This window comes from Argopecten irradians, chromosome 3, assembly GCF_041381155.1.
Source record: "Argopecten irradians isolate NY chromosome 3, Ai_NY, whole genome shotgun sequence".
Classification (NCBI taxonomy): Eukaryota; Metazoa; Mollusca; class Bivalvia; order Pectinida; family Pectinidae; genus Argopecten; species Argopecten irradians.
The window spans coordinates 38,969,831-39,114,009 of record NC_091136.1 but is presented as its reverse complement, the minus strand read 5'-3'; the positions used below and the strand labels follow the sequence as shown (position 1 = coordinate 39,114,009).

Below are 144,179 nucleotides of genomic sequence, written 5' to 3'. Positions count from 1 at the left end.
TCGTGGATTTCTTCGAATTTATTTCAAAATGGCGGGATATTATAGTTGTAAAATTGCAGTAAAACGTCGTGGTATGAAAGAAAAATACTCTTTCATAAGTGGATATGAAGGATAGGGATATTCTACCCTCGGGATCACAAAATGTTGCAAAACCCTCGGCAAGCCTCGGGTTTTACTACATTTTGTGACCCTCGGGTAGAATATCACTATCCTTCATATCCACATATGAAAGAGTCTTATAATCTTTACCGCTACAACAGTAGCTTTCCCTATTATTAACCGACTTGCTGGTGTTTTCATACAAATCTGAATTCAAAAGCATTTCCCTTTACCTGCATCCTGTTGATGGTGTTTTATCTTTTAATCATTAAATATTCTATTGAGCTCAAATATCAAATGTATGTTTTTACAACATGAAATTCGTGCCTTGAAACACTTACCTGAAGGATTACAAGCTAAGTCTGTAACAAAGCTGTACTATTTCAATTCCATGAAAGTACCAACAATTCATCGCCAACCTGCAATATCATAGGGCTTGTTTCTATCTTCAGGATCAACATCACAGCTGAGAAGGAGAAATTAAGAACGCATGAGAATTCCATGCAAATTATAAACTATATTTACTTTAACATAGGAAGTTATATTTGTACAGAGCTGTATACGTTTTGTGATTTCGTTGGCGACTCCGCTTCTCCTTCGCGATTATAACTAGGCCCTCGTGAGTTAACCTAGAATTGTCGTCTTCTTATTATTATAAAACACGTTGACTTTAATAAATGTAGTTTTAAAAAGTTGCCTTCCTATTATAAGCAAAAGCAATATTTCTTTGTGCTGATTTTTCTCATTCATGTGTACGTGAAGGCTTTTTCGCGCATGAAGTTTACATCTGCCACATATTGGCTACGGTCAGAAGCTAGCTCCTACATTTTGTACGTGTGCGTTTTAGAACAAAGCGAGATAACTCCGGGATCCTTCTATATATAATCGTAATATTTCCCCCAGAAAACTTGTGTAAGAATGCACCATATAATGTTGATTTTTACAACTTTAAATCTTGTTCATGTCCTAAATTGACACCAGTGATTAAGGGAATCGGTTTCTATCAAGTTATAGTAAAAAGGGACACAAGTCACACCATAAAACATGGCAAGACGGCGTTTTTCTCCGTATAAAGATGAAAGTATTGTCGTTTTCAGTAATCATGATACTGGCAAACTGTCCAACAAACAAGAGGCCCGAATGGTCTGTATCATGCACTTTACATGATAACGGTAAATATTATAACGATATAATATCGCTAAAAGCCACAGGGACCTGGCACGAACATTTTTAACCAACTGTTTACATATATATATATATATATATATGTTTATATATATATACTGTCGGTTAAAATTTTCGTGCCAGGTCCCTGTGCTAAAAGCTGTCTTATTCAAAAGGAAATTCAGGGAACGATTTTTGACACAATATTTAGTGTAGCCAATCAAAATTACTTGAAATACTATTTTCGAAACGTTGACATGCATAATTTACTAACTCTAAACATATGACTGCTATAAGCCTTGATTACGACATTTTCCTGATATTGAGGTGAACTAAGTTCATAAAAGCATCAAACGACAATCAAGGACCTGTGTTTGTTCACGTGCGTACAGCAGATCACGTGACACAGAAAATGGCGAGGTCGGTGCGAGCGACAGGAAGGTTTCGGAAACTGTTGTCCATCCTGCTCCTGTTCATCCTCGGACAGACCTGGATCATCCTCATGTCCCTTCCTCAATCGTTTCGGCAGCTGGAAATAGAACAAACAGCATTGATACAGAAACGTCGTCAGGCTGAAAACAGGTAGGTCCTAAAGTCACCAGAGTTCGGCATTACAGCTATGCCTACCGAAGTAACCAGAGTTCGGCATTTATTGTGCGTGTTATTTATTTATTGAAATAATGGATATATTAATCATAAGGCACCTGCATAAGTGTAGTTATCACGAATATGGGATGGTTTTATATTACTAGATGTGAAACAAATTGTCCTCGGTACAAAAATATTGGATCTGGAGTTCGGCAAATCTGTTTAGTAGCAATGTATTTCACACGGGCTTGATAGCGTATGTACAATATAGTCCTATCAAATACTAATCTTTTACATTTCACCTTTCAGTTTTCAGATAAATAGATTCAAATTCCTATCATACAAGTAGGGCGAATTTTAATGATCGTAAAATGCGACTAAATAGGATCTTATCTCTTCTTCTTAGCTAACTTTGTTCTTAACGTCTCCCTTGACACCACCTAACTTTTGGCCTTCTGTTGAGCGCTCGCCCCTGTGAGGAAGGCTCTGGGCTCTGTCCCTTGGCCGAGATACACCAAAGTCTATAAAAACGGTAGTTTCTGCTCCTCCTTACAGGCCTTAGCGCTCAGCGTACAGAGAGAAGGACGACTGGTTCGCCCGTTGTCAGTATAATGTGACCTGGTGGGGTGTGTTGCTTGGTGTTTTTGGTAGCAAGCTCTTTTGACAGTGATATAGCATCATAAAAAGGGCAACGGTTCCACTATACAAAAAGACACAACACGAATATACCTCAGTCTGTGCAGCACATACATATACACACTACACACCACATGAGAGGCCGTCCTTAAAATGACCAGGACTGTTAATAGGATATTAAATAATTAATCAAACAAAAATATTCCAATTCAATATAATTCATAGTAGCCAATACATAAATAAGATTGATGATTTTTAACATGTTGAGCACACCCTGGCATATTGGTTAAGTCCTGCATTTTGTAACAGATACCCATTTCACAAATCCATTTGGATAACTTATTTAAAAGATCCCCCGTCCTATGCGGTTATGCAAATTTTGTGATGAAACCCACTTCATTTTTAAGTGTACCGTTAACTCTACAATGAGAACAATTTTCTTTAATAGTCATAAAGATGTAATTAACCACCATCTAACAGATTTTGAAAATTTGATACGACTCTTGTCTTCTAACGATCTAAAACTTCTGCAGGATTTAGGCCTCTTTGTTAAAAAGTCATTTGAACTGAGGAAAGCTGGCTTGATAAATGTTTAAGTTGTTGTTTTGATCTACTGTGTGTTATGTACATGTATGTTTTGCTATCGATCCCCTTTTGTATGAATGTAAGGAAGCAATAAAGTTGAATTGAATTTAATTGAATTTATAACTAAAATGGGCAAACGTTACTCAAATGTTATGCCCAACTATTTTTACACAGGGACATTAGAATTAGTACAGTATACATTTATTCTTTCCTTTTATGTTCGGACGTTTCAACAACGGTATTTTACACATCACTTTTCAATAACACATTATAATTCATTTTTTGCTTGTTACGCGCATTTTCATTGGCTTAAAAATTTACTTTATCAGCCCTTAAAGGAAAAATGGCGTTGCCGTTTGTAACGATGCTTCTGATTGGCTGATATAACGGCGTAATGATTTCATAGACAAAAGACTCCCGAAATGAATTTTGAATGTTGAAGAGATTATCTTTAGACAATTGAATTATCAGGATTAATTTGAATAGATTTTTTATGTTATGGAGATATAACACAAAAATCTGAGTGTAATCGCATCATAAACCGCTTCGTGGTTTATATAGAGTACACTCAGATTTTTGTGTTATATCTCCATAACATAAAAAATCTATTCAAGTTAATCCTTAAATATAAATGTACTCCGAAATCAGAGTTCTATCATTGTAATGGAATAATCACGGAAACGAGTGACGCAGTAATCCTTTTATGCTACCACAAAATCATCTGACAATAATCTATATATAATGTCGCCCATATCCCTAAGTAATATATTCCATGTTTTAGAAGTGTGAGTGTGTGATGACATCATTTGTAACACCAAATCTATGATTATGTTTCAGACTAAATGCCATTGTCGACACGAAATATACGATAAAACTGGACCAAACCCTACAAGCTATTCTGGCCCGTCACCCGAAGAAGGAAATTACCAAAGACTTCAATTACAACATATCGGCTTCAGACACTATTTCTGTCCGACGTCCTGTTCCGGACACTCGATACCCGGGATGCCTAAATATCACGTATCCCATGGAAACCCTACTCACAGTGTCTGTCGTGGTGATATTCCATAACGAGGCTCTGTCCACCCTCCTCCGGACTGTCCACAGTGTCATAGACAGGTCCCCCACGGACGTCCTCAAGGAGGTCATCCTCGTAGACGATGCCAGTACAATGGCGTATCTTTGGGATGACCTCGACATGTACTTGTCTTTGGTCCCCAAGGCCAGGGTGATACGAAACCGCCAGAGGGCGGGACTAGTCCGGTCCAGGATGACTGGGGCCCGAAATGCATCTGGTGACGTCTTGGTCTTCTTTGATGCCCATATGGAGTGTAACACGCACTGGCTGGAGCCACTGTTGCATATGCTCCAAACCGAACCTACAGCCATCTTACAACCTTTGGTTGACATCATCGCCGCCAAAACTATGGACTATTACTCCTTCAATAGAGGCCCAAGGTTCCGGGGCGGTTTTGGCTGGGATCTAAGGTAAGCACCCTTCCCTAAATCATGTCGACTTTAGACTTAGGTCAGATATCAAGACAAGAATACTCTTTTTTGTGCAAATTAAGAAACTATGTGACGTTGAGAAACATTGTACGCGAAGGTAAATATGGTAAGCTAATAATGTGTCCTTATTATAAGCATGTTCTCCCAGTTTACAGTAATAAAGTCATTGTCTTTTTCAGGTATGCTTGGTTTATGGTACCGGAGTATCTTGAATTGGCCGTAACCTCAAAGTCTGCTCCATTTATCACTCCAGTACTGGTGGGAAACGCCATCATTGTCCGACGGGATCACTTCTTTAAGATCGGTGGCTTTGACGAAGGACTGGACATTTGGGGAGGAGAACACTTTGACCTTTCCTTCAAAAACTGGATGTGTGCCGGGAGAGTGTTAACCGTTCCCTGTTCCAAAGTTGGACATCTTTTTAAAGAGGGACAAAGCTACAGTTTTAACGGAGACCGGCAATTGATCATCAAGAAGAACCTAGCGAGAGTAGCTGAGATATGGATGGACGAGTATAAAGAGTTATTTTACAGAGTTAATCGTGCGAGGCACGGAAACTTCCCAAAGCTGGACCAAAAATCTCTGAAAATCCAAAAGGACTTTATAAAGTCTTTGAATTGTAAGCCTTTCCGTTGGTACCTTCGTAGCGTACTTCCGGAACAGAAAGTGCCCCCTGTCGACGCTGCTTTCTACGGGGAGGTAACCAATGCGAAAACATCTGCGTGTCTCACTGTTTTAGATGACCAGTTCATAGGCATCACCTTCGAGTGTTTTAAGTATAGAATATTGCCATTCAATTCGTTTACATTGACAGTGAACGGCGAATTCAAATACAATGATTTGTGTGTGTTTGTGGATGGTCATTCCCTGTTTCTAAGGGTAGGCCCGTGTGGTGGAGCCCGTAAAGTGATCCCGGGAAGGTGGTTATTCCCGACCGAACACCCAGATTCCTTAACAGGAACCCTCATGTTCGAAATAAATGGTGGTTCTGAGATGTTGTGTGTCCGACATGTAACGGGAATCGTCCAAAACATTCACTTCCGGGAACAAATGGCGCAGGCCATCAAGTGTAACTACAGTGCTAACTTCTCGGCATCTTATCAAAATTGGTATTTCATGTATAAACTTGTTTAAAATATTATGAATGTTATAAAAGATTGGTGACATTAAATTGCAAGTCTGCCTCGTTTTTATGAACATAGCGACCCACATTAATAATATTCTAGGGGTTATTATCACTGACTTTATCACTGACTTTATAACGAGTGATGGTCACCCTTGGAATATCGAGGGTGGGTGGCCCAAACATTATTTTTGGTTATTTTGGCTTTAGCAGCTATGTGATGAATACCTTACTAATACATGACATTGTAAAAGATATCAGAAGTAAGTGATATGAATAAAATACAAGCATTGATAAAATTTCTTCTGTTATTATTTACTAGGTTAAGATAGTCTGTTAGATATATGTGAGAAGTACAGACACAGTATCTATAGTTGAAGTACTTATACGTGCATAAAACACTTATTTATATTATATATATCTATTGATGATATAGCTATCGATGATATTTGTTTATATGTATTCAAAAACAGATATCATAACTGTAGATTTTCATCAAAAAGTGTATAATTGATGGTAGTAATACTTAAGAGCATTACCGCCATCAATTATACACTTAATTTCTTCACTTTTTATTTAAGATAAGAGAGTCTGTTATATATATGCGAGAAGTACAGACACAGTATATACTGCATATATTATAAATACATTTATTTATCCGGTGGTAATTATTTATATGTATTCAAAAACAGATATCATACCAGTAGTTTTATGTATATGAGTGTATAATTAATGGCGGTAATGTTATTCCGTATAGTAATGCTCTTCCGTATTCAAATGATGTGTATCGTTCATGCTTTGTTCGCGGTGGAGCATCTTAAGTATCCATGGTATCTAAATCTATTCAGCCTTTAGAACTTTATCAAATAATAGTTGTGGAATTAAAAAAGATAAGATTAATTAAAAGATAAAATTCCATAAACGTTTCGAAGAGTTATTGTATTCAATTGAATAAAGTATCTACTGAAAGGACAAAATGCCAACTTTCTCGTGCAGTCTTTAGCTGTATATACAGTTATAGTTTGCAGTAAATTTCAAAAAGAGGACGTTAATTTTCGAACTTTATGATAAAAGACATGTTCATTATACACATGAAGAACGAAGAGCCACCAAACTAGTAAAAAGGCTTTTCAACTTAATAAAGGAATTGACATATCTATTGATAGAGGTCGAAGCATGCTGTCCAAACCATGGCATTTGCAGACTAAAAAAATAATCTGACAGCATGTCTTGGTTATATATTACTTCAGACTATACTACTAAGAACATAATAAAATATTCATTAATACAAAAATGCGTGCGCCTGTGGTGGAGAATGATTGCACAACAAAAGGGCACAATAAAATATTACCGAAACCTCGTACGAGACTTATCATTCAGAAACATTCATTTGCAATAAGACTGATCAACGACTGGAACTCCTAACCAAAGTCCCTTAATTATCAGCGCATATTGGAAGACTGACATTAGTTTTACTCTAGCTGCTATTTAAGACATTACTAGAAAACAAAGGACATGTAGTGTATACGAACTGATCATCAAACTTTATTTCCTCCAGGTGGGGATACAATATAAATCGACATAAAAAGGGGGAAACAAAGGGAACAGATCAATCAGTATAAATTAAAGAGTACTAGGTAAGTCATTACGTACTAACTCCAGCCGTTTCGCCTTAAAGGGTTCCAGCAAATGAAATGTCATTTTTGCTTATGATAGTGTTGAAGACACAAGGCCCAAGTGCAGCCATGATTTCCTGTGTGTAGAAAACTGTCACGGAGAGCTAGAGCAGAAGTGAACTATGGCGTCGTGGAAGGGCTGAATGTGCTCCTCATACATAGACGATCGGTCATTTGATTTTCATAAGCTTCAACATGCGCCATAACTCTCAAAGACATGATTTTATGATTGTAAATAGTACTTTTAAAACAATCTGGGTTACTATGTAATTAAGATAGCAAAATGGCCTTTTTATACTTATGAATTTAGGTAGCCATCAACTAACATGACCTTAAAGTGAATAGTCGGGCAAAGGAAACCAGTCTAAATGCGTTCTTTGGCCTTCCAAAAGTCATTGTATACCATAATGATGGTCAAGTTCTGCTTACGGTGTCCAGTTTTGACCATTGAAATTTTGGGGAAGCCCCGTGTAAATTTAGCACAGTTCTAAATATAAATTCGCCAAACTCTTTGAAAACGAGGCTGCGTGGAAATGTCAACATGGACATGTGTTTCTCAGTCGTGTCGGTTTCGTTTCGTGTGATAAACCACTAATGCGGTATGTAAATTGTTGTTTTGAGATGATACATTTGATGCAAATGAAGTATTCTTACATTAATGACAATGCTTTGTTATCATTTTTCGATAAAAGCATCTTTATACATGGAAATCGACACCTATATTCGGCCGATGCAGAGATGGGGCCCCGGCAAGGGGCAATTATTGCAGCATCGCATTCGTCGTATTTTACATCAACCGAATCATGAAGGTTAAATACAAATAATCGTAACATAATTTCTCATTTAAAACCACACGAAAACGTTCCACAACGTCCATGCATGTAGCTGTCAAAGATGTGAAAATAAATTAGCTCATACATAGATATTTTACAAGTACAATATATGTGTTAAATTATTCGTGTAGTTTTTTGCAGAGATTTAATTAAATTATCTATGTCTCTGTTTTTTTTTGTAAACAATATTTGAGTTCTGGAGAGAGATGACATGAATGTCCAGCTGGAAGGAAACAAATTTTTATGATGTATATGTATTGTACAATGTGTATATGTAAACGTACATTCCATGTAGCTGCTATAGAATTACAACTAGGAAATTCTCTCAAACATTGATAATATTTAATTCTTCACATTCATGTAGGCCTATGCTGTGAGAATTAACACATCATATATATTTCCAGAAAACATATAGGCCTACATGTATGTTACTTTCCTTTTCTGTTGTTTCCAGTTCTTTTTTGTGCTCTGGAGAAAAAGATGATTGAGTTGGAAGAAAAGTAATTAATTAAGAGAAATGTGTATCATACAATGACACACTAGGAGATAGTAAAGTCTGAAATTACTACGTTTTATCTGAATTATTCAGACTTTCCTTGTGGAATCAGACTAGTTTTATTATATTCAGACAAATTCTGAAGATTCAGACACGTTTTTTTAAATTCAGATAAGTCGCCTAAAATTCAGACAAATGTAATCTAAAATTCAGACAAATGTCATCTAAAATTCAGAGTTGTCGCTGAAGATATTGGCTCCCTGCCAGCAGTCACCGTCGATTAGGTACTGGCCCCCTGCCAGGGTCGGTCACGGCTGAGCGCACGGCTTACCTGTGTTTCAGCTAGCCAGAACTGGCCAAGTGCCAGGTCCCAGCATGAGCTACCGGTTACCGAGACATCAATCTGTCATGGTAGTATGTCAGGTGAATGGAGTGAAGCTTGTTAAATTAATCTCAAATTAAATCATTCTGAAACAGATATGTTGTCTTGCTATTGTTTTTTTTTTTCCATTACAATTGCAAAATTCCAGTGTGACCTACCGGTTGCAGGGTATAAGTAATGGTACTGTATTTAATCAGGTAAGAGAAGTGAAGTTTTTGTAACTTAATCTGAATAAAATTCATTCCGAAAACTGAAGCATTGTCTTGTTGTTGTTGTTTGTAAATAAATAAAACTGCCAAATCCCAGTGTGAACTACCGATATCCGGGGCATAAATCATGGAAATATATCAGGTAAAAGGAGTGAAGTTTTTGTAAAAGGATCTGAATAAAATTCATTCCGTAATTAAACAGAAGTATTGTCTTGTTGTTGTTTGTAACTAAATAAAACTGTCAAATCCCAGCTTGAACTACCGATTGCCGGGGTATAACTAATGGTAGTATATCAGGTAAGAGAAGTGAAGTTTTTGTAAACGGATCTGAATAAAATTCTTTCCGGAATTAAACGGATGTATTGTGTTGTTGTTTGTAAATAAACTGCCAAATCCCAGCGTGAACTACCGATTGCCGGGGTATAATTAATGGTAGTATATCAGGTAAGAGAAGTGAAGTTTTTGTGAAAGGATCTGAATAAAATTCATTCCGTATTTAAACAGAAGTATTGTCTTGCTGTTGTTTGTAACTAAATAAAAATGCCAAATCCCAGCGTGAACTACCGATTGTCGGGATATAAGAAATGGTAGTATATCAGGTAAGAGAAGTGAAGTTTTTGGAAAAGAATCTGAATAAAATTAATTCCGGAATGTAATATAAAAATTGTCTTGTTGTTGTTTGTAACTAAACAAAACTGTCAAATCCCAGCGTGAACTACCGATTGCCGGGGTATAATTAATGGTAGTATATCAGGTAAGAGAAGTGAAGTTTTTGTGAAAGGATCTGAATAAAATTCATTCCGTATTTAAACAGAAGTATTGTCTTGTTGTTGTTTGTAACTAAATAAAACTGCCAAATCCCAGCGTGAACTACCGATATCCGGGGCATAAATCATGGAAATATATCAGGTAAGAGAAGTGAAGTTTTTGGAAAAGAATCTGAATAAAATTAATTCCGGAATGTAATATAAAATTGTCTTGTTGTTGTTTGTAACTAAACAAAACTGTCAAATCCCAGCGTGAACTACCGATTGCCGGGGTATAATTAATGGTAGTATATCAGGTAAGAGAAGTGAAGTTTTTGTAAACGGATCTGAATAAAATTCTTTCCGGAATTAAACGGATGTATTGTGTTGTTGTTTGTAAATAAACTGCCAAATCCCAGCGTGAACTACCGATTGCCGGGGTATAATTAATGGTAGTATATCAGGTAAGAGAAGTGAAGTTTTTGTGAAAGGATCTGAATAAAATTCATTCCGTATTTAAACAGAAGTATTGTCTTGCTGTTGTTTGTAACTAAATAAAAATGCCAAATCCCAGCTTGAACTACCGATTGTCGGGATATAAGAAATGGTAGTATATCAGGTAAGAGAAAAGAAGTTTTTGTGAAAGGATCTGAATAAAATTCATTCCGTATTTAAACAGAAGTATTGTCTTGTTGTTGGTAACTAAATAAAAATGCCAAATCCCAGCGTGAACTACTGATTGTCGGGTTATAAGAAATGGTAGTATATCGGGTAAAAGGAGTGAAGTTTTTGTAAAAGGATTTGAATAAAATTCATTCCGTAATTAAACTGAAGTATTGTCTTGTTGTTGTTGTTTGTAACTAAATAAAAATGCCAAATCCCAGCGAGAACTACCGATTGCCGGGGTGTAATTAATGGTAGTATGTCAGGTAAGAGAAGTGAAGTTATTGTAAAAGAATCAGATTAAAATTCATTCCGGAATTAAAGTATTGTCTTGTTGTTGTTAGTAACTAAACAAAACTGTCAAATCCCAGCGTGAACTACCGATTATCGGGGTATAATTAATGGTAGTATATCAGGTAAGAGAAAAGAAGTTTTTGTGAAAGAATCTGAATAAAATTAATTCCGGAATTAAACAGAAGTATTGCCTTGTTGTTGTTTGTAACTAAATAAAACTGCCAAATCCCAGCGTGAACTACCGATTGCAGGGTATATAAGTAATGGTAATGTATCAGACCTTATTACTGTTCAGATATAGACTTGCTGATCATAGATGTGATAAAAGTGAACATCTGATGGTCCGTGCAAGATTTAGACTATTAGGGTTGATGCATGTCGATCATCATAGAATCATGATGCAGAGTACGTGTTTAAGCATTTTAGCTTCACCTTGTTAAATGAATTCAATATCTGTATACAATACCTGTGACCACCTTGTACCCCCTGCAGAGAGGTGTCCGACTGGTATACACACGTGCCAGGCGACAGGCTTTACCTGACAAAACACAGCGAGTGTTCACAGTCCTCGTGGAGCCTGCGTTATAAAATGAAGTATTACGCCTGCAAAATGCTAACTAACTTTTCAGTACGATAGACCAAATACTAAAAAAAGACAACATGGATTGTACAGGAATATACCTGGTAATAGAGTTTAGAACTTGACTGCGTTTTTATTCCATTCCAAAAGATTTTATTGTCAACAACAAAAGTATTATATTTATTCATACAAGATGGTATATACACTGGGTTGGACATTAGGCTAAGCCTATATTTGTCTTCATTTTTGCTGAGTTATGACGACCCTTCATGCTTATGCAAGTGTATGTTATGTTTCGTCTGATATAACTTTCTACAATACAAACATTTTGATATTACTTTCTACAATACAAGCATTTTGATATTACTTTCTACAATACAAGAATTTTTAAGATATATTTATAATATGAATCTGCTATAAAATGCTTCTCTTCCGAGATTGGGAGGAATTTTCAGTCGATAAAGCGCCGTTTCAAACCAGACCTACAACGAAGACAAAGCCTGCAGATACCTTTAGCAGATAATTCATTGGATACTCAGTATGTGTGATGTTTTTCTAATATACACAACCTGTCACACCTACCGGTCTGAGGTAATCGGTACATATTTAGGGTTAGGGTTTGATTGATTGATTGATCATATTTAGGGTGAGATGTGATCTAATTATTACTCAGGAGAGGGGTAATTACCGTTGGTAACAATGACAACCTGCAATAGAATGTAAAGGTAATTATATAATTATGGTGATCCGTGTGACCTGACAGAGAAAGCAGTCTATATACACACAGAATATTGTTTCAAAAGTAATCTTACATCGCCGACTATATAAAAAATCAATCAACCCTCCATTCGTCTTGTATTTATCTTGCCACATTCTCCTCTTTTTTGACTAGGTCAATGTTAATAATGACCAATTGAATTGCGTTATATACAATAATATAAATAACCGTTGTAATCTATTCTTCTATCCATCAGTAGTCATTTTGGCCCCGGCGTCATCGCTATACCACGGGACCTCTACACTCTGGAAATAAAAAGAAAACAATAGATGTAAACAAACATGTAGACGAACACGTTGGGTAGTGTTATTTCGGACTGAAGAAGGCCCTATAGTGCCAGAATATATATTCCATAGAAATGATTTTGATTTTACTTTGAATTTATTTTGGCCTTTTATTTCGGATTATTAATATACTAGCTTTATACCGTTTTTCCTCATTATGAAAAAAGAAAACAAAATAATATGAAATGTAAAATTAACATGACTGGTTAATTTCTTATCGTAAAGCCAGCAATACATTATGTATTCTGTTAAGTATCCAACGATAAAGCAGCTTGGTAAAATCACATAGTATTTTCTTATCATATTCGTAAAAATTACGGTTATATTACAAATAGTAAAGTTATGTTACGAGTTGTAAAGTAAATTACGACTTTTTCTCAAGCCTGGCCCGGAGGCTATATTCTTCACCGGGAGGTGTGAAGACTCCTGCTGTGCGACCATGCCTCGCTGGCACAGCTACTTTACCTGTGTCCGGCCGGCTAACTGGTCGGTCAACGTCCCAATATTCTTACTGTGGGCATTTCTTGTTTATTTGTTTATTCAATCAAAAAGCATTTTTTCAGAAATATCGAGAAGTTCAAGTCGCATAATATATATTTTCGTCTTCATGTCCAGCAAGTTTTCGTTTCAACAAACTTAACGTAAATATGATTGATTTTCAGTAAAACGTTCATATGTTTCATTTAAAATATTAATTTCAACACAAGACGATACATACATCATGAGAATATAGTACCAAACAGGTAGCGAGTTGTCCTAATTTAAAAAAAAAAGTGTGTATAACCAGACACATACATTATTTATTTTATCTACGTCTCTGTTATATTATGTCTACGTCTCTGGAATAACTCACGGGGAAAATCACAACCATTGTAAACTAAATCACAACCAGTGTTAACTAAGCAAAGTACCTTGCCGCGGGCAAAACGTTACGAAGACAATGAGGGATCACACATACTGATAGCAGGGAAAGCCCACCTGTGGTTTGATTGACAGCCACAGGTACGCTAATTAGTAATTGATCCATGTCACTGCAACTCACAGGTAAGTGCCCGAGCAATTTTATTCTGATTCTTTTGCAAAAACCTCTTTTCTCTTACCTGATATACTACCATTAATTATACCCCGGCAAACGGTAGTTCACGCTGGGATTTGGCAGTTTTACTTATTTACAAACAACAACAAGACAATACTTCAGTTTAATTTCGAAATGAATTTTATTCAGATTCTTTTACAAAAACTTCACTTCTCTTACATGATATACTACTATTTCTTATACCCCGGTAATCGGTAGTTCACGCATGGATTTGGCAGTTTTATTTAGTTACAAACAACAACAACAAGACAATACTTCAGTTTAATTACGGAATGAATTTTATTCAAATCCTTTTACAAAAACTTCACCCCTTTTACCCGATATACTACCATTTCTTATAACCCGACAATCAGTAGTTCACGCTGGGATTTGGCATTTTTATTTAGTTACCAACAACAAGACAATACTTCTGTTTAAATACGGAATGAATATTATTCAGATCCTTTCACAAAAACTTCTTTTCTCTTTCCTGATATACTACCATTAATTATACCCCGGCAATCGGTAGTTCACGCTGGGATTTGGCAGTTTTACTTATTTACAAACAACAACAACACAATACTTCTGTTTAATTCCGGAAAGAATTTTATTCAGATCCTTTTACAAAAACTTCACTTCTCTTACCTGATATACTACCATTTCTTATACCCCGACAATCGGTAGTTCACGCTGGGATTTGGCAGTTTTATTTAGTTACAAACAACAACAAGACAATACTTCTGTTTAAATACGGAATGAATTTTATTCAGATCCTTTCACAAAAACTTCACTTCTCTTACCTGATATACTACCATTAATTATACCCCGGCAATCGGTAGTTCACGCTGGGATTTGGCAGTTTTATTTAGTTACCAACAACAAGACAATACTTCTGTTTAAATACGGAATGAATTTTATTCAGATCCTTTCACAAAAACTTCACTTCTCTTACCTGATATACTACCATTAATTATACCCCGGCAATCGGTAGTTCACGCTGGGAATTGACAGTTTTGTTTAGTTACAAACAACAACAAGACAATACTTCTGTTTAATTACGGAAAGAATTTTATTCAGATCCTTTTACAAAAACTTCACTTCTCTTACCTGATATATACTACCATTTCTTATACCCCGACAATCGGTAGTTCACGCTGGGATTTGGCAGTTTTATTTAGTTACCAACAACAAGACAATACTTCTGTTTAAATACGGAATGAATTTTATTCAGATCCTTTCACAAAAACTTCACTTCTCTTACCTGATATACTACCATTAATTATACCCCGGCAATCGGTAGTTCACGCTGGGATTTGGCAGTTTATTTACAAACAACAACACAATACATCCGTTTAATTCCGGAAAGAATTTTATTCAGATCCGTTTACAAAAACTTCACTTCTCTTACCTGATATACTACCATTAATTATACCCCGGCAATCGGTAGTTCACGCTGGGATTTGACAGTTTTGTTTAGTTACAAACAACAACAAGACAATTTTTATATTACATTCCGGAATTAATTTTATTCAGATTCTTTTCCAAAAACTTCACTTCTCTTACCTGATATACTACCATTTCTTATATCCCGACAATCGGTAGTTCACGTTCGGATTTGGCATTTTTATTTAGTTACAAACAACAGCAAGACAATACTTCTGTTTAAATACGGAATGAATTTTATTCAGATCCTTTCACAAAAACTTCACTTCTCTTACCTGATATACTACCATTAATTATACCCCGGCAATCGGTAGTTCACGCTGGGATTTGGCAGTTTATTTACAAACAACAACACAATACATCCGTTTAATTCCGGAAAGAATTTTATTCAGATCCGTTTACAAAAACTTCACTTCTCTTACCTGATATACTACCATTAGTTATACCCCGGCAATCGGTAGTTCAAGCTGGGATTTGACAGTTTTATTTAGTTACAAACAACAACAAGACAATACTTCTGTTTAATTACGGAATGAATTTTATTCAGATCCTTTTACAAAAACTTCACTCCTTTTACCTGATATATTTCCATGATTTATGCCCCGGATATCGGTAGTTCACACTGGGATTTGGCAGTTTTATTTATTTACAAACAACAACAACAAGACAATGCTTCAGTTTTCGGAATGAATTTTATTCAGATTAAGTTACAAAAACTTCACTTCTCTTACCTGATTAAATACAGTACCATTACTTATACCCTGCAACCGGTAGGTCACACTGGAATTTTGCAATTGTAATGGAAAAAAAAAAACAATAGCAAGACAACATATCTGTTTCAGAATGATTTAATTTGAGATTAATTTAACAAGCTTCACTCCATTCACCTGACATACTACCATGACAGATTGATGTCTCGGTAACCGGTAGCTCATGCTGGGACCTGGCACTTGGCCAGTTCTGGCTAGCTGAAACACAGGTAAGCCGTGCGCTCAGCCGTGACCGACCCTGGCAGGGGGCCAGTACCTAATCGACGGTGACTGCTGGCAGGGAGCCAATATCTTCAGCGACAACTCTGAATTTTAGATGACATTTGTCTGAATTTTAGATTACATTTGTCTGAATTTTAGGCGACTTATCTGAATTTAAAAAAACGTGTCTGAATCTTCAGAATTTGTCTGAATATAATAAAACTAGTCTGATTCCACAAGGAAAGTCTGAATAATTCAGATAAAACGTAGTAATTTCAGACTTTACTATCTCCTAGTGTATATATCAAATAAGTTTATTGGACCAAGATTTAAGAATCTGATTCCATACCCTATGAAAAATATTCTGATGCTTCTAGCATGTTATCCAGAATTTTTTGAATGACAATATATTTTAAAAAAAGCCAATTTGAGACTTTTTCAATGATAGGGTTTCCATTTTGAATTTGAATCTTACAAACCTAGATTCAATATTATATCATTCAAAAATTCTTAGTCATTTTAATCATTGTAAATATTTAATTTGAATAAAAAATGCAGTTAATATCTAAAAATAATTTTTATTTAAGTTTTTAATGTCATGAAATTTTTTATTAATTTAACCATGACTTTTGCAAACTGGTACAAACCTGTTTTAACTAGTTATTTTACCAGGGTCAGTGAAATGTAATTGCAGATTTTTTGATTTTAACAATGATTACATTGTTAAATTTGAAACATCCATGTATTTATTAAATAAGTTTCAAAATTTTAAATGACACATCAATTCAGGGGATTACATTGTAGTTTGTAATCAAACTGCAATGGATTTTTACACCTATTTCAATTGTAAAGTTTTTTTGAGTTTTGTTACTCCAAAGAAAAATTTTAAAATGACAAAGTGTTTGCATATTTTTCGAAAGAGTTTCAAGAATGGATACTGATTACAAAAAAATATTACCAATCAAATAACCTTAAGTTTCTTACAATTAATTAGACACTATATTTTTGTTTAACCAATTTATTTAGGTAATTGATGATGTATTTACAAATATTTGGAAATTATAATACTAAACATGAAAATTTTGTACTAAATAATCAATTTTGAAAGTATGTATTAGTTTAAATTTGATAGGCCAATTAATTTGAGTGAAATATACAAATTTGTAATATATATATTATTCAATTGAATTAAAAAAAACAGTTGATTACAATTTGAAATAGTGTTTTGGATGAAATTTTATGCATGATTAACGGCTATTGTATATATTTATTATATTGATTAAATTTTAACAGCAATCATTCCAGATTTGATCTTTGAATCAATGTAGGAGTTGACCATAAAATCCATTTTTAACTCAATTATTGGTAATTCCATTTTTTGCTTATGAAAATTGTTTACAAAATATTTTTATGTATTGTAGTCAATTGAATTAATGAAAAATCCATTTTTACAAAAAGTCTTACTACAATAGTATTTTATCATTAAATGTAAAAAACATTTAATAAAATTATTAAAATCAAAATATTTGAATTAAAATTAAATCAAAATTCCAACAAACTTTTTATGTGGTAACTTAGTGTAATTTTAAGGAAAAAATGTTGACTGTGTTAAATCAATTATTTGAAAACTGTTATCAAATAGGATTTAACCAAAGATTGTTTGTATTTTTTATTAACATTAAAGTGAACACAAACCCATTGACTTTATTGTAATTATGTCATACATTAACTGGAAAATCATAGTCTGAATTGAACCAGTAGCAAGTTTGTTGAAAGTATTTTACCCATCAAATTCATAGTTATGGTGAACAAATTTGTTTTTTCAAAACACTTGATTTTTGATGTTCACGCTAGATATTGAATTTAAGCAATTAACATATGATAATTTAATGAATTCTAACAGTTACAATCTTACTAGGATCCTTTCTCATTAGAAATTGTTAAACTCAAAAATTTAGAATTAATTCATTTCAAAAGTTAGAAAAGAATCTAATGTAGTTATTTGACAGTTCAAATTATCCGTTAAGATTTGTATATCATAAGTAAAACTTTTACATGATAACCAGTACAAATATGATTTTATTTTTCATTGAGCATTGGTACATTAGATCCAAACATGAAAGCAATAAGCACAATGAAAGTATTTGTTTGACTCAATAATACTTTTATTTAAATTGAAGGATATTTTTCAGTAAAAATATCAAAGTTTATTCATCAACTGTTTTTGGTTTACATATGCCATTTTAATAAATAACCATATGACAAATTTTAGATCATTCTATCAGATCACATGGCATTTTTTACAGATTTATTACAAATCTAAGTACTATTGTACATTTTTTATTGTACACTGAATCTGAGATTGTAATTCATTGGAATCCCAAAAAAATTAATTTTGTTCTTTATTTTTATAATCTTAATTTATCAATTTGACAAATCACAATCTGAACCTTGGTGAAAAGCATTTGTATTCAATTAAAAAAGTTATCATGTTAATTTTATCAATTACAACATCATATGTACTAAAGGACTTGATATAAAGCATAAAATTTCATGAAGATTAGGAAAATTTTGACTTTATGAAATCAAGTCTATTTTTTAATAATTTGACATTATGATATTACCTACAAAATCGAACTAAATTTTGTCATTGTTTTAGTCATCTTATACTAATTCATGTTAAATAATATCTTCAACACCCTGTGTACTTAATGTTTTAATTGGATCATATTTCCATCTTCAATTCAAAATATTGAACAATGGAATTAAGTATCAAATCCATTTTAAATGTTTTACATCAAAATGTAGGTGGGAAGCATAGGAGAAATTTGTACAATTTCTGCAAAGTCATAAACAATTTTGACAAAATAAAAAATAAATTTTTAATTAGTATTGACTAGTTAAGAACTGTTATGTTGGCAACATCGGTTTATGAATCTGATTTAACAATGTGAACTTATTTATTTTGATTATAAATTTAACAAAATTTTTGTAGCATTGTTTATGAAAAAGGTTTCAAATTCATTGACAATATAATGAATTTTTTCATGAAAATTTCTACATAAAATTAGGGCTCTATAAAGAACACCTTAAAAATAGTATCAAAAGGTTTCATGTTCATACATCAATTGAAGTTTATTTATTGTTAGACTTACAGAAACTGATTACTTAAAAGTGCTTTAAAATTACAATTTGTTTTTTTATTCAGTAATAACATTTTATTAAATCTCCTGGGTACAAATTGAAACCCCGTTATACACTGTGAAAAACTTATTTAAATTGTCTAAACATTATAATGAGATTAAATATATTGTTATCCATAGAAAAGTTTAAAAAATGATAAATGGAAAATCATAAAATTCCAATTTACACTGTCTTTTCATTTGCTGTCAGTATACAATCTAGTTTTTTTATGTTTAATATTTTATCTTCCAACATGTACCTTAAATACAATTTAGAATTTTTGAAAAACATTTACTGATAACAAATCTACAGTTCATAAAACTATAAAGTCCTTCACAACTTATTACATTTTGACCAGTTTAAAAACAAATTAATGTAGTTTTAAATAGTTTGATCAAGTTGATAAAGCATATTACTGTAAGCTATTAGTTTAAATACTTTCAACAAAATTTAATATCATGAGAATTCTCATAAGTATGAATGTACAATTTAAAAGTACTTTCAAAAGCTTATCATTTATAATTGGAAAAGCAATTTGCGGATTAGCTCATAGACTTTAGTGTAAATGAGATGTTTAGGCTACCATGGATCATAAGTGAATTCCTATACATATTAAGGAAAAATTCAACAAGTTATCACTGACACTGACATAATTTTTGTACCAATTATTTTCACTGTTCCATGTTTTAAAGTTTGCCTACAATGTAAACAAGTGAAATTAATCATAACCAATTAAAATTTTCAAACCTGGTATGATTAAAATACAAAGGACATTGTCAAAATGTTATATAACACCCATTAATTTCTGTCAGGCAATCTGAAATATTAAACTTTGAAAAAAAATTTTAGCAAAGGTTAAAATTATTGACATTACTAAATTTTTGAATAATAAATCAATTTTTATTGTTCACCTTTACTTATTCCTGGAAAAAGAAGTGAACATGACTTCTAAAAGCTAAATCTTTTTTACAAATGGTAAATTTCAAATTTTGAAATTAATCCTGACTAGGTATTTAGTACCTGATTGTTAAACAATATCTGATTGTATAACAGGCCAAAAAACCGTCTGACAACTGGTCAAATTGTCATAACATTGTAGTTCTAAGATTACAAAAAATTCTTTTGTAAATCATCATAAAATTTTTACAAGTTATATTATTGAAAAACTTCAATATTGGTAAAAAACATTCAATTAGTGTAACCAACATTTCACAAAAACCCACTTTAGAATTTAATCAAAAACTATATTATGAAAATGAATTACTGTGTATTTTAAAAGCAAACAAAGTCATTTTAAAATTTATGTTAAAAGGCAAATCACCGAAAGTACATCATTAACAGTTCTACAATTTAAAATGTCTGGTTTAAAAATGTTAAAATTTAGGTTTAACAATTTTTAAATTTCACCCAACTATTATAGCATTTTATTCATAATATCGGCTTATTAACTAATTTACGGAATTACCAGAGGAGCCAATTTGACGATATTTTAAAAATGAAATATAATTATATCTGATATATAAAAAATTTTGGTAACATTCATTTTTTACGATTGTGTTTTCACAACCTCTTTGAAATTTAAGGCATAAAATGTAGCTTACTGGATACAACCAACAAGTTCCATGGACATGTAAGTTACTTTTTGTGGAAATTTAAAAGTATCACATAACCACAATTTTTTACAATTGTTTTTTCAAATAAACGATTTCAGCTTTAAATGACTTTTAATAATATGTTTAATAGTAAATCACACTGTATTATCCAATTATAATTGTCTAATCCATGCTACACTTATTTACCGGCAGTCAAAAAATTTAGGACAATTTAATGGATTTGTTAAAATATTAAGCTACATAACTTACTGAAAGCTCATTAGCAATATGAAAAGTCAAATAGAAATGATGTAGACACACATATGATTTCATCGAATCTCCGTCGATCAACCAATCTTTCCAAACAACAAACACAACGTAACCCAATTTGTTACAAAAGCAGTCGATCTGTGTCGAGTACCCGGGTACGGGTCTAGTACTAAAATTCGGTTATCCAGGGACAAAATTTAGTACCCGTGACAGCCCTAGTTTTGATGAATGTTTCACTTTATTTATTTACAAATTACACTCTATATTGTACTTTCATGATTGGTCCCCCAAACATGACTTATATTTCCATAAATTCCTTTTATATTTTACTCGCCAAAAATCGCGATATTATCGTGACGATATCGTCAAATTTTGACGATATCGCGATGCACATTGTCTCTACGATAACAGCTCTACAAGCACATATGGACTGATTAACAACAAGTTTATTGCATGTATGTAGAGAAATGAGTTTTTTTTTGCTTTAATTATAATAATAGTATTAATGAAGGACATCAATCATTACCAAATACATCAGATGATTCTAAAGGAGCAGCATTTAAACACTTTATCAGTAATAACACGGTAGTTTTAAGTACAGAGTTCTCATTAAGAAACAAGAGGCCCATGGGCCTCAACGGTCACCTGATATTTGATAAAAGTTAGTAAATGTAATTTACTAGCCAACTGATGTCTTTTGTTCACTAAATAGGAACATACATCTAATAGGTCTACATTCAAACTTTAAGCTTCGTGCATATTTAATCACATTATCATGTTCACAAGGTTCAATAATTATAATTGTAAAGGGCAATAATTCCGTATATGATCATTGAATCAAGCTTACTTACAAACTTCGCCAAGATCTTTCCAATGTTAGTCTACATACAATGTTTCGTTAAACTCGGTGGAATAACATTTATTAGCGCAAAGGGCAATAACTCTGAAACTTACAGTCTAATCATGCAGATTTTTGAACTCGTTCGAGATTTTTCCAATGTTAGACTACATACAAAAATTCATTTAGCTAGTTTATATTTACTCAAGTTATTGCGTTCCCAAGGAAATGTTAATAGAGGAAGACGGACGAAATACTATCCATTCGCGAAATTAAGTAGCTACACATAAAAGTTGGTTTATAGTATCGCAACAGGTCACCATGACTTATGGTCAGGTGACCTAAAAATCTTGGTATTATAATACTTACTGTGTGGTTGGTAACTGGTACGTCTGATTCCTGAAACATTAATGGGAAATAATCTTTACCCAATCCCGAATAGTATTTCATGAAACTTTGGTATATCTGACTGTATAATTTATATTGAGGAAAATTCTTTAACTTTTCATCTTTTATCAGTATAAAAACATTTCTTTTTAACATTGTTATTCACAAGAATGTAATTTTATCCTGCAACTATCGCACATTCTAATAGATAAATTTGTTCATAATCTGTCAACAAAAAATGCTATATCCATCAATACAATCGTGCGTGTGAATTTGTTCCACATATTACGGAATCTTTTTCTTAACTCGACCCTGAACTTTTATCTTACAGTGATTAAAAAAGCATTCAGTCCCACCAATATGTGTTTCACATTCGCCGCAACGACTTTTTTTAATATCAGTATTGCCGTATTGTCTTTTTTTGACTCATGGAAAAGTTATGAATTGTAAATAATTCTTGGATGGTAAATTATTGTGTTTTTAAGTAATCTTTATTGTTTTGGTGATATTACACTGTAGACAGAATTACTGGTTTGCGAAGACGCTTATGTATTTCTTATGTCAGTAAAAAGGAGTACACTCTCATTCGGTTTAGTGAATTTATCTTTTCCTGAGCATCGGAGAAAGTGGAACCAAGCTAATAATCAGAAATTTCCTTTTATTTTGAATGCCATCTAACAGAATGCACTGTTAGAATCTTAATTCTAATCAAAGGTTCCTAGGTCTCACACCAAATAAACTTTGTATTGTAAGATACTAACCATGTATTCTCTATATATTTCACAACACAAACTAACATCAAATACAACTTAACTTACTTTTATTATCATGATAAATAAATTAATCATATTAAAGAACTTACTTTGCTTTTGCATGTGTCAAGATGTGAGACTTTAAATTTGTGGATTGTGCAAATTTTTTGTTGCAGCCATCGAATGGACACACATAGGGACGATCTCCTGTGTGTATACGAACATGTGTTCTTAAATTGAAATCCAAAGAAAATCTTTTCCCACACCCTTCAAATGTACACTGAAAAGAGAAATGCATTCATTGCAATAAGTGACTTACATAATAAATAAAGTAAATTTTCAATATAATTGTTAATTGAAAAAAAGGAAATATGGAATGAATTCTTTTTTGAAGTTGAGTAAGACTGAGAGGCCCAGGCAATGTAAAAGCTTTCAATTCAAATAAATTGAGACTCCAAATTTCTCAAGTAATTCCATGTAAAATGGCACTGACGCAAGATTGTAGATAGGGAACTTTCCTAAAGATTATAATGCCCTCAGAAAGAGTGAACTATTGTCAAGTAAAACATTAGAAACAATATTTTTACAATATTTCAGTTCATCGCTATTTCCGACGTATTTGCAAATACATAATTCACAATCAAGACTTCTTGTTGACAACTATGCATTCATATATATTGTGTACATTTTTTTTACAATTATTCACAAAACATTTGATTCCACATTTGAGTGATCTCCCTAAGTCACTATTTGTATCTCACAAAAATCAAGCGGTTTACAATAAATGTAAAAGATATTCTAAGTTTGGGCACATCTGTTTATTTCCCAATATCTTGAGTGCAGAACATGACCCGACTCAGTGTGTATGAATACAATTTGTACATGTAAACATTGGTGGACTTCTTTTTAAATTCCACAAAATCATTTGTCAATGTTAACAAAAACACATGTACGAAACATTTAGAGACATTCATTAAACAGATTTAATTTTGAAGGGTGGAATTAAGCTGCAGTCAATGGCGCACTTTTTCTGAATGGCTGTTGTGCCTGGATTAACATGACAGCAGTATAATTTTGATGGCGAATAACACAAAGTAATTGATTGTATCTGTCGTTCTGGTTGATTTTGTTGTTCAAAGAAAATATTGTAAATATAAGGATTAACCTCTTAGTCTGCTGCTTAGTTTATGAGGTGATAAACCCAATGGAGCAGTCGGCAAATTATAAGTAAATGATTCATGTTTATGCAATTTACTTCGTGCTCCATTGGTTAATCATCCCATAAACTAAGCAATGTAAGATGTTAATCCTTAAATACAAATATTCAGATCTGGAAAAACTGTGCGAGTCAAAGAGCATAATGAATCATGTTACCTGAAAAGGCTTTTCTCCAGTATGAACCAACTGATGTCTTTTTAATTTTGAGCTTTCTACAAACGCCTTTCCACATTCGGCACAAACATGAACTCGTGGACCATGGGTATGTAGATGCTTACGCATTGCTGAATTGTCTCGAAACATTTTATTACAACCCTAAAAACAAACAAAAAGGTCAATCAGAGATGTAGTCACCTTTTTTTAAAACATAAAGTTGTAACGATTATCTTTCACCAACGTTTTGTTTTCTGGAATAATTTCCTATTTCTGTAACATTAAAATACTACACTGAAAATCTCATGAAAAATACTATATTATTCAAGTGCAATTCTAAAATTAAAAGAGCAGTCTGCGACTTTAAGCACTAGTCCAATGCCCATTACTAGTAATTTTACAGCCGGACTAGTGCCAATTGTTATGAACTAGTCCATAGTGGCTCCTCAACCAATCAAAATCAGTAAATACTATATTTACAAGAGCGGTGGTAAATTGCATTTGTTGACACATTTTGAATGCATTCTGTAAGCAACTGTTGCTGTCCAGATGCATTATTTTGTGAGAATTTACATTCAAGAATGCATCCAGACTAATTTGGGTAAAAAATTCAAACTGATCATGACTGAAGTGCTGAAGCAAAACTGCTGTTGGACTACTGATATTTTGGGGTTTACTAGTTCAAATGACTAGCAGCGAAAAATATTAATGTCACAGACTGAAAGAGAATCGTCTCTTTTAGCAGATCAAGGTGAGACAAACCTTGTGTGGACAGGGTACTGTTCTTGGTACATCATCCACAGCTTTTCTTGTCTTTATTCTGAAAAGAAGACAATAAAGGATACCTTTCACTGGTACATAGAGATATTTCCTACTATACCAAATAATAGGATATATTTATTTTATAAAAATTCTTTATTTTCATGGCTACTGTGAAACCTATTTACGAATATAAACAACCAGCAAAATATGTTCTATGTATCACAACCAACAATACAAAATACAAGCTCTTTAACCATGAATATAAGTATGCACAAACATTTCATGTAACATAATATTATTTTATATCAATTCTTTTTAATCCTTACCTTGAATGTTGTAACAACTGCATGTCTTTTGGCTGTAAACTGAAAATAGGGAAGTATGTTACATAGATTATATAATAAGTCAAATATGAATCAAATATATTTGAATTCTTACATTTAAGAAATGTATTGAATTTATTACTAAAGTACATGTACTAATTTCATCTATCAAAACCAGGCATGGGGTTATTGTTATTGTGTTATCATAATTGATTGTAAATAATTACATTTTCTCAATTAACCGTAAACATGAATCAAGATTTCTGTTAAATAATGAAGTGTATAACCATATAGGCTAGGTTACTATTATCATTCTAATTTTAAGAATATGTATCAGAAACTAATTTTCAAGAGATGCAAACATTTCATTATCAAATGAGCATTGCTTTAGTGAAATAACATCAATTACTACCTATAACAGTATTATTACCTTGCAAATTCTGCCAGCTGTTTGGGATCACTAAGGTCGAGGCCTGGTATACCACCTGGTGGAAGCTTTTTACCTGTCATGTATTCTGTGAAGTCAGCATCTGTTTCTGACACTGAATCCTCTTCAAGTTTTGTCTTGTCATCTCCTCCTGTGTAAAAATTGATTGAAAGACATTGATTGTAAAACCTTTTGTATTCTAAATCAATATTTCAATTTTGCTTGTTACGACCATTTTCATTGGCTTGAAAATTTACTTTATTAGCCCATAAAGGAAAAAATGGTGTCTTCGTTTGTGACGTTGCTTCTGATTGGCTAAGATGACAGCGTAATGATTTGATAGACAAAAGAGTCCCAAAATTAATTTAGAGTATTGAAGAGATTCTCTTTAGTAAATTGAATTATAAGGATTAATTTGAGTAAATTTTTTAATGTTATGGAGATATAACACAAAAATCTTACAACAGATTTTTATGTTTAATCTCCACAACATAAAAAATCTATATGTTTAATCTCCACAACATAAAAAATCTATTAAAGTTAATCCTTAAATATTTCAATATTAGTATTTTATAAATTGCATTGAAAAAAGTCACCAATAATAGGCAATAGCTATATTGCATTTGTACGAAAAGAGTTAATATTATTTAGCTGCAAACAAATAGGAGCGCCCTTATTAGAGAAGGAAATATGCAATTGAGGGTCATGATTTTTACAAGGATTTTTATCCCTGATATCAACATGCATGTGCAATTACAATTACTCGTGTACATTGTATCAGAGAACAACCAGTCCCAAAACATAACTTTCACCGAAAAAGGTTTGCCGATTTAGTAATCTGTGACATCAAATATATGATAGTATTGATAACATAGCTTTTTATTTCGATAATTTAACAATGCAGTTAAGAACACAGATGTGTATTTCACTACCCTTATTCCATTGTATAGCACTAATACTTAAACATTTTTCAAACTTTAAGTTGTCTATAAGCCTTTTTTCTCTCCGAGGATCAGATCAATTTACATTCTACAATTTCATCTTACCAAGACAGCTTATATATCCAATGGCAAACTGTTTTATAATATTGATATTACACTTGGAAGTTCAATATTCCATGTCATCATGTACTAGGTATCATAAATTGTCCGTAATGGAATCAATGCTTTATTTGCAAGTGTCATAGGGCTGAAGCGATACGGCAGAAGCATACCACTATATATATTGAGATACACAACATTCCTATTTAATGTAGTTTTACTGTTTTACATAGTTTTTAATTGTGTTGTTGAGTAACAAAAATGCTCCAATGTGAGAAATTCTTGTTTACGAATTTGTTTGAGAAAAAGCTAGGCTACAGACGATTGAAACCTTATAATGCAATAACTAAACATGATAGTGTCTGTCAATATTTACATATCAATTTTTAACCTTAACTATGAACAAATTTTTGTATATGTGTCCTGGCAAAATAAGCTTACGGTCTTGATTAAACTTCAAAAGGCTGATCGGCTTGCAGTGTTGTTTTGACATGTGTAGGAATTCAAAAATGGCAACGGGTGATGAACTTGAAGCTTGAAATAGCTGGCAAAAACCCTGCAGCCATGCATTCACCAGGCCTTAAATGTGTTTAAAGAATTCTTTCTGTATGGTTGATTGATGGAGCAAATCAGCTTGATAATTTCAGAAACTAGCCAGATGCCATATATTGTTTATTTTCAACATCATGCAAATGTTTGAACAATATGAACATTATACACGTTAGTTACAAAAATTTCACCGACATCGGAATCGAATGAAAACGAAAGGAATATGTGGCTTCATATTATCGAAAATGAATATAGATACAACTTTCTGGTTTTGTTTTAATGACATGACAAATAAGCCAGTACAGGTGGACTGTATTGTGGTACAATGTTTTTTGCTGGTGAATTGCAAATTGCAAATACCTCAATATACCGGTTTACTGCACCAGCCCTAAAGTGTCATCACAATAGGTACTTATAATATACTTTAATGCTGTTTTCCCAATACTATATGTAGCATATGCTAAGGTTAAAATTAGTTTATTAAAGGCTATTACTTTTTTAACCTACATTAGAAAAATATGTATGGCATGAGCATAGAGAAATATTTTCTTGAAAAAACCCCCACTTACTTCTTCAGCAATGTCAATTGTGTTTTAAATCCTCAGGATTTTTTTTTTTCTTCACATGATGATGCACATTATTTTCTGTTATGTTTACAAATATGAGAACAGCGGGAAAGGTGTACATTTTTAAATTGGGCAGCTTTAGCATTTATTTGTTTTCAAAATAGGATCTACTAAATTAAGATGCATAAACTTAGCACATGTGCACACGTTAGACACTTGCATATTCGATCTAAGCTTTCGCGGCGACCTGCCAATAAACCAGCAAGGTCGACCAACTACGTCACTCCCAGCTAAACAAAGCAGAGTTGGCCGACAGGGAAGCCATGTTGCAAAGCAATGCAAGGTCATTTGGCAGCCCTTATATAAAATAGGTTATTTTGGGATCAAACTAGATTTATATAGCTAGATTCATCAAACATTACCAAAATGAATTCTTGACGTAATAAAAAAGTTTATTTATGTGGCATTTTAATCACTAGATAAGACACAGCGAGCGATTTCTCTCCGGGTAATGTAGAAAAATGGCGGCCAGCCGCCATTGCTAAAACACCGCCATATTCTTATAATATGGCGGCGCCCATGATTTTCATGATGGCCGACGGCAAAACCAAAACAAACCCAGAAAAGTAATGTTCAAAGCATCAACAGTAATTACACAATACATTTAAAGATACATACTGATAAATTATCCCTTGTGAAACGTGCAACGACAGCTGTCTGACGTCATCCATAGTCAATGACCTTTTTATGGAAGTAAATTATTCGAGTCTATGAAGAGGCAATATTGACCCGAGTTATTGCCTTATTTCTTACCTTTAGGCATCAAAGTAACAACCAATAATATTCCTAACGAATAAGGATCCTTTTTAAAACAATATTAACTAACCCGAAGCCCACATTGTCACAGAAAATTCTCCTTCCAATGTCTTTATCTGAACCTGCTTTTGTTCCCATTTTTTAGTTGAGGTTGGTACATCAAAATTCAGTTCTGCGCCAAGACCTGCAGGTATAAGACCACGAGCTTTCGTGCCTTTCCGTTTTCCTCCTTTTCCTCTTCTAAATGTTGTCGTTTCTTCTGTTGATATTTCAATTTCTGGTGCAGGAACTGGTATGTGATCAACATCACCAACATACACGAGGTTAGGATCACCTACAACTTCTTCTCTAGTTTGAAGAATAATTTCTTCCTGAGCGTCTGGAAGCGGTTGTAGAGCTATCATAGGTTGTACTTCAACTGTCTCATCTGTTGTCTCTACTGTCTCTATTGGCATCTCCACAGGGATGGATTCAACTTCCACCTCCTGTATTTCCACTTCAGAACCTATGACGGACGCCATGTTGATTTGTTCTCCAATATGGCCGCTCTTCAATGGCGGGGATGTGTGTTTGCTGGGGGTCGAACACAGCCGTAGTTACTCAGAGGTCACGTGACCCCGACTAATGAATATGCAAATCATGACGTCACATCGCCTCATTTCATTCTGACACACACATGTGGTCGGGACACGACTGGCAGTGTGAGACAGACATCAGTCCACCGATGTTGTATTGTCATATGTAGCGAACAGGGAAGCATTATTGTGCATTCAAAATGGGAGCACACGTTTCAAGAACCGATTATGAATGGGTTTATACAGAGGAGCCACATGCAACTAGAAGGAAAGAAATTCTGGGTATGTTTTTTTATATGAATTAAGATGCTGCTGGCATTTAAACTCTTTCTACTCCACATCTCACATATGTGCCCAACCCCATCACCAGGGTTGTAGATAACGCGAATGTCATTTACTCCCTGTTTGTTAGGAATGCTAAACCTGCATGCATCTTGACAGAGAGTTAAAAAATATTTTTTGCAACTTACAAAATTAGATAATTGTAGGCCTATATCTAAGTTATGAAACATTCATCAGTGGCAAAATATGATGAAACTTTTTTTTTCCATATCAACATGTTAGATATTTCATATATTTATTCACTAAATTTCTCTTTTTTTTATGTTATGCTTAATTATTTCCACACAATTTTTAATAAGATGATATTTATTCTATTTTGCTTCAAGTCATTGGGAAACTATGTTGTTAACTGTAAATTTGCACATAGATAAAAAAAATATGTACACATAAAAATGGTATCATAATATTGATGATAAAGAATCATGATAATAATTGATTAACCAATAATATTATAATATTATATAATCAGTGTATATAAACTAATAATTATTAATTAGATAATATCTTGTGTACCAGTATACTGTTTGCATTTTCATAACAGCTCCATATTATTGATACACATGATTAGGTATAATATATTCTCAGTATATAGAAGGATGTCATAACTGGCAATCTGGATTGAATCACTGATATTTACAATTATGATATAGTTGTGTTAATCACAACTTTAAAGGGCCACTACCTTTCCGAAACGGCTTTTAATTTTTAAAATAGGAATGTAAAACGAGATCAATAATTTTGTAGAGTCGCAGAAGTTATTAACTATACGTTTACTAGCAAACTTATCATCGCCTTCAGAACTATTTAATTAGAATAAATAAAATGTTAATTTTCATAACGCGGGTCGTTTTATGTTTCCCGCCGTCGTCCTAAATGCTGCGCGGTAGTTGACTATCACTGCGCCAGACGACAAAACAGCGAAATGAATCTCCACGTACATTAGACAGGAAATCTTGCATATTTTTGGTGTTGTAACCTCATCTTAAGCCATCGACATATATTTTCTTTTGTTATTAATGTTTTTAAGAAACCTTTAAATTTAGCTCCGGAAAGGTAGTGGGCCTTTAAGTAAAACATTTTTAAAACTGAGAGAACACTAGTAGTACTGTAAAGTTTTCTTATAAGTTATGTTTAATAATGTCATATTTCTTGATATAGAGGAACTATGCCATTGATCCTATATGATTTGAAACTTTTTTAATTTACTGGAAAATACATAATTATAAATCTGGTTGTATATTTTGTATCTTACAAATCGTAATATTATGCTACCATATTGTATTTTGTACAACTTAATAAAAGAGTGAATTTATTCAGGGAATTTTGAAAAATAATAGTAACAATAATATTGAAATTATACTTATATTGGCAAGTTGTTAAATGTTTCGTACATCATATTCGCAAGGTTTCTTGACCAATTTATGAATTGTAATCTATGACTAATTTGCTGGTAATTTAAATATCACTGTGTATAGAAATGCTGTTAAGATCGGATAATGATAATTCATTGCAAATCTTGAGGATAAAAAAAAAACACTAGTACAAAGTGTAATGTGAATTACAAACTGATATCTTGATCAGTTACATGTAAAAGATTAAAGGTATTGTTATTTCTGGTTCAGAAGACGATATAGTACACCAACCCTAGTATAGAAAATTCATGTACTGGTATTTGTAGGTTGAATAAAGTTAAAACAATGCAGAACAAAAGAATGGATTTTAAAAACCACACCAGATTACTAGAGATTAGTGTGTTCTCCCAAAGTAATCGTACATTTATAGGGGCACACAACCAAATGACTAGTGTGAATCAATAGATTTTAGCTATTGACAATTTTACATTGCATGAGCATATAATTGAACTTTAAACTACCTGTATTATTTCAAACTATATTCTTTCCTACACAATATTCCGTATTGTCTTCAATATCACTTGAAGTGAAATTAATCTAGAATGAACCATACATATTGCATGTATAGGTAATATGGTCTACTAGCATGCACTCATACACTTTTGGGATTTAAATAGTGAGCTACAAAATTCTTAATCTGATTAAGTATGGGATTTCGTGAAATCTCGTATCAGGTGTCATTTTAATAAAACCAAGTAAAAGATATGTGAAATTAGGTCAGGTTTTTATTATGTAACTCTATATATATTATAAACATAGCTTATCAAGGCCAATAGAAGGTTCAAAGGTCATCCTTTACACCTCAACATCAACTATCTAAACTTTTGGTTTTTTAATTTGAGATATTCTTAATTGATATGTAGATATAATAATTTATGTTAACACTGATATTTAAGCACATTTATTTGATTGACAATCGTTGTTTTTCAAGTTGTCTTAAAGTCCAATGTCATGGATTTGCCCTTGGGAGCTAAAATGACACCATTCATGTATGTCTGAATCAGTTTGCCTTGGGTTCCCATCACACTCACTATGCATGCACAGGTGATCAGGCCCCACAACTTCAGGTAGATAAAGTATCCAGATTGTAAAAGCAAGGTAGCTCAATTAGAATCAGCTTTTAACTCAAGTCAGTACAATTAATTCTAGGCCATTCCCAAGTTCCAAGAATGTCAAAACATGGACATTTGAAGACCATAAGGTTTAAAAAAAAAATGAAATATTCATTATCTTTGGAAACCCTCTTTAAAGTTAAACTTTTTGACTTATTTTGATATTGTGATTGTAAAATTGTATTAAGCTAACAATACTTTAGAAGATAAGAGGATTGTAGCGGGGTCACAGCTAGGTATAACTATAAGGAGTTGGATGCCTGCCTTAAGCTTAAGCTGTTATTAATTGATGTACTGGGTATTGACAGCTAGGTTAGAAAGCAAAATCCTTATTTGTCATTCCCTATATTCAATTAAAAAAGTCTACAATTTGTAGTAATGACTATAATACTATGATATTATAATTTGAGATATTTCCTTTTGCACCCAAATATAATTTTGCATAATATGATATTTAAGAATGAATCTAAAATTTTGTATGTATATGTACAAATATATATGTAAGGCATTTTTTCTACTGTTACGGATAACTCCATCATACTTTCATAAACATGTTCATATATATAATGTACAAAAACAAATTTGCGGACATTTTTGCTGTCATCTGGATCCATTTTTTACGGTAAAACTTGGTTTTACCAGTATTGGGATCGCAATTCCGGAACTAGCTTTTTTACCCCCCCGGCTGGTGTCGTGAAGAATAAACTGAATAACCACACATTTGTGGTATATGTAGTTGTCATTTGCACTCAGATACAATATAAACTAGTTTAGAATCATTCTGTAAACTTATTCAGCAGCATCAATATCATTTTAAGTGGATTGCGAAGAAAATACGAAAATATAGTGAACTGCATTTCATTAGTAACTTTATAATATTCCCTAGACAATCACAGATACAAGTGGTGTTGTGGTAAGTCCTGAGCTTTCTATGCTGACGGCCCGGGTTCAACCCTTATCGTCGGCAGGTTATTATTTTTATTTTTTTTTTTCATATTTTTATTTGTTGTTAATTCACCATGCTTGAAAATATTCTTTATTTTGTCTTTATATTTTATTTTTGTTTTATTTTATTTTTATTTTCCAAAAGTTTATTCCAAACATAGACATGTATAGCATATACACTAAATTACGAACATTCCACTATTACGGCCACTTATTTTCAGTTCCGATTTTTTTTCTCTTCAGAAATACAATCACACCACTATTCCGTTTTACGACCAATTTTCATAGTCCCAACGACCACTAAATTAACACTAATTGACCATTTGATTATGACCACAGGCACATGTGACTTCACACCTCGCTGTGCCTCACCTTCCCGCACGCAGCAACCCGTGAAACAACTACCCGCAGGTACATCAGTCAGTCTTTTGTTTCCGTCGACCTAATTATCAGATTATCTACCTGTACTAGGAGAGTGTTAATCGCCATCATTTGCATACTTGTGACTGGCAGTTGACGTGATCGAAACCACAAGTAATGCAACGTTCTTTCGATAGCCTGGTGGCGAGATCGAACGATTTAGGCAGTTCTTTCTCATACGTGTAACGCCAATGGAATTAAAATTCTTTAATGTATGAGATATATTGATCTTATTTCAGATATTTATGAAGTACCGTACGTCAATATCTCATTTCAATAGTGTGTCATCTATTTTGTTGCGGTAAACAATCGGTGTTTTGCATTAGTTAAAAGTACGCTTGACTATTGCACAGTAGTCTTTCAAACACTTTTACCGATTGTGATCGTAAGTTATTATTTGACCAATCATTGCACATGGCGGGGATAATTAAAATCGATTTACGTAAATATTAATAATAATTTACACAGATCAATACCAATTTTAAAACACATAGATTCTCATTTACCTCAGGTGATACTATGTGATAATTAAACCAGAGACATAGATAATTTAATAACTATCTAAATCTCTGATTAAACTAACGATATGTATTTGAAATATAATTAAAACATAATAGAAAGTAATGTCTAGAAAAAGTATTTTCATTTAGATTGTCAACAATTACTTCAGTGAAATTCAGTTTAAGATTTAAATAAGCACACACCATTAACTTTATTTAATGAAAAAAATATGTCTATGCTCTAGAAATAAATGGTATAGTCATTATATGTCCCTAATTTATCAAACTTTAAAAAATATTTGTAAATTATTGGTTTTGATTAGATACGCATGCATTAAAATTTGATATGATTAAGATTCTAATGGCCGACAAAACTAATTGATCAAATATAGTAATTTGCAAATTTATCTTAACCAAAATATATCAAACTGGTTTTTTCCCACACGTACATGTACATACTCAGCATGCTATGTTATGTTTCTTATGTTTTTTTTTATATAAATGTAATGTATATGTCATGTCAAGTTTATGTTGATGTCCCATGTATTTGTAAATGTGTTAAATGCAAAAAATTGAACAAAAAAATTAAAAAAATATATATATATAATATACATTTGATATATACATGTATATTGCATTTTTCATAAAATTTCAATTTTGAAACAAAAATACAGTACATATATCATGTACCGGTCAGCTAGGATACAGAGTTTCTGTTCTTGATCGTCATGATCATAGAAGAAACCTGGTCCACCTCAGAATTAAGACCACCTCGCTATTAAGACCACTTTTACTCAGACCACTGGGTGGTTTTAATAGATAGGTTTTAATGTAAATACTGTTATACATATTATCAACACATGTTATATAATGTTTCTGACGTCCCTTGCTCATACACATTTTCATTTACAGCGGTTCGGAGCGGTAGGGAGCTGGGTTTTCGAGAAAAATATTTCAAAGATTAAAGGATAGATAACCACCCCATATATACATCTCTTCGTATCGGTAGCAGTGTGCAGCCAAGCGTGAAGGTGTGATACATTGATCTGACACATTGTTTCTTTATCACAAATATTGATGAGACCAAATATATGTATCATCAAAACATATAAGCACAAATCATAAATTCTTTTGGAAAATGATCAAACATAACATGATCTAGAGTTGGCTGTTCTATTGTTTAGAGGATTAAGTGTCATTTTATAACGAAATCTTATCGTTTGGTTGTTTATGCAAATTAAATGAAAAAATTCGGAGGTGTTTAAAATATAAATGAAATTGTAATACATGTACGTACTATTCTGTACTAGGCAAATGTACTTATATAATTTGTAACACAATGTTTTTTTTTCAGAGTAGATTATCATGTAAAAGTAAAATTGCTGAGTGAATCTGCTATAATATATATTGAAACCACTGAAGCTTATAATTTTCGTTACTGTAAAGGAAATTTTAGAAATATCAACCCATTTCAAATGATTCGACTGAACTAATTAAGTCTTCCCATCTTCTCTTCCCGGTAGGAGTATGTTATTTTTTCATTACATTGTACAGATCAATATGAAATATTTAATGTAAGTAGGAAACAAATTTGACATATTTCAGAGTCAGCCTAATTCAGGTATTCTCTGATAGCAGATAATAAAACCGTGATATTCCACAAAATTAGTACTAATCTGATAGATTTGTATCAATCCATCAAAACAGTAAAAAGTAAGCGTGTCACTATCCTTCATTAAATCATATACTACAATTATGTTTTTCTTGAACCAAGCCTTATAAGAACAGTGTTTATACCAATATTCATATTTCAAAGTAAATTATCATGTTCAAGCCTTATGAAAACAGTTTTGGAACCAATAGTCAAATTTCAAAGTAAATTATCATGTCAAAGTAAAATTTCTGAGTGAATTTGCGATCCGAATTTTGGACCTATCCTTGCTCCAAATTTTGCTGAACAACTTTCCATAATGTTTAATAAGAAGATATTTACAAATTGTAGTTAGAAAAGGACACTGATGACAATATCTGTCATTTAGGTAACTCGTGCCGTTACCGTTTGTTAGAATATATGTTGTAATGTACTACAAACTTGATAGACATAGAGAAAAAATATTAACATGTTTTGACAAAAAACATTCTTCGTGCCATTTACATGTCGTTTAGTTAATTAACTCAGGTTATTTAGTTTTTTAGTTAATTTATATACATTCATGTACTTGAAACTTGATAAAGCATATACCGGTAAACAGCTGATAGCTGACAGAGATTTTTTTCCTCTTTCCCTCTTTTCCCTCTCTTTCTCCCTGATATGTTGCCAAAGTAGTATTAGTGAAGTTATGAAGCATGAAAGTCATCCTTTATGACAATATACGTTAGTTATATATGTTACACGGTCTGACAACCATTAATTTTTGTAGTTATAGATAGTATGGTGTTCTTAAACTTGCTAGATGCATTTTTGTTGAAAAGGAAATCCTTGATGTCATTCATATTAGTCATTAAAGGTCAAATACGTGTACGGTATTGCTTAAACATTATATGAGATTTTATTATAACCAGTAAGTTTTTTCTTGATATCTGAAGAATGCCTTGTTTAGTTTTTAACAAAAAAAAATCAATTTAATTTGACATTACAAGTCACCATAATGCTGAAACTTTTCTTTATATAAACTTGACAACATAAATACTTCCTCTTTGATTGAAGGTTCTGCACTGAAATGCATTATGTGTATTTAGAATAACTGGACCTGTACAAAATGCGAGAAAATAAATCAATGTGATAAATTATTACGACCAAATAAAAAACAATTATTTGTATTAGTTTTTCAGCCTTAGTTTAAGTCCTGTTTTCTTTGGATCGTTTTCCAATTTGCAGTTATACTGATAACATAACCATTGACTTATCAATCTTTAACACTCGAATCAACTCCTATCATCCAGAAGTTTTACCGCAGCAGTACTTTCAGTACTTTGATTAGATTCTAGCATTTTTTTCCAGAAATTATAACTTTATCTATCCTTCCTGATTAGAAAAGTGGACAGTTTGATTCTTAACCATAATGTACCTAAATACTTGGACCTGGAATAAGTGACATCGCCATATTATATTTATAGGATCCAAGGTTAATTGTAAATGGTACTTTTATTGATCATAACTAGACACTATTGAGTAAACAGACAGCTTCTTGTACCAATTTAATGACTCTGTGTATGTGATATTACTAGTAATGCAGTCCTGTATTTATGGAACCTTTACATTATACCTCCGAGCTTGAGGCCCTAATGAAAAATAGATGCTGAAGAAATATTTAATATGTATAGGAAATGCAGCTTTAAAATACATATTGATAATTTTGTTATGCATATTCAATCAATCATACTCCGGGATATATGTATTCAAAACCTGTCCTTTAGTACATTTTGGGGCTGATATACATTGAAATTTTAATTGCATCACCTGATGCATGTGTATATGGACCAGTGATTTCAATGTCATAGTTTGGTGACAATTTAACCCATTTATTGAAGTTTGCTTTATGAATAAAAGAGTAAAAATGGAAATAATTGTCCAGGTACATTATACATGTACAGTGTACTATATATCAATATGTATCTATATGTATCTTATTGTATCTTTTATCAAATAAAACAAAAGGGAAATTGAGTGATTCTTTGGAGCTTTTGAGTGATTGGTTTGGTTATATTCTACTTACAACAGTCAGGGTCATGCCAGGGGTAGGAGATAGAAGAAAGTCTGAGTGCCCAGTGAAAAACCACTGATCTGTGTTCAGTGACATGCAACTGCTCCACATGAAATTCAGACTCAAAACTAGAAGTGGAGGGTTTGTATCTGTAATATGTCGGGACATTTTAATCACCCGGCGAACTTTGAATGAAGATGTGTCGGTTAGGATGGCACTTCCACTGTAAAGATTCTACACCGCTGATTAGCCCGAGATACTCTGGCCCTGACACCAGACTTAGACATTATGACAGATAGATGTCTGGTTTAGGGCCAGAGCGCAGTAGTACTCAAAAACCTGGAATAAGCCGACACCGTTTAGTATCGGGCCAGGTCATCTCCGATTCAGCCTGACCACCGAGAAGCACCACTAACCTTAGTCTATTCAACAAATGAATATCATACCTACCCAAATATAGCAATCCGTCGATATTAAAGATGATTTGCATACTACGAGAAAATGGCACGACGACGAGGGAAATTTAAAGTTGAGGAAAAAAAAACTACTGTGTTGACACAATAGAACGTGCATGCGTGATGAAATGGATGGCTATGAGTAGATAAATTATTCATTTGTTGAAAAGACCAAGGTAAGTGGCGATTCTCGGTGGTAATATTTTGTAAGTAGTCTGAATGGGAGAGTACCTGGCCCGATACCAAACGGTGTCGGCTTATTCCAGGTTTTCGAGTACTACTGCGCTCTGGCCCTAAACCAGACATCTATCTGTCATAATGTCTAAGTCTGGTGTCAGGGCCAGAGTATCTCGGGCTAACCGCTGATATGATGAATGATGTTTTTTCTGTATCAAAAACAGGAGCAGACAAATTAATGTCTGGGCTCACGCTACCCATTCGCATTTTCGTTATTAACGAATCGATCTGGCTAATTGCTAAAATAGATTCATCCTAATTCGCCATAAATGCTGAAGTTATTCTTCACACACCCGATATCCAATCAATCAAACCTTCTAATGCTTTATCAAAACAAGTGTAAATTGTAGGTTACAATATTCTTTTCTTCAGTTACAAAGGCTACTTACTTTACACCATTACCAACATTGAAAAGTTTGGTCTTATTAAAGTTCAAGATAAAACAGTCAAATAATTAATTGCGTCCCAAAAACAGTCCATGGCACTATTTCCTATATGGGATGAAGTACTTATTGCATGTCAACCAAAAACAAAATACGATGTAAATTATTTTATATTTTTTTGTGCTAATTAGACATACATATACATTAACATGAGTAAACACCAATTATTGTTCAAATGATGAGTATCATTTCTGCTCTGTCCGCTATTGTGCATCTTTTATAGTATGTGCACCTGATCACATTGCTAAAAAGTTTATGGTAAGTGTAACTGATCACATTGACGCAATAATGTGTGAACGGTTTCGGTTGATCACTTCATCAGCATTCTGTCGCTATTGCCTGGCAGGCTGTTGGTACACTCTGATAACTTGGTCACAGTTTTGGTTATGTTATCTCGAGGGTGCCTGCAGGTGGCGCTGTTACGTCACACACACATGTTGCAGGAAACACGACGACTTTGTTGAGCATGTTAACCCGGTACTGTCGTTAAATACATTGAGAAGTTAGCCGTTGTTGTGTCCACTTATCTACATTTACGACCTGATACCAGTACAACAACTTGATTTGATTGTTTTTGTTATATTTATTTGATTAAGGTAGGTCCATACTTTTGAAAATCGCGCCAATTCATATGACGCTATACCGGAAGTTGCGGAGGTTGTTTTGAATTCCAGAATGGTTTCCGATACGCCACGACATCACACTTGGATATTTTTCCAATAGGTGAAAATTGTCTACATATAATATTGAATGTTTAAAATCATTAAATAAATCAAATAAAAGCAGTGAAGTGAAAATTATATGCTATCTCTGAGGTTTTTGCGGTCCCTGTCGTAAATGGGAATGGATTTTTAAACACCGGAAGTGCCGTTCGTCGCTATAAATCATAAGAGGGGACCCGGCCCGACCGAAATTCCGGAATTCTAAAAAAATCGCATACGGATTTCCTTTAAACACACAATTTGGAGAAAATCATAAAAACAAACAGACATAAACCAGATATAATATCACAAAAACGTATGATCTGATGTGGAATGTTTTTTGGCGGCATGATTTTCAAAAAATAATCAATTATAACCCATCTTAGCACTGGATGAAATGGGGGTAGGGTTGCGAGTTACAAACTTCAAGCTTACAAAATTGTGAAATTTTGATTGAGGACCTCGTGTTTTTATATGATATTTGAAAAACATATTACCTTGGGCATATCATATACAAATATTGTGAAATTGACATGGATTTTCATTTCCTTTTTGGCCTATTCATTGATTTTTTACTGGCGAAAATATGGCAAAACATGATAATTACGTATAGAAACGGTCCTGGGAAATAACAAAAATTAGTTAGCATTTGTAAAAATAAAATAGCTTTGTATATTGTTCTATCGTAAGAAAATTAGGACAAAAAATCAACAGGATCGAGACTACATTCACCCTAATATTACAGAAAACATAATTTTATGAATTTTTCTATTTTTTCGTAAACCTGTGATCTGGCGTTCATAACACGAACTGTACAATACGTCCTTGCTTATAAGATAACTATTAAAATATGTTATCATTATCTGATATGAGTGTTAACATTGAATAGTTTGATATTTTTGATGTCATACGAGTGCTCTTTTCTGTGTAACAGGAGCGAGACAGGCCCAGTTTATGTATCGCGATAAACTACACACGGCTCTCTACCTGTGTGTTTCAACCCAGGTTCGTAGGGTTTTGCTTGACTTTTGCCGGTGAAGGAAAACGAGACAAATACTTTTAACACGTAACAATTTTTATTTATAACGACATATTACATATTAAACGATGTATTACACAAGACGTAGGGCCCAACAACATTGAGACTAACACATACTTTTAGGTCATCTGTCAGGATGACCTATAGTGGTCATATTTCATCCATCGTCGTCCGCTGTATGCTGTCCGCCATCCGCCGTGCACTATGCGTTAACTTTTCACATTTTGAACTTCTTCTCAAGTTCTACCAGTGTGATTTGGCTGAAACTTGCCTGAAATTATCCCGATATTGTCCGTCGTCGTGCTTTGTGCGTAAGACTATTTATACAAAAGCCTACTCCTCCTTCATCCTTGGATGGATTTCATCCATATTTGGTTTGAAAACATCATTTTGGAAGGACAATCATATTTTATATAAATGAGCCTGGTCCGACCCCTAGGGGCTGAGGGGCCGGGCCCCAAAAGGGCAAATTTTCTTAATTTTAGCTTTAAAATCCTACTCCTCCTTCATCCTTGGATGGATTTCATCCATATTTGGTGTGAAATCATCATTGGGGAAGGACAATCATATTTTATATAAATGAGCCTGGTCCGACCCCTAGGACCAGGCTCATTTTTGGGGGCCCACCCCTGAGGGTGGGCCCCCAAAAGGGTAAATTTTCTTATTTTAGCTTTAAAATCCTACTCCTCCTTCATCCTTGGATGGATTTCATCCATATTTGGTGTGAAATATTATTTGGGAAGGGCAATCATATTTTATATAAATGAGCCTGGTCCGACCCCTAGGACCAGGCTCATTTTGGGGGCCCACCCCTCAGGGGTGGGTCCCCAAAAGGGTAAATTTTCTTATTTTAGCTTTAAAATCCTACTCCTCCTTCATCCTCAGATGGATTTCATCCATATATAGTGTGAAACATGAATGGGGAAGGACAATTATTTTTTACATATATGAGATAGGTCCGACCCCTAGAGGCTGAGGGTTGGGGCGACAAAAGGGCAAATTTTCTTAATTTAAGCTTTAAAATCCTACTCCTCCTTCTTCCTTGGATGGATTTCATCCATATTTGGTTTGAAACATCATTTTGGAAGGACAATCATATTTTATATAAATGAGCCTGGTCCGACCCCTAGGGGCTGAGGGGTACCGTGGGGTCCCAAAAGGGCAAATTTTCTTAATTTTAGCTTTAAAATCCTACTCCTCCTTCATCCCTGGATGGATTTCATCTATATTTGGTGTGAAACATCATTGGGGAAGGAAAATAATATTTTATATAAATGAGCCTGGTCCGACCCCTAGGGGCTGAGGGGTGGGGCCCCAAAAGGGCTAATTTTCTTAATTTTAGCTGGCCCACGTCCTGTTTTCAGGTTTCGGTCTCCGATCTCAATGAAAATTGGTCTATAGGGGTTTTAAATGTGCCAAACAACATCCAAACATTTTCGTAAAGATTTTGGTATTCCAAGATGGCTGCTGGGCCACTTCCTGTTTTAAGGTTTCAGTCTCCGATCTCAATGAAAATTGGTCTATAGGGGTTTTAATTGATCTATAGGGGTTTTAATTGATTCAGAAGGGGGAACTATAGGTGAGGACAATAATATTTTATAAAGGACCGAGCTAAGACCCATGGGGATAGTATGGTGGAGGTCAAAAGTGGGAGCTTTGCTGAAATTTGACTTTAAAGTCTGACTCCTCCTTATATTAATCCTTGAATGGGTTACAACCATATATGGATGAACGACTACCAAGTTTGTTCAGCAAATGACATTTACCTATTTCAGAAACTTACATATTCAACTAAGGTGTTCCTTGTATTGTTTATATTAATCGTTAACCAATACTTTATTCTGTGACTTTGTTATTTTGTGCCATGAGTCAGATGACCGTTAAGGCCCATGGGCCTCTTGTTATGTGATAAAATCGTTTCATTGATTTTCTTCTACTCTTAATTCATATAACATATTGTATGTTTATATTACATTGTATAAGGTATACTATGACCCTGTTATTTCTGCTATTGTGATCCAAGAAGTTGAATTAATGATGGCCTTCCCGCTGTATAATTGGAAAACTTCAGTACATGTGTTAATTACAATCATTCCTTGTGATATTTATAATACGGTGGTTTCAGAATACCAAAATAACGTGGGTAAAGTGGGACTAAGTGACGGTAAATTGTACTTCTTTTCATATTGTTTTGTGATCTCAAAACCACTGTATTACACCACTTATCAAAGCTAGCCTCCTGTAAAAACTGGGAAAATATAGGTGGTACCTATATTTGCTGAAAATCACTTGGTATAAATTAAATAGATTTACTTGTGAAATACCTTGATAGTTCCTAATATACATTTATAATGTACATACACTAGAGGTTCCAGTTGCTGGTATTTTATGAGATATATATAAGAAAATGAATAGAGGAAAATGTACAGTTAGTGCCAAGTATCCCATTGGGTATCTATAGTTTCAACAAAGCATTGACTTTTATTACAACTGAAGCTTTCTACTGAAGTAAACCCATATTGTCTTAAGCCTTTGTAGTCTTTGTGTGTCTTCTGCACTGTTTGGTGCTATATAAATATCAACCGATTCTTTAGACTTATTGTATTTTTGCAATTTTCCAAATGGAACATAATGATAAATCAAGGTTGTATTTTGATAGAAATTGAGTTCTAGTGTTAAAATAGTAATTGTCTTCCAGAGTTTTACATGTTTGACTGATATTATATTACATAGCGCGCATTTGTCTAGTACAAATGCGCGCTATGTAATATAATATCAGCTAGCTGGAACATTTAATGACTGGCAGGTTTTGTTCACAAAGTGGTAACCAGAGTCAGCATGATTACCTATAAATTGTAAGTTCAAAAAGGATTTGGAAGTAAGGACTTCCAAATTAGAATTCAATCTTTTTCCACTTGAATTTTCACACGACTTGGTCATTTTCATAATCATGTATACGTGGTGTATGTATACCTGTAATAGATAATTTAGCAATGATTTGTTCTATACTCCTAGTTTACAAGTCTGTTGTAATTTAAATAACCTGTGTCACAGGAGTCAAACATTCTGTTCATACAGCATAAACGTATATAAATAATTCTATTAATAAAGTGGACATTTTTGTATGTTTTAGGCTACTTTCCTCAATTTACAGAATGTCAAACTCCTGTGTATGTATAAGTTAATTAGATAACACCTTTGTCATCTTGTAAGGATTCTAGAAGTATCAGCTGGCAAAGAAAGTTTTTAGTAATCAAACGTAAGACCAAAATTCGAGCTTTTGAGATATTGACTCCATAGTATTATTTAGGTTAACCCATATTGCTTCTGTGACCAAATATTTAAAATAGTGACTGTAACTTAAATGCTTTTAAGTTAAACACTTTCAATGCATATGTCTACAGTAAACCTCGTCCATAGTTAAATCATCCTTTATGGTAAGTTTTCCATTTCCAGTTATCAGCTGATCATCACAGAAATTGAAAGAATGTGTTATTTCTGTCTACCCTTCATAATTAGCTTTCTGTTGTTGTTAGATCTGTTAAGTACATATAAATGCACAAATTGGTGATGGTTTCTTGTTTATCTTTCCAGCCAAATATCCAGAAATTAAGCAGCTTATGGGATGTGACCACAACTTGAAGTACATCGTCCTCGCCATGGTGCTGGCCCAGATCATTTTTGCTATCATGGTTGCAGACGCATCTTGGCCAGTTGTCCTAGTTCTGTGCTATGTTCTTGGGGGCACTATCAACCATTCAATGACTCTAGCGATTCACGAAATAGCCCACAATTTAGCATTCGGCCATTCCAGACCGCTAGCAAACAGAATTCTTGGCATGATTGCAAATTTACCACTTGGTGTTCCAATGTCGGTATCTTTCAAGAAATACCATCTCCAACATCATCGTTTCCAAGGAGATGAGCGAAGAGATGTTGATATACCAACAAAATTTGAAGGACGCTTTTTCTGTAACACTTTCTATAAATTAATTTGGATAATTCTTCAGCCATTTTTCTATACGATTCGTCCTCTCTTTGTTCTTCCTCAGCCACTGTTAACCCTAGAGGCTGTGAACATTGTATTTCAAGCGATCTTTGATTGTTTGATTTATTACTATTTAGGAGGCAAAGCTTTAACATATTTGATCGCTGGAACATTCCTGTCAACAGGACTTCACCCCCTGTCTGGACACTTCATATCGGAACACTATATGTTTATCAAGGGACAGGAGACACTATTCTTACTATGGTCCGCTCAACTATCTAGTCTTCAACGTAGGTTACCATAATGAACACCACGACTTTCCCAGCATTCCTGGCTCCCGGCTCCCGATGGTAAGTATCATACTTTAGACATATCATTTGTAAAGCGATAGACTCTTGAAAGCTTGGTTAGTTGTGTTATTCGTTTGTTTGTTTGATTATCCTATTAACAGTCAGGGACATTTAAGGACATGCCAGGTTAAGGTGATGGAGGAAAGCTGGAGTACCCGGAAGAAAAATCTCTAGCCTACGGTCAGTAATTGGCAATCTGCTCCACAATTGGAATTCAAACTCGCGACATCTTAAACATGTGCCCCCTAGTTGTTACATAGGGATGTAGATTCTATGACAATGAATGTTATAATACAATGATGATTAAGTGGATCTTAAATGGATCTAAATTGTTTTAATAAAATGTAGCCAAATTTAGATTCAAAAGTGCATGTGTTTTGGATGAAGATAGAGACTAGGAGACACAGGTTTTTTGACAGACATGTTTAAAATTGAAACTGCAGATTGAAGATGTGTACGTCATATCAGTCCAGTTGGCTATGAGGTCATAATTTAACACATTATCCAGGACCAATAGGAAAAGCCCAATTATTAAAAATTCATCATTTTCATACAGTATTTAGTATTATGGTTTTATCTTAAAAGACTTTATTGTGTATTTAGCAAACAATTAGAATAGATGCATATTACCTGCTTTGCAGAAGGTTACAGACAAGGCTAAATATATTACCAATGCATTACATTCCAAGTACATTTGAATTTTCTCATTCATGTAGCCTGATAACATGAAGACTGAAAATCAATATTTCATTATACCTACATGCCCTAATAAGTCGGCTTAACTTATCTATCTGTCTGGTTTTAACCAGCTTTAAAGTCACAGATTATTCATCACAAAGCTACATCAATAAATAGCTGATTCTCTAGGCAAGATCTTTTAAAATATATCATATAGTAAAATAATGAACAGCCAGACGAAATCCATCACACAAGTGTCATACATTTAGTGTACTTTTTAACGTAAAGATCCTTATTAACTTAGTCCTGTATCCCTGCCATTATGAAAACTTGTTCTACTGTCATTGAATTTGATAAGTCAGAAATGGTCAGTACTTTCATAAACTGATTTTGATTATAACAACAAATGTATCAAATAGATGTATCTAACAATATTTCTTCCAAAAAACCAGTGAAATTTACCATGAGTACTCACTCTTAAGCAGTTCATTATGTGTGTCAATCTGGGTTTTGTAAAATCCATGGTAGAGACTTAGAGTTAGTGAGATTTTATAGAATATATTCTCCAGAAGAGCATATTTATAGAGGAAAAATATACTGAACACTTGTTTTGCATTGTACTATACATGTATAATATGCTGTATGCTAAGAATTTTTTTAACAACCATATTTTTGAATTTCGTCATTAAAGCTCTTCAAAGGTATTAGAAACTTCAGTGCAAAGTAATTCAAATATACCAGGTGACATGATCTATGCGGTGCAGTGTATTAGAAAAAAGGGTTGTTTACTAAAGTAAAATATGCAAGTTACGTATAAGATAATGTGTCATGAATACCAACCTGCAGAATATCACGTTCAAACTGATCTCAATACCTTATCTAGCTTACCCTGGAAGTGTAGCTATTACTTTTATATTATTTGGTCGAGGTTTAGGTATCATTACATAAAACACTGTTTACAGGTCATATCAGAACTTTATGAGAACTTCACTCTACTTTCATCAGTTAATGTAAACATGCAATCTGCATAATTACATTTTTGGTCCATTTGATGTCTGGGTAGTTTATGAACTGAAATTTATTTTATGGTTAGTAATCTTACTAGTGGGACAGAATCTATAAAGGGTTATATTGTACTGTAATCAATACTCTAGCCTAGGCCTACTCCTATAAAATGAGAGCCCACTGGTCAGCCACTATCTTATGTTATCAGGGGCGTAGGAAGGGGGAGTTGGTTGGCAGGGGAGGGCGCACAAGACCCCATTACCCCCCCCCTCCATATTAAAGCCAACTAAAAAAATCACAAAATAAGCATAATAGAAAAGCAAAAATGGTCCACCCAGAGAAACATTTACGTAACCTCATTCTAAAAAAAAAATATCCGCATGCGCGTACGCCTTACCTCAAAACATACATGCTACCTACATGTACAAAACCTTATAAAAGAAAAAATTCCCAATACACGAGACACTAGAACAAAAAATGTCCAACAAGGGATTACAATGAACTATTATTCACCAAAAACTGAATTATTGATCTTAAATGTTTACTATGTGTATTAGAATATCAATAGCAAGACTAATAAAATATAAAGATAGCACAACAATTTGCCGAAAAAATGGTGATGAACCTTTCCAAGTTACAGAACAAGCAGAGTTGCATAATGATATGACGACACAATTATCACTTCTTAATGCAGGTTACTTTAAATCGAAAAAAATACCATGGTAAGAACGCTTTAAAAGCATTAAAATGCATTGTAAAACTCACCTTAGCCATTCTAAATCGTAATATATTTTCCCGATTGAGACCCCCCGAACCGCTCAAACACCAAAATCTCGCGCTTCCGGTGCGCTCGCAAAATCATCAAATTACATTTTTAAAACTCATCTCAGCCATTCTACATGCAAATCGTAATATTTTCCCCATGGGTGACCCCCCCAGACCCCAAAATCTCGCACCTTCAGCGCTCACACGCTAATTTGGATGACCCCACTGTCTATAAATGTGAACAAGGATTATATTTAATGATATATGAAAAAAGTATGTAATGTTGTGTTTTGAATTAATACTCCTCCTGTAGATGGGGGGGGGGGTGTTACAAAATATTGAGGACCTTTGCCCCCCCATTACGTTTCATCTTCCTACGCCACTGGTTATTTACTGACTGTGGCACAACACAATGTTTCGAAGTGTCTCATTTTGCTATACTTTGAGTAGCCCCTTAGCCATGAAATGGAATAGGGGGGGGATGTCCCTGTCATCATGGAGAGAGCCTAGTGTGTATGTATTATTCATTCCTGCTTGTCCCTTGGCCTTGTCCATATAATGTCTTGTCTCTTGTGTCATTTCACAAGTTAATACACAGTCTTGTTTAGTGCCAATTTGATGATAACAAATCATACTTGGCTTAATTAACATCCTTGTTCAGTTATAAATGAGTTTTCGCCGAGTGAAATGTTCGAAAAATGCACATTTGAAAGAAAAAAGGGTCCTCATGCACATTGTTGTACTTAATTTTAGAAAATTTTCCACTGCGCAGCGCGTTTTCTAAAATATTCAAGCACGTGATGTTCAAACCTTTAATAATGAAAATTCAATACACACGAACTAGACTGTCTGACTAAAAATGTCCATTAAGGAATTATACTATTTAAAAAAAAATGCTTCTTAAAAGATTGATTTGCTTATATATCTTCAATTCATTATTACTTTGAGTTACACAACAATGTGCCAGTGGTGTGAATCCGATATGTTCAGATCGAGCAGGGTTGCATAATGATATGACGAACTCACAATTATCATTTCTAAATGCAGGTAACTTTAAATCGAAAAATTACCTTAAAAATTGCTTTAAAATCAGCAAAATACATTGTAAAACTCATCTCAGCCATTCCAAATCGTAATATTTTTTATCAGGAAAACCCCCGGACCCACCAAACAATAAAATCCTGCGCCTTCGGCCCTCGCAAATTCAACAAAATGCGTCGTAAAACTCATCTCTGCCATTCTAAATCATAATTTTTTTTCCCCAGGGCAGACCCCTGGACCCCCCGAGCACCAAAATCCCTGCGCCTTCCGTACTCACAAATTCATCAAATACACCATAAAACTCATCTCAGCCATTCTAAATCTTAATTTTTCTCCAGGGGGGAGACCCCCGGACCCCCCCCAAACACCAAAATCCCGCGCCTTCGGCCATCGCAAATTCAACAAAATGCGCCGTAAAACTCATCTCTGCCATTCTAAATCGTAATTTTTCTGCAGGGGGAGACCCCCGGACCCCCCAAACACCAAAATCTCGCGCCTTCGGCGCACGCAAAATCCTCAAATTCCATTGTAAAACTCATCTCAATGTACAAGGATTATATTTAATGATATATGAAAAAAATATATCAATTACCTCCTGTGGGAACAGGGCGCCAAGGGAGGGGGGGTGTGTTGGGTGTTGTTACGAAATATTGAGAACCTTTGCCCCCCCCCATTACTTTTCATCTTCCGAAGCCACTGGTCTGTATTAACAGTGTTCAGATGTATATTAAAAGTATAAGAAATAGGATTTAGAAGTCACCAATTGCTTAGCAGTAAATGCTGCTTTGCAAACTAACATATTACTCTAACTGCTTTTGTTATTTTAAATTCATGTATGTAAGGGGGATAACTGGCCCTTACATCTTGTATCTATTCATAATATGCCACAGAGAAGCTGGGTGGGAGGGCATATAATTCTGACAACATTATATATTTGAATTGATAGAATCAAGATGTGCAGTGCTGATTACTCCAAGTACATTTTAATACTATTTAATTTTCATGATCAGAAGAGTATTAACTCTTGTTACATAACCATATGGATAATTTGATCGAAAGTATAGAGAGTAGAGAGGTTGCCCATACGGTCTAATGGGATGTTGGTAAGTCTTCTGTGAATGAAATAAGGATAACGATCTGTATTTAATGAGTTTTGGTGCCAGACAGATTAATTTCACAATAGCCTGTCAGCTGCGAGTCTGCCAGTACCGTAGTGCCATTATATTAGGAAATGTTTAGGCATAATTTTTAATATACATTTAAGCACATAGGAAATCAATGCAGTAAGGTTTTGTCAACATGAGAAGACTTTCAGCTTTGTGATTTCAAGGTTTCAAATTGATAGTATATCCTTGATAAGGACAAGGTCCTAGTTCAGTTTGAGTAAAGGAAGGTTGATTGTGATTTTATAGAATGGCCTCACAAGAGGATTGTTTGGCTCAATGTAAATGTGCTAAAACATGCTGCTCATTGATAACTGACAATAAAGCAAACTCTTTTCAAAGAAATGTTTTCAATAATGTCTCCTGTAACAAAAGCACTATTATGTAATACTGTTCCGGTAATCTTTTTTTCTTCTCATGCACCTGACACCTTACTTTAAAATCATGCATAGAATTTTAAACTGAAAAAGATATGCATTGTAAAATTTAAAAATAAAAATTAAAAAAAAAAAAAAAAGGGGGGGGGGGTGTCATTTAAAATGATGCACTTGTGGTTTTCCCACACTTCAGGTTTGTAATTAAAGACATTTATAGTTTGATTTCCCAGATATGTATTTATGGTAAACAATACAGAGGTGGCCACCTAACTATTTACTAATAGTTACTAAAACAGGCTTCCAAACCACAGAGACATTTAATTGCATTCTGAATGTTGTCTTGTATGATTATCAGCTCAAAACCCAGAAGAGACACTTGTCAGGCACTGACCGCAGGTGGGTAGTTTATCACCTGACACTCTGGCTTTCCTCCATTTCAAAGACCATGTTTGTCCTCAAATGACTGTGGCCATTATAAAACATTTGCCAAAATATACCAAACCAAACTCTAGGGAAAAAAAAACGTGTCTAAAGCAGACATACATACAGGTACAGTCTTATACATAGATTACCCGGTAGGTACTTATATATCTATTGATTATCCTGGGATCAATTTTCACACTGGGTGTACGTGTGCTGTGTATTTCCTTTATATTCTAGACTTGTCACAGCCTTTGATAAAAAATAATTTATCGGTCGCTAGTGCTGTTATCCACAAGTGTGTTCAAATCAATGTTGCGATATAGATTTTCTGTTGAAATTAAGTTTAGATAAATGTGTTTTGCTTATCATTACTGATTGATAATTCTGAAGTTTGAAGATCAGAATCAGATACCATACCTAGGTAGTGAGTGAGGTTTCAAGTAAGTAAGAAAGTTAGCAAGTGTGTAGAAAAAAATCCAGAAAGTTACAAATAAAAAGTCGTGGATATTTTTATTAAAAGAAACAGTTCCATTAATATCACCAGGTAAATGTTAATTCAGACATATTTCACAATGCTTAATTAAGCTTTGTCATATTTTATGAAATCTAATTTGTTTTTTGTGTGTGTTTTCTTGTTTGGTAAGGTTTTTTTGTGTGTGTGTTTTTTTATACACATAGAGTAGAGACTTTGAGAAAAATGAGTTATCCTAAGCATGGATTAGTTAAATGATCGTTATTCCATAATCCCAGTCTAAATTTATATGATCGTTATTCTATAATCTACGTCTAAATTTATACTATTATAATATTATATGAGGGCTTGGATCAAATATATACTAGTATATCACTAGTTCAGACAGGTCTGACATTTTCACAAGTTTTCTGCCTATAGTGCAAAAGAGTTAGTCAATGAGCAATTTGCCAAAATGTGTCTGTATATTAATTTAAGGACTCAAGCCAAATCAGTTGAAAAATCAATCTGAAAGATATCTAGAGAGGCGATGAGTACCACAAGGGTCATTATTCTTCTTGATAGGCATATTATAGCCAGTTTAAGGAATATTACCGTAGTTAAGTGACCACAGTGACCTAACTGTAAAGTCTCCAGTTACTATTGTCGTCCATTCATGGCCTATACCTGGGATGATCTTAAATGACTGTTGCAGGGCTAATTACAGGCAAATATTGTTACTTCATATTGTTAATGTGAATAATTAATTCTGTGGTCATTGTTTCTATTGCATTGTTTTTAAAGTTGAACTGTTTTTGTATTTATAGGTTAAAAAGATCGCTCCTGAATATTACGACAACTTGCCATGTCATCACTCCTGGGTCAAGGTCATCTATGATTTCATTACTGACCCCGAGATCGGTCCTTTATCACGAATTCGAAGGAAGATCAGAGATGAAGATGGAAAGAAAGAATGAAGCAAAGTGAAGTACACGAGAATGTGGAAAAAAGAAAAAACCTAGAAAATATATGACAATGTACTTGTTTCAAAAGGAAACAATATACTACTGTGTTCTGTTTCAACTTATGAACATTTTTCATTTTATAGTGAATAATAGTAAAAGAATCTTCATAAAATCTAGCTTTCTGAAAGGCCAAAGTTTGATTTGAGGCATTGGTCAGTATGTTATGGTTTTACTATAAAGGCCAAAGTTTGATTTGAGACATTGGTCAGTATGTAATGGTTTTACTATAACGGCCAAAGTTTGATTTGAGACATTGGTCAGTATAAAATGGTTTTACATATTAAGGCCAAAGTTTGATTTGAGACATTGGTCTGTATAAAATGGTTTTACTATAAAGGCCAAAGTTTGATTGGAGACATTGGTCTGTATGTAATGGTTTTGCTATAAAGGCCAAAGTTTGATTTGAGACATTGGTCTGTATAAAATGGTTTTACTATAAATGCCAAAGTTTGATTTGAGACATTGGTCTGTATAAAATGGTTTTACTATAAATGCCAAAGTTTGATTTGAGACATTGGTCTGTATAAAATGGTTTTACTATAAAGGCCAAAGTTTGATTTGAGACATTGGTCTGTATAAAATGGTTTTACTATAAATGCCAAAGTTTGATTGGAGACATTGGTCTGTATGAAATCGTTTAAGTATAAACAGTGGTTCTTTGGTGGCATTAGCTATCATTTACAATAACAAGGTGGCATTAGACTGGCTTTTCTGATTTGTACGAGAAATTATCGGAGACAGGTTTTGATGCAAATGTGGCCTTGGCATATTTTCTGGAGATACAGATTTGGCCATGAGACAAGTACAACTGGTATACAAAGGCTCAATGGGGCTTAAAAAAACTTTTATTGTAATTAGGTGATTAATTTCTCTTTGTTTTGGTCATAATGAATTAACAATGTGATAAAAGATTTGACAGAATTTGCATTTTATTCGGGAAATATATACTAAACAATTTTTTTTAGGTGCATTATATCATGCAGGTTTTTCTATTGATATGTAAATGAGTGAAATTGAAAAGTGATTTAGTTGGTAAACAGTGGGTGATGTCTCTAGATTCCTTCATGCTTTAACTCTTTCACTCCTGAAATTTCGTTATGAATTGGTCTGGCCTTTGATTTAGAAGAGCCTAAGTATGTTTGCAGGGGTTAATTAATTAAAGTTAGGATTATCATTGTTAACTGTGTTGTGATTTATGTGTTGAGATTATTGGTGATTTCCTAAATAGCTTAGTGGCACCTGAAAGGAAACACATCATACAATGTAAGTAATTATTGACTACTGTATTCATGTATAATTTACAGTGTTGTTTTATTGAATTCATAAAAAAAAAAAAATCATAATTTCGAACAAATTTGTATCATGATTCAACTCTGACAAAGCCTATCAATAAATCATCAAGCTATAGCACATTTGAACCCATGTTCCCAGTGTGTTAATCCCTGCTTAACCTTCTCGGGCCTTACACTTACTTATTAGGTCAACTGAGACGAAGTCTCAAGTGACCTATTCTAATCGCCTTTTGTCCGTCGTCGTGCGTCGTATGTCCGTAAACAATTTACATTTTCGACTTCTTCTCAAAAACCGCCAAGCAAATTCAATGAAATTTTGCACAAACCTTCTAATGCTAAGGCCAATCAAAATTGTGAATTATATGGTCCCCACCCCCCTGGGGGCTGTGGGAGGGGCCCAAAGGGGTAAAATTGACTATAATTTCAAAAATCTTCTTCTCCACTTACAGATGTGATGGAATCAAATAGAAAGGTCTAAAGGTCCTTTACAAAAATTGTGAATAATATGACCCTGGGGTCTCAGGTTTCCCCTTGGGGAGGGGGTTAAGTTTACTATAGTTTATATAGGGAAAACACATTTTTGAGTATTATTTGGTCATTTGTAAAAGGAAATGATTCAAATGATGTCAGAATTATCCCTATGAAATGGCCATTGAATCCTATTAACAAATTTTCCATGACTGACTCCCAGGGGCCTTAGGGGTGGGGCCAAAAGGGGTCAAAAAAGCTAAAACTTCAAAAATCTTCTTCTGAAATTCTGGAACTGGTAGAATTAAATACTCTTCTTAGATAGAAAGGTCTTAAGGACCTTTACAAAATTTGTGAATTATATGACCCTGGGGTCTCATGTTTCCCCCTGGGGAGGGGGTCAAGTTTACTATAATTTATACAGGAAAAACACATTTAGGAACATTATTTGCTTATTTTTCATAGGAAATTAGTCAAACTGGGTTAGAATTATTAGCCTGAGATAGCATTTTATTTTCATATCCATATTGGTCCTGGCGGACCCCCAGGGGCCTTAGGGGCGGGGCCAAAAAGGGTCAAATAGGCTAAAACTTCAAAAATCTTCTGAATTCACAGATTTGATGGAACCAAATACTCTTCGTAGATTGGAAGGTCTTAAAGCCCATTATAAAAATTGTGAATTTCTTCTCCCTGGGATCTCAGATTTTCCCCTGGGGAGGGGGTCAAATTTACTATAGTCTATATAGGAAAAAACACATTTATGAACATTATTTGCTTAGTTTTAATAGAAAATGACTCAAACTGGGTTAGAATTCTTAGCCTGAAATAGCATTTTAACACCATATCTATATTGGTCCTGGCTGACTCCATGGGACCAGAGAGGCGGGGCTAAAATGGGTCAAAATGGCTAAAATTTCAAAAATCTTCTTCTGAATTCACAGGTTTGATGGAACCAAATAATTTCCATAGATTAAAAAGTGAAATTTATAAATTCACTGACACTGACTGACTTCTAGTTTAGTTTTATTGTTTAACATTAGCAAAGCAAATTGGAATTTTAAGCATAAGGTTTGGTAACATAACACACTAACTATCAAAAACGAAGTTGGTTTTAATTTGTAAATAATTTTTATAGATTTGAACCAACTTTGCAATGCAGCAGTCAGGTGACCGTCAAGGCCTCTTGGGCTTCTTGTTTTTTGGGTTTTTTTTTATTATGAGCAATTGTGTTATTGATATACTTATTTGAGCTCTGAAGCCATTTTTTATGTAATTATAATAAAGATTATTATTAAACATAAATGAAACAAGAGTTAAAACCTATTTCTATGTATTACTTGTGTGAAGATAATGTGTCATTTTACCTGTATTAAGCATACTCTTTTTATCAAAATTAAAAAAGAGTAGCTCCATTAACTAAAATAAGGGGAGGTAATCTAGTATCTGAATTCATCAAAACGGGTTTTATGATACCACTTATATCAAAAGAAGACCAAGATTCTATATGTTAATTTATCCGTTCCTTCATAGGGTTAAAATGTTCACTATGGAATAAGATGTTCAATGTGTCCCTTCATCCATTAGTCTTAATTTGCCTCATTAATATTATTGTCAATTAGGGTATGTCTTAAAAATGTGTGTACCATATGGTTAAAAAAAAGACACGATTTTAATATAATGGCAGTACATTTGATGATAGTGTTATGAGAACAAAGTGCCACTTGTTAATTACTGATTGTAATTGGTAATCAGATTGTGATTTGTTAATTGTTAATGATGTTTTTGAGTTTTAATTATTAAGTCAAGAAAAAGGTCAGTTTCATCTCTATTATGATAAATGTTTTTCACTTGTGGACATTTTGTCATGATTGCCTGAATACTAACTTTAAACTATAGAACTATGTTCAAACATCTTTTAAAAGTATAGTCAATTGTCTTTGGCTTTGAGTATTTTTAAATACAGATTTTTTATGGACCTTTAAATTCTTATATGTCTATTTGTTTATGTTCCAAGTTCATTTGTTTCATTGCAACGAAAAGTTGATTTTTCTTTTTCAGTAGAAATTTCTTAAAAAGATCCTCAGTTCCTCTGAATGAACAATTAGCTTACTGGTGCTTACCTAACATTCGAATGTATGGTTTATAAAGACAATTTTTGTGTCGCCTGCAACGCAAGGGCGACACTTAGGTACACTCACACTATGTCGGCGTCGGCAGCCGTGAAACGTTTTCCGTACGATAACTTAAGTATTTATTGTCCGATTTCAACCAAATTTGGTATATTGCTTTATATTAATGAGATCTCAGATGAGTTTAATAATGGTCGAAATCTGTGAATATTTGCAATAGTTACGGGACTTTAAAATCGTCAAAACTGATAAATTCATGGTTTCCACTTGATATTTTTCTACAGTTACAAAAATTACTTACTTTACATCATTACCACCATTGAAAAGTTTGCGCTTCTAATTTTATTTCACGTTAAAAATATTATAAATATTAATATTAAAAAATTATTGATTGCATCCCGAAAAAATTCTGTGGTACTATATCCTATTTGGAATGAAGTAATGATTGTGCATGCACCAAAGACATAATACATTAGTTTATATTATTTTATATGTTAATTAGACATATATATACACGATTAAACACCAATTATTGTTCAAATGATGAATATCATTTATGCTCTGTTGGCGATGGAGCATTTTTAGCCCACCATCATCAGATGGTGGGCTATTCAAATCGCTTTTTGTCCGTGGTCCGTCCGTCCTTCCGTCCGTCCTTCCGTCCGTCCGTCCGTCCGTCCGTCCGTCCGTCCGTTAACAATTCTTGTTACCGCTATTTCTCAGAAAGTACTGAAGGGATCTTTCTCAAATTTCATATGTAGGTTCCCCTAGGGCCCTAGTTGTGCATATTGCATTTTGGGACCAATCGGTCAACAAGATGGCCGCCAGGCAGCCATCTTGGATTTTGATACTTAAAGTTTGTTATCGCTATTTCTCAGAAAGTACTGAAGGGATCTTTCTCAAATTTCATATGTAGGTTCCCCTAGGGCCCTAGTTGTGCATATTGCATTTTGGGACCAATCGGTCAACAAGATGGCCGCCAGGCAGCCATCTTGGATTTTGATACTTAAAGTTTGTTATCGCTATTTCTCAGAAAGTACTGAAGGGATCTTTCTCAAATTTCATATGTAGGTTCCCCTAGGGCCCTAGTTGTGCATATTGCATTTTGGGACCAATCGGTTAACAAGATGGCCGCCAGGCAGCCATCTTGGATTTTAATACTTAAAGTTTGTTATCGCTATTTCTCAGAAAGTACTAAAGGGATCTTTCTCAAATTTCATATGTAGGTTCCCCTAGGGCCCTAGTTGTGCATATTGCATTTTGGGACCAATCGGTTAACAAGATGGCCGCCAGGCAGCCATCTTGGATTTTAATACTTAAAGTTTGTTATCGCTATTTTCAGAAAGTACTGAAGGGATCTTTCTCAAATTTCATATGTAGGTTCCCCTAGGGCCCTAGTTGTGCATAATGCGTTTTTGGATCGATCGGTCAACAAAATGGCCACCAGGCAGCCATCTTGGATTTTGATAGTTAAAGATTAATATCGCTATTTCTCACAAAGTACTGAAGGGATCTTTCTCATATTTCATATGTAGGTTTCCCTAGGGCTCTTGTTGTGCATAATGCGTTTTTGGATCGATCGGTCAACAAAATGGCCGCCAGGCTGCCATCTTGGAATTTGATAGTTAAAGTTTGTTATCGCTATTTCTCACAAAGTACTGAAGGGATCTTTCTCATATTTCATATGTAGGTTTCCCTAGGGCTCTTGTTGTGCATAATGCGTTTTTGGATCGATCGGTCAACAAAATGGCCGCCAGGCTGCCATCTTGGAATTTGATAGTTAAAGTTTGTTATCACTATTTCTCAGAAAGTATTGAATGAATCTGTCTCAAATTTCATATATAGGTTCCTCTATGGCCCTAGTTGTGCATATTTCGATTTGGGACCGATCGATTTACAAGATGGCCGCCAAGGAGCCATCTTGGATTTTGATAGTTGAAGTTTGTTACTGCTATTTCTCAGAAAGTACTGAAGCGATCTGTCTCAAATTTTATATGTAGTATGTTTGCAAAAGTTTGAAAAGCAGAGAAAAGATCCCTCTTTCCATTGTCAGACATAGATCATTCTTTGGTGGGCGCCAAGATCCCTCTGGGATCTCTTGTTAATAATTAAAATTTTAGATTTTGAAATATTCATTTATGGTGAAATCTTGGATGAATTCTGTTCGATAACTTTCGTATTAATGTCTATTTTCAACCAAATTTGGGATATAGCTTTATATTTATGAGAGCTCAGAGTGGTTTGATACTGGTCAAAATCCATCAATATTTGCAAGAGTGACAGGACTTGATAACTAATTATTTACAATATTTTCAACTCTAATTAATTATTCTTTGTGATGCTATGCAGGCGACACATCCACTTTCGTGGAATTCTTGCTTTGAACCTTTGCTTTTAAATGTGGTTATGTTTAATATTCATGTAATTAGATACATTTTTATTGTTGTTGCTTCGTTCTTCTGCATTTGTTAGATGCTTCTTCTCATTTTAACCATGAAAAGATACTTTGATATATTTAAATGTAAAAAATGTTGTCAAGGAATTGAGAGATACTTACATGTACAGGTAACAACAAAGTAAACATGCCACTGAGTTGTGACTTTAGTGAGAGCTACCAGGTATTTGAACCTTTAGATTGCAGTTCAAAACCCTGCTGTTGCAAGTAGGAATTAACTTGTATAATTGTATAATGTCTGGGGTTTTTTTTGCTTTAAGTAAAGCACATTAACCAGCCTTAAGAAAAACGAAAATTGAGTTTTGAAGCTAAATTTCTCGAGTAAAATAACCAAATGAAGGATTTATAGCATACTATTCAGTTGTATCAAGTTTTATACACGTATTTGTTTTGAAGTTCTCCAGGATAAAAGCATGTTTCTTTTCTTAGCTTTATCATACTTTGTACAGCCTTGGTTATTTTGAGTTTTCTCGTGTTTGGTAGAAGCTGATGGTTACTTCACAGCACTAGCATGGCCTGCTGAATGTCTTTTTCTAAGGCCACAATATCTCGGACTAGTCAAGTTTTGTTGAATTATGGAAGAATCATATGAATGTAAGCTTTGATTTAAATATAAAAGGATTTTAGATATTTCTATGATCTTTGAAATTGAATAGTTTTAGTTCAAATACATTTTCAATTTTTCATGTTGGGAAATGACAGTTCATGCTATTTTCTTTAAGTAGTTTAGTGCCACACACTTGCCTTCATATTAGCAAAATGTTTTATATAAATCAAGAATTGTATTTTTTATAGTTAATATTGTCCAAAGATGGCAAAACTGCTTGTTGTATTATAGATTGATTGAAAACTGTTGCTACATCAAAATGTATTTGAAATTGCTGTTCTTACAAAATTCATTCTCTGTATAGTCAAAGGGAGATAATTTGAAAAAGTTTATTGAATTTTGCATAACAATACAGTGACAAAACACTATAAAACACAAATTTTAGAGCTGTTTTAGGGGTTTCATTCAGATAGATTGTTATGTAGTTTTTAGGTAGTGAATTTGAATTTCAAAATCTAGTAAATCTTGCCATTATAAGTGAATCAAATGTGATAATTATTCCAGTGAGTAAGTCAACTATAACTGTAATGAAATTGTTTCTTGTTTTACAAACTTGTATTTATCGCCTGTTAGTTAAAACATACTGCTTTTTTAAATCCTGCTTTTAAATTAGTATTTAGTTTGAACTGTGTTTTATTTTGTCTACCTTTTTATCTGATGGATGTCTGGGTCAGAAAGCAGTATCAGTAACCAGTGAAAAAATCGAAAAGCAGCTAAAATAGGAATTGGTTTTACCATTGGGCTACAACTCATCCTATTGACAGTTGAAAGAGTCAAAATCATGTTTTGTTATTCATCTTCAAAGGTCATCAACATTTGTGACAGTATGCTTCAGAATTTTGACTTATGACCTAAATGTTTTGCATTTGAACTGATCTGACCTAGTTTTATATTACAGCTGTACTATTTGTACTAACGCCTGTAGAAAGTTTGGTTTGTTTACAACTCTTTGGATGAATAATTGATGTTTCATTAAGATGATGTTCATACTTATTATTTACAATAAAAACGATTTTTATACATTTTATTATGGTTCAGTTTTTATTTTCATTTTGTGAAATGGGCAGGAGTGTACTTTTGATCATTATATACCTCTGATGACTCCGTATGCATGGTAACACATGTGGTTTTGTAAAAAGAGACTTCAAACCAAACACACAAAGAAATGAAACCAAGGCAAATAATTCTAATAGATCAGAATGGTGTAAGTTGGCTGTGGTGTAGACTGGCAACCAGACCCAAAGTTCTTGATCAGACCTTCTCAGAAGCATTCCTAACTCTAGATTATCTCCCCTGAGTTTGAAATTTATATCATCATTTTGGATCATGTTGTACAGATAAAAAATATCAAAGCCATTTTTGATGTTATGTTTTAAATATTCTAGAGAGTTGTAGCCAGTTTAGAGGTGGTAGTTCATTGGTTAAGGTCAGCAATGTTCTCATTTCCAAAGAATGGCTTCATACTTTAAACAGGAAAAACGCTGCCTAGACATTTTCCCCACATCTGTCTTATATAATGTTTCTCATTCTGTTCCGTCATGGTGCCAATATAAAGGCAATGGCTGTAATGTAAATGAATATCAAGTTTTCATTATTGGTAACTCTTTCTTGTCACAATTGTATAATTCAAAACTTTCTGATAAATCAATAATTCTAGCTCCAGGATAATATTTTGACCTATTACACATGAAAAAGATTTCCTTGAAATAATGATGGGTACCAGATTAAGAGAAAAAGGTTCAGATTGATTCCAAGTGGCTAGTCTCACGACAAGAATGAGGGGCAGACAGATGAACAGTGGCAAAAAGATAGGTCAGGAAATAAAGTATAAATACAGCTGTAAAGGTTTTTTCGAATGACGTTGACAGAGCCATGGTAACATTTCAAAAGATTCAAGAATTAGAGGTAAGAGTAATTGAAGATATAAAACAAATCTCATCACATGGAACGTTTGGGTGGGACCAACACAATGCTTTAAAGGTTATATTCAGGCATTATATATTGCAGTTTTATTCAATAAGTTATCAACTTCTTACAAAACATTGATCTACAGTTCACACATTATGCACATATAGTTTCTATTAAATGCAATAAAATGAGAAACTATTATATATATATTTTTTGTAGTTCTTTAATCTGTTATATAAAAGCATACAAGTACTAAAAAAAAAGTAACAATCTTACAGTTAACAAATAGCCCTGCAGAGGTAGGGCGTAAGAATAGTACCTGCTGCCCCTATTGCATGATCGTAAAAAGGCGACTAAATTTAGGATCTTATCTTTTCTCTTCTTGCTATTAAACTGACTTTATCTTTCCTAATGCCTCCCTTGGCACCGCATCACTTTTGGCCTTGAGTTGAGCATTCGCCCCTGTGAGGAAGGCTCTGGGTTCTGTCCCCTGGCCGTGACACACCAAAGTCTATAAAAGTGGTAGTTTCTGCTCCTGCTTAGCGCTCAACATACAGGGAGTAGGACGACTGGTTCGCCCGTTGTCAGTATAATGTGACCGGGTGGGGTGTGTTGCTTGGTGTCTTCGGCGGCATGCTTCAGTGATATAGCACTATAAAAAGGGCAACAGTTCCACTATACAAGAAGACACAACATGAATATACCACAGTCTCCCAAAACACGCACCTTGCTCAACATACATGCAACACACCGCATACATGGGAGACCGTCCTTACATGACCATAGCTGTTAATAGGATGTTAATTAATCAAACAAGCAAACAGTTAACAAATAACTCGAAAGAATAAATATACATTTGTAATATAATAATGCATATATGGTACACAGATTCTTCGATACTCAGTAAATATGATCACATATCGTTGCTTCAACCTGATACCAGGGGTGCTAAGTTTTATAATATTGAAATCGTGAAAGTAAGGTGCAATGTATCTTTACTACTAATGATTAAAAACCTTTCCAAACAGTTGCTGCATGTTACACCTTAAAACCCTATTACATGTATCAATATGTATAGGATATGGACACTGACATAAGAAAAGTATGTTATTGGATGTTGAATCCTTAGACAGTTGTATCACAATAAAGCATACTGAAGAATGACATCCAGCTGGCAATCTGATCCCTGTATATCTTAGGTAAACCAGTCATCCCACAGACACTCCCAAGATACTGAACATTATACTCTTCAGTCTGATATGTCCTGAATACCAGGTATATACTCTGATATATTTACACTTGCTAGGCTTGGTCACTATACGCTAATACTAGCCGATTTTGTTTACCATAACTGCATGGTAACATTGAACTTTGAACTTGCGTATGAAAATGTTCTGTGCAACGTAAAAGGACTATTTTTTTAAAAAAAGAAACACATGGCTTTGTTTACATTTTGACGCAACATTACGTGTATATTGTTGTTTTTCATAGAATTTTGGAAAAATGTAAACAATATATATACATGTTTTATATTTATATATGATTCAAACAATTTTTAAATTAACAATGGTATAAAGAAACGGAAAAATATCCTGACCGGGGCGACGTGCTTTCATTTTTGTTAAAAATGATGGGTGTCAAATGTAAACATTACCTCTGTGCCTATGTTCGTCCTACGATCGAGCCTTTGGGGTGGACGGGTGCGAGACCCTCTGATAGAGGTCAGTTATAAACATATCCTCTTGTCTTAGTTCTTTGAGTATTTAATCATGTGTATTATAAAACATGCACCGCTAATAATCCACGTGTTGACAGTTCCGCGTCACCACAAATACATTGTATCCATCGAACACAAGTGAATTTGGATCTAAGCGTAGATTATATAATCACATGGCTCCCAAGGATGTAATATCGTCAAGTCAGACGACATCTCAAACACATTGAGCTACTTGAAAATCGGTGTTTTGACAACTTCGGAAAACTAAAGTGTGTAAACGTGCGTCAGCTTCGCCTCGCTGCACAATAACGGTCACACATGTGGCCGTGTACAAATTCTTTATGTTATTACGCTATATATATTAACTTTTAGCAAAATTGAATATATATTTAAAGTTCTGATCTGATTAAATAAAATTATCTCTGAAATTTACTTTGTTTGTCATGTTTATTTTACACTAAAATATTGAACTTTTTTGTCGTCGCGGATGAATAATTCTACCTTACGTGAAGCGTCATCATTCGCTGTTCAATTGAGTAAGCTCCTCCCACTTTTGACCGACTTTTATTGAATAATTACGTCACTTTCAAATGACGATTTTTTTTTTGCATAAAATATAAATAAAAAGTCGTGTGAGTGTAAATATAGGGATTGGATTTCGTTTTTATGTTAACCATGCTTGTATGGAGCAATTCCTCTAAGAATATATTCAATATGGGGCGCTAACGCGCCCCATAGAATATATTCTTAGAGGAATTGCTCCATACAAGCATGGTTAACATAAAAACGAAATCCAATCCCTATATGTCTCTCACTAACTCAAAACTAGTTCGAGGACAACAACAGTCCATTATTGAATTCCAGAGGTGAATGGGTTAACAGTATCATCTGTGTCCTGTTTCGGTTAACATGCTCTCCAGATACACTGTACATGAAGTGTCTATATAAGGCTGATGTACCCAAGCTGCTGTGTAAAACATCATTGTTTGTCTATCCTTAACATGACACACATTCTCTGACAACAGCTCCTTTGATTTCATTTCCTTTCGGTAGCAGTTTAATATCCCTGAGATTGCTTCCTCTGTAAAAAGAGAGAATACATGCGCAACAACAACTATGATTTATTTCATAAACAATATCAACATAGATACTGTAAACTAGGGAAATTTAAGCGAGGAGAAAATTTTCAATAATTTTGTGAAGGTTGTTTGATTGCGCATAATATTTTGTACATTTATAAAACTATGCTGTTAAAGGTATGAAAGTGTATCTATCGCAAAAATAATAATAGCAACAGATAGTTTTATGTATACAAAATTGCGAAATTAAGCACTCACAAAAACATACATGCTTAAAGTATATATACAGCAGGTATATAATTTTATGTCTGTCCTTGACCTATTATTAATTTGTTGCTCATTACACATTTTCATTTTACAGCGGTTCGGTGCCGGATAGGTGAGCTGGGTTTTCGAGAAATAATATTTTCAAAGATTATAGGATAGACTAACACACACCATATATTACAATCTCTTCGTAATCTGTAGGCAGTGTGCAGCCAGGCTGAAGGTTGTGATACATTGATCATGACCCACATCAAGTTTCTGCTATTAGTTACTCTTTGGACAAATTACATTGTATAGAGAAACACTTAATACTATAGATATTCAATTTCCAAAAACTTTGAACAGAGTATGGAAACTCGTACTGTTCATGTAATAGTACAGAAGGACAAATCATAATATTTTCTTTTGAACATATAGATCAGAAACAATGTAAGTCGCTACGTGATATAGGAGTTGGGCCTGTTTTCTGATTGTTTAGAGGATTAAGTGGTCTATTTGTATATACGAAATCTTGATCGAGTTTGGTTGCTTTCTTCAAATGTGAACTGAATCAAATTCTGAGGTGTTTAAAATATATAATGAAATTGTATTACATGTATGCGTATCTTATTCTGTACTAAGACAAAATGTAGACTTATGATATGATTTGATAAAATACACAATGTTTTTTCAGAGTGAGTTGTTATCATGGTATAAAGTTAAAATTGCTGAGTGAATATCTGCATCTTATTATATATTTGAAACCACTGAAGCTTATATATTTTTCGTTTGCTGTAAAGGGAAATATGTAGAAAATATAAACCCATTTTTGTCATATGATTCAGATATATAACTAATTATAGGTCTTCTCACTTCTTCTCCTACCCGGTAGGAGTTTGTTTATTTTGTTCATTTACATTTGTAACAGATCAATATGAAAATATTTAATGTTAAGTAGGGGATCAACAATTTGAGTGATCATATTTCAGAGTCAGCATTATATCAGGTTAACGGTATTCATCTGATAGCAGATACTAAAACCGTTGATATTCCAACAAAATTGTTAGTATAAATTCTGATTAGATTTTGTATCTAAATTTCATCAAAACTTAGTATAAATAAGTTAAGAGTGTCTACGTATCCTTTCATTAAGTTCATATACTTACAATTATGTTTTTGACTTGAACCGTAAGCCATCTTATAGAGAACATGTGTTTTCTAACTCAATATTCATATTTTCTCAGAAGTAAAATTATCATTTTCAAGCCTTATGATAAATAAAGTTTTTGGATACCAATATGTCAAATTTACACAAAGTTATATGTTATCATGTCTCTAGTAAAAATTTACTGAGTGGAAATTTGCGATAAACGAATTTTTGGACCTATCCTTGCTCCAAAATTTTGCTGTATACAACTTTCAAGTATGTTTAATAAGAATGATATTTACAAATTGTAGAATTGTAGATAAGGCAATACTATGATGGTCAATATCTCGCGTCTCTTTAGCGTTAGTAACTCGTGCCGTTACCGTTTAGTTAGAATATATGGTTGTAATTGTTACTTAAAACTAACAAACTGGATAAGACATTATGAGAATAAATAATTTACCTTGGTTTGACAAATAAAACATCCTTAGTGCCATTTATGTGTTTAGTTACATTAACTAACGGGTTTATATTAGTTCTCTTAGTTTATATATTTTTAATTCTTGTTCTTGAAACTTGATAATGTTATCTCCGGTATAAACAGCTGATAGCTGACAAGCAGTTTTTTTTTTCTCTCTTTCCCTCTCTTATCCTCTATTTCTTCCCTGATATGTTGCCAAAGTAGTATTCGCGAAGGATGAAGCATGAAAAGTCATTCCTTTATGACAATATACGTACGTTCCCCCTCCCCACCCCACCCACCACCACCCATATATTTGTTACACCGGTCTGGACAAACCATTACATTTTTGTAGTTATAGCAATAGTATGGTGTTTCTTACAACTGGCTTGATACCATTTTTTTGTTAAAAGGAAATCCTTGATGTCATTTCATATTAGTCATAATACATAGGTTCTAATTCGTGATACCAAGGTGATTGATCTAATAAATTATATGTGAATTTTTAATATGTGAGTATATCCAGTAAGTTTGTTTTTTCTTGATTTCTGAAGAATCGCATGTTGTAGTTTTTAACAATAAAAAAATACATAATTCTTAATTTGGGAAATTAAAAGTCAACATTAATGATGAAACACTTTTCTTTTAATTATATTCTTGTCTTCATTAAATACTTCCTCTTTGTTATATTTTAGATTAGCAGCATTTTTTTCCAGAAATTATATAACTTTATCTATCCTTCCTGATTAGAAAAGTGGACAGTTTGATTCTTAACCATAATGTACCTAAATACTTGGACCTGGAATAAATGACATCGCCATATTATATTTATAGGATCCAAGGTTAATTGTAAATGGTAACTTTTATTGATCATAACTAGACACTATTGAGTAAACAGACAGCTTCTTGTACCAATTTAATGACTCTGTGTATGTGATATTACTAGTAATGCAGTCCTGTATTTATGGAACCTTTACATTATAACTCCGAGCTTGAGGCCCTAATGAAAAATAGATGCTGAAAGAAATATTTAATATGTATAGGAAATGCAGCTTTAAAATACATATTGATAATTTTGTTATGCATATTCAATCAATCATACGGGATATATGTATTCAAAACCTGTCCTTTAGTACATTTTGGGGCTGATATACATTGAAATTTTAATTGCATCACCTGATGCATGTGTATATGGACCAGTGATTTCAATGTCATAGTTTGGTGACAATTTAACCCATTTATTGAAGTTTGCTTTATGAATAAAAGAGTAAAAATGGAAATAATTGTCCAGGTACATTATACATGTACAGTGTACTATATATCAATATGTATCTATATGTATCTTATTGTATCTTTTATCAAATAAAACAAAAGGGAAATTGAGTGATTCTTTGGAGCTTTTGAGTGATTGGTTTGGTTATATTCTACTTACAACAGTCAGGGTCATGCCAGGGGTAGGAGATAGAAGAAAGTCTGAGTGCCCAGTGAAAAACCACTGATCTGTGTTCAGTGACATGCAACTGCTCCACATGAAATTCAGACTCAAAACTAGAAGTGGAGGGTTTGTATCTGTAATATGTCGGGACATTTTAATCACCCGGCGAACTTTGAATGAAGATGTGTCGGTTAGGATGGCACTTCCACTGTAAAGATTCTACACCGCTGATTAGCCCGAGATACTCTGGCCCTGACACCAGACTTAGACATTATGACAGATAGATGTCTGGTTTAGGGCCAGAGCGCAGTAGTACTCAAAAACCTGGAATAAGCCGACACCGTTTAGTATCGGGCCAGGTCATCTCCGATTCAGCCTGACCACCGAGAAGCACCACTAACCTTAGTCTATTCAACAAATGAATATCATACCTACCCAAATATAGCAATCCGTCGATATTAAAGATGATTTGCATACTACGAGAAAATGGCGACGACGACGAGGGAAATTTAAAGTTGAGGAAAAAAAACTACTGTGTTGACACAATAGAACGTGCATGCGTGATGAAATGGATGGCTATGAGTAGATAAAATTATTCATTTGTTGAAAAGACCAAGGTAAGTGGCGATTCTCGGTGGTAATATTTTGTAAGTAGTCTGAATGGGAGAGTACCTGGCCCGATACCAAACGGTGTCGGCTTATTCCAGGTTTTCGAGTACTACTGCGCTCTGGCCCTAAACCAGACATCTATCTGTCATAATGTCTAAGTCTGGTGTCAGGGCCAGAGTATCTCGGGCTAACCGCTGATATGATGAATGATGTTTTTTCTGTATCAAAAACAGGAGCAGACAAATTAATGTCTGGGCTCACGCTACCCATTCGCATTTTCGTTATTAACGAATCGATCTGGCTAATTGCTAAAATAGATTCATCCTAATTCGCCATAAATGCTGAAGTTTTTCTTCACACACCCGATATCCAATCAATCAAACCTTCTAATGCTTTATCAAAACAAGTGTAAATTGTAGGTTACAATATTCTTTTCTTCAGTTACAAAGGCTACTTACTTTACACCATTACCAACATTGAAAAGTTTGGTCTTATTATTAAAGTTCAAGATAAAACAGTCAAATAATTAATTGCGTCCCAAAAACAGTCCATGGCACTATTTCCTATATGGGATGAAGTACTTATTGCATGTCAACCAAAAACAAAATACGATGTAAATTATTTTATATTTTTTTGTGCTAATTAGACATACATATACATTAACATGAGTAAACACCAATTATTGTTCAAATGATGAGTATCATTTCTGCTCTGTCCGCTATTGTGCATCTTTTATAGTATGTGCACCTGATCACATTGCTAAAAAGTTTATGGTAAGTGTAACTGATCACATTGACGCAATAATGTGTGAACGGTTTCGGTTGATCACTTCATCAGCATTCTGTCGCTATTGCCTGGCAGGCTGTTGGTACACTCTGATAACTTGGTCACAGTTTTGGTTATGTTATCTCGAGGGTGCCTGCAGGTGGCGCTGTTATGTCACACACACATGTTGCAGGAAACACGACGACTTTGTTGAGCATGTTAACCCGGTACTGTCGTTAAATACATTGAGAAGTTAGCCGTTGTTGTGTCCACTTATCTACATTTACGACCTGATACCAGTACAACAACTTGATTTGATTGTTTTTGTTATATTTATTTGATTAAGGTAGGTCCATACTTTTGAAAATCGCGCCAATTCATATGACGCTATACCGGAAGTTGCGGAGGTTGTTTTGAATTCCAGAATGGTTTCCGATACGCCACGACATCACACTTGGATATTTTTCCAATAGGTGAAAATTGTCTACATATAATATTGAATGTTTAAAATCATTAAATAAATCAAATAAAAGCAGTGAAGTGAAAATTATATGCTATCTCTGAGGTTTTTGCGGTCCCTGTCGTAAATGGGAATGGATTTTTTAAACACCGGAAGTGCCGTTCGTCGCTATAAATCATAAGAGGGGACCCGGCCCGACCGAAATTCCGGAATTCTAAAAAAATCGCATACGGATTTCCTTTAAACACACAATTTGGAGAAAATCATAAAAACAAACAGACATAAACCAGATATAATATCACAAAAACGTATGAACTGATGTGGAATGTTTTTTGGCGGCATGATTTTCAAAAAATAATCAATTATAACCCATCTTAGCACTGGATGAAATGGGGGTAGGGTTGCGAGTTACAAACTTCAAGCTTACAAAATTGTGAAATTTTGATTGAGGACCTCGTGTTTTTATATGATATTTGAAAAACATATTACCTTGGGCATATCATATACAAATATTGTGAAATTGACATGGATTTTCATTTCCTTTTTGGCCTATTCATTGATTTTTTACTGGCGAAAATATGGCAAAACATGATAATTACGTATAGAAACGGTCCTGGGAAATAACAAAAATTAGTTAGCATTTGTAAAAATAAAATAGCTTTGTATATTGTTCTATCGTAAGAAAATTAGGACAAAAAATCAACAGGATCGAGACTACATTCACCCTAATATTACAGAAAACATAATTTTATGAATTTTTCTATTTTTTCGTAAACCTGTGATCTGGCGTTCATAACACGAACTGTACAATACGTCCTTGCTTATAAGATAACTATTAAAATATGTTATCATTATCTGATATGAGTGTTAACATTGAATAGTTTGATATTTTTGATGTCATACGAGTGCTCTTTTCTGTGTAACAGGAGCGAGACAGGCCCAGTTTATGTATCGCGATAAACTACACACGGCTCTCTACCTGTGTGTTTCAACCCAGGTTCGTAGGGTTTTGCTTGACTTTTGCCGGTGAAGGAAAACGAGACAAATACTTTTAACACGTAACAATTTTTATTTATAACGACATATTACATATTAAACGATGTATTACACAAGACGTAGGGCCCAACAACATTGAGACTAACACATACTTTTAGGTCATCTGTCAGGATGACCTATAGTGGTCATATTTCATCCATCGTCGTCCGCTGTATGCTGTCCGCCATCCGCCGTGCACTATGCGTTAACTTTTCACATTTTGAACTTCTTCTCAAGTTCTACCAGTGTGATGATTTGGCTGAAACTTGCCTGAAATTATCCCGATATTGTCCGTCGTCGTGCTTTGTGCGTAAGACTATTTATACAAAAGCCTACTCCTCCTTCATCCTTGGATGGATTTCATCCATATTTGGTTTGAAAACATCATTTTGGAAGGACAATCATATTTTTTATAAATTAGCCTGGTCCGACCCCTAGGGGCTGAGGGGCCGGGCCCCAAAAGGGCAAATTTTCTTAATTTTAGCTTTAAAATCCTACTCCTCCTTCATCCTTGGATGGATTTCATCCATATTTGGTGTGAAATATTATTTGGGAAGGGCAATCATATTTTATATAAAAGTGAGCCTGGTCCGACCCCTAGGACCAGGCTCATTTTGGGGGCCCACCCCTCAGGGGTGGGTCCCCAAAAGGGTAAATTTTCTTATTTTAGCTTTAAAATCCTACTCCTCCTTCATCCTCAGATGGATTTCATCCATATATAGTGTGAAACATGAATGGGGAAGGACAATTATTTTTTACATATATGAGATAGGTCCGACCCCTAGAGGCTGAGGGTTGGGGCGACAAAAGGGCAAATTTTCTTAATTTAAGCTTTAAAATCCTACTCCTCCTTCTTCCTTGGATGGATTTCATCCATATTTGGTTTGAAACATCATTTTGGAAGGACAATCATATTTTATATAAATGAGCCTGGTCCGACCCCTAGGGGCTGAGGGGTACCGTGGGGTCCCAAAAGGGCAAATTTTCTTAATTTTAGCTTTAAAATCCTACTCCTCCTTCATCCCTGGATGGATTTCATCTATATTTGGTGTGAAACATCATTGGGGAAGGAAAATAATATTTTATATAAATGAGCCTGGTCCGACCCCTAGGGGCTGAGGGGTGGGGCCCCAAAAGGGCTAATTTTCTTAATTTTAGCTGGCCCACGTCCTGTTTTCAGGTTTCGGTCTCCGATCTCAATGAAAATTGGTCTATAGGGGTTTTAAATGTGCCAAACAACATCCAAACATTTTCGTAAAGATTTTGGTATTCCAAGATGGCTGCTGGGCCACTTCCTGTTTTAAGGTTTCAGTCTCCGATCTCAATGAAAATTGGTCTATAGGGGTTTTAATTGATTCAGAAGGGGGAACTATAGGTGAGGACAATAATATTTTATAAAGGACCGAGCTAAGACCCATGGGGATAGTATGGTGGAGGTCAAAAGTGGGAGCTTTGCTGAAATTTGACTTTAAAGTCTGACTCCTCCTTATATTAATCCTTGAATGGGTTACAACCATATATGGATGAACGACTACCAAGTTTGTTCAGCAAATGACATTTACCTATTTCAGAAACTTACATATTCAACTAAGGTGTTCCTTGTATTGTTTATATTAATCGTTAACCAATACTTTATTCTGTGACTTTGTTATTTTGTGCCATGAGTCAGATGACCGTTAAGGCCCATGGGCCTCTTGTTATGTGATAAAATCGTTTCATTGATTTTCTTCTACTCTTAATTCATATAACATATTGTATGTTTATATTACATTGTATAAGGTATACTATGACCCTGTTATTTCTGCTATTGTGATCCAAGAAGTTGAATTAATGATGGCCTTCCCGCTGTATAATTGGAAAACTTCAGTACATGTGTTAATTACAATCATTCCTTGTGATATTTATAATACGGTGGTTTCAGAATACCAAAATAACGTGGGTAAAGTGGGACTAAGTGACGGTAAATTGTACTTCTTTTCATATTGTTTTGTGATCTCAAAACCACTGTATTACACCACTTATCAAAGCTAGCCTCCTGTAAAAACTGGGAAAATATAGGTGGTACCTATATTTGCTGAAAATCACTTGGTATAAATTAAATAGATTTACTTGTGAAATACCTTGATAGTTCCTAATATACATTTATAATGTACATACACTAGAGGTTCCAGTTGCTGGTATTTTATGAGATATATATAAGAAAATGAATAGAGGAAAATGTACAGTTAGTGCCAAGTATCCCATTGGGTATCTATAGTTTCAACAAAGCATTGACTTTTATTACAACTGAAGCTTTCTACTGAAGTAAACCCATATTGTCTTAAGCCTTTGTAGTCTTTGTGTGTCTTCTGCACTGTTTGGTGCTATATAAATATCAACCGATTCTTTAGACTTATTGTATTTTTGCAATTTTCCAAATGGAACATAATGATAAATCAAGGTTGTATTTTGATAGAAATTGAGTTCTAGTGTTAAAATAGTAATTGTCTTCCAGAGTTTTACATGTTTGACTGATATTATATTACATAGCGCGCATTTGTCTAGTACAAATGCGCGCTATGTAATATAATATCAGCTAGCTGGAACATTTAATGACTGGCAGGTTTTGTTCACAAAGTGGTAACCAGAGTCAGCATGATTACCTATAAATTGTAAGTTCAAAAAGGATTTGGAAGTAAGGACTTCCAAATTAGAATTCAATCTTTTTCCACTTGAATTTTCACACGACTTGGTCATTTTCATAATCATGTATACGTGGTGTATGTATACCTGTAATAGATAATTTAGCAATGATTTGTTCTATACTCCTAGTTTACAAGTCTGTTGTAATTTAAATAACCTGTGTCACAGGAGTCAAACATTCTGTTCATACAGCATAAACGTATATAAATAATTCTATTAATAAAGTGGACATTTTTGTATGTTTTAGGCTACTTTCCTCAATTTACAGAATGTCAAACTCCTGTGTATGTATAAGTTAATTAGATAACACCTTTGTCATCTTGTAAGGATTCTAGAAGTATCAGCTGGCAAAGAAAGTTTTTAGTAATCAAACGTAAGACCAAAATTCGAGCTTTTGAGATATTGACTCCATAGTATTATTTAGGTTAACCCATATTGCTTCTGTGACCAAATATTTAAAATAGTGACTGTAACTTAAATGCTTTTAAGTTAAACACTTTCAATGCATATGTCTACAGTAAACCTCGTCCATAGTTAAATCATCCTTTATGGTAAGTTTTCCATTTCCAGTTATCAGCTGATCATCACAGAAATTGAAAGAATGTGTTATTTCTGTCTACCCTTCATAATTAGCTTTCTGTTGTTGTTAGATCTGTTAAGTACATATAAATGCACAAATTGGTGATGGTTTCTTGTTTATCTTTCCAGCCAAATATCCAGAAATTAAGCAGCTTATGGGATGTGACCACAACTTGAAGTACATCGTCCTCGCCATGGTGCTGGCCCAGATCATTTTTGCTATCATGGTTGCAGACGCATCTTGGCCAGTTGTCCTAGTTCTGTGCTATGTTCTTGGGGGCACTATCAACCATTCAATGACTCTAGCGATTCACGAAATAGCCCACAATTTAGCATTCGGCCATTCCAGACCGCTAGCAAACAGAATTCTTGGCATGATTGCAAATTTACCACTTGGTGTTCCAATGTCGGTATCTTTCAAGAAATACCATCTCCAACATCATCGTTTCCAAGGAGATGAGCGAAGAGATGTTGATATACCAACAAAATTTGAAGGACGCTTTTTCTGTAACACTTTCTATAAATTAATTTGGATAATTCTTCAGCCATTTTTCTATACGATTCGTCCTCTCTTTGTTCTTCCTCAGCCACTGTTAACCCTAGAGGCTGTGAACATTGTATTTCAAGCGATCTTTGATTGTTTGATTTATTACTATTTAGGAGGCAAAGCTTTAACATATTTGATCGCTGGAACATTCCTGTCAACAGGACTTCACCCCCTGTCTGGACACTTCATATCGGAACACTATATGTTTATCAAGGGACAGGAGACATATTCTTACTATGGTCCGCTCAACTATCTAGTCTTCAACGTAGGTTACCATAATGAACACCACGACTTTCCCAGCATTCCTGGCTCCCGGCTCCCGATGGTAAGTATCATACTTTAGACATATCATTTGTAAAGCGATAGACTCTTGAAAGCTTGGTTAGTTGTGTTATTCGTTTGTTTGTTTGATTATCCTATTAACAGTCAGGGACATTTAAGGACATGCCAGGTTAAGGTGATGGAGGAAAGCTGGAGTACCCGGAAGAAAAAATCTAGCCTACGGTCAGTAATTGGCAACTGCTCCACATAGGATTCATACTCGCGACATCTTAATCATGTGCCCCCTAGTTGTTACATAGGGATGTAGATCTATACATGAATGTATAATACAATAATGATTATGGATCTTAAATGGATCTAAATTGTTTTTAAAATGTAGCAAATTAGATTCAAAATGCATGTGTTTTGGATGAAGACAAGACTGGAGACACAGGTTTTTTGACAGACATGTTTATTTGAACTGCCAGATTGAAGATGTGACGTCATATCAGTCAGTTGGCTATGAGGTCATAATTACACATATCCAGGACAATAGGAAAGCCCAATATAAAATCATCATTTTCAGACAGTATTTAGTATTAGGTTTTATCTTAAAAGACTTTATTGTGTATTTAGCAAACAATTAGAATAGATGCATATTACCTGCTTTGCAGAAGGTTACAGACAAGGCTAGATATATTACCAATGCATTACATTCCAAGTACATTTGAATTTTCTCATTCATGTAGCCTGATAACATGAAGACTGAAAATCAATATTTCATTATACCTACATGCCCTAATAAGTCTGCTTAACTTATCTATCTGTCTGGTTTTAACCGGCTCTAAGTCACAGATTATTCATCACAAAGCTACATCAATAAATAGCTGATTCTCTAGGCAAGATCTTTTAAAATATCATATAGTAAAATAATGAACAGAAAATATCATATAGTAAAATAATGAACAGCCAGACGAAATCCATCACACAAGTGTCATACATTTAGTGTACTTTTTAACGTAAAGATCCTTATTAACTTAGTCCTGTATCCCTGCCATTATGAAAACTTGTTCTACTGGCATTGAATTTGATAAGTCAGAAATGGTCAGTACTTTCATAAACTGATTTTGATTATAACAACAAATGTATCAAATAGATGTATCTAACAATATTTCTTCCAAAAACCAGTGAAATTTACCATGGGTACTCACTCTTAAGCAGTTCATTATGTGTGTCAATCTGGGTTTTGTAAAATCCATGGTAGAGACTTAGAGTTAGTGAGATTTTATAGAATATATTCTCCAGAAGAGCATATTTATAGAGGAAAAATATACTGAACACTTGTTTTGCATTGTACTATACATGTATAATATGCTGTATGCTAAGATTTTTTTAACAAACATATTTTTGAATTTCGTCATTAAAGCTCTTCAAAGGTATTAGAAACTTCAGTGCAAAGTAATTCAAATATACCAGGTGACATGATCTATGCGGTGCAGTGTATTAGAAAAAAGGGTTGTTACTAAAGTAAAATATGCAAGTTACGTATAAGATAATGTGTCATGAATACCAACCTGCAGAATATCACGTTCAAACTGATCTCAATACCTTATCTAGCTTACCCTGGAAGTGTAGCTATTACTTTTATATATTTGGTCGAGGTTTAGGTATCATTACATAAAACACTGTTTAAAGGTCATATCAGAACTTTATGAGAACTTCACTCTACTTTCATCAGTAATGTAAACATGCAATCTGCATAATTACATTTTTGGTCCATTTGATGTCTGGGTAGTTATGAACTGAAATTTATTTTATGGTTAGTAATCTTACTAGTGGGACAGAATCTATAAAGGGTTTAATTGTACTGTAATCAATACTCTAGCCTAGGCCTACTCCTATAAAATGAGAGCCCACTGGTCAGCCACTATCTTATGTTATCAGGGGCGTAGGAAGGGGGAGGGGTGGCAGGGGGGGCGAACATGTCATTTCCCCCCCCCCCCATTTTTGCCAACTAAAATATTCTAAAAATGCATATTTGAAAGCAAAAAGGGTCCTCCTGAACATTTTTCGTACCTCATTCTAAAAAAATTTCCGCTGCGCGGCGCATTTCCTCAAACATTCATGCACATAATGTTCAAAACCTTTAATAGTAAAAATTCAATACACGTGAACTAGACTAAAAATGTCCATCAAGGGATTCTATGTACTATTTCAAAAAATGAATCTTAAATGATTACTTTGTTTATATATCTTAGCAAGACTATTAATTTTAGTTACACAACAATGTGCCGATGGTGTGAAGCCGGCATGTTCAGATCAAGCAGAGTTGCATAATGATATGACGACACAATTATCACTTCTTAATGCAGGTTACTTTAAATCGAAAAAAATACCATGGTAAGAACGCTTTAAAAGCATTAAAATGCATTGTAAAACTCACCTTAGCCATTCTAAATCGTAATATATTTTCCCGATTGAGACCCCCGAACCCCTAAAACACCAAAATCTCGCGCTTCCGGGCGCTCGCAAAATCATCAAATTACATTTTAAAACTCATCTCAGCCATTCTACATGCAAATCGTAATATTTTCCCCATGGGTGACCCCCCAGACCCCAAAATCTCGCACCTTCAGCGCTCACACGCTAATTTGGTGACCCCACTGTCTATAAATGTGAACAAGGATTATATTTAATGATATATGAAAAAAGTATGTAATGTTGTGTTTTGAATTAATCTCCTCCTGTAGATGGGGGGGGGGTGTTACAAAATATTGAGGACCTTTGCCCCCCCATTACGTTTCATCTTCCAACGCCACTGGTTATTTACTGACTGTGGCACAACACAATGTTTCGAAGTGTCTCATTTTGCTATACTTTGAGTAGCCCCTTAGCCATGAAATGGAATAGGGGGGGGGATGCCCCTGTCATCATGGAGAGAGCCTAGTGTGTATGTATTATTCATTCCTGCTTGTCCCTTGGCCTTGTCCATATAATGTCTTGTCTCTTGTGTCATTTCACAAGTTAATACACAGTCTTGTTTAGTGCCAATTTGATGATAACAAATCATACTTGGCTTAATTAACATCCTTATTCAGTTATAAATGAGTTTTCGCCGAGTGAAATGTTCGAAAAATGCACATTTGAAAGAAAAAAGGGTCCTCATGCACATTGTTGTACTTAATTTTAGAAAATTTTCCACTGCGCAGCGCGTTTTCTAAAATATTCAAGCACGTGATGTTCAAACCTTTAATAATGAAAATTCAATACACACGAACTAGACTGTCTGACTAAAAATGTCCATTAAGGAATTATACTATTTAAAAAAAAATGCTTCTTAAAAGATTGATTTGCTTATATGTCTTCAATTCATTATTACTTTGAGTTACACAACAATGTGCCAGTGGTGTGAATCCGATATGTTCAGATCGAGCAGGGTTGCATAATGATATGACGAACTCACAATTATCATTTCTAAATGCAGGTAACTTTAAATCGAAAAATTACCTTAAAAATTGCTTTAAAATCAGCAAAATACATTGTAAAACTCATCTCAGCCATTCCAAATCGTAATATTTTTTATCAGGAAAACCCCCGGACCCACCAAACAATAAAATCCTGCGCCTTCGGCCCTCGCAAATTCAACAAAATGCGTCGTAAAACTCATCTCTGCCATTCTAAATCATAATTTTTTTTCCCCAGGGCAGACCCCTGGACCCCCCGAGCACCAAAATCCTGCGCCTTCCGTACTCACAAATTCATCAAATACACCATAAAACTCATCTCAGCCATTCTAAATCTTAATTTTTCTCCAGGGGGGAGACCCCCGGACCCCCCCCAAACACCAAAATCCCGCGCCTTCGGCCATCGCAAATTCAACAAAATGCGCCGTAAAACTCATCTCTGCCATTCTAAATCGTAATTTTTCTGCAGGGGGAGACCCCCGGACCCCCCAAACACCAAAATCTCGCGCCTTCGGCGCACGCAAAATCCTCAAATTCCATTGTAAAACTCATCTCAATGTACAAGGATTATATTTAATGATATATGAAAAAAATATATCAATTACCTCCTGTGGGAACAGGGCGCCAAGGGAGGGGGGGTGTGTTGGGTGTTGTTACGAAATATTGAGAACCTTTGCCCCCCCATTACTTTTCATCTTCCGACGCCACTGGTCTGTATTAACAGTGTTCAGATGTATATTAAAAGTATAAGAAATAGGATTTAGAAGTCACCAATTGCTTAGCAGTAAATGCTGCGTTGCAAACTAACATATTACTCTAACTGCTTTTGTTATTTTAAATTCATGTATGTAAGGGGGATAACTGGCCCTTACATCTTGTATCTATTCATAATATGCCACAGAGAAGCTGGGTGGGAGGGCATATAATTCTGACAACATTATATATTTGAATTGATAGAATCAAGATGTGCAGTGCTGATTACTCCAAGTACATTTTAATACTATTTAATTTTCATGATCAGAAGAGTATTAACTCTTGTTACATAACCATATGGATAATTTGATCGAAAGTATAGAGAGTAGAGAGGTTGCCCATACGGTCTAATGGGATGTTGGTAAGTCTTCTGTGAATGAAGTAAGGATAACGATCTGTATTTAATGAGTTTTGGTGCCAGACAGATTAATTTCACAATAGCCTGTCAGCTGCGAGTCTGCCAGTACCGTAGTGCCATTATATTAGGAAATGTTTAGGCATAATTTTTAATATACATTTAAGCACATAGGAAATCAATGCATGAGAAGACTTGCAGCTTTGTGATTTCAAGGTTTCAAATTGATAGTATGTCCTTGATAAGGACAAGGTCCTAGTTCAGTTTGAGTAAAGGAAGGTTGATTGTGATTTTATAGAATGGCCTCACAAGAGGATTGTTTGGCTCAATGTAAATGTGCTAAAACATGCTGCTCATTGATAACTGACAATAAAGCAAACTCTTTTCAAAGAAATGTTTTAAATAATGTCTCTTGTAACAAAAGCACTATTATGTAATACTGTTCCGGTAATCTTTTTTTCTTCTCATGCACCTGACACCTTACTTTAAAATCATGCATAGAATTTTAACTGAAAAAGATATGCATTGTAAAATTTAAAAATAAAAATAAAAAAAAAAAAAAATGGGGGGGAGGGGGGTCATTTAAAATGACGCACTTGTGGTTTTCCCACACTTCAGGTTTTTAATTAAAGACATTTATAGTTTGATTTCCCAGACATGTATTTATGGTAAACAATACAGAGGTGGCCACCTAACTATTTACTTATAGTTACTACAACAGGCTCCCAAACCACAGAGACATTTAATTGCATTCTGAATGTTGTCTTGTATGGTTATCAGCTCAAAACCCAGAAGAGACACTTGTCAGGCACTGACCGCAGGTGGGTAGTTTATCACCTGACACTCTGGCTTTCCTCCATCTCAAAGACCATGTTTGTCCTCAAATGACTGTGGCCATTATAAAACATTTGCCAAAATACACCAAACCAAACTCTAGAAAAAAACAAACGTGTCTAAAGCAGACATACATATAGGTACAGTCTTATACATAGATTACCCGGTAGGTACTTATATATCTATTGATTATCCTGGGATCAATTTTCACACTGGGTGTACGTGTGCTGTGTATTTCCTTTATATTCTAGACTTGTCACAGCCTTTGATAAAAAATAATTTATCGGTCGCTAGTGCTGTTATCCACAAGTGTGTTCAAATCAATGTTGCGATATAGATTTTCTGTTGAAATTAAGTTTAGATAAATGTGTTTTGCTTATCATTACTGATTGATAATTCTGAAGTTTGAAGATCAGAATCAGATACCATACCTAGGTAGTGAGTGAGGTTTCAAGTAAGTAAGAAAGTTAGCAAGTGTGTAGAAAAAAATCCAGAAAGTTACAAATAAAAAGTCGTGGATATTTTTATTAAAAGAAACAGTTCCATTAATATCACCAGGTAAATGTTAATTCAGACATATTTCACAATGCTTAAGGATGTACTCCTCTGAGAAGTCAAAATTTTCTTGTATTAAACTTTTTTTCTCATATAGATTTTTGAAAATAGGAGTTCATGCCATAAAAGAAAATAGAAGAAAAAACATATGTCCGTGTGCTCTTTTTTGAGCTATTGTCATCCAAAGATACCTAATTGACAAAATATTAGATTTTATGGGAATTTTGCCGTTTTGACCATATACACAATAGATTAAAGCCATAATTTCCGAATGAGGTGTTTGATATGTATAGATGTTTGTAGAATTTATTTTCTAGTAGTCTTCTTTAAAAATATACCAGTTTTGATCAATAAGACTTACATTTTTTCTCAGAATAACAACATATGCTACCCCTACCCCTTAATTTTGAGCTTCAAAATGCACCATTTTCAGCAATTTTTGCCAAATTTAGCCCTTTATAGAAAAAGTTCTGGTATTAAACTTTTGTTAATATTTTGCATATCAACAGGGAAAGGGTTGTTCTTTCCAAATCAGGCAGAAAAATGGGGGGTCCGTGTGCTTACTTTTTTGCCCCAATTGAATATTTGTTATTTTTCAGTATTTTCGAGTAAAAAATAATTGTGCTCAAATTACCATTAAATGTAAAAATAAAGAGACAAAAGTGTATCATATCACACATTAATGCTCAATATTTTAATTACCACGAACCCAGTAAAGATTTACAGCAAAAATTACCTCGATACAGCTAAAAATACTGGCGCAGTGATGATTTAAGTAAAAACAATTTCAGTAAAAAATGGTAAAACTGTGGCTCTACTCAAAGCGAAAAAAGACACAATTTCAAAATGGCCGCCAAATGGGCCATTTCTTAAAATCCCCATATAAAAAAATCTACTAAAGCTAGAAATGTAATTTTTTGACAAAATTTGCAACTGGTATCTTCCTACAGATATTGATAGATTTTATTTGAAAATCTCATAACTTCTTTGATCTTTGTCGAAACGAGACTTCAACGGGACTGAAACCTCAGAAGAATACAACCTTAAGCTTTGTCATATTTTATGAAATCTAATTTGTTTTTTGTGTGTGTTTTCTTGTTTGGTAAGGTTTTTTTGTGTGTGTGTTTTTTTATACACATAGAGTAGAGACTTTGAGAAAAATGAGTTATCCTAAGCATGGATTAGTTAAATGATCGTTATTCCATAATCCCAGTCTAAATTTATATGATCGTTATTCTATAATCTACGTCTAAATTTATACTATTATAATATTATATGAGGGCTTGGATCAAATATATACTAGTATATCACTGGTTCAGACAGGTCTGACATTTTCACAAGTTTTCTGCCTATAGTGCAAAAGAGTTACTCAATGAGCAATTTGCCAAAATGTGTCTGTATATTAATTTAAGGACTCAAGCCAAATCAGTTGAAAAATCAATCTGAAAGATATCTAGAGAGGCGATGAGTACCACAAGGGTCATTATTCTTCTTGATAGGCATATAATAGCCAGTTTAAGGAATATTACTGTAGTTAAGTGACCACAGTGACCTAACTGTAAAGTCTCCAGTTACTATTGTGACGTATTGTCGTCCATTCATGGCCTATACCTGGGATGATCTTAAATGACTGTTGCAGAGCTAATCACAGGCAAATATTGTTACTTCATATTGTTAATGTGAATAATTAATTCTGTGGTCATTGTTTCTATTGCATTGTTTTTAAAGTTGAACTGTTTTTGTATTTATAGGTTAAAAAGATCGCTCCTGAATATTACGACAACTTGCCATGTCATCACTCCTGGGTCAAGGTCATCTATGATTTCATTACTGACCCCGAGATCGGTCCTTTATCACGAATTCGAAGGAAGATCAGAGATGAAGATGGAAAGAAAGAATGAAGCAAAGTGAAGTACACGAGAATGTGGAAAAAAGAAAAAACCTAGAAAATATATGACAATGTACTTGTTTCAAAAGGAAACAATATACTACTGTGTTCTGTTTCAACTTATGAACATTTTTCATTTTATAGTGAATAATAGTAAAAGAATCTTCATAAAATCTAGCTTTCTGAAAGGCCAAAGTTTGATTTGAGGCATTGGTCAGTATGTTATGGTTTTACTATAAAGGCCAAAGTTTGATTTGAGACATTGGTCTGTATGTAATGGTTTTACTATAAAGGCCAAAGTTTGATTGGAGACATTGGTCTGTATGTAATGGTTTTGCTATAAAAGCCAAAGTTTGATTTGAGACATTGGTCAGTATGTAATGGTTTTACTATAAAGGCCAAAGTTTGATTGGAGACATTGGTCTGTATGTAATGGTTTTGCTATAAAGGCCAAAGTTTGATTTGAGACATTGGTCTGTATAAAATGGTTTTGCTATAAAGGCCAAAGTTTGATTTCAGACATTGGTCAGTATAAAATGGTTTTACTATTAAGGCCAAAGTTTGATTTGAGACATTGGTCTGTATAAAATGGTTTTACTATTAAGGCCAAAGTTTGATTTGAGACATTGGTCTGTATAAAATGGTTTTACTATAAAGGCCAAAGTGTGATTGGAGACATTGGTCTGTATGTAATGGTTTTGCTATAAAGGCCAAAGTTTGATTTGAGACATTGGTCTGTATAAAATGGTTTTGCTATAAAGGCCAAAGTTTGATTTCAGACATTGGTCTGTATAAAATGGTTTTACTATAAAGGCCAAAGTTTGATTTGAGACATTGGTCTGTATAAAATGGTTTTACTATAAAGGCCAAAGTTTGATTTGAGACATTGGTCTGTATAAAATGGTTTTACTATAAATGCCAAAGTTTGATTGGAGACATTGGTCTGTATGAAATAGTTTAAGTATAAAAAGTGGTCTTTGGTGGCATTAGCTATCATTTACAATAACAAGGTGGCATTAGACTGGCTTTTCTGATTTGTACGAGAAATTATCGGAGACAGGTTTTGATGCAAATGTGGCCTTGGCATATTTTCTGGAGATACAGATTTGGACATGAGACAAGTACAACTGGTATACAAAGGCTCAATGGGGCTTAAAAAACTTTTATTGTAATTAGGTGATTAATTTCTCTTTGTTTTGGTCATAATGAATTAACAATGTGATAAAAGATTTGACAGAATTTGCATTTTATGCGGGAAATATATACTAAACAATTTTTTTTAGGTGCATTATATCATGCAGGTTTTTCTATTGATATGTAAATGAGTGAAATTGAAAAGTGATTTAGTTGGTAAACAGTGGGTGATGTCTCTAGATTCCTTCATGCTTTAACTCTTTCACTCCTGAAATTTCGTTATGAATTGGTCTGGCCTTTGATTTAGAAGAGCCTAAGTATGTTTGCAGGGGTTAATTAATTAAAGTTAGGATTATCATTGTTAACTGTGTTGTGATTTATGTGTTGAGATTATTGGTGATTTCCTAAATAGCTTAGTGGCACCTGAAGGGAAACACATCATACAATGTAAGTAATTATTGACTACTGTATTCATGTATAATTTACAGTGTTGTTTTATTGAATTCATAAAAAAAAAAATCATAATTTCGAACAAATTTGTATCATGATTCAACTCTGACAAAGCCTATCAATAAATCATCAAGCTATAGCACATTTGAACCCATGTTCCCAGTGTGTTAATCCCTGCTTAACCTTCTCGGGCCTTACACTTACTTATTAGGTCAACTGAGACGAAGTCTCAAGTGACCTATTCTAATCGCCTTTTGTCCGTCGTCGTGCGTCATATGTCCGTAAACAATTTACATTTTCGACTTCTTCTCAAAAACCGCCAAGCAAATTCAATGAAATTTTGCACAAACCTTCTAATGCTAAGGCCAATCAAAATTGTGAATTATATGGTCCCCACCCCCCTGGGGGCTGTGGGAGGGGCCCAAAGGGGTAAAATTGACTATAATTTCAAAAATCTTCTTCTCCACTTACAGATGTGATGGAATCAAATAGAAAGGTCTAAAGGTCCTTTACAAAAATTGTGAATAATATGACCCTGGGGTCTCAGGTTTCCCCTTGGGGAGGGGGTTAAGTTTACTATAGTTTATATAGGGAAAACACATTTTTGAGTATTATTTGGTCATTTGTAAAAGGAAATGATTCAAATGATGTCAGAATTATCCCTATGAAATGGCCATTGAATCCTATTAACAAATTTTCCATGACTGACTCCCAGGGGCCTTAGGGGTGGGGCCAAAAGGGGTCAAAAAAGCTAAAACTTCAAAAATCTTCTTCTGAAATTCTGGAACTGGTAGAATTAAATACTCTTCTTAGATAGAAAGGTCTTAAGGACCTTTACAAAATTTGTGAATTATATGACCCTGGGGTCTCATGTTTCCCCCTGGGGAGGGGGTCAAGTTTACTATAATTTATACAGGAAAAACACATTTAGGAACATTATTTGCTTATTTTTCATAGGAAATTAGTCAAACTGGGTTAGAATTATTAGCCTGAGATAGCATTTTATTGTCATATCCATATTGGTCCTGGCGGACCCCCAGGGGCCTTAGGGGCGGGGCCAAAAAGGGTCAAATAGGCTAAAACTTCAAAAATCTTCTGAATTCACAGATTTGATGGAACCAAATACTCTTCGTAGATTGGAAGGTCTTAAAGCCCATTATAAAAATTGTGAATTTCTTCTCCCTGGGATCTCAGATTTTCCCCTGGGGAGGGGGTCAAATTTACTATAGTCTATATAGGAAAAAACACATTTATGAACATTATTTGCTTAGTTTTAATAGAAAATGACTCAAACTGGGTTAGAATTCTTAGCCTGAAATAGCATTTTAACACCATATCTATATTGGTCCTGGCTGACTCCATGGGACCAGAGAGGCGGGGCTAAAATGGGTCAAAATGGCTAAAATTTCAAAAATCTTCTTCTGAATTCACAGGTTTGATGGAACCAAATAATTTCCATAGATTAAAAAGTGAAATTTATAAATTCACTGACACTGACTGACTTCTAGTTTAGTTTTATTGTTTAACATTAGCAAAGCAAATTGGAATTTTAAGCATAAGGTTTGGTAACATAACACACTAACTATCAAAAACGAAGTTGGTTTTAATTTGTAAATAATTTTTATAGATTTGAACCAACTTTGCAATGCAGCAGTCAGGTGACCGTCAAGGCCTCTTGGGCTTCTTGTTTTTTGGGTTTTTTTTTATTATGAGCAATTGTGTTATTGATATACTTATTTGAGCTCTGAAGCCATTTTTTATGTAATTATAATAAAGATTATTATTAAACATAAATGAAACAAGAGTTAAAACCTATTTCTATGTATTACTTGTGTGAAGATAATGTGTCATTTTACCTGTATTAAGCATACTCTTTTTATCAAAATTAAAAAAGAGTAGCTCCATTAACTAAAATAAGGGGAGGTAATCTAGTATCTGAATTCATCAAAACGGGTATGTATGATACCACTTATATCAAAAGAAGACCAAGATTCTATATGTTAATTTATCCGTTCCTTCATAGGGTTAAAATGTTCACTATGGAATAAGATGTTGAATGAGTCCCTTCATCCATTAGTCTTAATTTGCCTCATTAATATTATTGTCAATTAGGGTATGTCTTAAAAATGTGTGTACCATATGGTTAAAAAAAAGACACGATTTTAATATAATGGCAGTACATTTGATGATAGTGTTATGAGAACAAAGTGCCACTTGTTAATTACTGATTGTAATTGGTAATCAGATTGTGATTTGTTAATTGTTAATGATGTTTTTGAGTTTTAATTATTAAGTCAAGAAAAAGGTCAGTTTCATCTCTATTATGATAAATGTTTTTCACTTGTGGACATTTTGTCATGATTGCCTGAATACTAACTTTAAACTATAGAACTATGTTCAAACATCTTTTAAAAGTATAGTCAATTGTCTTTGGCTTTGAGTATTTTTAAATACAGATTTTTTATGGACCTTTAAATTCTTATATGTCTATTTGTTTATGTTCCAAGTTCATTTGTTTCATTGCAACGAAAAGTTGATTTTTCTTTTTCAGTAGAAATTTCTTAAAAAGATCCTCAGTTCCTCTGAATGAACAATTAGCTTACTGGTGCTTACCTAACATTCGAATGTATGGTTTATAAAGACAATTTTTGTGTCGCCTGCAACGCAAGGGCGACACTTAGGTACACTCACACTATGTCGGCGTCGGCAGCCGTGAAACGTTTTCCGTACGATAACTTAAGTATTTATTGTCCGATTTCAACCAAATTTGGTATATTGCTTTATATTAATGAGATCTCAGATGAGTTTAATAATGGTCGAAATCTGTGAATATTTGCAATAGTTACGGGACTTTAAAATCGTCAAAACTGATAAATTCATGGTTTCCACTTGATATTTTTCTACAGTTACAAAAATTACTTACTTTACATCATTACCACCATTGAAAAGTTTGCGCTTCTAATTTTATTTCACGTTAAAAATATTATAAATATTAATATTAAAAAATTATTGATTGCATCCCGAAAAAATTCTGTGGTACTATATCCTATTTGGAATGAAGTAATGATTGTGCATGCACCAAAGACATAATACATTAGTTTATATTATTTTATATGTTAATTAGACATATATATACACGATTAAACACCAATTATTGTTCAAATGATGAATATCATTTATGCTCTGTTGGCGATGGAGCATTTTTAAATATTTATTGTCCAATTTGAAAGAAAGTTTATCAATGAAATCTTGGATGAATTCTGTTCGATAACTTTCGTATTAATGTCTATTTTCAACCAAATTTGGGATATAGCTTTATATTTATGAGAGCTCAGAGTGGTTTGATACTGGTCAAAATCCATCAATATTTGCAAGAGTGACAGGACTTGATAACTAATTATTTACAATATTTTCAACTCTAGTTAATTATTCTTTGTGATGCTATGCAGGCGACACATCCACTTTCGTGGAATTCTTGCTTTGAACCTTTGCTTTTAAATGTGGTTATGTTTAATATTCATGTAATTAGATACATTTTTATTGTTGTTGCTTCGTTCTTCTGCATTTGTTAGATGCTTCTTCTCATTTTAACCATGAAAAGATACTTTGATATATTTAAATGTAAAAAATGTTGTCAAGGAATTGAGAGATACTTACATGTACAGGTAACAACAAAGTAAACATGCCACTGAGTTGTGACTTTAGTGAGAGCTACCAGGTATTTGAACCTTTAGATTGCAGTTCAAAACCCTGCTGTTGCAAGTAGGAATTAACTTGTATAATTGTATAATGTCTGGGTTTTTTTTTGCTTTAAGTAAAGCACATTAACCAGCCTTAAGAAAAACGAAAATTGAGTTTTGAAGCTAAATTTCTCGAGTAAAATAACCAAATGAAGGATTTATAGCATACTATTCAGTTGTATCAAGTTTTATACACGTATTTGTTTTGAAGTTCTCCAGGATAAAAGCATGTTTCTTTTCTTAGCTTTATCATACTTTGTACAGCCTTGGTTATTTTGAGTTTTCTCGTGTTTGGTAGAAGCTGATGGTTACTTCACAGCACTAGCATGGCCTGCTGAATGTCTTTTTCTAAGGCCACAATATCTCGGACTAGTCAAGTTTTGTTGAATTATGGAAGAATCATATGAATGTAAGCTTTGATTTAAATATAAAAGGATTTTAGATATTTCTATGATCTTTGAAATTGAATAGTTTTAGTTCAAATACATTTTCAATTTTTCATGTTGGGAAATGACAGTTCATGCTATTTTCTTTAAGTAGTTTAGTGCCACACACTTGCCTTCATATTAGCAAAATGTTTTATATAAATCAAGAATTGTATTTTTTATAGTTAATATTGTCCAAAGATGGCAAAACTGCTTGTTGTATTATAGATTGATTGAAAACTGTTGCTACATCAAAATGTATTTGATATTGCTGTTCTTACAAAATTCATTCTCTGTATAGTCAAAGGGAGATAATTTGAAAAAAGTTTATTGAATTTTGCATAACAATACAGTGACAAAACACTATAAAACACAAATTTTAGAGCTGTTTTTAGGGGTTTCATTCAGATAGATTGTTATGTTGTTTTTAGGTAGTGAATTTGAATTTCAAAATCTAGTAAATCTTGCCATTATAAGTGAATCAAATGTGATAATTATTCCAGTGAGTAAGTCAACTATAACTGTAATGAAATTGTTTCTTGTTTTACAAACTTGTATTTATCGCCTGTTAGTTAAAACATACTGCTTTTTTAAATCCTGCTTTTAAATTAGTATTTAGTTTGAACTGTGTTTTATTTTGTCTACCTTTTTATCTGATGGATGTCTGGGTCAGAAAGCAGTATCAGTAACCAGTGAAAAAATCGAAAAGCAGCTAAAATAGGAATTGGTTTTACCATTGGGCTACAACTCATCCTATTGACAGTTGAAAGAGTCAAAATCATGTTTTGTTATTCATCTTCAAAGGTCATCAACATTTGTGGACAGTATGCTTCAGAATTTTGACTTATGACCTAAATGTTTTGCATTTGAACTGATCTGACCTAGTTTTATATTACAGCTGTACTATTTGTACTAACGCCTGTAGAAAGTTTGGTTTGTTTACAACTCTTTGGATGAATAATTGATGTTTCATTAAGATGATGTTCATACTTATTATTTACAATAAAAACGATTTTTATACATTTTATTATGGTTCAGTTTTTATTTTCATTTTGTGAAATGGGCAGGAGTGTACTTTTGATCATTATATACCTCTGATGACTCCGTATGCATGGTAACACATGTGGTTTTGTAAAAAGAGACTTCAAACCAAACACACAAAGAAATGAAACCAAGGCAAATAATTCTAATAGATCAGAATGGTGTAAGTTGGCTGTGGTGTAGACTGGCAACCAGACCCAAAGTTCTTGATCAGACCTTCTCAGAAGCATTCTAACTCTAGATTATCTCCCCTGAGTTTGAAATTTATATCATTTTGGATCATGTTGTACAGATAAAAAATATCAAAGCCATTTTTTGTTATGTTTTAAATATTCTAGAGAGTTGTAGCCAGTTTAGAGGTGGTAGTTCATTGGTTAAGGTCAGCAATGTTCTCATTTCCAAAGAATGGCTTCATACTTTAAACAGGAAAAACGCTGCCTAGACATTTTCCCCACATCTGTCTTATATAATGTTTCTCATTCTGTTCCGTCATGGTGCCAATATAAAGGCAATGGCTGTAATGTAAATGAATATCAAGTTTTCATTATTGGTAACTCTTTCTTGTCACAATTGTATAATTCAAAACTTTCTGATAAATCAATAATTCTAGCTCCAGGATAATATTTTGACCTATTACACATGAAAAAGATTTCCTTGAAATAATGATGGGTACCAGATTAAGAGAAAAAGGTTCAGATTGATTCCAAGTGGCTAGTCTCACGACAAGAATGAGGGGCAGACAGATGAACAGTGGCAAAAAGATAGGTCAGGAAATAAAGTATAAATACAGCTGTAAAGGTTTTTTCGAATGACGTTGACAGAGCCATGGTAACATTTCAAAAGATTCAAGAATTAGAGTTAAGAGTAATTGAAGATATAAAACAAATCTCATCACATGGAACGTTTGGGTGGGACCAACACAAAGCTTTAAAGGTTATATTCAGGCATTATATATTGCAGTTTTATTCAATAAATTATCAACTTCTTACAAAACATTGATCTACAGTTCACACATTATGCACATATAGTTTCTATTAAATGCAATAAAATGAGAAACTATTATATATATATTTTTTGTAGTTCTTTAATCTGTTATATAAAAGCATACAAGTACTAAAAAAAAAGTAACAATCTTACAGTTAACAAATAGCCCTGCAGGTAGGGCGTAAGAATAGTACCTGCTGCCCCTATTGCATGATCGTAAAAGGCGACTAAATTTAGGATCTTATCTTTTCTCTTCTTGCTATTAAACTGACTTTATCTTTCCTAATGCCTCCCTTGGCACCGCATCACTTTTGGCCTTGAGTTGAGCATTCGCCCCTGTGAGGAAGGCTCTGGGTTCTGTCCCCTGGCCGTGACACACCAAAGTCTATAAAAGTGGTAGTTTCTGCTCCTGCTTAGCGCTCAACATACAGGGAGTAGGACGACTGGTTCGCCCGTTGTCAGTATAATGTGACCGGGTGGGGTGTGTTGCTTGGTGTCTTCGGCGGCATGCTTCAGTGATATAGCACTATAAAAAGGGCAACAGTTCCACTATACAAGAAGACACAACATGAATATACCACAGTCTCCCAAAACACGCACCTTGCTCAACATACATGCAACACACCGCATACATGGGAGACCTTATATGACCATAGCTGTTAATAGGATGTTAATTAATCAAACAAGCAAACAGTTAACAAATAACTCGAAAGAATAAATATACATTTGTAATATAATAATGCATATATGGTACACAGATTCTTCGATACTCAGTAAATATGATCACATATCGTTGCTTCAACCTGATACCAGGGGTGCTAAGTTTTATAATATTGAAATCGTGAAAGTAAGGTGCAATGTATCTTTACTACTAATGATTAAAAACCTTTCCAAACAGTTGCTGCATGTTACACCTTAAAACCCTATTACATGTATCAATATGTATAGGATATGGACACTGACATAAGAAAAGTATGTTATTGGATGTTGAATCCTTAGACAGTTGTATCACAATAAAGCATACTGAAGAAGGACATCCAGCTGGCAATCTGATCCCTGTATATCTTAGGTAAACCAGTCATCCCACAGACACTCCCAAGATACTGAACATTATACTCTTCAGTCTGATATGTCCTGAATACCAGGTATATACTCTGATATGTCTCTCACTAACTCAAAACTAGTTCGAGGACAACAACAGTCCATTATTGAATTCCAGAGGTGAATGGGTTAACAGTATCATCTGTGTCCTGTTTCGGTTAACATGCTCTCCAGATACACTGTACATGAAGTGTCTATATAAGGCTGATGTACCCAAGCTGCTGTGTAAAACATCATTGTTTGTCTATCCTTAACATGACACACATTCTCTGACAACAGCTCCTTTGATTTCATTTCCTTTCGGTAGCAGTTTAATATCCCTGAGATTGCTTCCTCTGTAAAAAGAGAGAATACATGCGCAACAACAACTATGATTTATTTCATAAACAATATCAACATAGATACTGTAAACAGGGAAATTTAAGCGAGGAGAAAATTTTCAATAATTTTGTGAAGGTTGTTTGATTGCGCATAATATTTTGTACATTTATAAACTATGCTGTTAAAGGTATGAAAGTGTATCTATCGCAAAAATAATAATAGCAACAGATAGTTTTATGTATACAAAATTGCGAAATTAAGCACTCACAAAAACATACATGCTTAAAGTATATATACAGCAGGTATATAATTTTATGTCTGTCCTTGACCTATTATTAATTTGTTAGCTCATAATCCAACACACATTTTGAACTTTATTAAAAGTATGAATCTGCCATAAACAATGTGATCATACAGGTATCAAACTATCATCAAATACAGATAAATGTGTAATTTTGAAACATGTGATGCTCAAAATCATGATTGGATGGATTTCTCTATATTACTAGCCTTAGTACTCTTCCCCTCCATCCTTTAAAACATTAAACTTCAAGGTCATGAAATTAAAACTTTATTACCAGTATATGATATTTGCCTCTTTCTCTTTCTGTCTCTGCAAAATTGTATTGAAAAGTAGTTCAAGGAACTTTTTAAAACCACATTCAATCATTCAAAAACAACTCCCTAACTCCCCCATCCCCTCCCTTCCCTGTTCATGGAAATGTGTGAACCTGTCTCATTCTATGGGTGGAAAAGTTTATCAATAAATCAATTATTTACCAAAGTCTTCAACTTTCCACGTTTGGAAAAGCACAGGACCAGAATCCATTGAAGTACACTGTGTCTTATGGCGTTCCAAGTCAGCAACACCCTTGAGAATTTCTGACATGGCCTCCATCTTATCAATAAGTTTCCTCTGTAAAGGAAAAAAAGTAAACAAATGATATTTTCAGAAAGAGAATACAATGTTCTTCCTAACACACTGTTAGTTTATCTAAAAGACTTGCTGATAGAGCTGACATCTTTGTGAACGATATCGATGTATTGACGATTCTCATTTTTCCGATACAATATTGATTCAAATTTTCAGAAATTGATACTTAATGACCTACCAATTACATAATGTCAAATGTCAACAGATTATGTTTTATTTTTGAAACTATATAAGATTTAGATGGGTTTGTAAGGTGCCTGATCATTAAAACCAATGAATAATTCACAATTACCACATATTATATGAAATACAAACAAGAGGCCCATGGGCCTTAACGGTCACCTGAGTTCAGATACAGAATGAAACAAAGATATGCATGTAAACACTATATACATTATGTATTTGCCCATCAGGCCCTTGAAGTCATTCAGTGATTTTATAAATTTGACTTTTTAATCTATGGAGATTATTTGGTTCCATCAAATCTGTGAATTCAGAAGAAAGATTTTTGAAATGTTATCCATTTTGACCCCTTTTGGCCCCACCCCTCTGGCCCCTGGGGGTCGGCCAGGACCAATATGGATATAATGTTAAAATGCTATCTCAGGCTAATTATTCTAACCCAGATTGACTAATTTCCTATGAAAACTAAGCAAATAATGTTCCTAAACGTGTTTTTCCTATATAAACTATAGTAAATTTGACCCCCTCCCCAGGAGAAAATCTGAGATCCCATGGCCATGAAATTCACAAATTTTTGTAAAGGGCCTTAAGACCTTCCAATCTATCAAGAGTATCTGGTTCCATCAAATCTGTGAATTCAAAAAAGAAGATTTTTGAAATTACCATTTTGACCCCCTTTTGGCTCCGCCCCTCTGGCCCCTGGAGGTCGGCCATGACCAATATGGATATAATGTTAAAATGCTATCTCAGACTAATAATTCTAACCCAGTTTGACTAATTTCCTATGAAAAACTACAGTAAACTTAACTCCCTCCCCAGGGGGAAACCTGAGACCCAAGGGTCATATAATTCACAATTTTCATAAAACACCTTAAGACCTGTCCATCTATGACGAGTATTTGATTCTACCATTTCCAGTATTTAGGAAGAAGATTTTTAAAGTTTTAGCCTATTTGCCCCTTTTGGCCCCGCCCCAAGGGGGTTGACCAGGACCAATATATATATAATATTAAAATGTTATCTCAGTCTAATAATTCTAAACAAGTTTGACTCATTTCCTATGAAAATTGAGCAAAACAAAGTTCATAAATGTGTTTTCCTAATATAAACTATAGTAAACTTGACCCCCTCCCCAGGGGAAACCTGAGACCCCAGGGTCATATAATTCACAATTTTCATAAAATTCCTTAAGACCTGTCCACCTATGAAGAGTATTTGATTCTACCATTTCCAGTATTTAAGAAGAAGATTTTTAAAGTTTTAGCCTATTTGCCCCTTTTGGCCCTGCCCCTCTGCCCCGAAGGGGTTGACCAGGACCAATATAGATATGATATTAAAATTTTATCTCAGGCTATTATTTCTAAACAAGTTTGACTCATTTCCTATGAAAATTGAGCAAAATATGCTCATAAATGTGTTTTCTCTATATAACTATAGTAAACTTGACCCCTCCCCAGGGGTAAACGTGAGACATAATGGTCTATGAAATTCAAACAAAATAATAAGATACAGATCTGGATTAAAATTGATTTCCCTCCGATAAAATTGTGGTTTACCATTTTTTCAACTGTTTCCAATAATTTGTTACAATGGTCTTCTAATACTTCCGGCATCCCAGTTTTTGTTGCTGATGCCTCATCCTCACTTCTTTCAGATTCTTCTTCTTTGAATCTATTGAAGACACAATGAATTTTAAATCTAAATGATGGATAAAGATGTGTGAATCATGATAATAAACAGCACATTCTCGCATAAATATATTGAGTTATTCCCCTTGGATCATGACACTATTAATGTATATTTTTTCTGGAAATTATATAACTACACATATTTTGTACAATTTGGATACAGGTAGCTTCATGCGTATACAATTATCCATAATGCTGATAAAATGCTCCATCGCCGACAGAGTATAAATAATACCCATCATCATTTGAACAATAATTGGTATTTAATCGTATATATATATATGTCTAATTAACACAAAAAGATCATATGAAATAATTTATTTTGCCTTTGGTGCATGCACAATCAGTTCTTCAATCCATATAGGATATAGTGCCAAGGATTTTTTCTGGATGCAATTAATTAATTTTCATATTTTTAACTTTAAGTAAAATTAGAAGCTCAAACTTTTCAGTGGTGGAAATGATGTAAAGTAAGTATCTTTTGTTAATGAAGAAAATTACTTAATCGTCTGCTCCTGTTTTTGATAGTGATAAAATACCATTTGTCAGCGGTGGAGCATTTGGAAAATCCCAATGTTTTTCTCTAAATATACACAGAGTGGTCTCCCTTGAATCAAGAAACCAGCCGATATTTTACAAAAAAAGTGACAAAAAATACATTCTTTGTATGATTTTAGTGAAGGAATATTAAATGTATGCATGTCTCTTCCTGAAACGTATTGTATTATTATATTTTAACAAACTATCTATTTAAAAATCCAATATTTAGCAAAATAACGTCTGATAAACAAGAGGCCCATGGGCCTTAACGGTCATCTGACTATTAGTACAATACAACATAGTCGTTTAAAGATTTTAGCCTATTTGACCTCTGTGACCTTGATTGAAGGTCAAGGTAATTCTTTGAACAAACTTGGTAGCCCTTCATCCAAGCATGTTACATGCCCAATATCAGTACTGTTTGCCTTCTAGTTCTTGAGAAGAAGTCATTTAAAGATTTAAAAACCGTGACCTCGAATGAATGTCAAGGTCATTCATTTGAACAAACTTGGTAGCCCTTCATCCCAGCATGCTACAGGCCCAATATCAGTACCATGTGCCTTCTAGATCTTGAAAACAAGTTGTTTAAAGATCTTAGCCTTTTTGACCCCATGACCTTGAATGAAGATCAAGCCCATTCATTTGAACAAATTTGATAGCCCTTCATCCAAGCATGTCAAAGGCCCAATATCAGGTCTCTAGGCCTCTTAGTTATTCACAAGAACTTGTTTAAAGGATTTTAGCCTATTTGACCCCTGTGACCATATATGAAGGTCAAGGTCCTTCATTCGAACAAACTTGGTAGCCCTTCATCCCAGCATGCTGTAGTAGGCCCAATATTAGTATCCTGGGCCATTTAGTTCTTGAGAAGAAGTCATTTAAAGATTTTAGCCTATTTGACCCCTGTGACCTTGAATGAAGATCAAGGTCATTCATTTGAACAAACTTGGTAGGCCTTCATCCCAGCATACTACATGCCCAATATCAGTACCCTGGGCCTTCTGGTTCTTGAGAAGAAGTCATTTAAAGATTTTAGCCTATTTGACCCCCGTGACCTTGAATGAAGATCAAGGTCATTCATTGAAACAAACTTGGTAGCCCTTCATCCCAGCATGCCACAGGCCCAATATCAGGTCTCTAAACCTCTTCATTATTCACAAGATGTTGTTTAAATGGTTATAGCCTATTTGACCCCTGTGACCTTGAATGAAGGTTAAGGTCATTCATTTGAACAAACTTGGTAGCCCTTCATCCAAGCATGCTACATGCCCAATATCAGTACCCTGGGCCTCTTAATTATTCACAAGAAGTTGTTTAAAGGATTTTAGCCTATTTGACCCCCGTGACCTTGAATGAAGATCAAGGTCATTCATTGAAACAAACTTGGTAGCCCTTCATCCTAGTATGCCACAGGCCCAATATCAGGTCTCTAAACCTCTTCATTATTCACAAGATGTTGTTTAAATGGTTATAGCCTATTTGACCCCTGTGACCTTGAATGTAGGTTAAGGTCATTCATCCAAGCATGCTACATGCCCAATATCAGTACCCTGGGCCTCTTAGTTATTCACAAGAAGTTGTTTAAAGGATTTTAGCCTATTTGACCCCTGTGACCTTGAATGAAGATCAAGGTCATTCATTTGAACAAACTTGGTAGCCCTTCATCCCAGCATGCCACAGGCCTAATATCAGGTCTCTAGGCCTCTTAGTTATTCACAAGAAGTTGTTTAAAGATTTTAGCATTTTTGACCCCTGTGACCTTGAATGAAGGTCAAGGTCATTCATTTGAACAAACTTGGTAGTCCTCCATCCCAGCAACCTACAGGCCAAATATGAGTACCCTGGGCCTTCCGGTTATTGAGAAGAAGTCGTTTGAATGAAAAGTTTACGCACGGCGCACGGCTGACGGCGCACGGCGCACGACGACGGACGGTGCATGATGACAATAGGTCATCCTGACCCTTCGGGTCAGATGACCTAAACAAGAGGCCCAGAGGGCCTGTATCGCTCACCTGGTTTGTAATGCCTAGTAAGGTTCATTGTTTCTTTTCTGAAGGAATTTGAATATTTACCTCTAATTCCCCTATTGGGCCCCACTCTTTCTGCTCAAGGGGGTCAGAGCCAAAAATTATAGGAATTCTGTTAACCCCAAGGATGTTTCTGGGCCAAATTTGGTTAAAATCCAAGCAGAACTCTAAGACTAGTAGCGATTTATAGGATTTCCCTAAATTTCCCTATTGGGCCCCGTCCCTCCTGCCCCCAGGGGGTCCGAGCCAAAATTTATACAAGTTCTATTCCCGTTCCCCCAAGGATGTTTCTGGCCAAATTTGGTTTCAATCCATGCAGAACTCTAGGACAAGTAGCGATTTATAGGATTTACCTTAATTTCCCCTATTGGGCCCCGCCCCTCCTGTCCTCGGGGGGTCAGAGCCAAAATTTATACAAGTTCTGATCCCCTTCCCCCAAGGATGTTTCTGGCCAAATTTGGTTACAATCCATGCAGAACTCTAGGACAAGTAGCGATTTATAGGATTTACCTAAATTTCCCTTATTGGGCCCCGCCCCTCCTGTCCCCGGGGGGTCAGAGCCAAAATTTATACAAGTTCTGTTCCCCTTCCCCCAAGGATGTTTGTGGCCAAATTTGGTTACAATCCATGCAGAACACTAGGACAAGTAGCGATTTATAGGATTTACCTCAATTTCCCGTATTGGGCTCCGCCCCTCCTGTCCCCGGGGGGTCAGAGCCAAAATTTATACAATTTTTATTCCCCTTTCCCCAAGGATGTTTCTGGCCAAATTTGGTTTCAATCCATGCAGAACTCTAGGACAAGTAGCGATTTATAGGATTTACCTCAATTTCCCCTATTGGGCCCCGCCCCTCCTGTCCCCGGGGGGGGGGGGGGGGTCAGAGCAAAAAGTTATACAAGTTCTGTTCCCCTCCCCCCAAGGATGTTTCTGGCCAAATTTGGTTAAAATCCATGCAGAACTCTATGACTAGTAGCGATTTAAAGGAAATGTTGACGGACAGACGGACGACGGACGGACGGACGACGGACGCCGCGCCATGACATAAGCTCACCGGCCCTTCGGGCCAGGTGAGCTAAAAACGGCTGACCAGTCGACTCTCTTGATATTGGAATACTCGCACAAGAATATTCACTGACATTGCTTGTAGCTTGGCGTTTGCAACCTCGTTGATAACAGTTGCCCCCTCATTGTTCAGCTTCCTCCACTTCTGACACAGATTATGAAGGTCGGCCGCCGTGTCTTTCACTTTTCTGTGGCTCCCCGTGAAGTTTGCAAATTTATGGATAGAACCTGGAGAGCCTGAAACATGTAATTTACATAAATAAATTAACTTACCTTGTGTGATCGCGAGTTCTGTTTTTATTGTACTAAGCAGTCATAAAATACCTTTAGCCTTTACAGGAGAGAATCTGTCTTCAGATCCATCTGAAAGTGTTAATTTTTGCATGCCTATTCGTTTCTTTCTTCATCACACATCATGCACGCTGACTTGCTCGCGTCAACGTTCTTACATTCACCTAAATGTTTGTAAGCAAACCATTACTCATGCTTGACTATGACACAGATATTAATTCCCTTCGATACCTCTCTTGTTTTTAATTAACAATGGATGTATAAGTCTCGAATACTCCGAAAGTAAACTCAGATCAGGAACGCCCTTGTTTCAATTTTCTTGTTGACAACTTGAATATTTTAACTGTGTCTGTAGAAATATGGATGTGACAGTCATAGGAAGTTGCATGACCGATCTCGTCAGGTTATTGTTTAGTTAATATCCGGCTTTGATTTATTATATATATTGTTTTAATTCATATAAACACATGCAAAGATATATGTACAAGTGTAGGTTGACATGTATGTAAATAACATGATAATAATAAATATAAACCAGTCAGAATGTCTAAACCTATATGTAGACTATATTTCATGATTTTATTGATGCCTGACAAATATATTCATGTAAATAATATTGATGTCAAATATGGATTTTTCTAAATGTATAATACAGTTTAAATTGATATATCATGACCAGTGTGTTATCTTCCTTCCTTAAGCTATGTGCCAAGATTACCAAAGCCAGGAGAGACTTTACATGGATCTAAATTTACTATAGGATTTGGTGGAAAGGGAGCTAACCAATGTGTTGTTGCTGCAAGATTGGGTGCAAAAACGGCAATGGTAGCAAAGGTATGCACATTGCTGGTGAATATTGTCACTGAGCAGGGTAGAATGAATATATACATATGTATGTACGCGGCTTATGGAATGGTCCCTACATTTTTTTGAATGTTTGCTTGTTAGAGCTACAACAATTTGGCACTAAGGGCATATGTATTTAATCCATTTATTAATATTTTATGGAACAAAGTTTTGTTACAATAGTAATGTCCTGCAAAAATACAAAAATACCTTTATTCTCTGCATAAATAACTAATAAACTACACTGGCGATACGGTATGTATTATCTGTAGTGGTTAAGGTGTCACACATACAAATCTAGAGTACTCAGAGACAAACCAAAAATCAATGGTCAGTACCTGGTAACTGACCCATATAGGTTTTGAACTAGAAATATGTCAGGGCACTTTCCCTTGCAAGTCTTTAGTTCTTACCCATAGGTACTTACCACATGCTGAAGGATTTTCTCTTAGTACTCCAGCTTTTTTAAACTTTCAAAACCTAACATGTCACTAAATAGCCATTACTGTAAAAATGATAACTGGAAATTATAACTGCATGAAGTTGATAATCCTATTGACAAACTTTTTAAATCATAATTTATGATGCCGATGGAGAAATTATGAAAAAAAATCAAGGTTATATTTATATTTTCGTAAAATGTTTTTAGTTACAATTTATTTCAGCTTGGTGATGACACCTTTGGAAAAGATTACATTCAGAATTTTAAAGATAACCAAGTTATGATTGGTAAGATCACCCATATGTAAAACAGTTTTAAAATTTCAAAGCCTGGGTCTGTTAACTGCATTACAGATAAATCACTCATCTTTATCAGACTTTGTGAAAAACTGGAGAAAGTTTGAATGTATATTTTTTTCAATTCTCCAAACTTTTTCATTTAATTAATTAATTAATTCAGTTTATTATGGATCTTGGCTAAAGACTAGAATTGTTGCATTTACTGATCAAAGTAAAAGAGCACATTATTAGCTCACCAAGGATCAAGGTGAGCTTCTGCCATATCATGGCGTCCATCATCCATCCGTCAACAATTGACTTCTTCTCCATAACCTGCTGGTCGGAATTTAACAAAATTTGACTGGTAGCATCCTTATGGGGTACTTACTGAAAATTGTACAAATGGTGGGGCTGATCGACTCCCAGGGCCTGAGGGGCGGGGTCAAAAGGGGTCAATTTGACTATTTCCGTTAACTAAGCATACGATAGCACTAATAACGCAATGGTAGCATCCTTATAGGGTGGGGATTCAAAATTGTACAAATGATGGGGCTGCCCCCCGGGGGCCAGAGGGGTGGGGTCAAAAGGGGTCAATTTGACTATTTCCGTTATCGACAACTTCTCCTCTGAAACTAAGCATGGGATAGCACTCATAATGCAGTGGTAGCATTCTTATAAGATTGGGAGGATTCAAAGATGTACAAATGATGGGGCTGACCTTCCGTGGCCTGAGGGGTGGGGTCTTTGTTATAATTACTAAAAACAACTAGGTGAGTGATACAGGCTCTTGGGCCTCTTGTTCAACTAGTGATATTTATACCTGAGTTAAGATAATGTTTCATGGGAAGAAATTCCATTTCTACACTAGTTTTGTTTTCAATTTATAATTTTATTTGCCAAATATTAATTTTGTTTTGCAGACCATGTTGAAGTTACCTCTGAAGCAGGCACTGGTGTCGCACCTATATGTGTAAATGAACAAGGTACTTAATATACCAGTACATGAATCACTTGTTAGTAACTTGCAAGGGAACATAATTTAAAAGGATTTTAATGATATCCCTCATTTTGCCTTAGCATCATTTCATTTGATATCAGCAAATGTGGACAGCCATCTGGTTTTTAGGTCATCTGACCGAAGGTCAGGATGACCTATTGTCATTGTGTTTTGTCCGTCATTGTGCACCATGCGCTGTGCATCGTGCGTAAAACTATTTATACAAAAGCCTAATCCTCCTTTACCTTTGAATGGATTACATTCATATTTGGTATGAAATATCATTAGGGAAGGACAATTATATTTTTTATAAATGAATAAATTCCATCCGCTAAGGGCTGAGGGGTTGGGCCCAAAAAGGAGAAATTTTCTTAATTTTTGCTTTAAAATCCTACTCCTCCTTCATCCTTTCATGGATGGCAACCAAATTTTGGTTTGAAACATTTTCGGGAAAGGGCAATCATATTTTATATAAATGAGCCTGCTTCGACCCCTAGGGGCAGAGGGGCAGGGCCCCAAAAGGGGAAATTTTCTTAAATTTATATTTAAAATCCTACTCCTTCTTCATCCTTGAATGGTTTACATCCAAATTTGGTGTGAAACATCATTGGGAAAGGTAATTTTTGTAAATAAATGAGCCTGCTCTGACTCCTAGGAGCTGAGGGATGGGACCCCAAAAGGAGAAAATTTCTTAATTTTAGTTTTTAAATCCTTCTCCTTAACCCTTGAGTTGATTTCATCCATATTTGGTGTGACACATCATTGGCAAAGGACAATCATATTTGATATAAACGAGTCTGGTCAGATCCAATCAACTTCTCAGGAGTCAAATAAGCTAAAATCTTTAAACAACATCTTGTGAATAACTAAGTTTTCTAGAGACTTGATATTTGGCCTACAGCATACTAGGATGAAGGGCTATCAAGTTTGTTCAACAAATGACCTTTACCTAATTCAGAAACTTCCATATTAAACTAAGGTGTTCCTTGTATTTCTTATACTAATTGTTGACTGCTACTTTATACTGTGACTGTTTTGTACCATCAGTCAGATGACCGTCAAGGCCCATGGGCCTCTTGTTTACATATCCAGTACCTTACAATGAAAAAAATATAGTTACAGAAATCATGAGTTCAGGGCTCATCTAGGCGAGTCCTATAAATTGTTGTACTTACTGTCGATGGATGGCTATTTTGAATTGTTTCGATTATCATGCTGTATAAAGCTTTAAGATTACATGTGATTTTGATATTTTGTACAAATTTATTGTCTTTGAAGGACAAAATTCCATTGTCATTGTGGCTGGTGCTAACCTGTTACTATCAGAGGATGATGTTGCTGCTGCAGAAGCTATTGTAAAAGAAAGTAAAATCATTATATGCCAGTTAGAAATATCTCCAAAATCTACACTTGCTGCCTTGAAGTTAGCAAAGAGACACAAAGGTATGTATTTAAAATGAAATATCAGTGATTGATGAAATAAAGTTGTTGCAAAATAAAATAGTGAATATATCTATTGTATATGTATTTAGTGTCTACAGCATAATTCCTGAGCCTAATTACAATACAGGTTATCTCCCCTACTTAAAGCCGAAGTTTGACCAGTTTTATCATAGTTGAATGTTTTTGATACGATGAAGGAATGAGTTCGTAATGATTAAGTTTTGATTAAAATTTTAAGGTCTTACATCATGATTTGCAGGTTCATAAATATTCATATCTGAAATATTAATTAAAAGATTTAACATGTTTGTTTGCAGATACATTGTACAAACAGACCCCTAGAATAAATAACATCACAGAAAGCCTAATTCCATTGATTATTTACATTGCCAACATCACAGTAAGGAGTATATTAATTTATTACATTGTCTACATTACAGCATACTTGCCAACTTTTTGAAATTCCCATTGGGGTAATTTCATGTGTTTAAACTATTGACTTCAAGAAAGTCTACTTAGTAACCCCCATAAAGAAATTGAAGGTTGATTTTTGCATATTTGGACCTGTTTTTTCTGATGGCATAATTAGATTTTTTTGGGGTTCCAAATCGGGAGTCTCCCTCCAAAATAGGGAGGGTTGGCAAGTATGTTACAGCAAGGAGTATATTTATTACTTTGTATTACATTGTCTACATTACATTGAGGAATATATGTATAACATTCTTTAAATTAAAGTGAAAAGGATATTTATTACATTGAATACATTACAGTGATGAGTATATTTATTATATTGTATACATTACAGTGAGGAGTATATTTATTACATTGTATACATTTCAGTGAGGAGTATATTTGTTACATTGTCAACATTACATTGAGGAGTATATTTATTACATTGTCTACATAACAGTGAGGAGTATATTAATTACATTGGCTACATTACAGTGAGAAGTATATTTATTACTTTATCTACATTACAGTGAGAAGTATATTTATTATTACATTGTATACATTACAGTGACGAGTATATTCATTACATTACAGTGAGGAGTATATTTATTACTTTATCTTTATTACAGTGAGGAGTATTTTTATAACATTGTATACATTACAATGAGGATTATATTTATTACATTGTATACATTTCAGTGAGGAGTATATTTGTTACATTGTCAACATTACATTGAGGAGTATATTTATTACATACATTACAGTGAGGAGTATATTTATTACATTGTATACATTACAGTGAGGAGTATATTTATTACATTGTATACATTACAGTGAGGAGTATATTTATTACATTGGCTACATTACAGTGAGGAGTATATTTATTACATTGTCTACATTACAGTGAGGAGTATATTTATTACTTTATCTACATTACAGTGAGGAGTATATTTATTACTTTATCTACATTACAGTGAGGAGTATATTTATTACATTGTCTACATTACAGTGAGGAGTATATTTTATTACATTGTCTACATTACAGTGAGGAGTATATTTATTACTTTATCTACATTACAGTGAGGAGTATATTTATTGCTTTATCTACATTACAGTGAGGAGTATATTTATTACATTGTCTACATTACAGTGAGGAGTATATTTATTTTACTTTATCTACATTACAGTGAGGAGTATATTTATTACATTGTCTACATTACAGTGAGGAGTATATTTATTACATTGTCTACATTACAGTGAGGAGTATATTTATTACATTGTCTACATTACAGTGAGGAGTATATTTATTACATTGGCTACATTACAGTGAGGAGTATATTTATTACATTGTCTACATTACAGTGAGGATTATATTTATTACTTTATCTACATTACAGTGAGAAGTATATTTATTACATTGTCTACATTACAGTGAGGATTATATTTATTACATTGTATACATTACAGTGAGGAGTATATTTATTACATTGTATACATTACAGTGAGGAGTATATTTATTACATTGTATACATTACAGTGAGGAGTATATTTATTACATTGTATACATTACAGTGAGGAGTATATTTATTACATTGACTACATTACAGTGAGGAGTATATTTATTACATTGTCTACATTACAGTGAGGAGTATATTTATTACTTTATCTACATTACAGTGAGGAGTATATTTATTACATTGTCTACATTACAGTGAGGAGTATATTTATTACTTTATCTACATTACAGTGAGGAGTATATTTATTACATTGTCTACATTACAGTGAGGAGTATATTTATTACATTGTATACATTACAGTGAGGAGTATATTTATTACATATTGTATACATTACAGTGAGGAGTATATTATTTATTACATTGTATACATTACAGTGAGGAGTATATATTTTATTACATTGGCTACATTACAGTGAGGAGTATATTTTATTACATTGGCTACATTACAGTGAGGAGTATATTTATTACATTGTCTACATTACAGTGAGGAGTATATTTATTACTTTATCTACATTACAGTGAGGAGTATATTTATTACTTTATCTACATTACAGTGAGGAGTATATTTATTACATTGTCTACATTACAGTGAGGAGTATATTTATTACATTGTCTACATTACAGTGAGAAGTATATTTATTACTTTATCTACATTACAGTGAGGAGTATATTTATTACTTTATCTACAGAGCTTTATCTACATTACAGTGAGGAGTATATTTATTACTTTATCTACATTACAGTGAGGAGTATATTTATTACTTTATCTACATTACAGTGAGGAGTATATTTATTACATTGTATACATTACAGTGAGGAGTATATTTATTACATTGTATACATTACAGTGAGGAGTATATTTATTACATTGTATACATTACAGTGAGGAGTATATTTATTACTTTATCTACATTACAGTGAGGAGTATATTTATTACATTGTCTACATTTCAGTTAGGAGTATATTTAATCCAGCGCCGGCACAGTCTGGCTTGTCATCGGAGTTCTTTACTGAATGTGATATATTCTGTGCCAATGAAACAGAGGTGAGGAGGAGTTTGTTATATTCACAGTAATGTATCTTTTTACTGGTAGTTTACACTGAACACTATTTTTCCTTGGGTGTACTGGGTATGAAAAGCTGGAGTAGAATGTACCATTATGTGACCAAATTATCTTTATACACAGATTAAGTTTCACTGTCCATTTGGAACCATAAAAAGTGGTCTTACTTATTAAGCATGAGATCCTGATACAGCGGTGGTCTCTCAGGCATGTTTTAACAAAAACAGAAAATAGTTATTTATACTGTATAGCAGTTATATTTGGTGGGGTTTTATATTTTCAATATGTGTGCGGTTCCACCAAATTCCACAACTTTTACATACCATCGAAATATTTAGCACATTCAAAATATTTAGCACAATGCTCAGAAGTACTTTATTGTCTTTTAAAATTACATATACACTTTATATATTTACAAATTCATTGGAAATCATATGATAATATTTGTTTCTGTAAAAATTCATTTTCTTTTTCAAATAGATTTAAAAAAAAACTTTGGCCCAGGCACTATTCCATCCCTTGATAATTCTTTGAGGCAGCAATGTACTCTAAATGATAGATAAATATCACTCACTGAAAAAATATATTCATATACAATATATAGATACAATATATTGATTTTATTGGTGATATTGTAATAAATGAATTCTGTTTTTAAACCCAGGCAGAGATACTGACTGGTTTACCTGTGAAAAATAAAGACGATGCCTGTAAAGCCAGTCTGGCTTTGCTGGACAAAGGATGCGAAGTGGTCATTCTTACTTTAGGACAGATGGGATCAGTATTCGCCTCTAAGGAACACCAAACGCCAAGCCATGTACCAGCCAAACCTGTCACTGCTGTTGATACAACTGTAAATATATATATTGATCTCACATATTAAAGTACATGGCAATTCTGGAAGTAAAGAAGTCATCAGGCTTTAGATTCAGGTTTGATACCTGTCTGGGTTACACTGTTAAAATTCATCACATTTGTATGACCATCATTATCATACAAATACCAGTGCTGTTGTTCCCTTCAAAATTATATTATTAAATGGTATGACATTTACTTGCTTTTATTTCCAACTTTGATTAGCAAGTGTGTACTGCAATTTTTCTGGAGATGATTTTTTGACTGTTTTTTACAGGGTGCGGGAGATGCTTTTGTTGGAGCCTTAGCGTACTATCTTTCCAACATGCCCTCTTTGACCTTGGAAGAGGTCATAAAGAGGTCAACCGTGATTGCTAGCATCAGTGTTCAGTCCCCTGGAACACAGACAAGTTTTCCATGGAAGAAAGACCTTGCATCAGAATTATTTAGCTAGTATTTCAGGTTTTAATATTTCAATTAAATATATGTTATAATTTTGTTAAATAAAATGTACTAGTCTGTTAAACCTGCCTATATTATTATTTTTGTTTTGCCTAAGACATATATATTGTCAACAAATATTTTGTCATTTTGTAAAATGTATCACAAGTAAGACTATAGTGATTGATTGGTTGGGGTTCCTGTTACATTACCGCTAGCCCTCACCTCTGGGTAGCATGCTTCAACTGGGTAGCGTGCTTCAAACCTACGAAGGGTAACCTATGGTGATTGATTGATTGGGGTTCCTGTTACATTACTGCTAGCCCTCACCTCTGAGTAGCGTGCTTCAACTGGGTAGCATGCTTCAAACCTACGAAGGGTAACCTATGGTGATTGATTGGTTGAGGTTCTTGTTACATTACCGCTAGCCCTCACCTCTGGGTAGCATGCTTCAACTGGGTAGCATGCTTCAAACCTACGAAGGGTAACCTATGGTGATTGATTGGTTGAGGTTCTTGTTACATTACCGCTAGCCCTCACCTCTGGGTAGCATGCTTCAACTGGTAGCATGCTTCAAACCTACGAAAGTAACCTATGGTGATTGATTGGTTGAGGTTCTTGTTACATTACCGCTAGCCCTCACCTCTGGGTAGCATGCTTCAACTGGTAGCATGCTTCAAACCTACGAAGGGTAACCTATGGTGATTGATTGGTTGGGTTCTTACATTACCGCTAGCCCTCACCTCTGGTAGCATGTGAACCACAAGGGTAACTATGGTGATTGATTGGTTGGGTTCCTGTTACATTACCGCTAGCCCTCACCTCTGGGTAGCATGCTTCAAACCTACGAAGGGTAACCTATGGTGATTGATTGGTTGGGGTTCCTGTTACATTACCGCTAGCCCTACCTAGCTGGGTACACTTCAATGGGTAGCATGCTTCAAACCTACGAAGGGTAACCTATGGTGATTGATTGGTTGGGGTTCCTGTTACATTACCGCTAGCCCTCACCTCTGGTAGCATGCTTCAACCTACGAAGGTAACCTATGGTGATTGATTGTTGGGGTTCCTGTTACATTACCCTAGCCTCACTCTGGGTAGCATGCTTCAACTGGGTACTGCTTCAACCTACGAAGGGTAACCTATGGTTTGATTGGTTGGGTTCTTTTACATTACCGCTAGCCCTCACCTCTGGTAGATGCTTCAAACCTACGAAGGGAACCTATGGTGATTGATTGGTTGGGGTTCCTGTTACATTACCGCTAGCCCTCACCTCTGGGTAGCGTGCTTCAACTGGGTAGCGTGCTTCAAACCTACGAAGGGTAACCTATGGTGATTGATTGGTTGGGGTTCTTGTTACATTACCGCTAGCCCTCACCTCTGGGTAGCATGCTTCAAACCTACGAAGGTAACCTATGGTGATTGATTGGTTGGGGTTCCTGTTACATTACGCTAGCCCTCATTCTGGGTAGCATGCTTCAAACCTACGAAGGGTAACCTATGGTGATTGATTGGTTGGGGTTCCTGTTACATTACCGCTAGCCCTCACCTCTGGGTAGCATGCTTCAAACCTACGAAGGGTAACCTATGGTGATTGATTGGTTGGGGTTCTTGTTACATTACCGCTAGCCCTCACCTCTGGGTAGCATGCTTCAAACCTACGAGGGTAACCTTGGTGTGATTGATTTTGGGGTTCTGTTACATTACCGCTAGCCCTCACCTCTGGGTAGCTGCTTCAACTGGGTAGCATGCTTCAAACCTACGAAGGGTAACCTATGGTGATTGATTGGTTGGGGTTCCTGTTACATTACCGCTAGCCCTCACCTCTGGGTAGCATGCTTCAACTGGGTAGCATGCTTCAAACCTACGAAGGGTAACCTATGGTGATTGATTGGTTGAGGTTCTTGTTACATTACCGCTAGCCCTCACCTCTGGGTAGCATGCTTCAACTGGGTAGCATGCTTCAAACCTACGAAGGGTAACCTATGGTGATTGATTGGTTGGGGTTCCTGTTACATTACCGCTAGCCCTCACCTCTAGGTAGCATGCTTCAAACCAACAAAGGGTAACCTATGGTGATTGATTGGTTGGGGTTCCTGTTACATTACCGCTAGCCCTCACCTCTGGGTAGCATGCTTCAACTGGGTAGCGTGCTTCAAACCTACGAAGGGTAACCTATGAAGTGTTTTTGATTGGTTGGGGTTCCTGTTTACATTACCGCTAGCCCTCACCTCTGGGTAGCATGCTTCAACTGGGTAGCATGCTTCAAACCTACGAAGGGTAACCTATGGTGATTGATTGGTTGGGGTTCCTGTTACATTACCGCTAGCCCTCACCTCTGGGTAGCGTGCTTCAACTGGGTAGCGTGCTTCAAACCTACGAAGGGTAACCTATGGTGATTGATGGGTTGGGGTTCTTGTTACATTACCGCTAGCCCTCACCTCTGGGTAGCGTGCTTCAACTGGGTAGCGTACTTCAAACCTACGAAGGGTAACCTATGGTGATTGATTGGTTGGGGTTCTTGTTACATTACCGCTAGCCCTCACCTCTGGGTAGCATGCTTCAAACCTACGAAGGTAACCTATGGTGATTGATTGGTTGGGGTTCCTGTTACATTACCGCTAGCCCTCATTTCTGGGTAGCATGCTTCAAACCTACGAAGGGTAACCTATGGTGATTGATTGGTTGGGGTTCCTGTTACATTACCGCTAGCCCTCACCTCTGGGTAGCATGCTTCAAACCTACGAAGGGTAACCTATGGTGATTGATTGGTTGGGGTTCTTGTTACATTACCGCTAGCCCTCACCTCTAGGTAGCATGCTTCAAACCAACAAAGGGTAACCTATGGTGATTGATTGGTTGGGGTTCCTGTTACATTACCGCTAGCCCTCACCTCTGGGTAGCATGCTTCAACTGGGTAGCATGCTTCAAACCTACGAAGGGTAACCTATGGTGATTGATTGGTTGAGGTTCTTGTTACATTACCGCTAGCCCTCACCTCTGGGTAGCATGCTTCAACTGGGTAGCATGCTTCAAACCTACGAAGGGTAACCTATGGTGATTGATTGGTTGAGGTTCTTGTTACATTACCGCTAGCCTTCACCTCTGGGTAGCATGCTTCAACTGGGTAGCATGCTTCAAACCTACGAAGGGTAACCTATGGTGATTGATTGGTTGGGGTTCCTGTTACATTACCGCTAGCCCTCACCTCTAGGTAGCATGCTTCAAACCAACAAAGGGTAACCTATGGTGATTGATTGGTTGGGGTTCCTGTTACATTACCGCTAGCCCTCACCTCTGGGTAGCATGCTTCAACTGGGTAGCGTGCTTCAAACCTACGAAGGGTAACCTATGGTCATTGATTGGTTGGGGTTCCTTTTACATTACCGCTAGCCCTCACCTCTGGGTAGCATGCTTCAAACCTACGAAGGATAACCTATGGTGATTGATTGGTTGGGGTTCCTGTTACATTACCGCTAGCCCTCACCTCTGGGTAGCATGCTTCAACTGGGTAGCATGCTTCAAACCTACGAAGGGTAACCTATGGTGATTGATTGGTTGGGGTTCCTGTTACATTACCGCTAGCCCTCACCTCTGGGTAGCTTGCTTCAACTGGGTAGCGTGCTTCAAACCTACGAAGGGTAACCTATGGTGATTGATTGGTTGGGGTTCTTGTTACATTACCGCTAGCCCTCACCTCTGGGTAGCGTGCTTCAACTGGGTAGCGTGCTTCAAACCTACGAAGGGTAACCTATGGTGATTGATTGGTTGGGGTTCTTGTTACATTACCGCTAGCCCTCACCTCTGGGTAGCATGCTTCAACTGGGTAGCATGCTTCAAACCTACGAAGGGTAACCTATGGTGATTGATTGGTTGGGGTTCCTGTTACATTACCGCTAGCCCTCATTTCTGGGTAGCATGCTTCAAACCTACGAAGGGTAACCTATGGTGATTGATTGGTTGGGGTTCTTGTTACATTACCGCTAGCCCTCATTTCTGGGTAGCATGCTTCAAACCTACGAAGGGTAACCTATGGTGATTGATTGGTTGGGGTTCTTGTTACATTACCGCTAGCCCTCACCTCTGGGTAGCATGCTTCAAACCTACGAAGGGTAACCTATGGTGATTGATTGGTTGGGGTTCCTGTTACATTACCGCTAGCCCTTACCTCTGGGTAGCATGCTTCAACTGGGTAGCATGCTTCAAACCTACGAAGGGTAACCTATGGTGATTGATTGGTTGGGGTTCCTGTTACATTACCGCTAGCCCTCACCTCTGGGTAGCATGCTTCAACTGGGTAGCGTGCTTCAAACCTACGAAGGGTAACCTATGGTGATTGATTGGTTGGGGTTCTTGTTACATTACCGCTAGCCCTCACCTCTGGGTAGCATGCTTCAAACCTACGAAGGGTAACCTATGGTCATTGATTGGTTGGGGTTCCTTTTACATTACCGCTAGCCCTCACCTCTGGGTAGCATGCTTCAAACCTACGAAGGATAACCTATGGTGATTGATTGGTTGGGGTTCCTGTTACATTACCGCTAGCCCTCACCTCTGGGTAGCATGCTTCAACTGAGTAGCATGCTTCAAACCTACGAAGGGTAACCTATGGTGATTGATTGGTTGGGGTTCCTGTTACATTACCGCTAGCCCTCACCTCTGGGTAGCGTGCTTCAACTGGGTAGCGTGCTTCAAACCTACGAAGGGTAACCTATGGTGATTGATTGGTTGGGGTTCTTGTTACATTACCGCTAGCCCTCATTTCTGGGTTGCATGCTTCAAACCTACGAAGGGTAACCTATGGTGATTGATTGGTTGGGGTTCCTGTTACATTACCGCTAGCCCTCATTTCTGGGTAGCATGCTTCAAACTTACGAAGGGTAACGTATGGTGATTGATTGGTTGGGGTTCCTGTTACATTACCGCTAGCCCTCACCTCTGGGTAGCATGCTTCAAACCTACGAAGGGTAACCTATGGTGATTGATTGGTTGGGGTTCCTGTTACATTATCGCTAGCCCTCATTTCTGGGTAGCATGCTTCAAACCTACGAAGAGTAACCTATCGAGATTGATTGGTTGGGGTTCTTGTTACATTACCGCTAGCCCTCATTTCTGGGTAGCATGCTTCAAACCTACGAAGGGTAACCTATGGTGATTGATTGGTTGGGGTTCCTGTTACATTACCGCTAGCCCTCATTTCTGGGTAGCATGCTTCAAACTTACGAAGGGTAACGTATGGTGATTGATTGGTTGGGGTTCCTGTTACATTACCGCTAGCCCTCACCTCTGGGTAGCATGCTTCAAACCTACGAAGGGTAACCTATGGTGATTGATTGGTTGGGGTTCCTGTTACATTATCGCTAGCCCTCATTTCTGGGTAGCATGCTTCAAACCTACGAAGAGTAACCTATCGAGATTGATTGGTTGGGGTTCTTGTTACATTACTGCTAGCCCTCACCTCTGGGTAGCATGCTTCAAACCTACGAAGGGTAACCTATGGTGATTGATTGGTTGGGGTTCCTGTTACATTATCGCTAGCCCTCATTTCTGGGTAGCATGCTTCAAACCTACGAAGAGTAACCTATCGAGATTGATTGGTTGGGGTTCTTGTTACATTACTGCTAGCCCTCACCTCTGGGTAGCATGCTTCAAACCTACGAAGGGTATTCTATGGTGAGTGATTAGTTGGGGTTCTTGTTACATTGCCGCTAGCCCTCACCTCTGGGTAGCATGCTTCAAACCTACGAAGGGTAACAATTGCCAGCTACTGATTGTGAGTTGGCGGCTTTTCTGGTTAATCTGGCTTTCTCCAACCTCCTGAACATGGCATATTCTTAAATAAGTATGACCGTAAAGAGGACTACAAGAAAAGCAAAGGAATTATTTATGTCCTGTAATCATGAAATCAACTGCCTTTATTATTTGGTTTAATATCAACTTCAACAAGTAAATGAAACATGAAACTTTCAGGTTTTACTAATTTCAAATGCTGATTTTTCAACATGTACAATGAAACTGATGCTCTTTCTTTATTCTTTTTTATCTTGTTTACGTTTCTATTATATTTTGATGAAATAAAGGAAAGAGAAGATTGATGTTAATATTGCTTGTTTAGTGTTACTCCCAGCTTTCTCTAGTTTATCTTATTACCTATAGCGACGTACCTGGGTGGCTGTTCATAAAATGTTTTCATCGGTAGATGTCGTTATAAATATACCATGCACAGGAGTCTTCAAAATTACATATAAAAAAACAAAAACTGTAACAAGATGCCGTAATTTTGATAAATTCATTTTTATTGATATAATCTTTAAAAAAAAATTTGGACCCATATGTATAGAAGTTAGCATGCATATTAATGTATTTTGAGAAGAAGATTTATATTGAAATTAAGGTGAAATTATTACATTTGTATATTTAAATAAATTAAATCTAACGTTTTTTATTGAAAAAATTGATAAAATAGTTGCTAGTAAAGCTGGAGTGACAATTCTATATCGCACTCTTAGTCTTGTTCGGTTGCTGCATGAATTCAGCAGTATAGCACATACCCAAGAGGGTAGAAGTACGGGTTGAAAAACAACTCAATAAGCAACAACTCGATCAGCCCTGTCGATGTCATTTTATTTATTTATTACCGCACATACAACTAGTCATGTGTCGTGTCTAACTGAGATCTCGGGAGAATGTTATTGTTTACAATTAATTCGAGATCACACAGTGTGATAACTTCATAGCTTTGCTGGGAATATTATTCCTAATCTAATGTATTCGGTCACCCAAGACCAAGTCCCAAGTGACCTTCTCAAAATATATCGTGAAAATTTACATTTTCGATTCCTCCAAATCATACTCATAACTTTGTAATTTTAATTCAACTTTATTGCTTCCTTACATCCATACAAAAGGAATTTATTGCAAAACATACATGTACATAACACACAGTAGATTAAAACAACAACTTAATCATTTATCAAGCCAGCTTTCCTCAGTTCAAATGACTTTTTAACAAAGAGGCTTGTAATGTGAATCTTATTGATCGAGTTTGGTATAATGTCATAAAAATCAATAACTTTTACAACAAACCGGCCTGAAACACGAGGGTTAATTCAATTTAAATTGATGTTGTCATACATAGCCCTCTGTATCGGAGACCACTCGCCCATACCAGAAACATACATATATTCATTTATGTTTCTGACCATACATTGTTTTATGCCATCAATGTTGGGTCCACTGTCGCTGCACATGTCAAATTAGGAAATATGTAACTGTAATTTTTAAATTGCCAAAAAAAAAATCTTGAGAAAATACAGTAAAGCCTAATCAATGATCTAAATAGGAAAATACTATGACAACGGATATTTATTTTAAGATAGTTTGTGGAAAAAACGGCACCCAACTCTTTAAAGGGACAATCAGTGAGACTAATTCTGTTACATAACCACGAAGCAATATATGTGTAAAAGGTATTGTTCTACATATCCTATGAAACATATAACAAAAAATATTGATAAATTTCACGACATTGTTAAGTATTTTGATTGATACCGTTGAAATTCCAAATCGTTGATCAATACGATTAAGCAGGTACAACATGCACGCTGTGCCCATACCCGTGCCAAAGCCACGCACGTTAAACAAATGCAATACATAACCACTGAGGACTTGATAAAATTAATTTTAGATAAGAACATGAATCTAATAAAGTAAGCACACTACTGCAAGAGCGATTTCAGTAGTTATAGACAAAAAACTTTAATACAATGGCACTGACCAGGGTTCAGCACACAAGACATCCGACCACTATGTGTAATGTCGGACAGAAAGCGAGTTTGAACATTTCCCATTCATTTCATTACAGTTGGCTTTTCTGGCATATCAACTAATCTAATTTCTATTGGAACTGGTTTGTTTCCGATTTATGTGCAAATTTTAATGTACTCTTAAACTGAATTGTCCCTTTAACATGTTTGGTCTATCCATGTCAAAGCGGTATAGGACGGGACGGACTTCGTTTCCACTATTTCTATATCATACCCCATTTCATTGTGGGGAATGGAAAAATTTCTGAAGTACTTCACATCCTGATCAAATATATACTTCATACCATTATATTTATCAATAAACAGTTCGCAAAGTAAACAACAACGTAAACAAATTAATGTATGCATTCCAACACCAATTTTACTAACAATTCCACCATCCAACCGCTGTCACCATTTTTTGTAATAAGATGAGTCTACGGTAATGAAAAAATCTGTTTACATGTAGTACGTTTACCTTGCTTACAGATGAAACATTTTGTCATATGTGTTCAGCGTTTCAATGAAGACTACCTTGTTGTACTCCAACATTGAATTATACGCTCACAAATTCTGGTAACGAAGACGTGTTTCATTATCACCAACACAGTGCCAATGCAACACTGCGATAATTCTATCAATACTATTTTTGTGACTATTATAGTCTTTCTGTGTTTGTTGCACAATTCATATGTTTTAAAAGTGTCAATAATAACTCAGCCTAAAAGGTGTAAAATCTTCTTTTATCTTCCCGTACACACACTGGTGTCCTTCTCGACCCTTCCGGAAGAACCCTGATAAAAGACCTTCCGGATCAATATGAAATCATCAATGATGATCAAACTATCACACTGAAAGCAGTATGTATGTTTTACTCCGTGTTTCTCAAAGATGTAGAATGTATACACTATGACGTACCTAATAAGTGGACACTTAAAGATGGTAAAACATAGGTGTCGGATAGAAAATGAAGTTTCTCCGGAAATAAACAGCAGATGTTTCAAATCCAGACATCTCCAGGAGTCTAGTCAATGTCCGCAAGTCTATCTTTACAGTCTTCAGTCAATTCTAGTACTCCATCGTGTAATTTATTTCAAAAGTTTACGAGTCCATTCCAATCCAAAGATCTACATTGTTCCAAGAGTCTACATCATATAAGACTGTCCTGTTCATTACAAACATTTTATAACCCGTTCAATGAAAACAGCACAATACAAACTTATTAAAATGGTAAGCAACACACTTCCCCTACCGTCAATCACATTTTTTTTATCCACGGCAAGTTATTGTTATTGCTTAGTTATGCTATCATTGAAAGAAATTTGAACAAACTCCATTGTGTTAACGTCCGGAAACAATATTTTGTGAAACAAAATATTTTTAGTAGTATTTAAGGATTAACTTGAATAGATTTTTTATGTTATGGAGATATAACACAAAAATCTGAGTGTACTCTAAATAAACCGCGAAGCGGTTTATGATGAGAGTACACTCAGATTTTTGTGTTATATAAGGATTAACTTGAATATATTTTTTATGTTATGGAGATATAACACAAAAATCTGAGTGTACTCTAAATAAACCGCGAAGCGGTTTATGATGAGAGTACACTCAGATTTTTGTGTTATATCTCCATAACATAAAAAATATATTCAAATTAATCCTTATAATTCAATTTACAAAAGATAATCTCTTCAATATTCAAAATTCATTTTGGGACTCTTTTGTTTATGAAATCATTACGCCGTCATCTCAGCCAATCAGAAGCGACGTTACAAACGGCGACGCCATTTTTTCCTTTATGGGTTGATAAAGTAAATTTTTAAGCCAATGGAAATGCTCGTAACAAGCAACATTGAATTATTAACTTTTGTAGTTGACCTTTTGACCCGAAATTCAATACAAGCTGTGCCACCTTCTATGCTATCATTGTGGGAAGTTTTAACAAATTGTGATGATTTGTTCTCATGTTATTGTCCGGAAACCAATTGATTTTAAACATTATATTTTTAATGATAGTTACCTTTGTAATTGACCTTTTGACCCCAAATTCAATCCCAAGCTGTATTTTTTCCGTATGCTACCAATTTGTGAAGTTTGATTAAAATATATCAATTCGTTCTTAATTAAGTTATCATCTGGAAACCAAATCCGGACAGACAGATATACAGACAGAACGACGGACGGATGAACAGCCAGACAGGAACAAACAATGTAGTCACCTCCGGTTTCACTGACAGGGGACTAAAAATCATTCCAAAGTTACAATCCCCTGTCTATTCTATATGAGTTCATTCTCCGTTATGTGTTTTAGATTCTTATAATTATGTATGCATTTCTAGTCTACCAAGCCAAAAGGAACTTTTAAATGATTTTTGATTAACTGTATCAACCTATTCTTATCAAATTTTCAAATAGAACAATCTTCGGTTTTCTTAACATTGAGCAGGAATTAAAATGTTTGTAATAAACGGTTACACCATTTTTGATAAAAGCTTTTGGACGTCCATGATCATGACACTCCCAAACACGACACAGAGAACAATAATCCCGACGACCCCTATTCTGGTGGAGGATGGTCTCTCATCCCAGGCACTGGTCAACGCACGGACGTATTTTGAAGTCTTCTTCTTCGAAACTGAAAGTGATTTCTTCAGGTTTTCTATAATTTCCTTTAAACTTTCAGGCGACGAAAGATTTGCAATTGGCCTCGATTTACAACAAAAGCATGTTTGATTATCTATGACGTTAGGTGCAGTGCTTGATGATACTGCAACCTCATTTGGTTCAATTGTTGACCGAGTAGTTGGATACGTTTGAATGTCTATGGCGTTATCAGCAGTAGCTGTAGTTGATGACACACCACTCGTGGTTTCTTCAGTTGTTGACCAACTGTTTGGGTATGTTTGAGTGGTGCTATGATCAGTACTGGACGGTAAAGAAGCGTGATTCGTACCAGCTGTTTGAGTTGCATAACTGGTCGAACTGGACCCCTGAAAATATATATGAATGGTATTATAATAATGTGAATGCTAGTTCAAAAATATAAAAAAAAATAGTCATTGTTTTTAAGTTATATGTTCTATAATTGGACGAAAATTTTGACCTGTTAGTTTTTCTTCGGTAATCTATTCAAAACGATAAGGTTTCATATATATCAAACTGTGAAAATCATTCAAATTGACAGGGAAACATGTATGATGCCTTAAACATTAATTACAACTCATAATTTGTGCACTGTAAATTTCTTGTTTTTATTCCTTATGTAGGTGTAGATGGAAACATACCTCCCGAAATCACTTTACAACTACTGATAAAACTGTAAGCATGTGAAATGAAATTGTAGATTACAACTTGGCTTAATGGTCTGACTGTATATAATTATTGAGTATTTTCATTGCACTGTAGATGTAATTACAATGCTTTTTGGCAGTACTGCCAAGATCATTTTCAGCTTGTAAAATAAAAACATGCGCTATAATTATTGTAGTTGTCCAAATGTTGGTACCATTTGGTGGTGAATAATATATTAAAAGTTCTTCATTCGTGAGTATGAAAAATACGGTACATTTTTTTAACGTTATAAATTAATCAAATTACCAATGCATTCTTATTTTAGAGAATGGCATGGCATTCTATGGTTTTGAAAAAAAAACATGATGAACGTTTTCGAAGAAAATATTTTGTCCATATTGGATCGATTGAATAGGGATTAGATTGTGGTTACGTTCATTACGTCGACAATACCTGTAGCATCAAAATGTAAAATTCTTACTCTACTGATGTCATTTTCTTGTTTACATACCTGTAATTCATTTGCAGGTGCAATGCCAAGCCCGATGGGAAAAGCTATGATGGCAGTGGACGTTTTGCACATCACGTGACCACCAAATGGTGACGTATTCATTATTTCCATTACACTGGAATCAAGATTCATCAGCCATGCAGTCGAATATGCAGTCTGCACTATTTCTGTCCATTCAGAAAACGAGCTGGTAAATGCAGATAAAGTAAATGTGGTAGTATACGTAGTCTCAGTGATAAGGTTCATGGCACAGTAATCAAATCCAGGAGGAATGAAAACATTGTATTTATTGACAAAATGTTGGGGAGGTATAGGAAAGAACATTGCTGGATCTTTATGTGAATAGTTCACTAGAAACTGGGTAACGAGAACAGGTACGTCAGATACAATTATAACCCGTTCGCAATCTATGACATAGAAATAACTTTTAAGTTCAAGCAAGCGATGTTCCTCAACACGTTCACATCCTATCATTGATATATTAGCACCACCTGACGCAGCAAGAACTTTCACGTGAGCGCTATCTAGACGTGTGGCATGCCAAACAATTACGTAATCTTTTCCCCATGTCGATGTCGGAGGAACCATATCTGCGATGTGGTCGCGGCCACCACCTTCAGTTATTGATGTCAGCGAACTTCCCGCTAACACAGAAAATCGTTTTCCATTTGTCGAGTAAATCTTCGCTCCACTCATGTCTGACATTGAATTGATTTTAAAGGTCTGTGCTTCCTGTAAAGTTATTTCCAGGATGTCACCAGGTCCGTAAACATTTCTATCAAAGGCAATTTCAGATGTAAAAAGTTCAGGGAGCTCGATATCAATAGTCGCGTTATCCATGCTGGAAATAACTGTGATCTGGCAAGTATATGTTGGATCACAATGTGTCATGGCGATATAATTTGTATCGAGTTGCTCTATTGTTCTAGCAAGGTACGCAGCAGCGCTGTTCTCACGAAAAGATAACCCCGTTACGCTAAACTCTGTATTGTTTGAATGGATAAGAATGCCTTTGCTTGTTATCCCCGACTCTATTATTTCTGTGCCTGCTGTATACAATTCTTCAACAAGGGCTTCTTTCGGACCAACATATTTTCTCCTAGTCTGGAATGAAGCAATGCCGGGAGCAGAAACGTTCACGTGTATTCCCGTATTGGATGGGTTTACAATATTAATGTAGAGTTTCACATCACTCACATCGTTCTTTGTGAAAGCCAATATCGCAGTTTCCGAGGATGTTGCTAAAAAGAAAAACAAAGGTAATATGACTAATTATGGGACCACACTTATATCAGTATTGGTTTAAGCCATGTGTGCTTAGTGATTCTATGGACATACGATACATAAATACAAAGATTGGAATTTTTTCTGTTTCACTTAGACATACAGCCTCGATCCCAGGTGAAAATCGCAATGTTGTTTATTTGCACCTGGAACATGATGATATCGCAGCAAAACAATTTACATCAAGGACCGAGGGTGGGATGCATATTAGTACTGAGAACGATTACAATTTCTCCTGAAAAAAGGAAGTACCTATTGAATATACACCTGTATCAACACTGCGGATTTAACAGATAAGAACACGCCAATGCGTAAATGACATCGGAATTGTCATTTTATTTCATTGGCGTGCCGGTTTTGCAGAATGGCGAAATATCGCTCTTCGGATGATTCGGCCGAAATTAGCCACCATAATTCTGTTTATCTATAAATGCGCCACACCGCTACAAATTAAGTCGAAAACATTTTACAAACCTCTCCAGAGAGAAATTAAATCGAAAACATTTTACAAACCTGTCCAGAGAGAAATTAAATCAAAAACATTTTACAAACCTCTCCAGAAAGAAATTAAATCGAAAATATTTTACAAACCTAACCAGAGAGAAATTAAATCGAAAACATTTTACAAACCTCTCTAGAGAGAAATTAAATCGAAAACATTTTACAAACCTGTCCAGAGAGAAATTAAATCGAAAACATTTTACAAACCTGTCCTGAGAGAAATTAAATCAAAAACATTTTACAAACCTCTCCAGAAAGAAATTAAATCGAAAATATTTTACAAACCTAACCAGAGAGAAATTAAATCGAAAACATTTTACAAACCTCTCTAGAGAGAAATTAAATCGAAAACATTTTACAAACCTGTCCAGAGAGAAATTAAATCGAAAACATTTTACAAATCTCTCCAGAGAGAAATTAAATCGAAAACATTTTACAAACCTGTCCAGAGAGAAATTAAATCGAAAACATTTTACAAACCTGTCCAGAGAGAAATTAAATCAAAAACATTTTACAAACCTCTCCAGAGAGAAATTAAATCGAAAATATTTCACAAACCTAACCAGAGAGAAATTAAATCGAAAATATTTTACAAACCTAACCAGAGAGAAATTAAATCGAAAACATTTTACAAACCTGTCCAGAGAGAAATTAAATCGAAAACATTTTACAAACCTGTCCAGAGAGAAATTAAATCGAAAACATTTTACAAACCTGTCCAGAGAGAAATTAAATCGAAAACATTTTACAAACCTGTCCAGAGAGAAATTATCAAAAAAAATTTACAAACCTCTCCAGAAAGAAATTAAATCGAAAATATTTTACAAACCTAACCAGAGAGAAATTAAATCGAAAACATTTTACAAACCTCTCTAGAGAGAAATTAAATCGAAAACATTTTACAAACCTGTCCAGAGAGAAATTAAATCGAAAACATTTTACAAACCTGTCCAGAGAGAAATTAAATCGAAAACATTTTACAAACCTCTCCAGAGACAGCAACACAGACAGAGATTGGTCCATGTCAACATTGCCATCATGTTCCTCGATCTGTTTCTGTATAGAAGTGGAACAAAACAAAACTCATAAGTAGCAATATGCCACGAAAACAAAATCTATCATGCTTTTATGACTTACTTTGATTTTATTTTTTAATTTTGATATAGCAAAAAAAAAAAAAATAGAATACATGTTATTTACAATCATTGGGACATGTTTTATTCATAGAATACTAAAGTAATTAAAATGAAACTTTGTGCCATCCAGTACAGTCGACACTTAAAATACTAGTATATGTCCATCACAATCCAAAACGTTCAACTTTTCTATAGTATGTTAATAGGACATTGAAACAACAAAACAAAACATTACCTTAATCTTACCACCTTAAAGTTTCGATAACGTACTTTCCAAACAATATAACCACCCCTATAATGATCAGTTAACTTTGGTTAACTAGATCCTGAAAACGACCCGTCTCTAGTTATGATAGCTATTTGGTTCACTCGCTGCTATATTGATAGATTCTTCCAGAGTCCTTTTAATTGTTTTGATTGAGTGAATTATCTATGAATTATAAATAATGATTCACCCTTCAATAGCCATAACAACGAGTTTTCCAGGCCCTTGTGTACATGCGTGGATTTTCGCGTTGATTTCAATGCGGTATAACAGCTATTCCGTTTTTGCATATTACATAGTTTGCTCCATTACGGGTGGGGATCGATTGTTACGTCATTAATTTGTGAGCACAATTTACGCCCTCTTCTCCTTAAAGTATGACGTTGCACTCGAAAAAAAATGACGTCACAATCAATATCTATACGTAAGGTACAGTTATGATAAATTCTTTAAGCATTGATGCTACTTTTTTTTAACTTCATAGGGGTATGAAAGAAATTTTGTTTCCAAACTGTGTGAATCCGTGTAGCGGATTCTCACGAAAGTATGCAAACAAAATTTATTTCATAACCCGACGAAGTTAAGAAATAGTTGCATCAATGCTTATAATTAATTTTTCAGACTATTTGATAATATAAAAACGGTTAAACTTAAGATTCCATTGATTTTCCAATTGATTATTTTTATAAATCAATACGCAACGTCGACGTCTGTATTGTGACGTCATGATTACGTCGGGTTTTCGTGCTATTCTCAGATTTTTTATTAATTGTATATGAAGAAAAAGGATCTGCCAATCAGAAAGTCGGATATAGTATGAAAACAAATAAAAAATGATTATTGATTTGTATAATATTTTTTCGTTCCAGATCATAGTGTTATGACAAACATCGCTGAGACAAGCTTGTTTACAGCTAATCCATGAAACAATGGTAAACGATGTCATTTTTATTTTCTTAATTCACTTTGTTGTTTGCCATAAGATATCACTTTGCTTCTGCCAAGTAGATGGGTCTAACCTCGTGTGGCGTGTGTTCTTTGTTTTTTTATAACATTTTAATTAATATTACTGCACAGGAACCTTCTGTATCTTGATACTGTTAACCAACTTATTTTCATCAGAGATAGAAACCTATCTCATAATAATAGACATTATATTAGTTTTATGAGCTTTTTTGTAGAATCGATTGATATTATAACTTTTATGTTGTAGGAAAAAAGTTATCAGTCTAGAAAACCGATCTATTCCACATGCATATTCTATCATTGATATATTAGCACCTTCAGATGCAGCAACAATTTCACACAAGAGCCATCTAGACTTTGCCAAACAATGACGTTGATTCATCGCCCATGCGGATGTGGACGGAACCATGTCTGCGGTGTGGTCACAGCCAACAGTTACAGTTATTGATGCCAATGAGTTTCCTGCTATAACAGGAAGCTCGCTTCTGAAACAATACCTGATACAAGTTTCAAATCGTATTAAATAAATGTGATAGTTGAATTCTATAGAATTCCTTGTCAGATTTGTTTTATTTTACACACAAGTCGATCTAATAATATTTACTCAGACGAGCAACTTACTCTAAACATGGATATATTGAGCATGCCGTTTATCATTTTTCGATGAGTTACGACATCTAGACTTGCTATATAAATATAGACTGAGTGCCATTAAAGAGAGATGCGGCACGCAATCTTAGACAATCAGACAAATTACATCAACTTTTTCTTTGGGCATTAGTTCGCGATGTCAAAAGAGAAAAAATGATGATGCAGAAAAACTGCTTTAGAAGCTCTTAACGATATTATCATTGAAAATATTATGAACGATTATTGGTGGGTTTTTTTTTATCATTTGTTATATGCTTGTTATTTTTTAGAGAGTTTCTTCTTCCTTGACCTCGTTATTTGTTTGATGATTTGATAGGGCCATCAGTACTCAAAACCTTACATAGTATTTATCCGGTCACAGGACTAAAACTTCTAAATTCCAATCAAACTGGTTTGTTATCTGCGATAATGACGTCAATGAAATACTTATAATACCCTATGACGTCAGACGTGACCCGGTCTTGACATTCCTTAATGCAACTAAACTATTTCTTGGCCATATATATATGTCTGTATACTATCATATCACTTGTTAATTCATTATGTTACACTTTTAGACCTCAGAATTCAGAACATGTTCTACATATGGAATTGTTTATAAATAAATATTGCGGTGATTTAATAGTGTATCAACAGGAAGGACACTGGCCTTGCCATATTGTTTCTGCATATCATATTTATCAAACGAATCAAAATATTAATACATGTTTTCCCCACCATTGGTCAAATCATCACAAAACCTCAACTGCCTAATTCCGAATTTGGATTTAAAAGGACCTCTGAAACCACATATCGTTATGCAATGTATATCCTTTGAAGGAATTATTCTGATTCGATATAAAAGTCTGGCGTTGTTTATGAATGTAAAGGGCGTTGATGTGAGTAAGGATTACTCTGCTATTTAACCATGTAAACATTTACTGTCCTCAGTTCATATGGAATACCTCAGAATACCGGCCACAATGTTATCACTGTTTGGGCTATAGATAGCCACGCTATTCTAAATATAAATACACAGACAAACGGAAGTACATAATGTAGTACATCTAGAATCGTAGGGAAATATGTCACTTTGTAAATAGGTGTTCAGTTGTCACATTGTTCCAGTCTAGGATTTAAGTCGATGATTTCACAAATAAAGTCACTTTTAACGGGACTGTACTATCAACTAAAGCCAAAAAGACATTAACTTAGAATTTTACCGATCTGAAAAAAATACAGATTTCTATAAGCGTTATTACCATGCAAGGTTAAGCCGAACAAAAGTTTGGCTCTAACAAAAGAAATTACAATGATTAACACGGTATTATTAAAAGTTCAAATTATTTCATGTCGTATACATACAATACATAACATTAGCTCAGTAGAGATATTATTGCTACAAACAAAGGTAGAATTATTATAAGTATTATATAACTAATGTCTGTACCTGTACACATCTTGCAACTGCCTAGATTAACAAATATAAATGCCTATGATAGGACATATTAAGAAATCGAACCTATAAGCGATACTGTACAAAATGTTTCACGCCACTTACATTACAGGTGAAACTAATCGAGACACGTAGACAACGCTCATGTATACGAATATGGTTTAGGTTAGGAATGAACAGAATACGTACTAATTAATATAATTTAAACAAATCATGAGCGTAATTGTAAGACGTATATTGCAGATTATAGAATAAAAACAAACAACAACATAATAAAATTAAAAGATGTAATATGACATAAAAGCTGAGACAGGACACAAACACAGATTGAAATTATTTACGTGTGTATGCAGTTAGCACTTAAGTAAACTCAAACAAAAATAAAGTTTTTAAAGGTGGTGTATGAAATAACACTAAGAATAGAGACTTTTATAATTTCTCAGAAATTTTACAAGAACAGAGCTGACTCTCCCCGGTGTGCGACATCTGCAAAAGGTCTGGAAGCATCTAACTTTGGCAGACTGTTTCACACTTGGAACAGATTTCTTACCATATGAGGTCGTATTATCTCTTGGTATCTTGAGTGTGTTCTCTCGTTTGAAATAATTTTAGAATCACTGTTTATAATTAAATCACATTAAGAAACCCAGTGCTAAACTATTTACAACCATTTAACCTTTGTAACCTTAGACTTCATTTTAATGATATGTAAAAAAATATAAGGCTGTTTCTGCATAAAACATGTATCACAGGTGAAGCAAAATCATTTTAATTGAAATTATCTGAAGCAATAGAAGATAAAGAAATTGCCATTTTCTCATTTCAGTAAGGCTACTATACCATTGCTGATATAGGAGCAGACGAGACGAGGTCTTCATCAACGTAATTACACAAAATACAGTTTGTTAAAAGGCTAAACAATAACATAAGACAAATATCTGTCGTTCAATCATTGCGAAGTCATTCCCATGGTACCTTTTTATCTGAATCAAAATGGATCAGCCATACTAAGCCACTATGATATGACCGATGACTTTTGTAAAACTTTCGATGACAATATGGATTGAATGTCTTAATGATGTAGTTGGTGTAGATGGCTTCTCCGTTACCTTACTCTGGACTTCCATCAAATGAAACAGGTTAAAAAAATAAACATTAAGATAGTAAATTTTCAGTTTTAGTCAATGACATATAGAAACAGAATTAATGCCAAATTAAAAAGGACTTGCCATGCAGTCGCACTCAAAACATGAATGTCCTTAGTTTGACAACACACGAATGTTTAGAATGTAAAGCGGGAAAGCCCGGACGTTCATTCATAGTAGGCCCGGATTATGGATAGTTTGCTGGCTACTGAAACACCACGAGGCTGTTACAAAAATAAATAAATAAACGATTAGACACGTGCATCGCCCAATTTCTTTCGTATGAACGTTTTCAAGTAGAGTAAAAACTAACATAAAAAAACGGGTTGATTATAAATAAAGTTTCCTAAACTAAAAAATAACAATTTAAAAGGTTTCATACGGGAAAAAAACCCATTACATATGTACATACCAGTATACAGATATATCTCAAATCATTATCGCTGTGGTTTCTTCACAACATATATATCTATATGCAATACATATTCCATATGAAACCTTTTGAATAATTATTTTTTTATCATTTACCTCTTTTTTCTTTTTCTGTTTTTCAGTTTGGATCATTGAACCAATATGTTTTGGTTATTATCTATGCGAGTTAACAGAAGCTTCACTTCGAGCATAATTCAGTAAAGGTCTAAAAACTAATGCAAATCAAGCTGTTTATATAATTACAAAATAGTAACAAAAGTAAGTTAACAGTGTTTTGATTCAAACTATCTATAATTGTCTAGGCATGATATCATTTTCATCACTTTTAAAAATAATTTATCTATTAAATGTTACTGGAAACAATTTAATCGTGGAAATGAGAAAAAATCTCGAAAGACATGTGATTGCCCACAATATAACCATTAAATATTAGTTATTTTTACAATATATCCATTAAAGATGCTCCAATGCCGACAGGGCATAAATGATACTCATCATTTAAATAATAATTTGTTTTTAACCGTTAACATATATGTTTAATTAACACACACGAAAAAATATAAAATAATGTATTTTGCCTTCGGTGCATGCGCAATCAGTACTTCATTCCATAAAGGGCATAGTGCCAATGCAATTAATCATTTTTAATATTTTTACCTTGAGGTAAATTTAGAAGTTCAAACTTTTTCATTTGTGGTAATGATGTAAAGAAAGTAACTTTGGTTACTGAAAAAAATACTGAATCGTCTGCTCCTGTTTTTGATAGTGAAAAAAATATCATTTGTCAATGTCAATGGAACATCTTTAAATATTCGTTATTTGTCACTCATGAAGTCTGACAGTTGGCATTGCTGCCTCAAACCCAAGATAATTATCATGGCTAGTAGATCAGTTCGTATTTCGATTGTATCAGCAGAAGTTTCTTTTCAAGTATGAAATTAGGTCAGTTGGTTGCCATCAAGAGTAAAAATCAATAAGTAATTACTTAAAAGCATTATCTGAGACACATTCTGTTTGATATTTTTAGAATTTAGTTTGTGGGTGTTTTTTTTTTTTTTTTTTTTTTTTTTCGTGTCCGTAAACATGATGATTGTTTCTGAGAAATATAGAGTGAGAAAAACGTTCACGTATATCTGAACATCCCTAGAATAATTCCATGACGTCTGTATAGGTATATACAGCTCAAATAGGAATTAAAGTAAAACATTCCTTCTGATAAACACCTGTCATCCATTCGAGAAACAGACACAATCATTCAAGTGGCATGTTTGTTGGTACGATAATAACACGATTCTTGGACGAAATATACAAACTCATAAACAATCAAAATCTGTCGTAAGGACGCGGTGTATGTATGAATGGAGTAGCCAAATATCAAACATGAATTAAACAGACAAACGTCCAAACACGAACACTTGGAAGTGTGATAGCCACACTTCTCGGTTAACCAGTAGTGCGGATGTTTCCCCGTACCTCTTCATGTTCTAACGGCTATAACTGAACATTTGACAGGGGATTATAGACTCCTACTACAGGTCGAGTGTAAGTATTTCTTCTCTTCCTACTTAACCTTTGGATCTGTAAGTTACATCACACCCTTGGCAAGACCTTAGTCCATGGTTTGATTCATTTAATATTTTCAAGAAACAGCAATTAGTATAGACCTGTTTAATAAGCTTAAAGCCTTTATTTTTGTCGTCATCTTATGAAGCTAGAATAAAAAAAGGCGATGCAAAACAAAACAAATAATATATTGATATTAACTATAGATCTATAGCAATATTTGATAGTGAAATTGCTAAACATTACAAGTGTTACATGTGTCTGAAGTAATAATAAGGTGATTCGTGTGTCCCTGCTGGAGAAGTATCATTTTTCCCAAGCATTTGACCCCAGACAAAAAATGTGATTATTGAGGGGGAAAAACAATATCGAATATATACATTTCGGAGGAAAGAGAAATTAGATTTGCATAAGCGAACACACTTTTTTATTCTGGTGTTAATTGATTTTATTTGATGTTTTGTTTACCGTAAATGATATATTTTCACCAATTGTTAATAATAATTTACGTTGAATATGGAGTTTATTTCTGCAAAATTACATAAAATATGAATGAGTGAGTGTTTCCTTTTTATTATTACATGTATCATTATTTTTTATTTATTTAACAAAAACTGAAACAATTAAAACATAATTATCAGTTATACATGTATATAGTTTGTTCGTTATTTGTTTACTTCCTCCCGTCAGTCACAACGAAATTTTAGCAATATTTTCTCGAGTTGCATCAGGTATTACGTAAGTGGATTAAAGCAAGGTGTAACATTTCCGGAAATTATTTCCCCAGAATTCATGCTTGTCCAATGAAAATCATTTAGAATGACCTTACATACATATAAACAATAGTTACCAAAGCATGTCATTTCACACCTATTGCTTAAAGTTACACACATTAAATAGGCCTAGATATAAAATGTTGAATGGATACTCGAGATAACAATCTGTCAAAGTGGATTAAAGGGTTTTCGATGCGGAAATGAAGTTGTGAAATTTTGATGTAATTATTGAGTTTTTATTTTTGTATTAAGGATAAGAGTAACTTTAAAAGAAGTTAGCGTAGGGAGACAGGTGACCAGGTGCTTTGGCCTGTGTAGGTAAAAAGAGGCCTAACATATATTTGATAATAAACCTCATTGAAGCTATTTTTTTACTGTGTCTTTTAAAATATATAGATAATCGCTTTTTTAAATACCTCAAAAGAATAATAATAAAAAACCGACAAACCAGCAACAATAACAAACAACAGTGGTCATATAAGTCATTGGAAAAGCAAATATAGCACAGTATCACTTGTGTCACGAATTGTATTAAAATAAAAAATACACTAGTTGTTTAACATGCAAGCGGCCTCTATCACGGGGATTAGGATTTTCGGAAATATCTGAATACTTGTTTAAACTATGATAAGGATGTTGATTGGTTGGTTGATTTATGATTAGGATGTTGATTGGTTGGTTGATTTATGATTAGGATGTTGATTGGTTGGTTGATTTATGATAAGGATGTTGATTGGTTGGTTGATTTATGGTTGATTGGTTGGTTGATTTATGATTAGGATGTTGATTGGTTAGTTGATTAATGATTAGGATGTTGATTGGTTGGTTGATTTATGATTAGGATGTTGATTGGTTGGTTGATTTATGATAAGGATGTTGATTTGTTGGTTGATTTATGGTTAGGGTGTTGATTGGTTGGTTGATTTATGATTAGGATGTTGATTGGTTGGTTGATTTATGATAAGGATGTTGATTTGTTGGTTGATTTATGGTTAGGGTGTTGATTGGTTGGTTGATTTATGATTAGGATGTTGATTGGTTGATTGATTTATGATTAGGATGTTGATTGATTGGTTGATTTAGTCTTTCATATCCTGTTTAAAAAAGCTAGGGTGATTTATGGACGACCTCCACCGTATACAATATATGTTTCGCGTGTGAATAGCGTGAATGTCTGTATGTTTGGGAAGGCTGCAATATATTCGTGTTTTTTCTTCTTGTTATTTATAAAAACGCTTTATATGTTGTGCCACCAAAGATATCGAACACCACACCACCTCGAGCGCTAAACAGATGCGAAACTACCAGTTTTTTAGACTAATGTGGGACTTCGTGCAAGAGGTCTAAAAAGCATTGTTTGCTATTAACATGCCTTCAGTGGAGAGCACACTACTGGCATCACTCTGGTTGTTTCGTGGGATTGGAGGACCTTGTTATAAAAATGGTATTGTCAATGTTTTGTCTACTAACATTTGCTTATTTAAAGGTTTATAAATTAAAATACTTTCAATACATAGTTTTAATTTTACAAGTACAAATAAGAGCTTGAAATTATTTTTGGAAGTACTGCCAAAATTCATTGCATTTACATCTATAGTGAAGAGAATTAAGTACATACGGTCAGATCATGGAGCCAAATTGTGGTCTACAATTTCATTTCACATTTGTACAGTGTTGTTAGTAATTGTAAATTGATTTCTGCAGGTATGCTCCGTCAAAACATACATAAAGCATAAAAAACGAACAATTTTACACTACATAATTTCTCTGCTGTAACTAGCGTTTATAAGGCATCTTAAACCATTTAAATGATTTTCATAGCTTAATTCATCAAACCTGATGGTTTCAATATATTTCTTACAAAAAATAAAATTAAAAAAAATCGCTCAGTTACGGCGCATATAACTTTAAAAGATCCGCATAATAATGTCATGTGTTTCAAATGGTTGTTTAATTGGTTAATCCACAATAACGACATTTATGTAGCCTTGCTTATCTTTCCGCCTTGATCAATGATCTCTAGGTATTTCCGAGTCTATGAAATACTTATTTCATCTTTAAGCGGGGAGAATTACAGAACTGATCTTTTTTTTTATCTTTTATAATAATTACCATTACAATTCGCCCTTCTTGTTACTTAACAGCTAAGTGATACAATAATTTTTAAAGGCGCTTCATATGTTATGTGTCGTTTACACAATGCTCAAGTAGACATTTACTTCCTGGTTAATATCTGCACATATTAGTTTTGCAATGTTCATTTTAGATGAGATTACAAGACTCATTCATATGTGGATATGGAAAATAGGAAATACTCCTCGAGGTAAACAAAATGTAGAACCATCCCAGGTTTAGCGAGAGTTTCAAAAGATTGTTTTTCATATCATTACTAGAATAGAATATCCCCATCTGTCATACCCACATACCTCAACGTTTTTATTATTACAGTTTCACAATTACGATGTCCCGCAATTTTGCAAATTATCCAATAAAAAGTTCTAAAAAAGTCACGGTTGCAAATCGATTGTACATACAAGAAAATTTCGTGGCATTTTAAATGTACATACTTTGTAGTAAAACCGGCCAAGTTTCTGAAAAATAGTTACATTTTGATGCAGTGACGTGAAGAGGCTTTATTTCAAGGGTAGCCTTGTTATACAGCCCAAGATAACATGAGTGTAGCAGTACTTTACCCGTAGGTATGGGAGGATAACCAATACTAGAGCTATAGAGAAAAAAAAGTACTAATACTACACCCTTATGCAAGAGTAACCATTTTAATGTCAGTTTATCACAGCATACTCGTCGATCGATCGTTTTAAAGGGACACACAAGATGTAAACGTGATATGTGAAAATTATCAAAAGGACAAACAAGACATGATTGCATCATACTTATTATACATATTATACATTTGTTTTTATTTATCTCCTTAACTTGCCTATAACATGTGACCAAAACAATGTCTCAGGCAGATCAAACGAAGTGCTTTCATTCCAGCAGTTTTTAACGAATTAGCTACTGTTATTAGAAAAAATATGATCGAATCCATTCGATTAAAATTCTTTATGGTACATTATAGTAACTATCGAGAGCAGTAAAAGTTGTGTGTATTGGTTGATAACGTTAGATAGCTATTAAATCATCAATAATAATCATAAATGTTGTGTTGATTAATAGCCTTTGTATAGGCGTTGACTTTTAATACTAATCCGGAAATTCCTTATGTAAATACGCAACCGAATAGCGCTCGTATCTTTGTACTCCTAACGCATTCAATTACAGGCTTTTCGCGGCATACTCTAATTTTAAAATTTGTTCTAAAAATAGTAACGCTACCAGCACCGATACCTTTAAATTTCGTCCACATTGAATATCAATTATTGTTGTTTAGAACTGATTTGTTATTTCAGTATGAAGAAACAACTTGATAATTTAACAGCATTTTAATATCATACAGACACCTATTCCTGTTTTAATGTTGACGTCAGCCTGCAAAGCTGGATAAACCTGTATATATCATTTTTTTGGAGACTGAGATGTAGGCCCGGTTTATGTACACTTGACCATCAGAACATTTTTCCATTTGGAATTCCACTTTACATATCTTATCTAATGTTCATGGGTATATAAGGAGTTCCGCGACACGACGAATTATACTATACCCTACATATCCTCCCTATAAACACCTGAGAAACCTAAATGATGGAACTTACATTGAACTATCTTCGTCTTTGGCAGGTAAGAGTGCTATAGATTTAATTAGAAAGCAAATATTTTACATTAAGTTTGTTTGACAAGTTCAACTGAACTATATCTACTTTATCTACATATATATTTATTTATTAAGAAAAAAAACAGCAACAAAACATGCATTTGAGAGGATAGCATCAAATTTGAGTTAGTTTTTCGTGATAGACGCTAATCAAATAAATTGTTTGAGGATGGGAAATAATTCAACATTTTCAACATGCAACATTTTTCTTAAGATGCTCCACCGCCGACAGAGCATAAATGATACTCATCATTTGAACAATAATTGGTGTTTAATCGTGTATATGTATGTCTAATTAACACAAAACATAATATAAAATAATTTGTTTTGCTTTTGGTGCATGCGCAATCAGTAATTCATTCCATATAGGATATAGTGCCAGGGAATTTGTTCGGGATGCAATTAATTATTTTTTATATTATAAACTTTGAGTTAAGTAAAATTAGAAGCTCAAACTTTTCAATGGTGGTAATGGTGTGAAGTGAGTAACTTTTGTAACTGAAGAAAAATACCAAATCGTCTGCTCCTGTTTTTGATAGTGAACAAATACCATTTGTCAGCGGTGGAACATCTTTGATAAAGTCGTCTTATTATTATTTCAGACAAGTTTGACGCTGTTTGCGTGTATGCAGCTGACAGTTTCCATGCTAGTACGGTGCCGAGACCCATCAAATTTACAGCAGAGATTACAGTTAAATAATCCAACCATAAATATCACACAATTCATATCAGACTTTAACGAGGAAAGTTGTCCAAATGCAGCACAATCTGAAATGAACATTTTACAACGATGTGAAAATAGAGCCGAGCATCGCCATAGCAACCATCTTCGCGACAGGTCAACGTGCCCATGGGTAACAGAGGTGACGTGCGATGTGAATAGATATCCGATTGATTTGCATAATGCACGATGTTGTCGTCGTCATCATTGCAACGGCAGATCGCATCACCATAACTGTGAGTCTATTACAATAATGGTGACAGTTCTAATGAGAACAGGGCGCTGTGTTGACGGTTTCCATGAATACGAGGAAAGACAGGAACAGATCAGCATCGGCTGCACATGCGCAGCGCGGCGACGACGTCATCATCATCGACATGGATAATTAAATTTTAAGTATACTATTTTAAAAAGGTAAAATAAGAGATTGTATTTTTGTGTGTTTGTTGTTAAAGTCTACTATTTATTTGTTTTGCTCTTTTTAAGATGATAAATGGCACTTTTAAGTAAGTTTTTTTATTAAAAAGATAAAGAAAAAAGATGTCACATAATTATGTTTAGAACAGAAATAGAATCAAACGATCATCATTTTTCCATTCACTATGCATAATTGTAAAATTGTTTCTTTACGTGGTGCTATATGATTGAATGTGTCCGATGTAGCCAGTGTGATTTTGTTAGAAATAGAATGCATGATGAATGAAATTTTAATGCAATTTAATGTTTTGTTGACGAATATTTATTTTTGCCTAATAAAATGTTGCTAATATAAGTGCACTGTTGTGTTATTTTTATGGAAGTTAAAGTTATATACATGTGCCATAACTGGGCGAAAATGTTGACTTGTTATTTTTCTTTAGTAATGTATTGAAAACTATCAGGTTTGATGAAATAAGCAGTGGAAATGATGCATTATAAATAATATTTACAATACAGAATTTATGCATTTTTTTATGCTTTATGTATGTTTAGATGGAAAAATACCTGTATTTCTGACTTTTAACAATTACTAACAACATTGTAAAAATGCGCAATGAAGGTTTGACCATATGCAATCAATTAACTGCTTGACTGTACTGTCAAATCCTAAATTAAAACCTATGCATTGCAAATATTGAAATTTTCAAAATGTTGGTAATATTTGGTGGAGAATAACGAAAGCTCTTCCTGATTAACAAGTATGAAACTTACGGCACATATAACTATAATTTAAGAAATCCATGCTGATATACAATGTAGACCAGATATTTTCTTACTCAGGACAGGAATATTCGCAATTTTATTAGAGTAAAGATAAACTACATATACATGATATATTTACACGTGCTCACAAAGAGTAAGAGAAAAAGAATCATTTGCCCTCTTTGGGGTAAGACAGGGGATCTCAACCCTCGGGATAAGATTTTAGCTGTTAAACACCCGACAAAGCCTCGTGTAAGACAACTTATAAAATATTACTCCTCAGGCCGAAATTATCCTGTCTCACCTCAAATAGGGTGAAATATTCTATTAACCATAGGAATGTGGACCTACTCAAACCACTCATTTAACTATCTCGAAACCCGAATTTAGAAGTATCGTGCTTGTGTTATGAATTTATCAAATTTGTTTAAACAGTTTGATATGAAATTCGCTTAAAGTTCGTAGCATATCTTTGTCATATTTTTTGTATAAATCACTTTTATTAAAAAACGTCATCGCATAATTTTCATTTGTTCGCTTGTTTTAAAACGTTTTGTGTTGAACTATATTCAGAAGCTGATCTATGCTATTGCTGTTCCGTCTATTGAACTTGGTGACGTCAACACTAGCGCAAGCGAGAAATTTAAAGGATATACGTGTATAGTTTTGAATTCGAATGATCGTAATGGAAATATAATTAATAAACTGTCCGAAAGATAAATATTCATCTTCCTTCCGGATGGGCTTCATATCAGCTGTATGTCCAATCTGGTAACAGTTTATTGCTTAATTACTTCCCTATATACCGTATTTCCCCATATACCGCATTTTCCCACATTCCTTATTTCCCCATATACCGTATTTCCCCCATATACCGTATTTCTCCATATATCGTATTTCCCCACATTCCGTATTTCCCCATATACCGTATTTCCCTATAAAAGGTATTTCCACATATGCCTGATTTCCATTTATTTCCATTCTACTTTCAGTTTCCTGTTTGATCCATGTTAAACCAGATGGGCAATATCTGGCTATGAACTCCAATCTGGTCAAGCGTATGAATATTTAACGTTTCCGTTAACTGACAATGTATACAATATATAGGCTACTTACGCCTAAACATAATGGTCAAATAATTCAAAAAATGGTTTTAAAGTTGTGCGGTCTATGAAATCTAATAGTATCATCGTGTTGACAAAATAGCAAGTATTAAAAATATCATCGCATAATTTCCATTTGTTCGCTTTTTTTCAAACAGTTTTGTGTTGAACTATATTCAGAAGCTGATGCTATGGCTGTTCCGTTTATTGAACTTGGTGACGTCAACACTAGCGCAAGCATGAAATTCAAAGAATATACGTGTAAAATTTTGAATTTAAATGATCGTAATGGAAATATAAGTAATAAACTGTTACCAGATTGGACATACAGTTGATATGAATCCCATCCGTCCGAAAGATAAATATTCATGGCGCCCTAACGGGCGCCATTCTATTTGTCTTCCTTCCGGATGGGATTCATATCAACTGTATGTCCAATCTGGTAACAGTTTATTGCTTAAATATACCTTATTTCTCCATATACCGTATTTCCACCTATTCCATATTTCCCCATATACCGTATTTCTCCATATACTGTATTTCCCCATATTTCGTGATTCCCCATATTTCATATTTCCCTATATACCGTATTTCCCCATATACCATATTTCTCCACATTCCGTATTTCATCATTTTCCGTATTTCCCATGAACCATATTTCCCCATATACCGTATTTTCCAATATTCCGTATTTCCCTATATACATGTACCGTATTTCCCCATATTCCGTATTCCTATATACCGTATTTCCCCATAAAATGTATTTCCACATTTTCCGTATTTCTCCATATACCGCATTTCCCCACATTCCGTATTTCCCCATATACCGTATTTCCCCATAAAAGGTATTTCCACATCTTCCGTATTTACCCATATACCGTATTTCTCCATATTCTTTATTTCTCCATATACCGTATTTCCCCATTTTTCGTAATTTCCCATTATACCGTATTTCCCAATATACCGTATTTCTCCATATACCGTATTTTCCCATATTTCGTAAATCCCCATATTCCATATTTCCCGATATATCGTATTTAACTATATACCGTATTTACCCATATTGCTCCAGTGATATAGCACTGTAAAAAGGGCAAAAGTTCCACTATACAAGAAGACACAACATATTTACCCATATTGCTCCAGTGATATAGCACTATAAAAAGGGCAAAAGTTCCACTATACAAGAAGACACAACATGAATATACCGCAGTCTCCCGAAACACGCACCTCGCACAACATACACGCAACACACCGCATACATGGGAGGCCGTCCTTACATGACCATAGCTGTTAATAGTACGCTTATTAATCAAACAAACAAAAAGTATTTCCCCATATGCTTTATTCCTCCATATTCCGTATTTCCTCATTTTCCGTTTTCCCCATATACTATATTATTTCCCCATATTCCGTATTTCCCCATATTTCGTATTTCCCCTTATTCCGTATTTTCCCATATACCGTATTTCCCCATATACCGTATTTCAACATATACCGTATTTCCCCATATTTCGTAATTACCCATATTCCGTATTTCCCATTCACCGTATTTCCCCATATTCCGTATTTCCGCATATACCGTATTTCTCCATATTCCGTATTACCTCATATTTCGTATTTCCCTATATCCTGTAATTTCCCATTTTCCGTATTTCCCCATATACTATATTTCCCCATATACCGTATTTCCCCATATACTATATTTCCCCTATACCGTATTTCCCCATATTCCGTATTTCCCCATTACCATATTTCTCCATAATCCGTATTTTCCCATATACCGTGTTTCCAACCGACGATGATGAAACCGTAAATGGGTTTACCGATTTGATTAGGTGTTTGATACGTTATTTAAGATCTCATAAAGAGATAACAACAGATAGGTTAGATTACAGTTTACAGATTACGATACAGTTATAGTCATATCATTGATATTTGTACATTATCTTGTGATACAAATACACGGCTGGATTAAGTTATGGAGTTTATGTTTTACAAAACAAGATTTTGACTGTATATCTCCTTTTTTATAACAGGTACATCATGTTATTCCTTACTTAGTTCATCGTTAATATCACGAAAATGGAACCAAATATACATGACCAATCAACACCACTCGTGCAAAATGGTATTTCAAAGAGAAAGCTCTATCGAACTCGCTGGTATGTTTTGTTTCTGGTATCCATGGTGAGCTGTATCCAGAATTGCGTATGGTCAGGATGGGGACCGATTGCCCAATCAGCGAAGGCGGTTTACAACTGGACGGATAATACTGTTGATATGTTGGTTAATGCTGGAAATATCGCTTGCATTGTGTTTATACTTCCGGTTTCTTGGCTTTTGGATGTTAAAGGTACTTTTTATTTTATTGAAGTTTAGATTTGACACAATTGCATGACAATGCCTATACTTTATTGCTTAGAAAATACAATCGTGGAAACTTTGATAGTATAAACACTGCCAGTGAATCACCAAGTCTCAGTGCTTTTTCAATTGATTCCTCTGTGCTATTCAGTTCATTAGTAGTACAGTTTCGATAATGTACATTTCGGGTTCAATTTTAAAACAATTATAATATTGATGCAATATCCAGTATGTTTTAACTTTACCGAATGTTGATTTCGGTTCCCAATATCAATGACGAATCCTATAAAGGCAAAACAGGTGTATGGTACTTAATTACATCATGGTCGTCTTTTTACATTCTTTGGTAATTTACGTCATGATCGTCTTTTGGTACATTTTTAGCTCACCTGGCCCAAAGGGCCGGTGAGCTTATGTCATGGCGCGGCGTCCGTCCGTCCGTCGTCCGTCCGTCAACATTTCCTTTAAATTGCTACTTATCATAGAGTTCTGAATGGATTGTAACCAAGTTTGGCCACAAACATCCTTTGGGGAAGGGGAACAGAACTTGTATAAATTTTGGCTCTGACCCCCCGCGGCCAGAAGGGGCGAGGCTTAATAGGAGACATAGAGGTAAATCCTATAAATCGCTACTTGTCCTAGAGTTCTGCATGGATTGTAACCAAATTTGGCCACAAACATCCTTGGGGGAAGGGGAACAGCCATTGTATAAATTTTGGCTCTGACCCACCGGGGCCAGGAGGGGCGGGGCCCAATTGGGAAAATAGAGGTAATTCTATAAATCGCTACTTGTCTTAGAGTTCTGCATGGATTGTAACCAAATTTGGTCAAAATTTGGTCAAAAACATCCTTGGGGGAAGATTAACAGAACTTGTATAAATTTTGGCTCTGACCCCCCGTGGACAAGAGGGGCGGGGCCCAATTGGGGAAATAGAGGTAATTCTATAAATCGCTACTTGTCCAAGAGTTCTGCATGGATTGCAACCAAATTTGGCCACAAACATCCTTGGGGAAAGGGGAACAGAACTTTTATAAACTTTGGCTCTGACCCCCCGGGGCCAGGAGGGGCGGGGAAATAGAGGTAATTCTATAAATCGCTACTTGTCCAAAAGTTCTGCATGGATTGTAACTAAATTTGGTTAAAAACGTCCTTGGGGGAGGGGGAACAGATCTTGTATAAATTTTGGTTCTGAAGCCCCAGGGACAAGAGAGGCGGGGCCCAATAGGGGAAATAGAGGTAAATCCTACAAATCGCTTCTTGTCCTAGCGTTCTGCATGGATTGTAACCAAATTTGGCCACAAACATCCTTGGGGGAAGGGGAACAGAACTTGTATCAATTTTGGCTCTGACCCTCGGGCCAGGAGGGGCGGGCCCAATTGGGGAAATAGAGGTAATTCTATAAATCGCTACTTGTCCTAGAGTTCTGCATGGATTGTAACCAAATTTGGTCACAAACATCCTTTGGGTAAGGTAAACAGAACTTGTATAAATTTTGGCTCTGACCCCTCCGGGGACAAGAGGGGCGGAGCCCAATAGGGGAAACAGAAGTAAATCCTATAAATCGCTAGGCCTACTTGTCCTAGAGTTTTGCATTGATTGTAACAAAATGTGGCCACAAACATCCTTGGGAGAAAGGGAACAGAACTTGTATAAATTTTGCCTCTGACCCGCTGAGGGGAGGAGGGGCGGGGCCCAATAGGGGAATCAGAGGTAAATATTAAAATTCCTTCAGAAAAGAAACAATGAACCTGTATTCAGGACATTACTTGGCATTACAAACCAGGTGAGCGATACAGGCCCTATGGGCCTCTTGTTTGTACTTTACATCATGATCGTCTTTTGTACATTATGTTGTGAAGAAAGATAAAAGTAACATATGTCGTAATTAATCATAGTACTATGATCACAGATTGATGGTTTCGATTCAAACATTATTGAATCTTCCCTTTTGATATAGTTTCACCCCTGCGTCATCTTTCACGTGTCCAAGCTTCTTCTATATCCAGTGACTTGTTCCCCAGAGCTCCTTCACTGCCGATTAACCAAATATGTTGACGATTAGAATATAGATCAAAACAGTTGACCGGTGTGGGAGTAGGTTAATAGTCATAGCTATGGATTGTATTGACGGTAGTATGGGGAGATTTGAGATATTAGTCTGTAAAATTCACGACAATTCAACATAACGGGCCTTAAAACTATAATACTTCTTACTGACCCTCTATATCTTTATAGGGGGTCAGTAACTGACTATATAACGAATTTATCGCATCGAGGACCATTTAATTGTTTCATTAATTCTTTGTTTCCTATTTCATAGTATTTGTTTGGTCAAGAATATGAAATCAAACTTAAATCATACTGGCGAATGATAACAAACAATCGACACTTTTAAAATAATTGGCCTACTTCAGTAGGCTATACATTTATTTATTCATTTATTAATTTCAAGAATTTTCAAATACACTGTATAAGGAACCTGCAGAATAATACTGAATAATTCATAAATCAACAGTTCGACATTCCTATGTACACAGTAGGCCTACCTCAATACTACACCAGACCGTCTGTATATTGAAAGCATCACAAACAAGAGTGACACAAACATCCATCTAACATTTTAAGCACAATCTCCTTGATCATCTGTGCATTCTTTCTGAGATGATCACTGAAAAGTTATGCCGATAAATTGGTTGTAGAGTGAGAATTGATTCTTGGGTCCGAACACCTCCATATTATTTATAATCACAGTCTAGAGAACTCTCGATTTAACGCTTGAAATTGCTACGTTTTTGACTTTCGCCGGTAATGTCATCAACTTTCAAACTGGCGTAGGGGTAAGCCGCAATTGCACTCGTATTTAAAAAAATGCATTTCATTTTAACGCTTGAAGTAGCGTTAAAAACGATTAAAATTATTTTTTACACAACAAAAATTAACAAGTAAATATATAGTTTTTAATTAACGGTAATGAAGTGGTTCAAATATTATTATTTACGTTGAAGAGAATGTGTTTTAAAAAAAAATTGAAGCGAGGCGACAGCCGCCATATTTGCACCATAATAAAATTTACTGAACCCCCTATAAAGTGTTAGGGGGTCACCACGTGACGGCTCTCCGCCAATCATTTGGGGACATTTCTGTCCGAGGTGCGATAATAGATAATTATGGTGTTGTACTATTTGAAGGACTGCGCCCACTTTCTGATTAAAGTTTGTCTAGACTCGCCGAAACAGTTCAGCAAGACAATATATGTTGTAATAAAATAATGGTATGCGTGTATTTATTTCTACTAAGTTGTTTTTTACAGGTTAATATTTGTTGGTCAAACCCTTAATGGTATCGGAGATACTGTGGCGTTTGCAGCGCCGCCTCTACTGTCAGGGACCTGGTTTCCGCCCGAAGAGCGAACAACTGCTACTGGAATAGCGATTATGTTTTCCACTGTTGGTGGTGCTATGTCATTTTTGTTAGGTACGACAGCATAATTTCATTTCAGATATCTCTGTTGCCTAAAGGAATAACATTTTTTCACTGAAGCTGTGAGACTTTTTTTTATTTCATAAGTGTTTCATAAGTTGCCCCCCCTCAAAAAAAAAAAATAAAAAAATAATATCTTTTATAGAATTTACTATAAATCATTATGATGTCTCCATAAATTAAAATTTTTGACATTAAAATTCGGGGATTACGAATGACCCTGAATTAAATGAAAACCACAATGAAAATAGTATGAATCCCTTGAAAAATAGGATGATTTCTATTTCCACCTAGGTCCACTTGTTGTTTCTGAATCTCCAACGTGTACCAATATGGGAAATAACACAGATAATAATACATGTACTTTGTGGTAAGTATATTCAAAGTCATCCAAAGATATCATGATTTCCTAAACTCTAACGATACAGTGTATATACACTGAATAAATCCTTATCTACACTAAGATGGGAATTGCACAAAAAAGAGATAAGTATTGATTTACGCTTCCGCAACCAAAAATTGTCCAAATGTAGCGTTAGGCATATCAAGGGAGGCAACTAAGATTTGATGTCAGACAAAGGCAGACGAGATATTGCGCTTTCATGTATTTTACCTAAACATTTCATTTGTATTGTTGATTTAGAATATACATTGATCTATTGCTACATCAGAAAACTAAAATATATACAAAATACCTAAAATTTAAGGTGGCTGATTTGTGCCATTTCTTCTTTTCGTCTTTTCGCCCGAAAAGACGAGATTTTTTGAAGGCGAAAAGACGAGAATCAAAGTCGCTAATTAGCGTGTATCACTTTCGTCTTTTCGTGTTTGACTTTATGTCTTTTCGCGGCGAAAAATTTTCGTCTTTTCGGGGCGATAAGACGAAAAGACGAAATGGCAGCCACCGACTAATAATTAATTTAAGAAGTCAAATATCTTGTCACAAACCACATTGTAGACATCGTCATTATAACTACAAACTGTAAATAACATTAATTTTCTTCCATTAGGTCAAATTCGTCAGATTTATCCTGCAATAACAGCCATGCGGGTAAGTTAGGTACACTGTACATTCGAATATGTATTGTTAACGAGTATGAACGAGTATGAAAATATGAAAGCTCTTTATTTGGAAACTTAAAGTTTTACAATGGTATTACACTTTAATTTTTCTGCTAAACTGCAATGAAATAAAGATATTTAAGTTTGATTTATGCTTACTTTTCGAAAAAGTGTCAAGTATGTCAAATTACCGAATATTATTTCTTCAACTATTTTTTGATATCGATTTAAATCGTATGATAAAGGCCACGATAATTGCGCTTTCATGAATTTTGACGAAATTTCTAAGATTTCATATGGTTCATTTATGTGATTAAAAAGTTCGATCAATAATGTTACTACGCAGTGGAAATTTTGAATATACAGAAATTTAAAATGATTTGGCATTTCTATGCTTTTCGTAATTTTTTATAAAGACGACATTTTTTGAAAATCAAATTGCTAATTCTGTATCCTTTCGTTTTCGTCTTTTATTCTTTTCGCTTAGATGGCGAAAATTTTCGTCTTTTTATAACATTTTATTATCGATCCGACAAAATGACTATGAGATTCGGTCGGCCCATGCCAACAAATTAAAGCTGGCCACTATAGTTTTCTTGACGTCCTGGATATTATTCGATGATATGTTCTTTTTAAATCAACGACCAAGCTAGTTATCTGTGTAAAATATGTTCCAAGAAAAAATGCTATTTCTTCTTGTACTGCTAACTAATATATATATATATTTTTTCTTCCTAACTGACTTTATCTTGAATTTTTTCATTAAAGTTGTATTTCTTGTAATTTTCACCCTCGCAAGCTCTTATAAAACATACAATGTGTGAATATGGATGCTTATATATGATGGTTTAGATCAATGGAAGCACCAATATACTATTGGCATAGCGGTAAAATGTCGCATGAAATATTACACGTTTTGAAAAAAACCTCCACAGTCAACGCTATGTTTCAAACTTTGGGGTAATATCGGAAAACCGAGCTGTATCAAGTGGCAAATATCGGCAACATCCGCACAGATCGGAATAGATCGAAACAGTTTGTATACTTCCGAGCTATTTTAAACGTGTACATGTTAAATATCAATATTTTAATTTAATTGTTTAATAACTTTGCGAATACGAATTTTACTAAAGTAGGTAAATATCGAAAGTTTAAAACTAAAAAAGGCGGGGAAAAATAGGTAGAACACTTTAAACACTTTTTCTATGCCAAAAAGAAAAATAATACATATAAATGTCACAATTTCCTCAGTTGCCCTAGTCTTCAAAGCTCTTAACCTTACGTCCGATAAATTTCCCCACATACAGACAATATTGCATTTATCTAACCAATTGTTCAAGTTGAAGCAAGATATAGGTGACGGCTTTCGACAGACAAAAGACAAGGGGGAAATGGACACACAAGAAGAAAAAGAAACTAGTAATTAAATACGTATGTACATGTATGTATAATATTGGAAACACATTTACATCAAAATAATACAAAACAAAACATAAATGGAACTAGAAATTATCTTGGACAATTTGGCAGGCTTTTCACTGCATTTCGTTTACAATGCCATCATTGCCAGGTAAGTTAAGAACTGAAAATACTGTATGGAATCAAAATTTTCATTTATAGGCAATGCATGGGTTTTATAGTTATCATCACGAAATAAATTTCAAAGTGACACTGACCTTCAGCTCTGAATACAAGTCAGAAAGATCTGCATTAAATTTGATCAGCCCAAAAGAACTCTCATCTAAATCTATAAAAAAACTAAAAATGAAAATCAAAAGCCGTGAATACGCAATAACAGTTCATACCTTTTGTTCGATTGGATTCTCTTCTTTTCCGCAATTCTTATATCGTGAAGTTAATTCAATTTCAAAACGCTCTTAGTCACATTTTAGTGTATCCTTCAAGAGACTATTACACAATATGTTCAATGTTCTCTACCTGTACTAATTAAAGGACATATTCCACTGAATGAACATGAGCCATTCATTCATCAAATATTAAAAGTACACGATTTTGTGATAAAGAATAGGATGATGTTTGCTGAATAATACATTACTTGGTAACATTCCAATGCGTAACTATAAAATTTAGTTTATTTTACTTTTCCATAGGGAACAATCCATTATGACACTTGATCAGATGAATAGAGACTACATCAATTTAAAAGGATTTTATTAAACTTTCGTATAGTTTATAGCATTCTAAATAAAATATTAAAAACAAAAAATCGAGACCATGAGGTAGTGCACTGTGAAAGAGAAACTTTGTGTATCAAGAACGTCTATCACCATCGATCACAATCACAATCATACGTGTCATTCTTGTAGATCGACCACATGTAATGTCATATGTTATCTGATTTGAAAACCACAACGAGATTAATATTTAACATGACGGGAATGCTACAGCAAACTATCAAAACATATCACAATAACACCGGGGCTAAATTATTTAAAAACGTGAGCAATACATCAAACATAAAAGAGTAATACCATATGCAGTATTGTACGGTGGCTGATTTGTGCCATTTCGTCTTTTCGTCTTTTCGGGGCGAAAAGACGAGAATTAAGAAACCTTA

The 144,179-nt window shown here is 34.6% G+C and overlaps 7 protein-coding genes across 7 annotated transcripts in view; 4 read left to right on the top strand and 3 right to left on the bottom strand.

The window, feature by feature from the left end:
- LOC138318526 (transcriptional repressor protein YY1-like) overlaps positions 1-29,587 on the bottom strand; it is a 34,282-nt gene extending 4,695 nt beyond the window's left edge. Inside the window, exons 1-7 of the mRNA XM_069260966.1 lie at positions 29,081-29,587; positions 26,043-26,190; positions 25,616-25,654; positions 25,290-25,347; positions 24,531-24,689; positions 23,267-23,436; positions 22,387-22,416 (exon numbers count right to left, since the gene is read on the bottom strand). Of these exons, the coding sequence (XP_069117067.1) occupies positions 22,387-22,416; positions 23,267-23,436; positions 24,531-24,689; positions 25,290-25,347; positions 25,616-25,654; positions 26,043-26,190; positions 29,081-29,531 (1,055 nt within the window). The 5' untranslated portion in view covers positions 29,532-29,587. The remainder of the gene's footprint in view (positions 1-22,386; positions 22,417-23,266; positions 23,437-24,530; positions 24,690-25,289; positions 25,348-25,615; positions 25,655-26,042; positions 26,191-29,080) is intronic.
- On the top strand, positions 1,638-5,997 carry LOC138320044 (polypeptide N-acetylgalactosaminyltransferase 13-like). Its single transcript, XM_069263134.1, has 3 exons — positions 1,638-1,845; positions 3,910-4,560; positions 4,761-5,997. Exons 1-3 carry the CDS (start codon positions 1,676-1,678, stop codon positions 5,713-5,715), a joined length of 1,776 nt encoding a protein of 591 aa, XP_069119235.1. The 5' UTR covers positions 1,638-1,675; the 3' UTR covers positions 5,716-5,997.
- Positions 29,588-29,665: 78 nt separating the features above from the next.
- Positions 29,666-53,506, top strand: LOC138318527 (sphingolipid delta(4)-desaturase DES1-like). The gene is given in 4 exon segments (XM_069260967.1): positions 29,666-29,867; positions 44,490-45,133; positions 45,135-45,233; positions 51,964-53,506. Coding segments are annotated over 4 exon segments (975 nt in total). The 5' UTR covers positions 29,666-29,785; the 3' UTR covers positions 52,114-53,506.
- A 19,857-nt stretch (positions 53,507-73,363) lies between these two features.
- Positions 73,364-88,665, top strand: LOC138318525 (sphingolipid delta(4)-desaturase DES1-like). Its single transcript, XM_069260965.1, has 2 exons — positions 73,364-74,106; positions 81,755-88,665. The coding sequence occupies exons 1-2, from the start codon at positions 73,390-73,392 to the stop codon at positions 81,902-81,904; spliced, it is 867 nt and encodes a 288-aa protein (XP_069117066.1). The 5' UTR covers positions 73,364-73,389; the 3' UTR covers positions 81,905-88,665.
- Positions 88,666-89,615: 950 nt separating this feature from the next.
- Positions 89,616-97,988, bottom strand: LOC138318524 (cyclin-dependent kinase 2-interacting protein-like). Its single transcript, XM_069260964.1, has 5 exons — positions 97,847-97,988; positions 97,597-97,759; positions 93,761-93,875; positions 91,868-92,003; positions 89,616-91,101 (listed from the first exon to the last, which is right to left on the bottom strand). The coding sequence occupies exons 1-5, from the start codon at positions 97,905-97,907 to the stop codon at positions 90,905-90,907; spliced, it is 672 nt and encodes a 223-aa protein (XP_069117065.1). The 5' UTR covers positions 97,908-97,988; the 3' UTR covers positions 89,616-90,904.
- Positions 97,989-98,048: 60 nt separating this feature from the next.
- On the top strand, positions 98,049-106,231 carry LOC138318522 (ribokinase-like). The gene is made up of 8 exons (XM_069260963.1): positions 98,049-98,216; positions 98,515-98,647; positions 99,325-99,388; positions 100,300-100,362; positions 101,655-101,819; positions 104,740-104,831; positions 105,515-105,703; positions 105,983-106,231. Exons 1-8 carry the CDS (start codon positions 98,173-98,175, stop codon positions 106,157-106,159), a joined length of 927 nt encoding a protein of 308 aa, XP_069117064.1. The 5' UTR covers positions 98,049-98,172; the 3' UTR covers positions 106,160-106,231.
- A 9,276-nt stretch (positions 106,232-115,507) lies between these two features.
- LOC138318521 (uncharacterized) lies at positions 115,508-143,518 on the bottom strand. The gene is made up of 4 exons (XM_069260962.1): positions 143,407-143,518; positions 120,527-120,597; positions 117,757-118,997; positions 115,508-116,944 (listed from the first exon to the last, which is right to left on the bottom strand). Exons 2-4 carry the CDS (start codon positions 120,579-120,581, stop codon positions 116,426-116,428), a joined length of 1,815 nt encoding a protein of 604 aa, XP_069117063.1. The 5' UTR covers positions 120,582-120,597; positions 143,407-143,518; the 3' UTR covers positions 115,508-116,425.
- Between the last annotated feature and the right edge of the window lie 661 nt (positions 143,519-144,179).

What these genes read in the sequence shown, in the direction of transcription:
- LOC138318525 (XM_069260965.1), top strand. Translation starts at nt 73,390, where the DNA reads ATGGGATGTGACCACAACTTGAAGTACATCGTCCTCGCCATGGTGCTG. An exon ending in CTGGCTCCCGGCTCCCGATG is followed by an intron (nt 74,107 to 81,754) that starts GTAAGTATCATA and finishes TTGTATTTATAG; the next exon opens with GTTAAAAAGATCGCTCCTGA.
- LOC138320044 (XM_069263134.1), top strand. Translation starts at nt 1,676, where the DNA reads ATGGCGAGGTCGGTGCGAGCGACAGGAAGGTTTCGGAAACTGTTGTCC. An exon ending in CGTCGTCAGGCTGAAAACAG is followed by an intron (nt 1,846 to 3,909) that starts GTAGGTCCTAAA and finishes ATTATGTTTCAG; the next exon opens with ACTAAATGCCATTGTCGACA. An exon ending in GGTTTTGGCTGGGATCTAAG is followed by an intron (nt 4,561 to 4,760) that starts GTAAGCACCCTT and finishes TGTCTTTTTCAG; the next exon opens with GTATGCTTGGTTTATGGTAC.
- LOC138318521 (XM_069260962.1), bottom strand. Translation starts at nt 120,581, where the DNA reads ATGATGGCAATGTTGACATGGACCAATCTCTGTCTGTGTTGCTGTCTC. An exon ending in GTGTTGCTGTCTCTGGAGAG is followed by an intron (nt 118,998 to 120,526) that starts GTTTGTAAAATG and finishes TTTTCTTTTTAG; the next exon opens with CAACATCCTCGGAAACTGCG. An exon ending in CACCTGCAAATGAATTACAG is followed by an intron (nt 116,945 to 117,756) that starts GTATGTAAACAA and finishes ATATATTTTCAG; the next exon opens with GGGTCCAGTTCGACCAGTTA.
- LOC138318524 (XM_069260964.1), bottom strand. Translation starts at nt 97,907, where the DNA reads ATGCAAAAATTAACACTTTCAGATGGATCTGAAGACAGATTCTCTCCT. An exon ending in TGGAAACAGTTGAAAAAATG is followed by an intron (nt 92,004 to 93,760) that starts GTAAACCACAAT and finishes TTTCCTTTACAG; the next exon opens with AGGAAACTTATTGATAAGAT. An exon ending in GTGGAAAGTTGAAGACTTTG is followed by an intron (nt 91,102 to 91,867) that starts GTAAATAATTGA and finishes CTCTTTTTACAG; the next exon opens with AGGAAGCAATCTCAGGGATA.
- LOC138318522 (XM_069260963.1), top strand. Translation starts at nt 98,173, where the DNA reads ATGGATGTGACAGTCATAGGAAGTTGCATGACCGATCTCGTCAG. An exon ending in TATATGTGTAAATGAACAAG is followed by an intron (nt 100,363 to 101,654) that starts GTACTTAATATA and finishes TTGTCTTTGAAG; the next exon opens with GACAAAATTCCATTGTCATT. An exon ending in GTTAGCAAAGAGACACAAAG is followed by an intron (nt 101,820 to 104,739) that starts GTATGTATTTAA and finishes TCTACATTTCAG; the next exon opens with TTAGGAGTATATTTAATCCA.